At 39.3% G+C, this 144,179-nt stretch overlaps 1 protein-coding gene and 1 long non-coding RNA gene across 4 annotated transcripts; both read left to right on the top strand.

Annotated features, from left to right (window-relative positions):
• Positions 1-24,056: 24,056 nt before the first annotated feature.
• On the top strand, positions 24,057-125,464 carry cdh8 (cadherin 8). Of its 3 annotated transcripts, XM_026175544.1 has the most exons (13): positions 24,057-24,536; positions 26,526-26,596; positions 26,693-27,052; positions 60,719-61,010; positions 85,232-85,351; positions 92,909-93,076; positions 93,344-93,531; positions 104,793-105,040; positions 115,225-115,361; positions 118,034-118,155; positions 118,892-119,009; positions 122,885-123,136; positions 123,319-125,464. In XM_026175544.1, exons 3-13 carry the CDS (start codon positions 26,795-26,797, stop codon positions 123,810-123,812), a joined length of 2,397 nt encoding a protein of 798 aa, XP_026031329.1. In that variant the 5' UTR covers positions 24,057-24,536; positions 26,526-26,596; positions 26,693-26,794; the 3' UTR covers positions 123,813-125,464. The 3 variants fall into 3 exon arrangements, with proteins under 3 accessions (XP_026031329.1, XP_026031338.1, XP_026031319.1); XM_026175553.1 differs by having other exon boundaries at positions 26,526-27,052; positions 123,325-125,464; XM_026175534.1 differs by having other exon boundaries at positions 26,526-27,052.
• Positions 125,465-131,717: 6,253 nt separating this feature from the next.
• On the top strand, positions 131,718-134,987 carry LOC113026585 (uncharacterized). Its single transcript, XR_003272941.1, has 4 exons — positions 131,718-133,282; positions 133,986-134,103; positions 134,217-134,385; positions 134,897-134,987. It is a non-coding gene; the product is annotated as an uncharacterized LOC113026585 (long non-coding RNA).
• Positions 134,988-144,179: the final 9,192 nt, after the last annotated feature.

Raw genomic sequence — 144,179 nt, 5'->3', positions numbered from 1 at the left:
TATGATGTTTTATTGATACTTCTAAGCTTTGTTTGTCTTCCTACTTCTGAATATGCTGCACGATTACAGGTGAAATGTAAAAATGATTTGGAATCACTTGCAGCTTATGACATTTATATGTCATATTTTAGTTTTATATAATGCAGGATGTATTTCTTTCTGTCCTCATGGGAGTAGCCACCTAACAATACATAAATCATAGAATTTAAGCAACATAAACAAGTTCAGAATAGCTGCAGGTTATTAAATCTTTTTCCCCTTCTTTTTTCATTCTAACACTGAAATAATTTGCTTTGATATTAAAAAAAGAAAAAAAAAGTTACCTGAGCACTGAAGACCTTTGGGAAATCTAGAATATTCATGCCTTTTACAATTACTTACAAAATAGATCAGCATTAGTTGTGCCAAATTTTCTTCCAACTAAGACTTTACCTCCTCAAAGGGAATTTTCTACTCCGTGGTAAACAGTCTTTTTCTATAAAAGTATGATAGAAATTGTCTGTGACAACCGCCACTCAAACTGAGCGGCCCATAACGACAAGAGAGCCAAGAACAGGCTTAATACTATTTATAAATCTCTGAAATGGCAGGGTTTGCAGAAAAGTGTGAAGGAATGAGGGATGGAGGGTAGGAGGTGGTATTTTTTTTTTTTTACCCCAAAGCTTCTTATGACCTTAGTGTTCCTCCAGTCTAAACATAGCCCCACTCTACACACAATAGAGTCTTCCAATCCAATGCACCCTTTAGACAAGCATGCATTTTAATCACCATCACTGCAACATTTCCGTTTTTGTTTATTGGGAATAATTTGAAATTGTTTTCTTTTCTATTTCAGTCCTTAATCATTTGGGGTTGTGATCATGTGTTAATCATCTGTACTCAGGCACAGACATTTTCTAGGTTTCTGAGGAGTATTAATTTTCCAAGTGAAATATTCTTAATACCAAAAATAGTTTTGTCCTGCACACCATAATTTCAACTCTTGACTCTAAGTCTCCTTACTTTTCCAAGAGCACAGCAAGTGTTCAGTCCTACAACATCCAGTTCTAAGAAGTCCCAAAGGATTAGCCAGATTATTGAATCACGGCTTTAGATAATACCATCAGTTACAGTTTACTTCTGAGAACAGATGCAAAAAGGGGCAATATGGCAATGTTGTGAATGTGCTAATGATAGCAGCAGACTTTTCCTCCAAATAAGCAGATGCAGTGAAGTTTGAACAGCTGTCAAACGTGATGAGCGTGACACAAGCGCCTGCAGTGGAAACTGTGGGACTTCCTATGATATAGCAGCCTACACACCAACAGAACATACCAGATGACAAATCACGCTATCTGTGAAACACCTGGCGCTTCTCTTTGAGAGAAGATTCAGAGTGCAGAGGAAATATAATTTAATCAAATGCAGCATGAACAGGTAAAGTAAGTATAACAACCCAAAGATTACTCAAAATGACACGACAAGAGCAAAGCATGTGCAGCTTTATGTCAGCTTACTATATTTTGAGTAAAGTGTAGAAATTCTGTTATCGTTAGAAGCAAATCTGCAGTGCTCTACTGTACTAGAATACATTCACTGGCCTTCAAACTTGACAAATTTTACGAGACTGCTTTCATCTGTTTATGTTATTGAAAACAACTGGTGCAATAATCAGTTTAACAAGTATCTCTTACCCTTTGTGGTGTCTACACATGCCAGTGTGTGTGTGTGTGTGTGTGTGTGGTACGACAGTGGTGCTTACACTGGCCAAAGTCATGGGAAATTACATTCTGTCCTCATAGCAACATTGTTCCGTTTACTCAAGGTAACCCATGGAGGACAGGTTTTCAGGTGGAACTAGTTCCCCCCTTCCAAGAAACTGCTCCTTTCACTTAACTTGAGCCTTACAAACTGTGTTATAACAAAATGTTTTTGCATTTGCAATTTAAATGTACATATACATATGAGCTACTGTTCTAGCACATAAAAAATGCAGTTCGTTATTTCAGAAGACCATTCCACTGGATTTTTTCCAAGGTAGCCAAAAATCAGTGACTTTGAGGTCTGAAATCTGCAATATCATCTGTTGCAGAAGAAATGCTTCAAGCTTTTGGACATTAGTGTAGGAAATTTTGCTAAAAAAAATTGTAAGCAGCTAGACTCTATAATATTGTGATTTTTGCATCTGGCTTTCAAAAAATCAACATACTTAAGCATGTCATACTAACAAAACAATACCAGTTAGATGTCATCTGCAACCTTAGAATGTCAGTGCTGAAGCAAAAAAGAAAACAAAATCTCGTTAGAATGACAGAATGTTTGTTTTGTTTTCCCAAATCTTTTGAAGCTAATTTATTTTACATTTTGCCACTGTGAGAGGCCTGTGGCTTGCCTTGTGGAACAATAGGAAGTGTCAACATAACATCATGTAACACAAGAATACTTTTAGAATTAAATCTTGTTGGTGTTCATGAAGAATTGATTAATTCTATCTGTTTCTCCAGTGTGATTGCTACACACACCAGCCTCCTTTTAAATATAGAATAGGAACATTATGCTATCTCATAAAAATAAATAAGCACTCCAGGCATCTTTGCAATGAAATTTCACCTGTGGTAGTCATCCTCATGACAAATAGTTAAATAAATTATCATATAGGTCAGTGTTCATGATTTAACAATAAGAAGGATACCAGGTAAAGTTCCAAGGTATAAACCACAGCTGACTAAAATGAGCATAATGGCTCATTTCACATGTGCCAAAAAAAAAAATCTTGATGATCCCCAAGACTTTTGGGAAAATATTCTGTGGACTGACAAGATAAAAGGTGAACTCTCTGAAAGATTTGATTCCCATTATATCTGGCATAAAACTAACACAGCAATTCATAAAAAAGAACATCACACAAAGAGTCACACATGGTGGTCAGTGTGATGATCTGATGCTGCTTTCCTGCTTCAGGAAACCATGAGTTCTACTCTCTACTAAAAAACCCAACAGAGAATAGCATGAGTATGAATGTCATGGTAAGTATGTATTTCTTTTATTTTTCTCCGATCAGCACAAGCGATGCACCCCAACTAATACTTATATGTTCCTTAGCAAATCGCACCTTACCAGACACTTTTGTTACCCATCGACGAGAATCAGGCATAATTTTGGCTGGATGATTGAACACTGTTCTTGGTGGAATTAAAGTTCTACAAAGTTCATTTAAATTAACTGCTTTTCTTGCATAGACCCAGCTTTTAAGCATAGTTATCCAGTGTCCATGTATTCCAAAAAGAATTTTACATCTTTCATGTGGCCACTTTGGCTGAGAGAAAGTGATGGGATTTTTCAAACATATTCACATATGGCTTCTTCTTTGCATGATGGAGCTTATATCCAATTATGTAGCTTACCTGAACTAATTAGTCGCAAAAGGTTCCTATTTTTTTAGCCTTTTGTTGCCATCCCAACTTTCTTGTAAAATGTTGTTTTCATCAAATTTATATATTTTTTTTTTAATGAAATAGTATATACCAATCTAGTACAACATTATGACTGACTGTCATATTTTGAGAGTCTCTAGCAAAACAACAAAACAGCTCTGAGGCACGGATTCATCTAGACCTGTCTAGAGGTATCTGGCACCAAGATGTAGACAAAAGATCCTTTACATCTTCTAAGTTGTGAGGTGTGATCTCCATGGATCAGGCTTGTTTATCCAGCACATCCCACAAATGCTTGATTGGACTGAGAATTTGGGAATGGAGGCCAAGTCAACACCTCAAACTTGGTGCTCCTAAACCATCATTAAACCATTGCTGCTTTGTGGTAGGGCACATCATCTTGCTGAAAGAGACCACAGCCATCAGGCAATACCATTTCTATGAAAGCTTTTACACAGCCTGCAACAAGCTTAGTTAGTTGGTAAATGTCAAAGTGACATCCACATTGTTGGCAGTACCCAAGATTTCACTGCAGAATATTGCCCATAGCATCGCACTGCCTCTGCCAATTTCCCTTCTTCCCATCCTGCCCCAGATGTTTCCCTGGCAAGTGATGCATTGTACCTGGCCATCCACTTGATGTAAACAAATGTGATTCATCAGGCCAGGCCACCTTCTTCCTTTGCTCTGTGGTCCAGTTCTAATCCTCACATGGGTGTACCTGCCTGTCATATAAGCTCGATAGTAATTGGCCATGTCCCTTCCTTTATAACCAAAGTGTACACATTTTCAGATAGTTCCTTTCAGCAGGATAGAAAATCATTTCACAAAGCTCAAATTATCTCAAACCCATTCACTGTACTTAAATGGCCTCACAATCATAAGATTTCCATGTAACAGAGCACCTTTGGGGTGTAGTCTAATGGGAGATTCACATAATGAATGTGCAACCAATAAATGTGCAACTGTATGACATTATCGTGTCAATACGAAACAAAATCTCTAAGCAATGTGTCAGCACTAAATCTGTCTTTTTTGACTATCTTGGAATTAAGTTAGTTCCAAAACCAAAAGTGGGTACCATATTTTTCGCACCGGATTATAAGGCACACTGTCGATGGACTGGGATGTTTTCACATACAAGGCGCACTGGATTATAAGGCGCATTAAGCAAAACAAAACAGTCAGAAAAGTGTAACTTTACTCAACTCATTCTTCTTGCTTCCTCCACTTCTGTACCATGGCTTCATTAATGTTGAATTCTCTCGCAGCTGCTCTATTCCCGTGTTGTTGCAGTATATTAATGACTAACCTCATATTTTGGATAGATTATCTCAGTTGTTCTCCTGACTGAAGTTTGGTCCGTTTACAGCATCCTGCATTGCCATTGCATTTGTCCCTAACCATTGGCAACCCTCCCGTTATCAGTAGAAAAAACTTAGCGTTCATTCTCCAGCTTCACTCTGTTTATGTTATGCTAACATAGCTGTGTTGCTAGCGATCACGTAGCACATCATTATATACCAGCTAGTCCAACTTCAGTAACCCTGCAAAAGGCACTGCTGTTCAGTTTTCTGTCTTTATTTATGTTGGAAGTGATAGCAGAGCTATACCTTTTATTTTTTTCAGAAATCCCTCAATCAGAACATGGTATATCATGTATATCATGTTTAGGTGGAAACTAGCCAGCTAACTTATGCTAACTCTAACTCCATTAAATTTAATAAATTGAGTTTTCATGGATGCCTGGATGTTAAACTTAATTGTTACACCTGGTAAAGCAGCAACACTGATCATTTTATTAAAGATGGTATGGTAGAGTAATGCTCCCACAATCAATCAAGCGGTCCGGCTTCGTAGCTTACCAAAGTCATACTCAAACATTTTTTGACAGATTTTTGAGCGCCGGGTATCATATAAAATCGGTTTGAGGTCAGTAAGCACAACTAGAATTCATATATAAGGCACACTGGATTATAAAGCGCACTGTCGATTTTTGAGAAAATTAAAGGATTTTAACTGCTCCTTATAGTGCAGAAAATACCATATAAAAATAGTGTCCATTGAGTGTATGTTTCTCTGGTCAAAATAAACCAATTCATGTTTTAAACCTGTGTAGGTAGAACTGGTTTGTGATGCTATGCACTACTTTTAGAAATTTTATGGACAAAGCATTTAGTTTAATACTGCATAACTGTCAGTTAAATGCAGTCTTATATATGAATATTTGATCAGTAATGTGTTAAATTCTTTGTGATCAATTTAGAGAATGATTAAATCTCCTTCACCTCACTCTCCCCACTTGACAAGCTGCCACCACTGCCTACACTTCTCTGTTCTGTTACAATTACAAGATTAATGGACAGGGTGGATTTTGGTTCACAGGAATTAATTGTGTCTCATTTTATTCCCATGCCCCGACAGACGAAACAATCAGGGCAGTAAACCTGGTGGTGATTCTTGTCAACACGAGCGCAGATGCAAATTAATAGATGCTCAACAGGCCATAACTTCCCACAGCAGTCTGGGCAGGTTCACGATATAGTGGATATACAAAAAACACTCTTGGCGTGACACCACTAAAACATTGTTTTGGTGGTTTTCTCCTTCAACTGTTCTCTCAGCTAGGGTCAAAATGTTGTGTACAACTCATGCATCAACTAAATATTTCTATTTATACTGTAACCTCTAAAAACTATTCTGGCCATTCATTTCAATAAAACATTTACTGCTGAATCTGTAAATGTTAACACATGTTTTGGATTAGACACCACACACTAGACACAAGCCTTTAATCCAGTGACTACTTATTTAAGTTACGTTGACTTTAACCTGGCAGATCATTTGAAATGTGATGCTTAGTAGTAGATTTCTTGTAAGTAATGATTATATTTTTTTCTTTCCTTCTTCTTCTTTTTTTCCCTTTTTACAAAGTCCCAAAAGAAAAATAAAAAATAAAACATAATCATATAGACAGACATGCACTTAAATATATAGTATAGTGAATGTTTTCCAGAGAAGAAAAAAAATATGGTGAAAGTCAGGCAGCCCACTGTTAAACATGCTCTGCATGGCTGTTTTTTCTCCCCCCAAAAGGAGGGAGTATGTTATTGGTTTGTTTGTCCATCTGCCTGTTTGTTAACAGCCTAGTGTCCACAGTTTTCAAGACATCATTTTCAAACGTTGCGCGATAGTGGATACCAATAAGAGCTTGAGCTCTTATTTTTTTGTCATAAATTGGTCAAGGTCAAACTCGCATCAAATGTGAAAAATCAGTAAAAACTATATTAGCCACAATTTTTTTATGGAACATTTTCAAACTTCACATTAGTTAATAAGCTGGCCTACGTATTTAAACCATGACTTTCATTGTTAGAGTTACATGTCAAAATTGACCTTGGAAAGAAAAATTCAAGAAACCATTCTATATATTGAGTTATATATCATATAAAAGGGTATGGAGAGAGCTGTAAAACATCCTGTTTTATTTCTCAATATGACACCCTATGATTTGAAAATTACACTGTGAAGTTTCACAAAGTCACACACTGGAAAAATACATCTTAGAGTCTTTAGTTTTTACAGCTTGCACAAGCCCTAGCTTTCAGTCAGTTCTGCTTCAATCATAAAGATAATCAAAAGCTCAATTTTAGTATGCATTCTTTCAAGGTTATAGGTCAAAGTTCAGGGTCACACAATGTTGGAAAAAGTTCTCTTTTCCATTGGATCATCTCCAAACTTTAAAGTGATCTATTAATAATTGGGGAAATTGTTTAGTGCTTTAAAAAATGTTTTTAATATGTCTGCACAATGACACAAAGACACTAATATGATACACTAGACGGTAGGGATGGAAATAGACCCTGCACATGAGAAAATGCTAACTTTCTGTTTTAAGACCGGATGTAGAGTTGTCCAAAACACAAAAACGGAAAGATTGCGTTAAGTTACAAAGAGCAGAAGGTGGGAACACTCTCCATTACTGTGTCATAAAAGAATCAAATGATCAATTTTGACATTTGAAGAGTGTAGATCAATTGATTGTTTACATCACTCAACACAAGAAGAACTGCATTACAAAATTAGAAGACCATCGTCCACGTTCAGAAGCACATCTCTGTATAGTGATAGTTCTCATGATTTAAAAAGGCAAATGTTTAGCATTCAAACTACAGGTGAACAATAGTCAAAGCCAGATGTTTCCCTCGTTATGCCAATATCAGCTAGTCAACAAACAGTGAAATAAAAGCCAGAAAAAAAATGAATAAATGATTGCTGGTAAGGGTCTCGATATATAAAAGGTATATAAAGTATATAAAGGTTTGAACTTTGAGAGTGTTTAAACAAGAGAGTAAAGTGTGGAAATGTTCATGCCTGTCTGAGAAAAGTGTATAAAGTGTGTAGTGAGGGGTTTTACAGCCTTAAAACATATATAATAACTGTAAAAAATAAAGTTGGCTATTTAGTGCATTTTACCTATTGCTGGTTATTTTTAGAATGTAACTCCCGCAATAAACGAGGGACCACTGTATACGAATACTGAGAAATATATATTTTGAATCCTTTCTCTCTTTTGCTCTGAGGCGTGGGGGAAAAAATATCAACAAATCGATGAACATCATCTACAGATATATTTGGTAAATGCCCAAGACATCTTGAGAAATGTAAATCGCCACTTGATTCATCCATTTGGTTGACTTGTTTTGGAAAACCCGACTGTAAAGAAGGAGCGAAAATCACACCGGAAACGAAGCGCTATACAGTAGTTTCCCCACTGGAAGTAGCATATGCTAACGCACACATAGTCTATAGATTAGATTCTTTATTGATTCTCTTATCGATTGTTATTGGGTCCTCATTGGCTCTGTTTCAAGAGTCACCACCATTGCCAAGCAGCAATAAATTAGATTAATGCTAATTAATTGTATGCGGTGGGTCAAATGTTTGTGCATGTCTACTGAGATATTTCCCCACTTTGTTGTCATCAGTGTTGGAGTCATTACTCAAAAAAGTCATTATTACACATATTACACAAAGAACCTTTCTTAAAAGTAATGCAGTAATTTATTATACTACTCATTACATTATTTTAATGTTACTCTGTAAAATAGCTGAAAAACATTGTCTCATAATCAACATTTAACAAGGGCTACAACCCCACACACCATCACAAATCCCTAACGATCACTCACATCTCTAAGATCTTTCTCTTCGTAGAATACAAAGCTGACAGCACAAAGCAAAGACGAAAACCAGCACAAAAAAGCAATCACGGTGATTCTGCGTCCATAACATGAACAGGTAGAAAGGGAGGCTGCAGCCTGACTGCTCATCTGCTTGTTACCTGGTGAAGTTAAGGCTTTGGCTGCTAGGGTTGGCATTCACTCAGTTTTCAATCTGGGTTCTTGCTAGCTTAGCGTTAGCATGTCGTCTAGCAGCATAATACAGTTGTTTCTGTCCTGGATGCAGTTATCCGCTTTACCATTCATCTTGTCCTGTTGTCCAATAAAAATAAATGTCCATACCCATGCTCCAGACAACATAGGTTTTTTTTTCTCCTCTGACACTCGAACTGAAATCAGCTGATTGTAGTGTGAGTTCAAGAACCAATAACCAGGATGGACAGGCAGGCAGACTAATAATTCCAAGGAATTGGGCTACTGAGAACCAGTTTTCCATAAGAACCGGTTCTTGATTCCCATCCCTACTACACTGCTTGCCCCCTTATAGGGGATTTATGGCTCAGCAGGAAATCTTTGTCACAACTACACTAACGTTTATGCTGTAACCTACAGCTATTGTGACTGGCCTGTTCAGTACCATCTATTCCTCCATTTCCGCGTCTTCTTTTTCATTTTATAAGTGAGATTATATTATATACAACCATACAGTAATTAACACATAACCTACATTGACCACCTATGGGGGTTATGTTGTAGATTCTACAAACATTCCCAGGAGTCTAAAGATCTAAGAAATCGAGTACTGGGCTGAACACTTGAAATATCAAATCTGTGGGATAAAACTTGTTGGCAGCAGGCGGGGCTTACAGGTAAGCTAAAACAAACAAACAAACAAAAAGAGAAAAACATGTAGGGTATATTTAATGGGGAACTGACTCTGGTCTCTGTTTTGTCTTCACAAAGAATGGTGTGCAGTCTTTCAGTCAGTGTGAAGTCTAAAACAATTCCTTTTCACACAGAGAATCTCAACTTGGCCTATTACCGGCTCTACAGTGTTGGAGAATGTCAAGGATCCTTTGAGCCATTGTGAGTTGCCAGTGATAGATATTGGCAAACAGCTTGCCTATGTGAGTAAGGATAACCTTCCATTTGATCAATTTTGCACCCGTCTCTAAGACTATACCCTCCAATAAATCAATAGCCTAGATGTGTTTGTCCTGGTGCTTTTCATTCTCCTCAAGCCCCTTCCATACGCTCCTGTCCTGAACTACCTTTCTTTCCCTTTGCTACTCTCAACACACTGCCTTTGATATCCGTTTCCCTTTGTTCTTTTGCATCTTGGTTTTAAGCTTATTTGTTAGATGTGATCTAGAAGCTGTTGCAAATTACATTTTCGTGATTTGCCATGATACAGTATTTCACAGTTTCCACTGTTTGTCATCAAACAGTACTTCAGACTTAGCTGCTTGTTTTGGTTATTTTTGTAGGGAACAAAGGAAACTTTCTGTAAGCTGCAGCAAAGGAGAAGGAGTTTTGGACTGAGAAAGCAACAAACAGAAGGAATTAGATTGAGAGTCAGGACAAGTGACAATTTATTATCAAACAATTAAGTAAGGCACTGAAAACAACAAGACTTGGGGTGTTAGTGTATTAATATGTTCCCATAAAGAACAATCCAGCCTGGGGGGGCAATAACATAAAGATATATATTTTGCTTTTAATTTTACATTACAACAGAGTCATTATTTTTGTAATAGTCAAAGGAACAAGTTTGTAGATGCTGCAATTACATTTCCCGAACAAAATACTCAGCCATGCAAATCCCCCAGGATGTCTCGTCCCTTTTTATCTCTACTGAGATTCCAAAGAAGGGGGTGTTTTCTAATGACTTCAAATAATCTCATAGAGCTTCAGCCACATATACCAATTATTAATTAGAAACTAGAAGCTCCACTGGGAGCTTTCCTTGGTGAAATTAAAGAAAACAAAAAAAGAAAAACAAGGCGTACATTGTCCCATAGTTCAAACTTCAAGTCATTTAAATGTAAGATGTACAAGAGGTGTATAGCTAGATAAATTAAGGCATCTTCACTCAGATTTTGTAGTGTCTTACACAGTGACACAATTTCATGAGATTCTTGTCCTGTGTTTCAGTAGCGTCTTATTTAAATGCTTATTACTGCATTTGTATATATATTAAAAATCCACTTTAAAAATGTAAGTGCTTTGAGAGTATGAATCAGTACGTAGGTTTAACAGGACATTTCCCAATAAAGTTAATAAACACACAAACAGTACTAAGTAACGTACAAAACATTTTTTTTCAATATATCTTGTGTTTTGGCATTTATTGTTGCAGATTAGCAATTTGGGAGATCGGTGTGGGGGGGGGGGTCCGACATGCCCTAAAAACCCAATAGTTGCCCTTATCAGATGACTAAATAGCCTCCTGGCACCTTTCAATGTGCAGGAATAGTGGTTTTACTCTGAGTCCCTCTGTATGACCAACTCTTCCCCCTAAACCAAAAGGCGGGTCCAGTTAACCTTCACAGGAAGCTAATTTCCACTGTTTGTATCAGCAGTTTCATTCTTTTGGTTACTACCCAGAGCTTGTGGCCATATAGATCAAATATTGGATGAACTTGTCAATTGTTCTTTTTTTCTCCATAGGGTTTTTCTGAATTACTCTTTGTCTGGCCCCTTACCCAGTACCAATTTGTCTCTAGAGTCCCTACCAGGAGCAAACCCCTTAACTACAGTCGCTTGCAAAAGTACTTTTGCACATTTTGTCACATAACAGCCACAAACATGAATCAATTTTATTGGAATTCCACGTGAAAGACCAATACAAAGTGGAGTACACTTGAGAAGTGGAATGAAAATCATACATGATTCCAAAACTTTTTTACAAATAAATAACTGCAAAGTGGGGTGTGCGTAATTATTCAGCCCCCTTTGGTCTGAGTGCAGTCAGTTGCCCATAGACATTGCCTGATGAGTGCTAATGACTACATACAGTGCACCTGTGTGTAATCTAATGTCAGTACAAATACAGCTGCTCTGTGACGGCCTCAGAGGTTGTCTAAGAGAATATTGGGAGCAACAACACCATGAAGTCCAAAGAACACACCAGACAGGTCAGGGATAAAGTTATTGAGAAATTTAAAGCAGGCTTAGCACTGTTCAAGCAATCATTCAGAAATGGAAGGAGTATGGCACAACTGTAAACCTACCAAGACAAGGCCGTCCACCTAAACTCACAGGCCGAACAAGGAGAGCGCTGATCAGAAATGCAGCCAAGAGGCCCATGGTGACTCTGGACAAGCTGCAGAGATCTACAGCTCAGGTGGGGGAATCTGTCCATAGGACAACTATTAATCGTGCACTGCACAAAGTTGGCCTTTATGGAAGAGTGGCAAGAAGAAAGCCATTGTTAACAGAAAACCATAAGAAGGGGCGTTTGCAGTTTGCCACAAGCCATGTGGGGGACACAGCAAACATGTGGAAGAAGGTGCTCTGGTCAGATGAGACCAAAATGGAACTTTTTGGCCAAAATGCAAAACGCTATGTGTGGCGGAAAACTAACACTGCACATCACTCTGAACGCACCATCCCCACTGTCAAATATGGTGGTGGCAGCATCATGCTCTGGGGGTGCTTCTCTTCAGCAGGGACAGGGAAGCTGGTCAGAGTTGATGGGAAGATGGATGGAGCCAAATACAGGGCAATCTTGGAAGCTCTTGGAGTCTGCAAAAGACTTGAGACTGGGGCGGAGGTTCACTTTCCTGCAGGACAACGACCCTAAACATAAAGCCAGGGCAACAATGGAATGGTTTAAAACAAAACATATCCATGTGTTAGAATGGCCCAATCAAAGTCCAGATCTAAATCCAATCAAGAATCTGTGGCAAGATCTGAAAACTGCTGTTCACAAACGCTGTGCATCTAATCTGACTGAGCTGGAGCTGTTTTGCAAAGAAGAATGGGCAAAGATTTCAGTCTCATAACCTAAAAGACTGGCAGCTGTAATTGCAGCAAAAGGTGGTTCTACAAAGTACTACATAGGGTTTAATGTGGTGTTGACTCACCCTTTGCAGCTATAACAGCTTTAAGTCTTATGGGAAGCCTTTCCACAATATTTACAAGTGTTTACAGGATTTTTTGACCATTCTTTCAGAACTATATTTGTGAGGTCAGACACTGATGTTAATGGCAAGACCTGGCTCACAGCTCATTAGTAAGTGAAAGTTGGCGACCTCTTCTTAGTATTTGCCCAAGCAACCAGTGACTCCACTTTGTGATTTTGGCTGAGTGGCTGTCATTCCCAGTCACTTCCACTTTTTAATACTACCATTAACAGTCTGCTTGCCCAGGTGCTTAACTTTCTGTATCTGAAATCTTTAACTATGGAAGCGATTAAAACACCTGAATTCAATGATTTGGGTGGGTGAGTGAATACTTTTGGCAATATGTTGTATTTCGAGTGACAGATGATGTTTTCTAAACTTGCAGATCAACAAAAAATGAATAGATGTTTTTTGTATACAACAGTGCAAATAGATGGAGTCCAAAAGCGTGAACAGAGTTTTTTCACAGGTTCCTATGCAGTTATGTGAAAGACTAAGTACACCCCTTGAGGTTTTAGCAGCAATTACTTAAAGTAATAATTTTCTTTATGATTTTATTAGTCTGTGGGGGATTTTTGGCAGAGTGGATTTTGGAACCATTTTTTGTAGGAGAATTTTGGAAGAGTGGACTCTTCTTGCAACATTGTTTCAGTTTATTGTGGTTTGCAGGCACTTGTCTATGCACAGCCTCATAGGGGGGTGAAGGTTCATTGCAACACCTTGATTCCTTTGTTTTTCGGACAGTCTATTGTGGATTTGCTTGTGTGCTTCACCCCGTTGTCCTTTTACATGAACTACAGCCAAGTTTTAGATGTCAGAAAATGGCCCCAGATTTGACTCTAGAATACTGTGATAATAAGAAGAGTTTGTGGTCAAACCAAAAACTGCAAGGTTTTCAGTGTTTACTTATTTAAAAAAAAAAAAAAAGTTATTGTTTGTTCAGTCTCAGACTTTGATTCACATTCTGTGAAGAACCTATAATCTAATGCATGTTTAATGATGTCACACTGTACCCTCCCTACACATTTACATTACATGTTTTTCCATCCATATCTTGGTTTTTGATTTTTCTTTTTTGTCATAAAAAATTAATAGCTTTTAGTCATAAATGCGCTCTAACCGAAGTAAATACCAAATATAAACCAAGGGTGGGGAATCAATACAGCATAGTACTGAACATCTTTGTGGAAACGTTATTTTTCTCATGAAAGTATACTCAGTACAGGAAAGCTTTACTGGTACTTGGTAAAATGATCTTCAAAGCCCTATGTGTTAACATATGCAAGGAATTTGCATATTTTACTGAAAAAGTGGGTGGAACAAGTAATATAGACAAACTTTCGATGAATAGAAAATACTGTCATGGTTCTGGGTAAGGTTCGACCCAGCATTTTGAGTTCTTATGTTTTGGTTTATTTTTGAATGATTGTTTTGTTTCTCTGATGCTATGATGATTATTATTATTAGAGTTCCATGTTTCTGTTTATCCGTGTTTAAGGATTTGTTGTTTCATGTATTGTTTGAGTTGCATGTGTTATATTCTGTCTGCCTCTCTGCATCTTTGTTTAGTGGTTTCTGGTTTCCTGTTTTAATGTGAAGGTCTGTGTCTCATGTGAGTGTGTTCAGTCTCGTTAGTCCAATTTCTCCCAGCTGTGTCTCCCTCCTCTTGCCCATTCCCTGATTACCACCCTGTGTATATTAGCCCTGTGTTTTCCTGTGCTCAGTGTCGCGTCGTACCATCAGATTATGCCTGTGTGTTTCTGTTCTCAGTATTCAGTGTTCACTTCATGTTTTGTTTTCGTGCCAGCAATAAAGTTGAGGTTTTGAGTTGTATTCAGTGTCCGAGTCTCGCATTTGGATCCTCCTCTCCATCCGCCTGCACACAGAGCCCTGACAAATACACAATGCATAGCTTTATAAAGATGAAGTGAAGCTATGCAGTTCTGTCGATATTTTATCTATATATACTTGAAATTGGACAGCGGTTGCTGTAATTTATTATTTTATTTTTAATCGTTGTTGATCTCATATCAGTTTTGTACAAAAAGAATCAGGTTCAGGTATGTATACTGCTGAAAAGAGAATTCAAATCATTACTGCTACCATTAAGAGAAAATTAAAGAAAAAAATCTGGGTTGCAAGAACTATTTACTAACGGCTGCACCAGCAATAGACACAGGCAGAAGCAGGAAAGCCAGGCTGCAGGAAAGGGACGGAGATCTGAAGAAGTTCCCAATTTATCATTCACTACGACTGCCAAAAGTTCATAAACAAAAAGTGCATATTTCAAAATATGAACCAAATATGTAGAATAGTAGATTTAAAATTACAAAGGAATAAATGGTTAAGATTGTGTTTAATAAATGATATAGCCGCTGGTGAGGAAAGTAAGTTGTTTCAAAGGACTTCATAAATTTGGATTTGTTTATTCAAGATGTGGACATAACTGCACAGCAGGCTATCTCTGACTGAGTATTGTTGTTTAATGAGAAGGAATGAAATAAGCATATATAGCTCTCATGAAACAGCATAAAATCTAAATCATTTGTATTTGTGCTACAGCCACATATGAGACACTATTACTATGTTGTAAATAGTGCAAATATAGTATAGTCAGACAAAAGCCTGCTGTACTGTGATCACATGCAGACTAAGTTGGACAACAGTTCCAGTTTTTCAGAAGAAAGAATGTGATTTCTAACATTTCTTACATTTATTTTTTTCCTAAGTTTGGCTAAGTATAGATGTTTGAGTGTATACCACAGCCTAGTATGTGTAGAATCTCAGTCATCCAGCTCATGGTAGTCTGAGCATATGAAATGAAAAACCTGCATTTCATTTCAGTTTATGAAGATGTTTCACCTCTCATCCAATAGGTTTCTTCAGTTTTGCACAAAGAAGTACAGTTGCTGTCATTTCAGCTGCTTAAAACCACAAACTGGGCCCTATTGAAATTTTTCTAGACCAGAAAATGCTTGCATTTGGCTACAAGGGCCTTCTCATCTCTGTTATTATCCTTCAAAAAATTCATAGTACCTGTGTCCATGATCTTCTTCTGTACAGGGCCTGCATCTCTCATTCTTGTTAACCAAGTGGCTAGTGCTCTTAATGAGAACTATAAAAGGTAAAGTGTCATTACTGGATTACTGTGTCTATTCATTACAGCCATCAATGTCTATTGATGTCTTTCTTCATCTAATCATAGAACTTGTCTGTGAGCACTTGTCTTCATCTATAACCTCTGCCTCACATAACGCCAGATTAATGTCAAATGACTTCCTTTTTCTGCATTTAGTTTTGCACTGTGCTCGCAAAACATGGCTGTTAGACGAGCTAGACAAATGGAAAGATACTCATGTTAATAACCTGAGATGGTTTACATGAAGTTCTGATACAACTTTCTCTTGAAAGTTCTGTCGCTAAAGTCTCTAAGGTCAACTGAGAAAAGAGGTAGTTAGAACTCAAAAGGTTAATACAACTATACACATGCTCTGTATGCTCATATTGAGTGTGAATACACACATTAGCCAGACCACTGAAACCACAGCAACACTAAATGATGAAATGAGCATCTTATAACAAAGTAAGTGTGTATAACAATGCAATGTTCTCTTGGAAAACTTGGTAGTGGCATTCATGTGAATGTTACCTTGACAATCCCAATTATGTAAAGATTTCTTGCAAACAGAGCACACTGAAGAAGTCACTTGGATGAGTGACGAAACATTTCTTCAACTAAAAACACTATGCCCAGATGAACAGAATCAACTTTTTGGGAAAGCACACCATAGCAACACTCATGTTGTCAGTTGCAGCTTGGCTTCATCAGTGCCCCCCAATCAGTCAACTCAAACATCCACATAGACACCAAACTGTAACATGCAAGACACAAAAAACTCCACTGCCAACCTGGTGCCATATACTGCTTGTATGATAAACCACAGAGCACAAGAAGGACCTATGCAATATTAGACAAGTGGTTTTAATGTTGTTGCAGAACTAGTTTGAAATAAAACCAATTTCCAAGACATGCTTTAAGCCTAGATCAGCAGAAACATGTATGGCATTATGTCCATCTATTCATCCATCCATTTTCTTAAATGAAACTCAAGTTACAGTGGAGCTGGAAGGGTTCCAGCTACATCTTCAACCATTTTAGATAGCAAGGCGATTGCACAGATCAACTGGTGGGAGATTACCTGCCTCCAAACAAGAATCCTTACAGAGACTGGTGAAGGTTTTCTCTCTCTCTCTCTCTCTCTCTCTCTCTCTCTCTCTCTCTCTCTCTCTCTCTCTCTCTCTCTCTCTCTCTCTCTCTCTGTCTCTCTCTCTCTCTCTCTCTCTCTCTCTCTCTCTCTCTCTCTCTCTCTCTCTCTCTCTCTGATTCCAAGGGGTATTCCCCAGTGCAGAAATGTTTGAGGATACTTGCATAGCTCTAACTGTCTACCTGTGCATGCCCCTCTCTAAACTCGACAAAATACTTCCCGGAGAACGCTTGCAGGTTAAGTGCAATTTGTCAGCCACACCCCTTAACAGCAGTTCTCCTCAATATGCTTGCTGTTGGTAATTTGGATGGTTACTACTTCATTGGCCAGGAAAAGAATAGGCCCCAAGAGATCTGCTAATTTTTAAGGGCTTGAGTGACTGGTAACAACCATGGAAGGCACAAACTATTACCTTTAGTGTTACACAAAGAGTTAGATTCTTCAGCTGTAGTTCTCCACTCATACATGGGAAACTAGAGGAAGAACCCCAAACCTTCTTTTCTATCCTTTTCATGGGCCCATGCCATACTCTGTCCCTCTCTTAAGTAAGTGGAAGATATAGCCTACTTCCTATGAGGAGGTTACTATGCCAGTGCCCACTCCTATATGTTGTTAATGAATTAAATCAGATTTTTCTATCAAGGTATGTTTAAAGTTGAAATTACTCAGTAATCAATGTATATTTATGAGTACAACATTAATTTTTCTGATTAATAATCTAAAAAAAAATTACTTACTGTACCTTTAAAAAAAGAAAAATAAATAAGTAGCATGTTCTTGAGCACCACAGGCTTTTTATGGTTGTTTTCAATGTTCTTTTCTGTGTAATCATAGTTCATTTCATTTATGTTAATCTGTTTGGCAAGGACCTTGGGCAAGATTTAGAAACCATAAAAGTGTGGCACTGTCATGAGTAACACATCTGTGCTGTTTCACCCTGAATAATGATGAATACTAATGACTTCAGAGACTAATGTCTTTTTATTTTGGCTAATGTAATGATATGGTGCCGTCAAAAAGTGATTCACAATGCTGCATGGACCATACGGCAGCAACAGTATATTAGGAGCCCCTCAAGAGAAAATAAACTTATTGCCTTTGTTCACAGTAAAATATAAAACACGGTGACCTCATTAGTGATTTCATAGAATGCAGCGAAGCCACTGAGTTATTTGTTATTAAGATGGCTAAAATGAATTGCAGGTCATTGTCTGTTAAAGAATAAATATTTACAACTTAAAAATAAAATTCCAGTTTAATCTGGACTTTCCCACAGTTGTATAGTGGCAAATGATAGGTAGTTGTTAATAGGAAAATTGTACTTAGTAGTCAACATAATCTTTTAATGATATAAGTTTGCATATGGTAGAATGCTGCATGTAATTATTTATGTGTAGAAGTATATAGTTGGTGGCATATTGAAAGAATGTCTCATCCTAGGAGGACTGTAACATTCTAGGGTGTTCACCCCCACATCCTAGGAGCATGAGAGAGGTCGTACCTTGTCTTATTGTTTTGCGGTAGGATTAACGTAGCTATGTCAGTTTTAGTTTAAGTGCTTCTTTACATATAGATGAACTGTTGGATTTTCCAGACCAGCAGGTTAAGGGAAGTCGTTTATGGGGCCACACTCTGACCCCCCCCCCCCCCCCCCCCCCCCCACCCCACACACACACACACACACACACGTACGTACACCTCCACATTCCAATGTAAGGAACAAACGCTCACTGAAGTATGAATAAAGACTGGGGCAGTTTCTCAGTGCGACTCTCAGTTCTGGAGACTGCCCTTGCTAGCAAGAAGTTCTGTGTGTTTCTCTTCTCTGAGTCTTTACTGAAGAAGTGTTTTAGAGTATATTTCTTAACAGTAGTATAGTGGAAAACAGCTATGTACTACTGATTGAATCACCTTGCGATTTTAATGATTTATAAAGTTGCAGTATGGGCAGGCTGTTGGATGATGTGGAGTTAATTTATTTGCATTAGTAGAGATAAAAGTTGAGCCTCCTCCTTACACATTTCATTACCCCCTCCAGTAGGCGCAATATATATAGATATGTGACTATTAAGGCAATCTATCAGTCATTGCAGATGCTTTGGATTCTTGTTGTCTACTGCTTTTCAACCTTGGATGCTCATTTGTCCCTCCATCCCCTCGGCGTCCTATTACATGCATCCTCTAATGAAGCAGGAATGGAATCACTGTTTGTTATATCAGCGGGGGTCTGAGGACTGTCCTGCATAATTGGGAAGTAAGTGGAATAGATATGTGAATATGAATAAATAAGCCCAATGTAATTAATGAGGACCAATGATTCGACCGGTGATAATTAAATCTGCCGTGTTTTTCAATTTGCATGATTAAGATGTTAGTTAACGTTATGTTGTACCCACACGTTACAGGTTGTTCATTCTCAAAATGTCAACATATCAGAATTCTCAGCACTGCACTTAATTATCTTCAGGAGCTTTAAAACTATCAGCTAAATCAATTAACTTTAATCTGTAACCAATTAAAGTGTGACTTTTAGGAATGCTAATGTGCCACATGTTGTACTTACAGTATATATCGGTTTGCTCAAGCACATACATCGCCAACAAATTTTTCAGTGACTTGAAGCATGGGGGACTGGTTGCTTACTGCTCACTGAGTGTTTAAGCAAGAGCCGTATTTTTTCAGAATTTTTTCTCATACTCAAATTTAAGTTGGATTTTTATGCTGTGTTTCATGATTCAAAAGAGGTCAGAAGTGATTTGCATATTTTGACATTTTAAACAATTCACAGTAGCTCTAAAAAGGATTTTAAAAAACTGCCTGAAATGAGCCAGAGTGGTTTTGAAGGAGCCGAATGGAAGGAACCAGCCTGAGTACTCAATTGTGCTGTTAATATCATACTGTCAAATGGAGAGGGCAGCACTTGACAATGAAGAACAATGAGTATTTCCAAGCCTTTCATGTCTACCCGCCACATGCCTATTGAGTAGAGCTCTTTTACTGATATGCTATTTTAATGTTCCATTGACCAAGACAGCAAGAGAAGGTGAAGAGGAGGAAGAAGAGGAAGAAATAAAGGAGAAGAAAATGTTGTCACTTTTAATGCAGAGTTCTTCCACCCACTGCCATTTTGCAGACCAGCCCAGCTTCCAGAGTGCATTGTAACAACTGATATCCTATTGTAACCCTTCTATTGGCCTACAGGTTGTGTAAATAGCACAAAGATTAGCTAGAGAAGTTTGTGACTGAAGGAAAACCATGGTACTTTTGATCTTTCAATCATTTGGGAAATCCTGGGAGGAGAGTGATTAAGCACTGGTCCCAATAGTCCCACTTCCTTTAAAGCTTTTTTATTTATTTTATTTTTTTACAGTAAAATAGTACTGTGTCTTTTTCACTGTTCACAAACTGAACATGACCATTGCAGTGTTGATACCTTAGTAACTGAAGTGACAGTGACTTACAGGGTTCACTTTAAACTTTATTTATATAAGAACTACAAAAACATGACCTAATCTGATAATCAGTTAATAGTAGGAATAATTTTCTAAGCTAAATGCCTTAAATTGTTTCACTCTAGTTTCTGTATTGTGTGGATTTACTGCCTTTCTCTGTTGTATATAGTTAAAATGAAAATCACACATACACAAACTCCTAGACCCACACAGGTACACACGCACATTTCCAGATGGACATTTTTGGTACAGTATATAAGTACAAAAGCAGAGTTTATACAGTGCTAATAAGTTTGAAAGTACATTTATTTGAGTGTCTTCATAAGTTTATTTTAAGATACATACATTTTTAAAAACTGCAGCAAAAACAAAAATAGATATTATTGTGCACAATTTGCAAAAAAAACCCCAGCATGTGCTACAAAATAAACTATTTTCAAAAGTATAATCAAAGTTCTAAGTGTCCCAGGAACTATATAGAAAGGCACAAAGTCAAACATGACTTTCAATAGCACCAGTGGAGCTTTGAAAGGTCCCAGAGAAAACTACATTTCCAGCGAAAATGGCATCACTTCTGGTTTCCGCAGGTAATGGCGCACATTAAACCATGTGATAGTTTGTGTTGATAAGGTGATGACATTTATTCCAACACAGGAAGTCCTATGAAATTGAATGCATGACATATAAGTAAAGCTCCTCCCTTTTCATATGCAAAAAGAATTATTGCTCTAACTTATTTGGTTGCCATTTAAAAAATATATGCAAATGGGATTGTGGGGGCTCCCTTCAACTTTTACGGGTTAAGCAAGCTTTCTTTAAGTAGTTTCTTTTAGTAGTCTTCAGGAATAGTCCATGGCCAGGCTTCTTGAAGGTCATTTAAAAGGTCTTCTTTGGCTTCCCTTTGTTCCATTTTTTTCAAGATGATCTCACATTGATTCAGTACTGATGAGGTCCTAGATCTTAGGAGGCCAATCGATAATTAAAAGTGTTCCATGATTGCTAGGATTTTCTTTTTGCCCCTTTGTTTCCTTTGTTTGTTTGTTTTTAATACAGGTGTGTTTTACTGCATTGGCAATGTGTTTTGGATTACAGTAATGCTTCAAAATGAGGCTGTTATCAGTCAGAGACTTTCCACATGGTATTGCGTAATGGATTAGAATCAGACTCTACTTTTCTATGTTAATAATTCAATTAATTCCCCAACACTGTTGGCTGAAATGTAGCCACAAACTATGGCAGAGCCTCCACTGTGTTTTATTATTGGCTGTGAGCACTCACTGTTGTCTCCTGGCTGCATAGAGAGGAGCTAGAAACGATGTGGAAGGAGAAAACAACAATGGTTCCCATGGTAATCAGAGAACTCAGTGCACTGACCCTCAAATTTGATGAGTAGCTCCAACAGACCCCAGAAATGACATCAGATATCGCTATCCAGAAAAAACCCAGTCCTAGGGACTGCACAGATATTACAGAGGAACCTCAAGCTCCCAGGCCTCTGGTAGAGGACCCAAACTTGAAGGATAAAGACTGCCAACAGAGCAAGTGGGGACGTGTGTTTGAGTCATCATTGCAAGGCACAACAATAGTGATCAAAGTACTAAGTAAAATATATGATGATCAGGTGATCAGGATCATATTATTATCAAGAAGATTACAATTTTCAAGAGATAACACAGCAGGGAAGATAAGGGTACACTTAGAAGCTATTAGCAATAACACCAATAAAGTCAAGCAGAGCACAGGAGGGATGTCAAGCTAATGGGCTAGTTTGAAGTTTCTAGTTATCTCAACCTTAGCCCAGTGCTGTTTCAAGGCTCACTGCTTATTAAAATGAGTTCTAGGTGTTGGGTTGGAGACTCTGTGAAATTAGTGGGGGCAGCAAAATTATCCCTACTCATGAACTCCTAAACAGAGGATACCCTGGAGTGACTATCTATAAGTGTGGACAAGCTTGTGCTTTAGATGTCGAACAGTCAAGAAATAGCAGAAGAAAACCAACAACAAACTTTATATATGCTAACAATCCCTGTGGTGATGACTTGTTATGTGGAGTCTGAGACGTGGAAATGTGGCACACGCTGCAACAGCTCTGTGATTAATAGTACTGACAAAGCAGTAACTAATGATCGATTGAGGATGCTTGGGTTCCAAAGACCATTTCCCCTTCACTTACTTTGCCTTTTTCAAAGCCATCTGATATTTTGATCACTGGCAGGGGCCATGTCAGTGGAATTAATCACTAATTTAAAGTTGAAACCTTCTAATTTGCACAAAACGCTGCTCACAGAAGGAGATTTTTGAATGATTAGTTAGTTTCAGATTCACCTGATGTCAGTGGAGCTGTTACCCTACCTTTGAAAGAACGTGCAATGAATAACGACAATGCAAGTTTTATGAAAGTGTATATTCTTGTATTAAACATGAATTAGGGCTTGCGCTTTGAAGTTTGACATCTTGTGTTAGGCAGTGTTTATGTGTGTGTGTGTGTGTGTGTGCGTGTGTGTGACAGAGAGAGGAAGATTAGACTGCATCTAAGAAATATTAGCTTCAGCTACTGTAATATGCCTTTTGGCTGTTTTATTTACTTTAAAGTTTGGAGTATTTTCTGTTTTTTAAATGCACAGCCCCTCCCAAGCAGTCATTCTTATACATTTATCTCTGTCCACACATATCTGCTACGCTTCAAGTGTCAGTCGGTGAAATCTTCATTCATATCGAGAAAGAGTAACATAGCTCAAGATTTACAGCCGTATGCATTATGCAGTAGGAGCTTTTAAAAAAGATGATTGGAGAATTCCCATCTGAAATGCAGCTGCAACATCAAAGCACGAGTGGGAGGAAAATTAAATGGTACAAAAAATATATAATGGTAGACTTGATGTCTTTGCTAATTGGGATGTCTGGCACTTGGGTCAAAAGGGCTCCACCAGGAAAAACCTAAGAGGAACAACTCTGTGTGTTAAGGTAGTAAGGTGTAACAACTTCTTGTGTTGAAGTGATGGGAACGTGACTTATCATTGCAACAAAGAGGAGGCAAATAAGTGCTCAGTGGAAGGAAGTGAGTTTCACAAAGAGATTCGGGGAAAAAGACAGCAATACGACAGTATACTGACATTCTTTTCCCGCTGCGCTAATGAAGCCCCCCCATCCCCCGTGACTGCTGCTAAGTAGCTATACAAACACTAGAGGGCTCTCTATGTGGACAGCAGCACGGGCCTCTGTTGTCACTCATGCACTTTTCTGTACTCACACACACGCACATTCAGGCATGCAATGATGAGCTTGACCTTTTCACTAACAGTCTTAATGAAGACCTGTTTAACCTTTTCCTTTCTCCTTGTTTTCAAAAACTCTGGGATTTACGCCCTTTTTTTATGCTTTTCGTTTCCTTTCTTTTTTTTACACCAACTTTAGTTTCGAAAAATGTAAATAAATGTGACCATTGTATTCTGTGTTCTTTGCTTACCATTGCTTTCCATGGTAGCCCCGCAGTGTGTGTGTCCATCTGTTTATTGTTTAACCATATCAAATGGCATTGTAAATGAGCAACTTGGCTTCGTTTCACCGGTCGTCTGGCCTATTTAATTTCATTATTAACCCGGAGAACCGAAGGCCAACGCATGCGTCACTTACTAAAAGAAGAAAAAAAAGAGAGAGTAGAGAAAACACACACACTGCGATAAGAACCGTTTTACCTGCACACATCTAGATAATACCTACAGCTGCAGCCGGCAATGTGAGACGATAACCTTTGCGCGTCCGTGCCTGGGCAGAGCGGCATGCATTCATTTGTGCGCCTGTTGACCCGACTCCTCATCAACCCAATGAGCGCAGTGGAGGGGAGGCTCTCTTCGCCACCGTGCATCTCTCCTCCATCTCTTCCTCACTTTTCCAGTCGGCCAGCAAGCCTGTAGGAGCTCTTAACTACAACACCAACACTGTCACTCCGCACTGACAAACTGCGGGAAGGATTTCTAGCCGTTTGACTCTCCGGCTTTTGCTTATTTATCCACCGCCTCGAATGAAACGCATTGGAGTTGCTGGCGTTTTAAGGGGAGAAATAATGCAGCACTGGAAAAGGATGCAAGTCTCACTGGTAAGTACAGCCCACCACCATAATATATAAACCTAACAGGTATTATTGAGGTAAATTGGTGTTTTGTGGAGAGGTTGAACAGGACTTCTTATAACCCCTTTCTCCAACGCGTGGCTTCAGCGCATTTTGCCGGGCTCGTTTACAGGAGCGAGGTGACTCGGAGCGACAGAGCAAGTCTACAGAGAGCTCAGCAACTTAGGCTACATCTTTTGTAATTCATGCTTCCGTCACCAGTATAAGCCGGTCGTGTATGTCTGAATGCTTTTTTTGTTTTGTTTTTTTTGAATTCTTATGCACGTTTAATGCGATGACACGGAGTGACTGTCTCCTCAAAGGGTAAAACTTCAGATAGAGAGCAAATTTGGGTAATCGGGATACTGCCTCAGACTATTTTAAAGCCATGAAAGGCGAGTAGTAAGCTCAAACTTTGGGGGTTTATCCTTTCATTTTGCTCGTTGACTAGCAATTAAAATCTCCCTATGTGGGAATTTCCTACCTTGGACAGCTCTTCTTCTTCTTCGCCGCTCTGTTCGCGGCTGAGCTGTCTGGACCGGCTGCTTTCTGGCGGGGAGCTGTTCTGTCTTCTTGGTGCTGAAATCGCTTGCTCTGTCACGCACCACAGAGACTTAAAATGCCGAAGAAATTATGTCAGTGATTTAATGTGACTGATTTTTAAGTTGGCTACGATTTGGCATTTTACCAGTTTCACTTACTCTCTCATCTGTATACAATTCCGTTTTCCTTCTTCTTCTTCTTTAATCTTTTTTTTTTTCTTAACCTGTTCCAGGATCTCTTAGTCTCCGGGTCGGTGTCACAGTAATTCGGATCTCTTCACACTTTGTTATAGTGCAGCTTCAGGTGGAATTCATCGTTACTGTCCTTCGGAATGGGACGCTGTAATCACACAGCATATGACCACAGTGAGATTCGGTGCATAGTAAAAGTTACCAAAACTAAGATTAAACCGCGCTGAAAGTAAGCCGTTCTGTGCTCCCGTAGCATCTCCACCTCCATCAGTTTTAGCTGAGGACAACTCAAAGCCAACCCTTTGTACCTGTGCCTGTTTTACCCTCTGATTTTGCATTCAGCTGAACACTGCCCGTCAGACTGAGCGAAGCATTTAAGGAGCCGAAACTGTTCTTGATTGAAGGGCAAAATTTACATTAATTTACTCACTTCTTCTATTATGTGTTCCTGTAACATCAGTCTGTTGTATCCAATTTTGTGTGTTTGTGTTTCTGTGTTTACGGAAACAACTTTATGTTCACGCTTATCAGAAAACAGCAGTTCAAGTGTAATATTGCACATTTGTTTCAGTGAGTAAACATGGCTTTAAATACCACAGCAATTATTTCATCTGGATTACTTGGATATCAGTGAGCTGCAGTGCTGTTGACATGGCTCACCTGCTGCCAGCTTCTCTATTTAAACCTGGTGCTATTGCATGCATGCACGCACCAATATCTAAGGAATATGACCGCAGGCTTTAACAATGCTTAACCCGAAATGTATTGTCAAAACATTAATCACAAGGAACGTGTAATTTCTCAAAATCTATCAGGATAATCCCCAGAACAACAGATTAAAGCAAAGCAATCTGATATTTCAGGATGAATAGCCTCAGAGTGGAGACATAACCATTTGTTCTGTTGTAGCAGAATAATATGAAAACAAGATTGGAGCAAAGGGTCAGGCTGCTACAGATAGATCATTTGTAAAGATGAAGTGACATCCAGACTTCTTATCCTAAAATGAGAATTTATTTTCTTATTAAAAACATCTTTGTTGTATCATTTTGCTACTCTAGAAACATTTTTTCTTGCCTCTCATGCTATCTGTGTCATCTGATTACTTCAAATGTTAATTTGACTCTGTTTTTTAGTTTGCTTTTGTTTTTTTTTTTTTCTGCCTCTCTCTGTCTTCATCATCTTCTGACAGCTCCCCACAAAACCAAGAGACAACTAACAAACTGTGATTTCTTCGTTGCAGGTCCCCCCCTCGGAATAATGCCAAATGGATGCTGTGCTAAGAGAGTTACCCCCTCACCAAATGCTATGGAGGTATGCCAAGGTGTGCAAGTGACCTTTACCACACCATGAATGCAAGCACTGCTGTTAAAGGAGGACACAAGTAACCTTTTCTTGTTATCTAACAAGGAGTGGTTGATCTGAAGAGAGGAGGGGGCAAACAACGCGGAGAGAAGAATCCCGTATAACAAACAAACAAACAAACAAACAAACAAAACACACAGCGACAGGATGCCAAAGCGGTCTGAGGAGATGCTCATGGATCTGTGGCTGTCCTTGCTGCTGGTGTGGATTACTTGTGTTCTGTCCGTGTCTATGACTCCTATCATAGGCCAGTCCAAAAGTACACAAACTGGTGGGTCCGCAGTGGTGGCGAGCGGTGTTGGCGAAGGACAAAGATTACTAAGCCGCGCCAAGAGAGGATGGGTTTGGAATCAAATGTTTGTGCTGGAGGAATTTTCTGGACCAGATCCAATTCTAGTTGGCAGGGTGAGTGCTGTGATTGTCAGCATTATATTAAGCTCGCTTATCGTGTGGAAACATTAATTCGGCCATTTGAATGCTCCCTCCATTTTTTTGTTCTTCCCATGGGCAGTGGGAGGGTTGTGGTTGTCAAGGGGAAACAGAGATATGGGGACGAGAGCGGAAGGCAGCGAGAGAGGGTCAGAAAATGCTCATAGAAATAATTAAGCTCCCATCAAATAATGGTGGCACATTTCTTGCTGTTACATTTGGATGTTTTTGCAATCCAAGTTAGTCAGAAACAGAGAAACAAACACAACTGTTAGTTCTTAACTTTTACTTTTTTTGCAAAAAGTAAAGGTACACGATGAGACTGCAGTCCCTGATTTTTTTTTCTTTTCATTTTAAAATGTTAGTGTTGTATTTTGACATGTAAATGCATTCTTTAGACACAGTTTATAGCATCGATAAAATCCTTTGAAATAATAGGTCTATTTTAGCACTGGTTACATTTTCCATTGCGGCTGTGTGATGGACAGAATTGCAGGCTAATCCTGCAGCTAAAGGCCACCTGCTCCCTGGCCTGTGTGGAAGTGTCAGGCAGGTTTCAGGGGAGGGGAAGGCTGCTGGCCAGCCCAGCCAAAGCAGCTTGTTCACAGCTCATTGCTGGGATTCACCTGGGGAGAGTAAGGCTGGCAGCCACGCTCACATCCCTCCCTCAGAATATCACCCAGCCACTCTGGCATGGGCAGGGATTCAGGCCATCAAGCATAATATTTGATCTTGTTCAGTCGTAGTTTTTGCAAACAGTTTATCACAGCTAATATTTGATAATTGGTTAGTATGTCTTTTTTGTTTGACTTTTTGCCGTTGCAGTGAGTTTAATTCTTTATTTCACTCCCTCTGTTATAACTGATGGCTGGACTGATGCAAAAAAGTTGTTTCTATTTTTTTTGTTTAAAAAAACAAAACAAAACAAAAAAACAAGGCAAGTGCATCATTTTATTCTCACTTTCCATCTTTTTTTGTTCTTCGTTTATGCTGAGCGTAGTCATATGGCTGCATCAATTAAACATTTACCACCATGTGGGATTTGCACCTGTGTTTTCTAAATACCATGCTAACACAAAAATGCTGTTAAGTGATGCATTAATCTTTCAACCGTATCAATTAGGCAGCCACTGCTGAATTTAACAATGGCTGCTCATCGGAATTCTGAAACAAACAAACAGTAACGGATCCACATTTTCCATTCTTGAGCCTGGATTTCACAGGCTAGATGTTCAGTAGCTCACAGCTGCAACTGAACATTTCACACATCATCACCCAGACAGTTATATATCCACAGATATTTAGCCACATAAAACAAGTTTCTAAAAACAGAATAAAGTCAGCACCCTTTAATAAAGATAAATATGTGGATAACACGGTTGTGATTTCAGTTCCAAGCTTACACACACTTTTGCTTTGAATACTGTGCTGTGTGCCCCTGGCCAGAGTGTCAAATGTTCTGCACATTGTCAGCAGAGAATTGGTGGCACAAAATCAAGTTATGTTCTCGGTCATGAAGGATGTGTTCTCTCAAGGCCTCAGTTAATGCTTTGCAAAGTTGACTGTAGGATAGGTTAGTCATAGATATAAGCATCTTCCTGTTGAAGGACAGTGCAAGGATTGGGGTAGGGTTGGGGGGCAGCTCTGGGCAGAGAAAAAGGCAGCTAGCCTTTTTTTTTGTAAAGCGATGATGATGGGTAGCGTTCACTGCAAGGTTAAGTGCTCATGAGTATGCCTGGCAGAGCTAAGATAAGTCCTGTGTTAGACCAAGATGGCACTGCATCCCTTTAAGACTATAAATCTCTCTTCCTTTCTGTCTCCTTTTCTTCCCCTTTCCCAGTGTTTCTCGTGCTTAATTAAAAAATGAATCAAATGGGTGGGAGGTGTGATTCAAATGGGTCACAAAGCTCTCTGTGTATTTTGCACAATTTTCTCTGCTGTGTGAGGCCGCCTGTGTCTGCAGTTGCGGGATGGTTGTCAGCGAAGTCCAGGCCAAGACTGGACTCTTTCCATCCTATAGCTTTTTTTTTTTTTTTTGCTGGTGCACTCTGATGACTATACAAATACTGGTAACAAGAGTAAGAGATTGTATTTGAGAGAAATTGTGCCATTGATTTTTAACTGTGTGTCAGCCACGGTGCTCTCTCCCAGCAGAGACTATTAGCATAAATGCAGGAAAGGAGGGGGAGGACAGGGAGGTGTGGAAGAGTGAGAAGGACGGCCATAAGGCGTGACAGCCCCCTTCCCTTTTGGTGTTCTTCTTCAGCGCATCGTTTCTCGACATTGTGATTCACTGAGCGGCGTGCTCGTCAACCCCCGTCAGTCCTGCTTGTGTCGCGGAAGCAGACATGCAGTACCTGTTAAAGTGAAGTCAGGGAGACAGCTGTGAAATCTTGTTGCTGTAGCTTAAAACGAACAGCGTTGGAAGGGATTTTAGGATTACTCATCATCAGCTAGGATGGTTCAGAAATATCCCATCATTAAGAACAGAGAGCTAGTTCATATGGACACATGTTTGCTCATCGATGACAATGAGTGGGAGATACCAATACCACTTGAGCGCGTAAAGACTCTTATGGAGACCACTGGAAACCAGGCAGAGGGTAATTTTGGGCAAAGCAGCTCTCGATTTACCATTGCATTATCACAATGGTGAAAAATAGCTTTTATTTTAGTATAAAAAAGAGTATTGTAGTCGAATTTCGGACTTTTTTTTCTGCGTTTCTGTACAATGCCTGGCAAGGCATTAGCCATGTTTACCAACCATTTTGCATCTTTAATCAGAGCAATTTCAATTATTCAAACATACAACAAAGAAACTCAATTACACCAGGCCATTAAAGGCAAAACATTGCCTTAGAACAGAAGACAAACACTGAACAAATTGCTGTGTTTGCACCAAAGAGATATCAGAATGTGTTTTCTTTGTAGTGCAAGGCAGATTGATGGCAGTTTATGAAGGAACAATCTCACAGTCTCAGATTTAACTCTTAGCTTTACTTCCAGGCAATCATTTAGCATATGGTGTAGTATTGCTAATGATGGATTCCAGGGCTGAGTTGTACTCAAAATGTGTTAAACTGAGTGATCCCTCATCCTATTGTCTAGCACTTTTATTCACCACAGGACTGAATGCGCTTTGTGTTTTTTTCACAAAGAGAATAATGGACCATTAATATTCATCAATTCAGGTGAAACTATAAGATTGCCAAGAGTGACAGTGATGCAGAAAGAAAAATCTGGCTTTGATTACCGATTCAGCAAAGACAACAGATGAATCTCTACAAAAAAAAGAAGAAAAGAAAATGCTTTGTCTTTCTTCACATAGGTTCTTGGGGAAGAAAATGCAAGCTTTATTCTTCCAAACAAGCTGTTTGACAGAACTCCCAACGAGAAGAGCCAGAGCACTATCAGATTGGTGGTGTAATATAAGTCTGCTGGGTGTTTTGCTGGAAGCTAAGGTGATATTCTGTAGCTCTGTTCCCCCCTAAAATTGAAGACCTTTTTTCTTGTACTGACTTGTGTGAAATGGTTCAATCTTCCGTTCTTGTTTTCCCCTTCAGATGTACGTTCAGGTGAAACTGAAAGATCACAGCTTGAACCCATCCGCGTGTTCCTTGGAAAAAATGTGTCCCCAGTATGTGTTTATTTATTTATTGAATTTTGTATTTGAAAAGGTAAAATTCCCATCACTTCACATGATATCAGAAGAGAATGTTATTTTTTTCAGTCTGTTTATTGTCTCAGTCTGGACCTGAATAGATTACGATTAGCTAGCACAGTTTTTCGAATTCGGTTCAGATCTTTTTGTTACTTTCTGTGCTTTGGACTGCTATTACAAGATGTGGCATATCACTCTATAAATACTGATGCAAGCTACTTTTGCTCAGCTGGATTGCCTCTCTCAGTCTCTGTCCCCCACTTCTACCTCCACCTCTTTCTCCTTCTTTCTCTCTGTGAAGGGGTGATTATGGAGAGAGTGGCTCTTGAGCCCAAGTAAGCTTGCCTCTGGGGCTGATGGGGTGTGGTACAATGACATTGTTAAAATTTCTCAGAGTGTTTGGCTTTGGCGATGTGAAGCAGTGAGGCAAAGCTAAGGCGAGATTGAGTCCTGAATACAGCTGCCAGAGAAGCCTCAGACTCCCTGGTCCCGCTAAAGGCGCCACTGTTGCCGCTCGAGCAGATCAAAGGTTGAGCTTGCTCCTTGACTCAGTAGTGCCGATTTGGCCTGACGTTAATGAGGATCGCCCACCTTTATCTGAATTTACTCTGGCTCCAACTGTTGAACGGATATCTGGCTATGTCCTTGATTGATGGATGAGGAGTGGGAGTTAATGAGAATATTAGCCGATTTATTGCCAGTGATTGATAGCCATTATGACACATAAATTATAAGCATTGGCTCAGATATAATTAATTCTGAAATATAGCCCAAATTAGACACAGGTTCCAGTGCCATAGTGAGAGGGTTGAATAAAAAAAGCTGTCACCAAATCCAGAAAAGGAAAGCCCATCAATGTTTGTTGGACTTCTTTCCATTCCATTTGGTTTCTCACTCCCACAACAGCTCCTGGAATACAGCTCTGTAATCTCTCTTCAGGCAGCACCACACAGATCCACATTGAGCTACAGCTCCTCTGTCTTCCAGCTCTTAGATCTCCATTCCCTCTTCATTTGCAGTTTAGAGAAAAAAGCAACCCCCCCCCCCATTCCCTTAAAAAACAAACAAACAAACAAACATTAAAAACACTCTAACATATCCCTGTCCACTACTTCCTGCACCTTCCCCTGCCCTGTTACCACACTCTCCTCTTTCCCTGTGTGCCTCACCTGTACAGTACATCACTAATGCCAGCAGGGCCATTATATCAATGGGCCATGGTCACCCCCCCCCCCCCCCCCCCCCCCTTCCTTTTTTCCAATCTCTCTCTCTGTCTGTCCCTCCCAGTCTGTAATAAAATACTGGGCCCAGTGATGGCTCTGATAGAGCTGTGGGATCACATTAGTGTTGCCCTCGAAGAGCTTGACAGGTTGTCTATGGCTTTGTATTGTCATCCTGGTTCCCATTAACAAGCTGCATATGTGTATGTGCATGCGTGTGTTGTACTCCAGTCCATTCAGGAGTGTTGAGACAGACTAAAATGAGATGAGCGGACACCAGCTTGGATGGAGTATATTTAGACATTAGGGTTATGTGTGCAAGAGTAAATACAGTGTGTCCACGAAGCTTTATAGCTGGTCTATCTTAGCAAACATTTGCTGGGTTTTCACTGTGGTCATATTTCTGAAAGATTTCTCTCTAAACTGCACGATATGTGCTTTGAGCAGAAATTGCAGGTTGAAATCTACAGTGTTTCAAATTTCCAGGTGATCTCATCCTCACTGGCCTGATTACCTTTCCAGTGTACTGACAGTGCTTGTAGCTTAAATGTTATTGCCAAGAATTTTATTTTTACCAGCATGTCATTTAGTATAAGTATGATATGCCATATTTAAAAATATCACTGATTTCATTTCCCCCTTTATGTGTTTTTAAACACGCACACACTCACACACACCTCACAACCAGACTTCCACAGATCACAATTTCCTGCTTCTCCTCTCACATACAGCCACTGCTTACATACAATTACACACTATATTTCCTCCTTGTGTATTTTCTTATGGGAGCTGAAATAATGTTTCAGTTCAGTGTATCATAGGGGATGCACCTCGTCCACCATCCCTGGAAGCTCTCTTGTGTACATGCATCAGCTGCAATAATAATTTAACAGGAAAGCACATCCATTCACATGGCTTCAGAGTCCCTGAGCAAAGTAACAAGCTTGCTGCTATCACTCACATCTGTGGCTCAGCATGATTAAATCCATGTTGTACAGTGAGTAGCTCATGTGGGGGCCACTTTTCCGAGTTTCTGCATCAGTACTAATTCATAACAAATGGTCCCTTTATGGTTTCACCTTGGACTGCATTGCTGCGATTAGCTTGCTCCCATGTCACTGTTTGTCAGTCAACAGTGTCGAACTCTTCCAGCTATAATCCAGAGAAACACTATCCTCTCATTAAGTCCGAATCTTAACTACCCCAGCCCTCTCTTAACTGCCTTCCCTCCCCTCAGCTCTCATCTCCTCCTGCTTCCCTCACTCTCCCTGGCTCACCGGGCTTGGCCTGTGCTGGCTGTGCGGAGGTGGAGCGCTTAGTGGGCTAAATCATCTGGCACTCTGCCTTGAACTTTGCTCTAACTAATTTATAGGAATTAAAGCGGTTCACCTCACAGGCTTGGCTGATGCATTGTTTTGTCTAAATTAGCCATGTTTCTTTTAAAAATGGGCTCAATTTTGCTTTGTTTGATTACATCTTTTTTTTCATCAAGAGTTAAATTTAACAGACTCGAGTTTTGTCTTTGCTGAAAAGTTTGTTGATTTCTTAGGCAAAATATTATGCGCAGCTAAATTAGGCAACAAGTTATCTGAATGATGTTGGACATTCTGCATACTTATAAATATGGATTGTGTTTTCAAGTCAAATCGCTGGCCAAGCATTAGTAGCAGTAAATGAGGTTACAATTATTCAAATCTGATTTTTCAGATGAACAGATTATGAATATCTGAAACCTGCTAATTGGCCCTTGCCTCTGCCATAGTCTTTTGTGGGCATGAGGCACAGAACCAGCAGTAGTAGCTAAAGATGCTTGCTTCCATGCCAGTGTGCTCTTGTGGGCTGGATGTTTGGCTCAACTCCCCAGGAAGCTCCTCTCCTATGGACAGATCCCAGCGTATGTGAAACGCTGCAGGCAGCTGCAGGCGGCTTATCCCTGCGCCTCTGCTCCCATGCACGTCCCATCAGCCAAACTGGGACTGCCGGAGTAATCTTGTTAAGAATGGATGTTGTTATTGTGTGACTGGCTGTGCATTTGGCTTCACGGTTAGCTGGGAGCACACGTGGGCTGGAGCAGGAGAGACAATGGGGAAGGAGTTCTGGATCAGTTGGAGGGTGAGTGCCTATTTCTGGCACTTAAAAGATGACAGTCCTCAACATTTTTCCTCTGCTTCCTTACTGGCACACCTTGGCTTCCCTCCTATTTCTTCCCTAGCTAGTCCCTAGCCCCCTCCTCACCTGCCTCATGCAATATAAAAACAAAGTGGCCTTAGTAAACAGTGGGTGTGACATTTACTTGAAGATTGGTGTCTTCACCTATAACGGGTGTTAAAGATGATGATTATCATTACTGCTGAGTTGAAGGCTCGGGGTTGCTCACCTCAATCACGAATGTGACAATAAAAGAAAACACACACACATACATAAGGAGAATTGGCGGCGCCATCCTTTGTGCTTGCTTCTGCCTTAATGCAACCACTCCTGACTCGGGTATCTGGGTGCCAACAGACTGTGGCTTTGACCTTTCTCACAAATGAATTATTTTGGTTTAATGATCCTTTCTGCAGAAAGAACAAAAAGATAGCTGAAATAATAGCCAAGGGAGGCGACAGAGAACGTAAAAGGGCAGCACCCACACACCCGCCATACTTTACTACCCAACCTTACTTGCATTCTACCTGTGAATACACCTGTATCCCTTCAATAAACCTTCTTCCTAGTGTTTGTGTCTCCAAGGTGCATGCGATACAGCTAGCCTGTGTCTTATAAATCAACTAACTTCAAGAAAAAAAAGTATATGTATATGTAAGAAGCAGGTGGCGATGATGGAAACACATGCGTCTTTGTGTGTGTGAAAGTGACACTTTGGATAGTTCCCCCTCCTCCGATGTTTGATTAAGTCTTCTTTTTTCTGTCAGATCAGAAAAGGGGGTGGGATGTGAAGAGGAAGGGGGGATGGAGTGTGTGTGTGTGTGGGGGGGGGGGGGGGGGGGGCTGCATGAAAAATTCAAAACGTTATAATATAAAATCCAGATGAATCATGAATGCTTAATGGGAATCAGGGCCGAGCATGCAGGATGTTGAAAGTGTTCTCAAAGATTCCTGGTGTATGTGTGTCTACTAGTGGAGCATGCACAACGAGGGACACGGCATGTTACGTTGCCTCTCTCAGCTGCTCTCTGCTCTCGATGGCAACAAAATGATGTGCTGAGGGACACCGAATAGAGGATGCCAGAAACATGTGAAAAGCTTTTAGGGGCTATAGGCCGTCTGTTACTGAAGTCTGGCTAATTGCCTTTATCCTAGCGGTAAATGCTTGTTGTTCTGCTTGTGGAGCGGACATGCACCAATGGTCTATCTGATGAAATATTAAAAAATCTTCACCAATGCGTGGTCTTCTCTATTGTGGTTTAATGAAATGCAAAGTTCCAAGAAAAACTGCTGCTATTATGAATAATAGAACATCCAATTAGTGTAACATCATCGTAAATGAGTTTGATGAAAGACTGGACTTATGTAATGTTGGAGGAGGGTGAACATTTAGTTAAGTTATCAAAGCGTTTAAATGTAGTATCATTGCAGAGGTTGATTACTTATGGCTTAATGGTGATGTCATACATGAATAAACACGAGTATTTCTTTTGGTTAAAGCTAATAAGGATGATTTCACAGACAAACTGATGTTTGAATTCTTTACTTTTATTTTGTTGTTTGTTTTTTGGTTTTACACAAAAAGGTTGGAACCATTTTTGTACATAAATGTAGAAACAGCACTGAGAGCCCAAGCACTCAAGTGATATCTGAAAGCCAGAGTTATTTTCTATGGTAAGCTAGTGATTGAAAAATGTTGTGTTACATGAATGTTGACACAAGACTCTCAAGAAGCTCTCAAAAGCCAGTTATCTAATATTGCCCCGAAGGCTGGACTACCAACTGGGTTATTGCCCTCAGCCTCCAGACCCAGAGCCCTGGGTTTAGTCTACTTCATTTATGTTCGTGTAATTTCTTTAACTGCAAATTTGTTACAAATTTGTAACTTTGATGAAGAGTATGAACTATTACATCATCACAGACCTCACGGCACCACTTGTGCAATCTTGTTCAGAGACCTTATTTACTTTATTTAGTAATGAACTCATTTGTCCTAATGATGTTTCAAATCAAATTGCTTTATTTTTTTTCCTGTTTCTGCAATTAACACACAGAAAACATCTCACAAGGTTACATTATTTCTTTAGTGATGCATTGTATGTGTCTTGTACTTCTATGATGACATTAATCATTTTTAAAAATGCATTGTTCACTGTGTAAAATTAGTAATAAATGGCCTAATTTACATATTCAAGAAATCTGGCAAATGTTCACAATTTGTGGCATTTTTAATTACTTGAAGTGGATGGATTACTTACCAAGTTGTTTCTTTGTCAGATCAAGAGTGCCGGTTGGTTTCTGGGTAACAAAGAAAAAAGATAAAGTGAAATAATTAGTAGTTTCAGCATAAGCCAACAAGAATCTTTATGCCCTTGGGCACCTTAAGAGGTTAATTCAGCCATAGTTCCTTCTCATTCAGCATTACAGTAATATCATAAAGAAGATTGATTGTTTCACTCACTTCTTGATTAGATTTAGGCATCATGAAATACTTGAGAACAAAAATCATGGTTTTGGTAAATATTCACAATGTCAGTTGTCATGTTAAAAGGGAACTTCTGATTTAATGCCCAAGTGTGAGCATGTGATGAGCTCAAAGTAAGAGCAGCATTGTCTATCCCACATTATGCAAAGGGGGTGTCTTTAATTTTTTGTCCTGTTACCTCAGTCGTACTGGCTGCATCAAAGGAGTTGGTGCTTTGATTTCTGCTTCCTGTGGCCTGCATGTCAGAGTCCTCGGATAAGATACATGATAAGGAAAGTGCTGCATGTATACAGTAAAATTATTGTGTGTGTGTGTGTGTGTGTGTCCGTGTGTGTGTGAACAGATGAATGGAGCTTGTAGTGTAAAGCAATTTGAGTAATCAATAAAGCCCTATATAGATGCAGTTATTTTTATTTGTATGTTACCCTGTAATTGAATCCTTACACAGAGGAACAAATGAAGTGTTCAAATGTCAAATAGCAGATGGGACTGAGAACTGGTAACAATTTCAGCCCACTAGCAGGGTTAGCAGACTGTGTGGTCAGTGAAACTGAAGCAAAATTAGCTTTACTGGTCACCCACACAGAATTTGTACATATCAAATGACTGAATATTACAAAGCACAACCAACAGTGTATGCACTCTGGAGACTTTGTTTGTCTGTAGGCAACAAAAGCATGCTATATTATCTAAATATAGCATGCTATATCTAAAATATCTAAAAGTAAAATTAAGGAATTTAATATTTTATACTGAGTTCTTATTTACATATGGCACTTTAAATGTTGGTAATTGTATACCAATGCAGAACCAATATGTCTTACAAACAGCTTGGAGCCATATGGGGCTTGGAGCCTGCCCCAGTACGCATTGGGCAAGAGGTGATAGTTTGGCACTATTACAGGTTGCCAATCCATCACAGTCGAACACACAAACTCTCTCACACACATAACACATTCACACCTACAGGCAATTTAGAATTTCCAGTTCACCCAACATACATCTGTGAGTGGAGCAAAGTCAAAGATGCATAGCAATTCAACTTCTGATGCTATCTTTTAGAATTACATTTTGGAAATTATAATTTACAACAAAAGAAAACAAAGAAGAAAAGAAAAGTAGAGAAGCTTTTTTCACATTTGTCATTAATAATTGTATTTGAGTAATACATTGAACCAAATGCATCCAAAAAATGTAGCAGCGTCAATAACATAGTATGCTTTGTGGAAATTCTTTGCAAGCATTGAAGAGTGAGACTAGAAAGTGCAAAGATGCTTTAAAGGTAACAAAATCAAAGAGCTGTGTCTTAGAGGGAACCCCCCCCTCCTCCTGAGATGTCTCTCCTCGACACCAAGAAAAAGAACCCTTTGCCAAATGGCACAGTGCCCTTTTTATGTTACTTTCTCTGCTTTATTCACGTCACGAAACCGCATTTCTGCTGTTAGCTGATGAAGACAATGAACAGCTGTGGTGAAGCAGCAATATTTTAATGCCTCCACAGATCTTTGAATGGTTTGTCATTGGGGGAAACGACCTGGGCCAACCCCAAAATCATTGTAGCCTCCATCTGGATGGAAGCAGTCACACAGGTCCTCGTTTCTCTCCATCTCAATCTGTGCAGCCCTCTCAATGTTTACAGAAGCTGGGCCTGCTTGAACCACCACTTGCCAAGATGTGGCATGTTTATCAGCGTCACTCTCTGCACACAGTTACACGCAGACACATAAACACAGATGCACATGCAAACACAAACACAATCACACATTGTCTATGTGTCTCGTTGAGTGGCCAGATAAGAAAAACATGACATTATCTTTTTGGTGTGCCCGTGTACCAATGCATGCCCACTCACACAAGCACGTTTCTGTCCATGTGTGAACACACTTAATGTGTATACTGTCAAAATGCTAATGCCATATCTGCCTTGATGACCTTCTCTTCTTTGTTGATGCCCAGTGTTTTTATAAATACTGTGCTGATATCCTGGGATGTGTAATTACCGCACTGCAGCAACACACTGCCTCTTTATTAGTTTTCTGACAATGGCCTTCCTCATCACTGCTGAGCACTCTGTGTATGTGTGTGTTTTAGTGTGTGACAGGGTATTCTGTTGTCCTGTTTGCACAGCTGAATCCTATAGTACACTAGCAGTTCTCATGCTGCTGCTCTGTGGTTTAAGTGTGTGATGTTGCTTCTATTTATATGTCAGTGTAGCTCAACAATAGTCATAATATCCATAATATCCCATTTCTTATCCAGTTATTCATCTACAGGAGCTTCTTAGAAATTATCTCTGGGGATTCATAAATGGATCATATCCAGTCCAACACACAGATGAAAATAGGATGGAGGGATTTAACTGAGCAGATGTGTGAGTGTGCGGCATTGCTTCAACAAATACCACATCGGATCAAGATAGGATTCGGATCAGGTTTTATCAACACAAAATGTGTGCTAACATTTACAATGCAAAAATAGAAGTGGGTTTCCTGTCTTTGTTGCATCACTGGTGCGTAGGGAAAATGCATGTCAAAAAGGTCTATGTGAATACGTAATGGGATCTTGGTCTGCACTGGCTCGGCATTTGTCGATAAGGATCACACTCCCCAGGTTCGACCCAGGGGATTAGGGCAGAGGCCGTTTGATCTTAGCGGTTTTGCATAAAAATCACAAGTCTCCAGAATCCTGTAGCAAAGGAGCTGAGTTAGCTAATTGGGGGGGAGTGGGGTGCTGCTACATGCCGGGTTGGACTTCATGTGGTGTCCTCAAGATGCCTTTGACAATGCTGCAATTACTGTAAACTCAGAGTGCTGTGTTAATGACGATTTCAAAGTAGAGGAGACTAGGGGGTATTTTGGGTCATGAGGCAATTTACACATTGTAACAATGCTTTTAAATAAAGCTAACAAACTATCTCAATATTGCAGATGTGTAAGGACAAATAACAACTTGTCCCAATCAGACAGGAAACTAAACATATCCATCATCAAATAAAAGCTGTGGTCAGCCGCAGCGTATCAGAGCGTATCCTGCTCTAAAACTGCATTCAGGGTCCCCTGCGTCCACATCGGATCCACATGTGCCTAAGCAGCCAACACAGCAAAAGCAGAGGGGGTGTGCCAGTTACGGAACATAATTGCTACTAATGACCATTAAGAGTTTGGTTTTCATCCTCCGGGGACTGCAGAAAAGGCCTTCTGTCTTATCAGTTGATTAGAAACAAATAGAGGGGGCCGGATCCTGCATATTAAGTAAACAGGGGGCTAAAATGGTGTTACTCTATCAGGAGAAAGCCTAATGGAGTTGCTGGTAGCTCATCCTCTGCTAATGTGTCAGCAAATGGACAGCTACTCAGAAACCCCCGATCCACTTGTCAAATATTGGTAGCAGTTTGGAGTTTTTTTTCTCCTGCCAGTTGAAACTGTATCTGAAAATAACTAAACAGCAACAAAAAAATAATTCCATCAGCTGCGTCTTAGAGTTTAGTTTCCTGCTTCTAACAGTGAAATGCTGTAGACCTTTGCGCTGCTCTGTAGTAAAGACACTTATGTTTTTCCAGCAGCAGTGCTGGTATCCAACTGTCAGCGATGGCAGCAAAGTTGTTTTTTCCTCTCAGAGGATTCATTTGCATTATGCAAATGAACAATTGATATGGATCTTCTCCCCTCCGATGAACATTTTGCACAGCAATTTGCCAAGCAAGTAATTACTTATTGACAGAATGATATTACACAGGAAATTGTTGTATAAAATGGCAAACTCATCTCATTGAAATGGTGGCAAAAATAATAAGAATAAGAATAATAAAATTAGAAGTCATCAGTTAAATGGGCATGAGTTATGGGGGCTTGCACTCATCACAGCTCTTAGTGCGCTCACTTCACTGCCACCTGTGGTTGCACTCTGGGCTCGTGGCTTTGCATTTTAATTAATTCCAAACATTATTAAGGATACAAATTCACTGTCTCACTCGACTGCACTACGCAATGTAGTTGAGCTGCAGGAATATCAGCAATTATCCATATAGTGATGGAATATTTATGCTGTGTTTGTGTACCCTGCATGTCATATTGTGTTCTACCTGCTGATAACACTTTCTTTTTTACTTGTTGTAACATGCTAAAACTGGAGAAATGCAAAATATTTGAAAGTGAATAACAACTCTCAGAATGTGCATATGAAAAAGTTAAAATGAGACTTTTCAACTCTTAGTCACACCTACCTCTTTTTTTGGCAGGGGGCATTTTCTCCTGTTAAAATATAAATCAAAGACTGGCTTCAAAAACTATGAATATGTCCATATATCTGATATTGTTTTTTAAGGTTAGTGTAATATCAGCTCTGAGGGAACGTCGAAGCATTCATCAACAGAGAGCATTTGAACACTGTGACCTTTGATAACCTTGGTTGGAAAAAAAACGCTTCACAAAGCGAGTAAGGAGGGCTCTCTGGTCAGCAGGACAAACTCAGACTTCTTTTTAATCACCTAATTCATAAGGACCATTTATATTTCCTTTTTTCTGTTTCCACCTTTGCCGCAGAAAGAAATTATTTTTTCAATGCGCTTGTGTCAGCGCCATTCCAGCTCTAATATCGAGCATCCCGAGAGATTGGCACCTGGAGGAAAACAGAGAGGGAAAAAGAAAAAAAGAGGGCCAGTGTGCAGCTGCATTTTCTTCCTCAGTAATCAAATCCCTCAAAAGGGGTCCATTTTTCTTCATCTCCCCAGGTCCATAGGACCTTTAAACAGAGCAAGGCACCAAAAGAAGGCGCCATAGAACACAATTATAATTCCAATATAGTCTTGTAAAGAAAATGTAAACAGATAGCCAGGCTGCAAAGCTGCCCCCATTTTCCCAGAAGACTGGTAATAAAGTAGAAAAGATGTAATACTGGAAGAGGCTTTTTACCCCCTGTCCTTTTCTCACTCCAGAAATTGAAAAGTGTGGCTCTCTGCAGTGGTGCTAGTAGAAGAAGGGATGCTCCGAGATTTATGAGAGATTTAAAGGGGAGACAGAACCGGGGTAGATTTTACCAGAGGCGTTAATGTGGTTTTGCAAATGAACTTTAATGCATGAGTATTGATAAGAATAAATGCTGCTATGCAGCACTAGCAGAATGGTTTTTTCTAGTACAGTAACTGCATGTTTTGTCACAAGCTTAATTTCAGAACCCTCCAGACTCTGACAGGGGACACAAACAAGCCAACATCCCCTCCAGAAGTCTGAACAAGAGCAAATTGGTGGCAAATTTTGATTTGTAAGAGTGTGCAGCTTTCCTATTGGCAAATCTTGAATTCTCAGAGCGAGACATTTTTATCCCTTCCTATACAGTAGTTTCCCCCACTCGTGAATATGCTGTTTGTTGTGTGATGTCTTGGGGGTAGTGTTTGTTTTATGCCTGGTTTTGTTTTTTCTCCAGTTTATTCTCCAATCATTGGAATGCAGAGAAAAACAGCAATAGGCTACTTATGATAATTTCCTGGCAGCGGTTGCAACTGTTCTAATAATTATTACTGGTACTGGAAGCTGCTGGGGCACACAGCTCAGGGGTTTGTACATGTGTGTGCACGTACCAGGGACCAGTGTCTTTGTGTTGGACTCGTTCAGAGCAGTCCTCAAACTTGAAATCATCCATCATTTATACTTCAGTAACAGTCATGTAAGGTCAGGAATGTTCAGTCAGTAAAACAAGCTGGATGCTTAGACAGTGTTGCTGGATTTTCAGCTGTTTTAGGAAAAGTCTATTCTTATTATGCAAAAGAGGTGATGGCCGACATCTGCTGCCGCTCTTTGCCATATGGGCTGTTTGGTAAGATCCAGTGACGTGACCTTTAGCATTTCAGTGTGAATCCAGTCTTTTAGAGTTACTCACTTTGCCTGAGAGAAAATAGGCTCCAAGAGTTGTTTAGTGGGATGAATGTGTGGCTATGCAGTTTCCCACCAAGTGTAAATCACAGAGAGAAAGAGAAAGGCATGGATGCTTGTTCTTGTGAGAGTGTGTATGTATGAATATCCATGTACTTTCCTGTGTGTGTGTGTGTGTGTGTGTGTGTGTGTGTGTGTGTGTGTGTGTGTGTGTGTGTGTGTGTGTGTGTGTGTGTCTGTGCCGATCTCAGTCCGGGCCAAGAAACAGTAAGGCCCGGCAGGCTGGGAATGAGTGGAGAAGGGGGGTGTGACAGTTTTGTGTGAGAAGGGGAAATGGCATGGTGCTAGTGAAGCTAGTCATCCGTCTGCTGTGACACCCAGCATGCATGGGAGATGTCCCCAGGACTCGGCAAAGGCAGAGGAAGTGTGGTCTTACAGAAGAGTAGGAAGTGTCATTCTCTCTGTAAGTGTCAATGTCTCTGGTTCGTTGTCTTTCTGTTACACATGGCCACCATATTCCTGATTAAGATTTTCTGTCACATTCTAAATGTCCAGCCACTTTATTGTAAAAACATTTATAACCTGCTGCACCCTGGACTACTCCCCAGGCCTATGAAATACATATCCATGAAATATATCGTCAGCCATGACACTAAGTCTTATGAATGAAAGGACTGAAGGGTCCAGTTTGCTGCTTATTCTTAGATGTTAGGAACTATCACCACTTTTGCCACACCAGTTTTTCTTGCTGTGGGGAAATATACATATTTCTGCTTATAATATGTCCAAAATTCTGATTCCTGTCTCCTGAGGACCCAACCAATTCTTTTAAGTGTTCTATTTCATTGGATTAAGGAAAATATATTCCACAACAAATTAGCTCTTCATGACATACAAAGTTTAATATATCTCAATTCACATTTTCAGTAAATATAACTTTTAATGGACTTTTATTTTTAATGATGGCAGCATTTTGAAGGGAGTATTCAATTGCTTGTGAATCCTTGTGAGGCAGTAAACACTACACAAACATGATCATTCTAACTATTGAAGAGTGAAGGATAGCTCACATTGAGAACACTTGTATAGATTAGTTTTTCAGATGAGAAACATAGGAAAGGAACAGAAGGATGAAGGTCCATGCTGGAAAAGCGTTGAGGATGTTGCCATGTGTATCTGAGGACACTGCTCATAGAAATAAAGGTTTTACACTAATTGAATGTGCTTTTTATAAAGGGGGGTATTTGTATTTGGTTTTTGTTCACTCATACGTCCGTGGGCTTCCAAAACACACTATATATGTATCACTAACAGAACAAATAAGACAACAAAAGATTAGAAGAAAATAGTCTTAGGCCTTAGTACAAAGAATAACTCACATGGTCCGTAATAGGTCTTAAAATTAAGTACAACCTAATTTTTACCTTATAAGCACAACCTCGGATGACCAACACCATATGACATGTTACACTGTGCCATTATTTACTTAACAAAAATGACTTTCACTTCCATAGAAGGGAAGTGGCAGGCAGGTGCTGATAATCACATGCACTTCATTAACGAATTATCAGAGTGACCGCCTCTAGAAAAGCAGTAGTAGTTTGGAAAGATGGGAAATGATGTCAGCAATGATCTCAAAAAAGCAACTGTTGCTTCTCATCAATCTGGGAAGGGTTATAACACCATTTCCAAGTCCTTCATTCTACAGAGAGATTATTCACAAGTAGAAAATGTTTAGGACAGCTATCAATCTTCCCAGGAGTGGATAACGCAGCAAATTGACCCCATGGTCTGAGCATGCAACCTCCAAAAAACCACAAGAGCTAAATCTCAGGGTCTACAGGCCTCAATTAGCATGTTAAATATTAATGTCCATGATAGTAAAAATCGAAATTAAATGAAGAATAATAGCTTATTTGGAAAAGTTGCCAGGATAAATTCTCTTTTCTCTGAAAAGAACATGGCAGCACAGGTTAGCTTTGCAAAATTTCATCTAAACAAACAAAGACTTGTGATGTTCTTTGGACAGATCAGAGCAGAGTGGTGATGTTTGGCTGTAATGCACAGTGTCATGACATATCAGCACAAACACAAACACCTCATTGCAGCTGTAAGCACAGTGGTGGGGGATGATGATTTGGGCTTGTTTTGTAGCCACGGGACCTTTGCACCTTGCAGTCATTGAGTTGACCATGAACTGCTCTGTGTATCAAAGTATTCTAGAGTCAGATGTGAAACCAAATCAACAACAGAATGACTGGATGAAAAAAAGAAAAGAATCGTGGTTTTGGAATGACCCCTTCAAAGTCCAGACCTCGAACTGATTGAAATGCTGTGCCAGGAGAGAGAGCCGTGCATAGATTAATACACATAAACTCCAATGAACTGAAGTAATGTAAAGAAGAGTGGGTCAAAGTTCTTTAAAATGTGAGAGGCCGATAAAGTCATACAGAAAATCATTACTTGACCTTACTACTTTTAAAGGTGTTTCTACAGGCTACTAAATCACGAGGTGTACTTTTAACACCACTAACTGCTAACGACAAGATTATTTGCATTTACTTTATTTATTTACTTTTAGTTTCTCTTTTTAGACTTTATGTGTGCTTTCTTCTTACCTTCATTGCATATATTTGGAAATCAATACTTGTTTATTTATGCACTTTACCATTGAAGTCATGGATATATCTTTTTTTGCTGAGACAAAAGTCTTTAAAAATCATGAGAGACCAGTGTCAGGTACAAAACAAAATCTTAAAAATAGAAGTCCTGCCTTTAAAAAATACACCAGTAATGGTGGAAAAATGCAGTTGAGGAATTAAAATATTTAAATTTAAATATATCTGGTATATACATATACACACACATATTATATATACACAAATATTTAAATAGTAATACTGAATACACTAGAATCTATCAGAAGAGATACAAGTTGCACTTGTTCTTTCAGTAATGATCTGCTTGGTTCAAGATAAATAATTCTTCTTCTATGAATAATTTTAACTCATTTAATGTTTTTAGAAGAACAACCTATTACCTTCAGTATCACGTTTCTCGCAGGGCTGACCCAGTTGGGAGAGCGAGGGAGACAAAGAGAGACGGTGGGATTGAGAGGGGGGCCAAGGTTGCTGGGATTTTAATGGCTCCTGTCTGCCAAGTGTGGTCATGAGCCTCCAGTGTACAGACAAGTCCTAATCAAAAGTCTCATACCGTGTGAGTGACAGCATCAAAGTGCATCTGCACACTGAAGTGAATTCTCCCAACTTTCTGATTTCTTCACAATTAAAGTGTATACACGAATGGAAATGCACGCTGTGATGATTTCCTCCGCCTTATTTTTTTCAACCCTCTCTTTCTATTTCCTCTATCGCATCGTAAACAACTCAAGCGCTTCTCCCGTTTGCCTGCTATGTTTGTGTACATTATTTCCCAACCCTCAGGAGGCCCAGGGGAGGAGATGGAGAATTAAAAAGGGAGAGGAAGAGCTGAGGGGTGAAAATGCAGAAAAGACACACAGAGAAACTGAGAGGAAGACGAAGAGAGGCAGTCAAAGCTAAGAGAATGTGAGAGGGCTGTATTTTCACACTATTACTGTTTGAAGAACATTTTAGCACCCTGAGAAACTACGCTACCTCCCAAAAAAAGATGTGCTACTGCATAAAAACATCTTTCTGGAAGACAACAGTGTGACCACAGCAACAACAGTTGACCAACAAACTATAAACAGAACTTGAATAATTTCCCATCTCAAAGACACGACACAGTAGCTTGTCTTTGTTCAGTCATGTTCAAATTTTCCTCTGCTATTGCACAGTTTTCCATAAATATTTCAGGCAATACAAGTTCATCTAAAACATTTCTTTGAGTGGTAGGAAGCAAAAACTTCAACAGGATAAAATTTAGTTGTCAGGTTTATAGTTTCTATCTCTATTTCCCAACCTCCCATTAGTGGATTGGCTACTTAAGTGCTGCTTCCTATCAAGGGAACAACAAAACCGCACAAACTAGAATGATGAAAATGACTTTCCTGGCTTCTATTTTTCTCTATGGCAACCGTAACATGCCTGGAGTGTATTTCAAATGTAATTGAGTTTGGTTCGTTCACAAAGGCGTAATAGTGTGCTAGTGAAAATCTGCACATTATTTCACTTTTGGATATGCTGCCAAACTTTTTACCCAAGTATATTTGCCTCCTTCCAAAATCCACCTGGGACTCGACACTGTCATGTGGCTGGTTTTGTTTCATACCTGTGTCCTTTAGACCTTTCAGTCCACCGTAATCTCTTCTTCCAAAGTGACTCTAAAGCTCTTCCGGTTGGCTTTGATGTCATTACATGAAAAGACCTCAGGTAACAGTGGTTATGCTGGCTCTTGCTCACAGCATCACACTTGACAGCAGCCTTTGGGAACACACCAAATTCAATTTCTTTTACTGCCAGCCTAATGACAATGACGACCTCACAGAGTAAATGCAAAGTTAAACTTTTATTTATTACAGACTCTTAGAGATTATCCCTGATGCTGTGACATCCTTTGTTTTTTCATCCACCCGTACTGAGAGTGCAGGTCAATAGGTTTGGCCACCCGGTTTCTGTGTATGTAAGCATTTTTGCCAGCATCTGGAGCGACTAAATGGATATTGGAAGCTGTTGCCGGAGCCGAAAGAATGTTGGACAATGGTTGAGATTGATGAGTGTTTGGGCGCTTTCCCTGTGACCCCACCGCATCTGGCAGGAACAAAGTCAGGCAGGTGTGACAGCCAGCATCCATCTACTAGTCAGCTGTAATAGGGAGGGGGCATTTGTACAGGGACACACACATACAAATACACACAAACTAATATGCACACTACAGGCTGTGTTTTCCACACAGTTTAGCAAGCAAGGATGCACACACTTATGTCTCTGTCTCTCTCACTCACGCACGCACACACGCATAAAAAAACAGAAAACAAACAAAAAGAAAGAACGGTAAATTGTACACACATTTATTTAAGCACACATGCACACTCACTGTGACTCACTGAGGAAAAAAAAGCCTTCCTGGCAAGCTTCACTGTGTGTCTTTCCAGGAAGGAGTCGTTTTGCAGTGCTGAGTTTCTTCAAATGTCTGCGAGCTCTCATGTCTTATTACGGGAGACAAATGGCATGTCGTACCAACGGCGCATCCCAACTGGTTAGCTCCGGACATGACAACCATCGCAACACATTTCACTTCACTGTGTGCGCTCTTCTGTTGGTTAAACATCTGAAGCAGTCAGACAGAACACATGTTGGGATTCGACATGTAATCACTGAAATATATGCAGCTTATTTGGAGTTTCAGTTAATTAATAGACAATAGCATGTAGGATAGTATTGCAGAGGTCTTGAACCCAAGTTGCATTACATAAAATGTGACTGAAATGTACACCATTCAGTTATTTTTTTTTTTTTCCTGGAAATAAGGAGGAATAGATCATATTTATTCTGAAGTTCACATAACAGTCATCAATTCTGATATTTTTTAGTACAATGTACACATTCTTTTAATATATACATTTTTGTAGTTATTAGAATGATAGGTTCAAAAGGTTATCCTAGTGATAGCAACTGAAATATAAGTCCCTTACAGCTTAAATGGCACTATTATTTAGCTGTATTAAAATTAGGAAATGTGGCTCCACACTGCTGTATTCTACACATTTTCCTAATAAGGAAAAGAGCCCCAGTTTGATCCTGGGAGGAGACACAAATCCCGTGAGTGTTGTGTCAGGAAGGGCATCTAGCGTAAAAATCTGCCAAATCACATATGTGGCGCTACCTGCTGTGACAACCCCTCGTGAACAAGGGAGCAGCTGAAAGTAGCTCATTAAGAGTAGGAAAACATTTTGAAAGAGATAGCATTCTCTAATCCTTTGCCTAAAGTCATATTATGCCACTGCAAGAGTTTGGGGTAGCACTCACTTATGGATCCTAGTCTATTATACATGTCATGATTTCCCTCAAAAAATGCTAGAAAAAAAAAAGAATATAGCGGTATAGCAAAATTAAAATTCCTGCCAGTGGTTCTGGTGGGCCAACAGAAATAAATTCAGAAATGACTTACAGATGCAGTCCACAGATAAGGTCCATTATGATTTTCTTTTTACAGAGCTTACTCCATGTAATAGGATGTAACATTCAGTTTCAGGCTAGCTGTCTTAGCACACAAAAGCAGAATCAACTCCCCACCAGCACTAGCAGTAAAACTAGGCATCTGTGTAAAGAGGTTACTTTTTGCTCATAAAACACAACATTATGTAAGCCTTTCTTAATATTGGAATCAAAGTAATATGACTTTCCAATTTTGTTATATTTTCATGATTCAATTAAGACCTGGAAAAAACTGACATAAACAATTTTGTAAAGCCTTATGGCAAAAGCAAGAAAGTGTAAATAGAATACAATGAGAAAATAGGCAGAACTATGTGAGACAGTGCTACACTTAGTTAGTGAAACCCCTAACAACCACCTTGGATGCATCGGTTTGCACATGATGCAGTTACTCTTACAGGCATGACAGTGGGTGCAGTAAATGGAGTATCGAGACTCGTCTAGCATGGGGCCCAGATTTAGTGCGGCGCCACTTCGTTGATAGATATGATTACAGGTGTTCTACAAAATGTTTTTTCCATCTTTTTATTGAAGTTCTGAGACGTAACAATCAAACTATAATCCAGTTCCTCATCTTACCCAATTTAACAGACACAAAAACGCAGCAGGCATGAAACCACAACACACAGTTAATTTCATCCCAGAGGATCCACAGTGTCTGTGACTGGCTGGTGTGAGTTAGTATTCTGCTCACCTTATACCAAGTCTTTCACTGAAGGGGCATGTTTGGAAATCCAAAACTGTGCTCAGTATATAATCACTACTGTCTACCTCAGTTTTTAATTTACATATTAATTGCTAAATAATCGCAGTATTATTGGTTTGGTGGAGTGTTTACCATGCCACCATATGGCTAAAACCATTAAAAAAATTGCTGTGCAGATTTTTTTGTTTTGTCTTTTGAATATATCTAAAAAAATGGTCTACATATGAGGTAAAAACATAAATTTAAGCCATCGGAAACACAGTATATACTGATTATATGCTGGAAATAACTCAGTCAGCCCTGTGTGCTGTATAGGGAGAATGGTGACATTTAAGGAGGAAGGCCTGAATGCAGTCATGCTGGTTCCCTTTGCAGTAAAAGCATCTCTCAGCCGGGTGGTCGACGCCACTATTGTTAGAGTGCCTTACTGCGTCAAGCCCCAGGGTACTGGCTCCATTCACCCCCACCTCCTACTTACCCTCCACCACCATCACCGTCACAACTCCCATCTCTCTGCTGGCATGGAAAATCCCCCATGAGCCTCTTCTCTGATGTAAATCACAGGTAGGGGAAATGTGAGCCTGGCTGATGCACCGGCACTGTGCCGTGAAATCTCTGTTGACATTACCGACGGGCGATTCCAGAAAAAGACACAGTGCGAGAGCAGGAGAGGAGGAAGAGAGTGATAAAGACGGGGAAGGAGCGAAGGAGAGAGAGATGTGAGGAGACGTGAGCATTTCAGAGAGTCACTTTTGACTTTCTTACTTTTTGACTCACTGTCTTGCCCACGTCTCCAAGATGATGGACTGAACTCAGTAGGCTGCGTGCTGTCAACCCCAATCTTGCATTGTGATTTGGCATCTTTAATGATTTTTACCTTACTCTTTATAAGCTGACAGAGAGAAACTGCCATTTTTTTGGCTCTTAAAAAAGCTTCTTTAATTCAACTGCATCTTACTGTTATAATACCCTTAAGGCCTAACCTGCTTTCTTACTTTTTGCTAGGCAACCTTTTAACAGACAAAGATTGATTCTTTTTTTCTTTTTTTTTCCAGAGATGGTATCTTTGTTATATGATAGCAAGTAGTAAAAAGATGAGGATAACTTGGAAATGAAGTGAAGGCAACAAGGGAATCAGGGAAATGGGTTATGAGAGGCAATTTTCATGCCCACTCCCATCCTGTGTGCAGCGAAGGGAAGAGTAATTGACTTTTACTTTACTGTATAAAAATATTTAGTTGTACTTCAATGCAAGTGCAGCATTCTAGGAGAACCTTTGATATAATTTTTCTTTCTAGTTTGTGTTTTTGGCATGTTGCAACTAGAAGCAAAAGTTGCCCCCTTTTTAGCCAAAAGATTTTATTATGTAAGTGAAAGTCCTTAGCTGTTTGTTGTGGCAGATTAAGTTCGGGGATTTTGTCCCTGAGCGATGTGGCAATGCACTCGATGGTTGTTCGTGTTAGGTGAGTTAAGGCATAAAAAGAATGTCATTGCAATCAGCCATGTAAGACAACAGAAATGACTCTGTCTCCTTTCTCTTGTCTACTTTTTCTCTGTTCCTTGTGCCTTTGTTCTTCTTTCTCTCCCTCCCTCCCCACTCTATGTCTCTGGGTCTGTGTTCCAGACAGAGTGTGAAACACGTATAGTGGCATCATGACACACAGAAGGAGTGCTTGTTCTTGTAGCAGCCGTCCACTCCAAGGTGATCTGACATCTTAAAGCAATGCTCTGTGCAATTGCACATTCACTCAGACAAGCGTGTTGACATTGCTGCCTAGCCAAAAGACCCCTCCTGTCCTCCCTTACCAATCTGAAGCTGGCTGCCAAGTGCTTCCGCGAAGAGGATGGCTTAATTGTTTCTGCCACAGCCATGCCTCTTCTTCATTTTTCTCTCTTTCCTTCCTAATCCCATGGACGGGAAAATGGAGCTGTTATTTGCATGTCTAATGATACTCGATATCACAGGCCTCTCAAAGGAGAAGGCACAGATGATTATTAATATAGCCAACGAAGCCCTCATTTATACTGCCTTTTGTTCTTAGGTCTGTGCAAATACTGCTTTCCAGTACCTGCAGTTTTAAAGCCGTATCCCATAGAGAGATACGCTAGCTTTGAATACGGTAAAACTACAGCTGATAAGTGCAAAGCCTTTTTGTGACTCTATGAGTTTGGACTTTGTGGATCTCTTGGTAAATCTGGCATAGATTACTGATATGAAAAAAAAAGTTGCAGCTGCGATATTGATCCTGCTGGACATGAGATCGATGTTCCTATCCTTAGATGTTTTTTACACATGCATGATATGGTTTTTCTTTTTTTGGCAACAGTTACTTGTAAAAGCTATTCTGACTTTATGGGAAGATTTTTGGCATTCAAAGAAGATTAGAGTAATTTCTTGCATTTATCATCATTAACAAATAATAAATCCATAGTCTGTGTCTGTTTTAAGAAAGAATAAAGATGAAATGAAATATAGCAGAATTTTGCTCCAAGTCAAAAAGGTGGTTAGCCAAGGCTGTCAGAACCCATTATTCAAAGTTACATAAAGAAAATGTATTGTATACGATACCTGCAGGAATATTCAACACCAGCAATGCATGCCTTTCCAGCAGTGGCAGCTGGCATTGAAACTGGCTAATTTGCAAGACTTCTCAGGTTGAGAACAATGACTTTGACAGCTCGAACAGGCACTGTGGAGCACATCTGCATTTTTCCACAGGAATAAGCCCAAAAGAATGGCTCCGACTCTGCGTGCCTTCCAATTATGGAAATCTGAGCATATCTACATATGCTATACATGAAACACATTTGAAACTATGTTTTCAAAATTAAAACTTTGATAATTGCACATTGCAGGTTTGTCCACTAATTTATCTAGCAATTTGTGGCTTTATTTATTTCTTTATTTATCAAATATTCATAATCACGCTTATACAATCCTTAATCTGAATATGACTTGCCACCGTTAGGAGAGGTAAGTTTGTTTTAGTGTTTTTGGTTAAAGGATTGTACGAAAATGTTGAGGTTTTTCTTTTTTAAACCATCTTGTTATTTGAGTTATTTACCTGAAATGATGGATATCCGAACACTGTTACATTTGAACTGTTTCTACAGGGTTAGAAACAATTCTATAGAAATCTTTTTGAATAGTTTACCACATAACATAATTCTATACGAAGGCTATATTTTCAGTTTATACAGATCGCTTTTTCCTGCTTTGCTTTCCAACAATTGAGCTCCAAGATCTCTTCCATAAAACTCACCAGCCGGCATGTGTTGTTTGTGACATTTAACAAGATCAGAGGATCGCAAGCTTGACAGATGAGTTTATGATACTTATCCACATCAGTACACATTTACTTGGTTGTTAAACGACGAGCAAAAATCAGAAAAAAAGAGAGTGAAAGAGAGAGGGTGGAAGGAAGAAAGAGAGAGGGAGGAAGGGGGAGTAAAATGTTGAAATATGAATTACAAACCCGAGCAGCACCATCTGGACCGAGAAAACACACATCATAGTGGAGAGCCGGCACATTGAATTAGACTTGCTACGGGATCCATCTGCACCTCGTGAAATCAATCTCATTCCTTGATTTGATTAGGTCGGCCACACAGAAGAAAGAGAAAACTGTTGTGGTCCTTGATTAAGCTTGTTTCGTTTAGCACCTCTCCACACCCACCCATTTTCGGCATGCTGTGTATACCGATAAGTTTGTGGCCCACAGGTAGGGTAATGGCAGCAGTTGAGGTTAATGTTAAAAAATCTCCCTCTATTTAACACTCGGCATGTGTGCCGTAGCCCTGTAGCTGAGCTCATTTACACTTTTTCACACACTGTCTCTTTATTGTTCACAATATTTCTTCCTCGTTTTTTGTTTGTTTGCTTTTTTGCAAATCACAGGTTTTTCTCACAAAGGCTTAAATCTGACTGCTGAGCTCTTCAGGGGCCACATGTGGAGCAGCCATGAATTGGACAAATGTGTTATATCAGAAGTCGTGTTGCTTTAATTTACCTTTGTTTTCTGGTTATATCAAGCACACACCAACCAACAAAGTGATTGTCCAGTTCTCTCTTGTTCTAACACCAGGATATAATGAGCAGGCGGTAAAAATCTATACTGAAGATTACTTGCATACAACAGGTCTTTCTTGAACTGAGAGCCAATATTGCCGACAGCCTGAATGCATAATGCGCCATTGTTTTTATTTTCCTGTTTCCCATTCTCATTGCGGTGACACTGTACCCCGCTATGATTAAAATGCATCCTCCAATGTATCAACATTCACAAACAAAAGGCTTTTCATGGGTGGCTTAATCTAATTGTGTTGCCCTCTTTTACTAAAGGTAGCTGCTTTGACTTTGACTTATTCTCCAGAAGCAATAAAGTGCCAGTGGCAGTGAATGGAACACATGTGCCATTGCTCAAAGTGCATGGATAGACATGAAACACATTAGCCCTGATTGACCTTGGTACAGACTGCGCACAAATGTAGTACAAATTGTTGCCTTTTTTGTTTGTCTCATTAATTCATTGTTGTCTGGGAAAAAAAACGAAAGCAGAACGAAAGCAAAAGGTGATAGCTTGCTGACAATTCAGTTCTGTGCATGTGTGTGAAGGGGGTATAACACTGGGAGACTCTTTACTGATTGTAATTACTCTACCTTTTCTGTGTGGAGTTGGCTTCAATTACAGACCATCACCTTTCCCTGTATATGGGTCATGACACCATCTCTCTCTCATTGTCTCAATAAAGCACGAGTGTCAGCAGTAATAATAAATGAAGAGGAAAATATGTGAGGCTCTCTTCTCTCTTTTTGGCCTCCGTGAATACTGTGATTGACCTCTGAAAAAAAGCAATATTGATCATTGTTATATAACAACCAATGGCTACAAATCCCAAAGGAATCAGTTCCTTTGTGTCATGTGCAAGGGAGCAGCAGTAGATAACGGATCCTTTAAAACAGTTTATCTTGATTGGGGGTATGTAAAAAAATCTATATTTGCTCACCACAGAAGTAAAAAATGACTGAGTCACATAGCATCTGAACGCATTTACTTAACGCCTTTAAATTTGGCCTCATTTGTGGTGTAAAGAATTGAAGAGCTGACAGCATTTCACGTTATGATATTTCTGAATTAAACTTTCTATTTCCAATGCCCCAGCATCACAGAGCTTCACTATATGATTTCCTCCAATAAAGTCTTTTGTGGTTCACACCAGAAGGGAACTTTTCTGTCCAATTTGATAAACCGCTACGTGCCATGAGACAGACTGGAGGGAAAATGTTTCCAAGAATAGCTAAGTGTATCATATATCATGCATCGCACCATCTGTTCCGTACATTCAAAATGTTATTGCAATATTTAGAATTACAGATTATTCATGTAGGTGTAATTAACAGAGTCAAAATCCAACAAATGGGAGGAAGCTACAATTAATTCCCGACATGTTTGAGTAGAATCTATCTGGAGTAACTATTTAGGCTACAGTTGCCTGAGGGTGTACAGATGGAACAAAAAAGCTCTAATTTTATCAGTGGCAATGAATTACCCTCTATTGATCCCTCATTGCAGTATGGGGCCCTCTCAAATTAATTCTTTGGATTTCTTCTGTGAGATGGCATTACACTGAACAGATGAGGAGAACTGGGCCATATTAACTGACTGAGCTGAATAGAAAAAGGTCAACATCTGGCTCTTACAAAAGGTGCTATGCGAACTAGTTCATGCAGTGCACGGCCTTGAGGGGTTCGTATACATTTTACATAACAACATGCCGTCGTCTCCATATTTAATGGTTAACATGGCATTTCTACTCCACATTATCGGCCAGTCAGACCTCGCATCCTCAGCTAAACAAACCCACATCGGGATTGTGCTAAACATGACATTTAGAGTCAACACAGTGATGCATTATACAGCACTTCTTCATGCTGTCCTGCACTTTTGGCAGTGTGCTACATTAAATGTGTTCAGAATGCTTGTATTATGTAATAACAGTGGAAAGAATCTAAGTGCTTTTCCTGAGTTAGTGGGCAATTTGGGGTAGTAGTACTGTATTGGTACCTCTTTCTGATTCTTGGAGTTTCCACTCTTTGATATTTTAGAAAGGAATGTGTAGTTTTAAATAGCACAGTATTTGAACTGTTACTATATATCTTATTACTTTTCAGCTTTTCAGCAAACTGTAGCTACATACATTTGTTTTTCAGCAGCGGCAAAACATGAATCTTCTGTTCAGATTGTTTGCAACTGTTTAATGGCTGTAAGGAATAAAATTATATATTTATAAATATATATATTTTTTAAACTACCCAGTATAATAAGACAAAATTGTGTGTTTGTCAGTAACAGAATGTAGTTAGTATTTGTATCATATGATAATTTGTTAAATATCATTCATTCTTTTTTTGGCGGAAAAAATTATTTTACTTTTCCTGCTTTTGTGATCACTGTGATTCCATGTATAATATTAACTGCAGACCTGGAACATTTTTACATTTTTGTACATTTCCGTAAACAAAAGTAATGGATCTGACTTCTTCCACCACTGATAAAAAACCAACACAGTTGCAGATCGAATTCATCAACCTCTGACCCTTACTCCAACTGAAGTAGACTTTGCAGAAAGCAATCCGACGTACTGTGTGAAGTCTGTTCTTGCAGACGGTAGCTGACAAGCATCACAGTGACAGTATCTCCTCCCTTTCCCTCTTTGCGTCAGTCTTTCTCTCTCCCTCTACAGTCCTACTGGTACATACATAGGAGGAGAACATGTCCTATCTACCATTTGGCCTGACAACTAGGGAAATCATTAGTTCCTTCTGTAGGGCTACACTTAAGCATCAGGAGCCCAGGCCCATGGCGGGGGTGGAGGATATGTGGGAGTAGAATCTGTAGAATCTTCCTCATTAGGACACAGTGATTGTTCAAGTGATTGCCATAAAAGCTCATCTTCAGCAGGGACTGACATGTTTCCTCCTCCGCTGACAGGATAAGCAGTCCCATGCAGCCCCTGATTGGGAGTTGCGGTTGGCAAATGGAGGTGTGCAGTACTCTATGTTTATGTGTGTGTGTGTGTATACTGGCAGACATCAGAGCACACAAGTATTGCCACAGGAAAATATCTTCTGTCACCCAAGTCTTTTTTTCTGAACTGGAGCTTCAAAACATATGGATGTCTGTCTTTTCAACAACCTGACCTACAGCGGCTAGAGCGAGAGATATAATAACTTCCAGAGCCTGGATGCACTTGCTGCACATACAGACAACGTTATTTCTTCTTTGTGATAGATTTAGTTGACGTTCATGGAATAATGCAGTCGATGCTCACTTTAGTTATGAGAAGACTGGACATACACATGAGAGCAGTAGTATGTTTGCGTATTATTTGAGTTTTAGCAACGCGTTGACTCGATGCCAAGACAGATGCGAATATCGTCAATGCCATTCTTACTAAGCCAATACATAATCAACACAGACACAACAGACATTGTGGTGTAAGCTTTCCTCACCCTGTGCTCAGAATACTTGTTGTTTTCTGACACCAGTGTAGCACATAATCATCACAACTACAGTGTTGTTATCCATTATCTGTTAGTTTCCTGAATGCCACAGTCAATGTCACTGATTGTTGGTGCTGTTTTAGTTGCCCAGGCAACTCAGTTAATGACAGGGACCTGTGACAGACTTTTTTTTTTCACGTAATTGTACTCTTTGATGAGAATTTGTGCACTCTAGTGTGAAGGCTGTGTACGAAGTGGGTTCCCAGGGCATTTAGAGGAGACAGTTTTGAGGATTGTTGTTGGTTATAGCTAGCTCAACTCAACCCTTCGTGAATTTAAAGTCAAAAGTGGCAGCTTCTGGGAAAATGACTGAATGTGTGACTTTTCTTTTTCAAAAGAAACACAGCATGCCTTTCTATCAAGCTTTTATTCATCTTCTGAATTTTTGTTAGGTTTCTGTGACAAGGCAACATTGCTCTACCTTGAATCTATACAATGGTTTAATGTCATTTTTAAAAAAAAAGAAGAGAAAAAAATGCTTATAGAAGCTAAGAGACAAAAAGATTTAACCCCATCTTAGCTCAAAATGTGTTTTAATCAGTGGTACTCATCTTTAGTGGGCATTAATTTTTTTCTAAATGTTTTTTTTTCTTTTTAGATTATTCAGCTTCAAAACTGTCTTTGCTATCTTATGTTTGCTGGGTGAGAAACAGGGGTTAGGTGTTTGACGCAGTCTATTTAATTTAGCAACTTAATTTTAATATTTTTCATTATGTTTGGTTTCTTGGTTAATTAATGAGGAAAAACAATCTGACATGCCATGTCTCAAGCATCCATGTGTACAAGGTGTTGTACAAGGTGTTGTACAAGGCGCATCCTGACCAGTACGTGAGAAACACAGACAGGCACCAATATCCATACATCTAAAATCTAATTTAAAATCAGCTTTTATGATTTAACTGTATGTGAGAAAACCACAGCATCTTATTTCGTCACATGATAATACTGTAGGTCGTTTCCAGCATGCGATGAGTTTATAGCATACAACCATGGATAAGCATTTCAGAGAGCAAGAATTAATCTCCACACTCCTCACATATTAAGCCAGTACTGGGACCATAATACAATACAAACTTGTTTATTTTTAAATAAATATTTATTTATTTAAATATTTATTTATTTTTACTTAGGTTCTATTCACTTGTTTATTCAAACTATTTAAGTGTCATGAGGTTGTAGTAATTATAGCACTTCGCAGTGTGATTTTTATGGTGTGGTTTTTTTATTAAAATATTTTGATTGCTTTATAAGTTGCATGTTTTGTTGTTGTTCTTTAGAGTAGATTTTTAGACACTTTTTATTGCATTTTTGTTTTTGAAAATGTTTAAAATTTCTTAAATACAACTCCACAAAATTATCTACACCTGTGCAAGTCCCCTGGGTTTAATAGGAGAACAGGCACAGCACAGATGTACATGGCAGTGTGACTCAGTGGAGCAACCTCCAGCTTGGAATAAACATGGGCCGTAATTTTATTTGAATTTTATTTGGGGCAAGCAGGCAACAGTGGGCTTTATTTTTAAGACTCTCAGACACTGAGATGGAGGCAGGGGAAGACAGACATGAAAAGTGGTCCAGTCCTCAAGACAAAACTAGCAGACAAGCAGGATTCAGCTTGCCTCAAGGCCAAATTATGGTTCAGCGGTGGTAGCACATTTGAAGTCCCTAAGCAGTGTGTGAGCAGCTATTGCCAGCTTTCTATCTGGAGAGAGCAGGTAGTGGGGCAAATGGGGTATTATTAAAATATGTGGGGGAAGTGTCAAAAATATACAACCAGTCTTTGGGCTACTCTTCTTTAAACTGTTTTTGGTCCATCAGCCAGCCGCAGAGAAGAGTGGGATTATAGCAGACACAGTACTGAAGTGAAACAGAGTGTTAACAACAATAAAACAGTGTCCACTGCAGCCCCTGCCTGTACTTTTATATAGAGCAAAGTGCAGTTGGATGACAGCACAGAAGCACGTTTGCGTTGGTTGAAAATGTCTCTCTGTAAGCTCTCTGTGGGCATTACATATGGAAACAGACACAATCACAGTACTATAAAATCGCAGTATTGCTCTGCAGCTGATCAAAAAGGTTTTCTTTTTCTCTTTTTTTTCTTTACATAAGTACAGAGTGAAGAAGTGGCGCGTCACATTGAAACAAACCAGGATTAAATCCAGGATGCTTACCTAAAAATATTTATGATTAATGAATAAACCAAAACCAATATGCTGCTAAAATAGTCAGTTTGCCTCCCGTTGCGGGAAGCACCAACATGCAGTCATATATGCTGAGCTGCAGGCTTTAGACTTCACATAAGTAGTCATGCATGGGATTTAAAAAAACAAAAAAAACAATGACAGACCATCATTAATTTGAGCTCATTTAAAGAGTTTCTCAGTGTGCAGGATGTTGCGAGGCATTTGTGTTAATGAGCTACATCATTCATGTGAAATGATGGCACAATTAGGAAAACAAAAGTGCAAGGTGTGACAATTTAAGCGAATGTGCTTTGTCAGTGTCTGCAAACAACACCTCGGAGACAGTATATGCATAAAAGCCAGGTTCTGAAAACATTGCAGGGGGTTTAGGGGTCTGTAGTCACCAACACATTTCTACCTTGCTATTCTATACCCTAAGCGTGCTCCCACAGGAACCTCTGTTGAAACGCCGTGGCAGGGAATGAAATTAAAGCTGCTGAATACAGATGTTTTGATGTATGACTGTGTACTTGGTCACGTGTGTGTGTGTGTGTGTGTGTGTGTGTGTGTGTGTGTGTGTGTGTGTGTGTGTGTGTGTGTGTGTGTGTGTGTGTGTGTGTGTGTGTGCATGTGTGTTTTTAAGAGACGCATAAGTTGACAAAAATACAAACTGAAAAGAAGAGTGCTGCCAGCCATGTCCCAGCTATATTGTTGGATTTGTAAATGTTGCTTCTCCTCCCTTCTGAAACTCACTCACTTTAGGATTCAAGAGGCTTATATGAAAGGTGACTTTCAAGTACAGGAAATGCTCTGTCTCTTTATAGGAGCAAAAATTTAATTCTTTGCTTCTTTTGAGTCAAAAGGCGGCTCTTTCTCTTTTTCCCTGACCTCTTTGTGTCCATACCATTGTATCCTGTGCCCTTTCAGTTGACCCTTTTAACTTGAAACAGCAGAATATTTTGCCTGCTCTTCTCAGCGCAGATATTTGAACAGCTTCATGCCGCATCGTCAAATTCATTAGTTATACTCAGCCCGTGCAATGAGTGGGATCCAACCACTCAGCCGGGCATGCAGTTCTAGTGAACTAATGAAACGGTAATTACAAAAATAATGAGAAATATGAACCATCGTCCAGTATCTTTGGGGCTAGTTTGAGAGAATGCATCATTGTGTGTAGAGTTTCCTGTTGAATTTTTAATGGATTTCTTATTTTTCCAGTGTAGTACGATGAACATTGAAAGGACATCTAACGTCTTTGTCCGGTAAATTTCATACTGTAGGGAGCAATATACCCCATAACACATGTTTGTGTGATGTATTTGTGATGTATAACGAGGAACAACCTAGACTAAGGTCCATTTCCTGTGCAACTTATAAAGTTATTGTCCCCAGCGGGCCTCATTTAGCAAAGTGTAGGCTATGCTGAGCCACGTTTAGTATCTAGTTTCCACAGAGTACAGCAGTGCAAACAGCGCATTATGGTCATACTGTATACTTAACTGCATTTATGTGGTGAGAACTTGTAGAATCTGCTGAGCATATCAGCTTGTATTCATTAAAAGCTCTTCACACCCGGCTCCCTAAGTTTGTCTTTACACTCTGGGAAAAAAACTGAGAACTTTGTAACAAAATTGAACTTATCCTTTATTTTTCTTCTCTTTTTAATTGCAGCTTCACACAGACAAGGTGGACAATGACACAGCCAGATACAGCCTTGCAGGTGAGGGGGCAGGCACCATCTTTGCCATCAATGAGAAGACAGGTGACATCCACGCGATGAAGAGGTTGGACCGCGAGGAGAAGGCTGAATACACACTAACCGCCAAAGTCACTAATGGTATTACAGGCCAGCTTCTGGAGCCCATGACTGAGTTCATCATCAAAGTCCAGGACATAAATGACAATGCACCAAAGTTCACCGAAGGCCCGTATCATGCCGCTGTTGAAGAAATGTCTGCTGTTGGTAAGTCACAATACAGACAGAGCTCATTTCTGCTCCCTGCCTCACACAGCAGCCTAATCAGTCTGTGAGATTTCCGAGACGGCTGATCTCTAATGGGCTATTGCATAAAAATAATGAGTGAATAAGAACAAGAGGAAATGAGTATGCCTATTTACACGCTTGCCTGCTATGAGTATTTTTCCACAAATGAAAATACAAGAATGATAAATCAAATCAAATCACTAGGACTTCACCCACAGCTCAGTGCTGTGACTGAACATCGAGCGTCAATGTCGACACACACTTAGGGAAGGCTCTCAACAAACAGCTCACTTAAAAAGAACTATATCTAACAATATGGAAACATGAGCCAGATATTAGATTGTAAAATTAAATAACTCACCACATGTGGCAAGCATGTGGTGAGTTCTTAAAATTTTCATACACAATCAAAATTCTGCACAAGCTGAAAGGCACCAGTGGTACATTTCGGACAGGCTACAGCAGCATATGTAAATATTGCCTTAGGGCATAAATCTGCTATTCTCCACTTTGTGTAGGTCAGGGGCCATTTTTGGGTTAGTTTTTTTTTTGTGGGGGGCGGGGGTATTGCACTTTCTGTCAGTTACTGTAAAATTATTATAGCACACTATAATAGATGTTTATCCAAGGATTTAAAAGTGCAGAATATAATACTGATTGATGTTGAAAGCAATGGCAAGGAGATTAAGAGGGTGAACCTCTGTGGACTGCATTATTTTGTGTCAAAAGCATTTACAATTAGTCTTTTTTTCCCATCTTTCACAACAGTAAAGCCTAACAGTCCTCAAAGTAGGAAAGGCTTGATATGGATGGCTGTTACTTCAAGATTTAAGCATTATAATAATATCATGGTTGAGAAACATGTTTGCATGTGCACCCATAAACTGTCAGTTAGCGCGACAATACTGACGGACGCCAATTGCAAGCTACTATTCCTCAAGCCCCCTCAAACTGGTACGCAAAACTTTTGCCCTTGCACTGTATGCTAATATATTCATATATTCTCCTTCTCATTTCATCCATGTATTTAAATGACCACTGCATGATGATAATGCAGCTCATCTAGGACAGACAGAAGCCTGTAAGTGGATTGTTACACTGTTTTGAGACCCTCACTACTAACCCCGGCGCAGCTGAGTCTTGTAGAAAAAAATGCTTCCATCAGTAGCAGGAAGGAGATCAGAGTGTGTCTTTATGCTGTGTTGACATTGCAGGAGTTCAGCAAGGATGCTGGGGTCCGTTGTTGGGTGGTATACACTTGTTATTGTGTTTCCTCAGTGAGCTTCCTCTTGTTACCTGTCACAAAGCTGACATAACTCGCCAGGACATACGGTGTTAGGAGTGTAATGGAGTCTATTTGGTACATCCCATAGGATGCAGTCTTTGCATCGGTTCTCAGAGGGAAAGCTATATAAATATATATTTCTGTGCAGCTTCTCATGATAACTGTATCTGACTCTTATTAGCTGCTGCTGTGGAAGCAAAAAGGAACAAAACACAATGCAAAAGTATCCATGTAAACACAAAGTAACAGTGAACTGTTCTTGTCTGAACTCTGTTACTTGATCCCTGCTGCTCAGCTTTGGATCTCAAATGAAATGTACTGTAGCTCTCCAAGGGTTTTGTCAGTGGAGTGCGGTAACAACCATAGTGATAGGGTAGAGCGCAAAGTGGTAGTTGACAGCACTCTGTGATTTGCCAGTGGGAATAATGCATAAGAAATGGAAATCGGCATCTCTTTGTTGATTGTTGTTCCCTTTTGTCACTACTGATTAATTAAACATTCATGAAGGCTCAGTTGTTAGCTTGAAAGGCTTTTCTTTTAGCAACTGGTTTCCTTCTTGTTAAGTTTTCATGTGCTGTGGTGTTATGGGGAGAATTAAGCTCTCTGGACAAACAAACAATAAGTCGTTCATCTTGCTCGCCTCATATTCATAAATCATCAGTAAATTAGAATTTGCACAGGACTCGGTGGATTCCTGCGTTTTGAGTGGCGCATAACTAATAAAGTCCACGGGAAAGAGAGCTGAACAGAGATGAAGATGGTGAAGTCGTATGAGCAAATCTTCACAGTGACAAGAAACTGGGAAACATTAAAATGCAATATTGCACATGCTAAAAAACGTTGCATTACATTTGGTACTAAGCTGAGACAATGCTGAGTATGCTGATGAATTTCTGCTTAGCGTGAACCCACCTGTGTCAAATAATCAAAATCTAATCCAGACCGTAACAGCCTGCTTCTCCTGACGATGTTATCCACTTACAGAGCTTGTCAGTTCCACTTCAGACTTCATCAATGTCTTCGCAGCTCCTTGCTTATCGGGAGTGTATCCACACAGTATCAGCGAGACCAGGGACAAATATCAACACCTACCTTTTATCTGTCAAGGACTATGGCTAGATAGAGAATCCTCATACTGAATGTCACCATCCCCCATAGGAAACGGTCCCCACAGCCGCATGAGATATGTGACACGGGTCACCGAGGTCGCCATGTATCCTGTGTGCGCAGGAGCATAGAGGTTAATGGGAAATGAAGGAGAAATACCTTTTGTTCTTCCTTTAAAAAGGGCCAGTCGGATAAGATGTGTGGCTTTCTATGACTTTTGTCTGACTTTCATTTTCCTGAATAGCTGAAAATGGAGGTGACTCACATTTTAATTGTTTAGTGAATTGTCTCTGTAGGTGCAGTGGAACAATAAGATGAAGGGGAAAGCAAAGGTTTTAACTTCACTAAATCTGCCAAATCTGTCAGAACACATTTGAAACCATTAGCATAAGCTGCTAGAACTTCTGTGAGTGCATTACATTGAATTGTTTTCTAGGGGTAAAATGCTTCTACAAAATTTCTTCAAAACTGTGTTAACTGATTTTTTATTTTTTATTTTTCTGGGCTGCTCAAACCCTTTATGAATAATTCCACTTCATTTCCCATTACTGTGGCTCATGCTAGCTATGAACTCTCCACCTAAAATTGATAGATTTATGATTAAGCACAATAAAAAGTGAATATCTGAGCAAATCACGTACAGCTTTCTGAAAATTAGATTTTTCCTAAACTCATGGTAAAGTTGGCAGATCACAAAAATGGGCCACTTTCAAAACTCAATTTGCTTTCGGTATCATCTTTTCTTTTCTTTTGTTCGTTCCTCTGCGTTCTGGTTTGAATGGGATCGGTTGTCAACAATAAAACGACTGCACCTGAAAACCCCCCTCCCTCAAATTTCACCTCTACCTACTGTGAACATTGTCTTATGTGGTGTCCCCTGAAAACTTTATTGTAATTCAGTTGTCTTGCGCATGACTTGTAGTCTTCCTATATTTTTGCATTTTTATTTACTTCGACACATGTGCCATATGTTACAAAATTGTTGTTTATTTCTTGATACTGTATCTTGTTGCTTGTAATTCCTTTAGGGACTATTGCTTTAACATTGTGAGCAATCTCAGTTCATCACTATGAGAAACCATACCCAGAATACTCATGCTAATAAATTATTTTATAGATTTAAAAAATGTTAATAATTGCCGTTTTAATAATGGATACTAAATATAATCTGGATAATTCTGTTTTTTATGTTTTTATAATATCCTCTAATCCTCAGACAAATAGGGTGCAAATTATTATCCATTCATTTGATCCAATGAACAATATACGTAGGTATACTACTTCAGTTTCTTCATTACATTGTAACTTTTTTAGTGCCACTTGAGGGAGTTAGCTGCTTATTGTTGCAAGCCGGTCCATGATTAGAATTTTAATTCTTTCACATGGATTGCAAAGAGCTCACAAGATTAACAGATTTTGTTCTCCTGTTAATGGGGTCTTCAACTTTAAGGCCAGTACAAGCTGACAAATTCCCTTGTATGTCTGTCGACCATATGCTGGAATTATGAGGCTCTGCCACCCGTCTGCAGCTAACAAGGGGGTTGTGATGTATTTGGAAATTACAAAATCTGCTTGAAGTGACACAACAGGTAATTAGGAGGAGGTTGCTAGACCCTCCTTCCTGTGCTAAGGGGGGTGCAAATGACAATAATTGCCACATTGCGAAACAAACTTGCTGAAAGTTGTTTTGCCGGTTGGAACTCATGTGAGAGTTGCCCCAGGAGTGTTGGGCTGTGAGTTCGCTTCATTATCAGGGCGATTAATAAACGGGCACGTAGACAGATGGCCCATCTCCTCTTTGCGTGGGCCATGCTCTGTGAAACCTCAGCAAAATGAATACCTGTATGAGAGCACAGATCCCTGCCAAATGTGTCAAGATCTGCTAAATTGGAGTGTAGACATAAAATTGAAGTGACATTAATAGATTACCTGGAGTTGATTTGCATTTTCAGAGTTATTATGGGTGCGGATAAAAGGACTAACAGGCACAGCCATCTATGTAGGACCTAATGATGTTTCTGATTACGCTCTCATCACCATCGGCAGCTGGGAAAATAAGTAAAGGCTTGTCATCTCAGATTTGGACGATAAATGAGCAGACTTGATCAAGGGGAGACGTATGGAAATGAGCAGTATGCAGACCTTTATCAGAGCTGATCGTCTCATGCTTCCAACATACAGGAGTACACTGTGATCACAGCTGATTTAATATGCTTGCAGTTTTCAAAGTGATCCACAGATACATAACCTCAACGAAGCGTAACGATATTAAATACTGCTGTATATTTTGTCATAGCTTGTGCCTTTCTGTGTGTTCGAGCATATCTATCTATCTATCTATCTATCTATCTATCTATCTATCTATCTATCTATCTATCTATCTATCTATCTATCTATCTATCTATCTATCTATCTATCTATCTATCTATCTATCTATCTATCTATCTATCTATTCTTTCGTCTCATGAATTTTTCTGCACATTGCAGTTGGTCAGATCAATACAGGGACAGCTGAGATATTTTCAGACCATTTCATGCTTCACTTGGGCCAGATGTTCTATAAAAATCCTCTTTCTCGATATACCAAAAATATCATTGTTCTGTGCTGATCTTGCAGTAAATCTTGAACATATCTTGCTCTTGGAAAGTATGGCTCTGAATGCATTAAAAACAGCTTAACTTGAATAAACCCTAACAGTATTTCAGGGTCACAGCAACCCACATAAGCAAAAGAAGCCCATTTATAGTGCATCTTTTATCTGGCATTTCTCAGTTGAGCTTTGAGCTGAGAGCTGAGAAAGAGGGTGTCTGGTGTTTGTGTCTCTCTTCTCTGATCCTAGGCTCTGGTCTGCAGCTTGGCAGATGGGCTGAGTGGCAGGGGGCCCCTGGCCCTTTAACATAGTGGGCAGCTGGGCCAGAGCTAGGCCAGGGCCGGGCTGGGGCACATCTGACGAGCAGGCTCCTGGGCTGGACAGGGATGCGGCAGACCGGGACCATGATGATGGTGGTGGGTGGCTCACAGGCTGAACTGGGGTGAGAAGGGGTCAGAGCAGTGAACCTGGCCAAGGCTCTGACTCTCTCAGGCCTGTCTAACTGCCAGGAAGCGTCCATGCCAGCCTGCCCTTTTTGTGGCCATGCTAAATGGGAATAGGACAGGCCTCTGAGGCAGAAAGGATTTAACTGACATGGAGGAGTTTGTCTGTAAATAACCTGCTACGACTATTTATCTCACCTCATTTGGCACTAACATTCTGCATATCTGAGTGTATTTACATGCTTGATTTGGTTACTTGTGATACCAGTTAATTGCCCAGTCACTTCTTTTTTCCTTTTACTGCTACATTCTTTTTACATTCGCTTGTATGTTATTAACTTAGATTTCTTTGTTTCAGACTAAGCTGGAAATCACATGGTATTCAAGAGTTAAAAAAAAACAAAACATATAGCTGTTCAATATTACCTACAAATGTGTATTACTAATTCATCAAATATTGTTTATTATCCAATGCACCTCTGAATTATGCATGTAACATCATCAGTCATTGGTCCAGATACAGTAATATGAGCCTTTTAAAGCCCCCTGGGGTATGTTCTCTTTTTGAGAATGCACAAAGGCATCCACGCACATACACACATACTAAACTGTGTGTTTCACACGCACATACATCTCTAACATGCATCTCTGTTAGCATGAACCCACAGTGCAGATGTAAAGATGGTGTTGTTCAGGTGTAATTTGTCCCTTCTCCCCTGTGTAGCCTGCAGAGATGCACTCTATTTGCAACCCTCCGCACATATTTTTCCTCCTGTTCTGTACCTCTGCCACCCTCGCACTCTCTCCCTTTTGCTCACCATTGCTTTCCTTTGCTAAGCTAATGCTCTCCTTCACTCTTCCCTCGAGGGAGAACAAAAAGTAGCTGGCTTCTAGGTAATGAAGCCCTTCAATGTGATCTGCATAAGATTGCCTCCCTTGCTGGACTGGCTGCCTTGCCCCAATGAATAGCAAGAGGCTCTCAATGAGAATAAGGACAAAAAGCTGCCTTCTCTTTAGCCACAGCATCATTCCTCAAACAAAGTCTGACTTCTTTTTTTTTCTTTTTCCTATGGAGTAGAAAGAGAAGAAAAATGAAAGGCAAGGAGGATAAATAACCAACAAAGTTCATGAAAGGGAAGGTAAATGAGAGAGAGAGTGCATGTTTATTTATGTGTGAGAGCATGTGCAGTGGCTCTTGTGTGCATCTTTTTGTAATGATGGGGAGACGGATGTGAATAACTGAGGCTGTCATGAGTGTCACCGTCTGTGTTGTCGCACTGAGTGGATGTGATTAAATGAATTTCATGCAACAGGGTCAACAGTAGTACAATGGGACATGAGAAAATCAAAGGTTAAATTTTAAATTTGTTTGTCTGAATGCTCTTTTTTAAAATATTTATAAGGCTGCGGTAAAGTTTAATCACATACAACTAACCTGTCGCATTTCCAGGTTTCTTGCTTTTCAATTACCGGTAAGTATTAGTCATGAAAGTTTTGTTGCTTTGAAATTGGATGATTTGTGGTTGTCATACTATCACACACTGCTGTTCATTATTTCAAGGTCAGCTAATTATTCTGAGAACAGAAACAAGGATGCAGCATCCTCAATTCAGCATCAGTGCAGAGTAGGAGAGGGGCTGATTCAGTTCAGTGTGTCATCTAAAGATAGTGTAATGCCTTCCAATGGCCACTGGTGGGCATGCAGACTAACTGTGAATATTGCATTGTACAGATTAATGCAATAAAATTTACACAAACTGATGCACCAGTAACTAAGGGTCAAAAATATTAGTTAATTATTCAATGAGAAGAAAATGAATCAGTAACTAATCTGGTAGTCGTAGTTTTTATTATTGTTTAAGCCATTCCTTATTCTACGAACAAATTTTTAATCGATTAATGGATTTTTTAGGAGAATAAACAGATGATGAATCAGTGATGAAATTGCTAGCTGCAGTAGTAACTCTAACCATCGCTGTCCTTTACTTGGATGGTTAAGCCTTTGTCATGCATCAGCTTTGAATTGGCATGCTTCTGATGCCAGCATTAGAGACGGCTTATGCACAATGAAAGACTCATTTAATACTGTGAATGAAACACTTATTGAGATGGGTACTTCTCATTATAAAAGGCTACTACAGCCATGTAGTTGGCCTTCCTGTCATTTCCCTGGAGTTGGAAATTTAAAGACAGCAAAATAATAAAAAAATAATCAGAAGGAGGGCGAAATATCCTAAATACTGTCTAAAGAGAAACAAAAACCCCAGATCCTAAAACTCCCATAATCTCACTCCATAGAATGCATACATTTTTATTAGTTTTGAGCATGATCAGCACTTACAGTACACAAGGCTAATCATGTGTAGCCCACAGTGCATCCTGTTGCGAGCATGTCCAGAAATGTAAGAAGATGTGTGCAAGACTGTGTGCAGACTTCAACAGGCTGCCTGGATAAAATCCCAAATCAGTATTACATGACATATTCATTTAATTTAACAAAACTATATCTTTCATGTAAAAAAAAAAGAAAAAAGACCATATCCAATAGGGTGTGATGGTCGAATAATGCTAAAACAGTAGCTTTAGTCTGTCATATTCACAGCTATGCCAATCCATGTACATACTTTCCAAGGTCATTCTCCCTGTTGTCATCATTTTGTTAGAGTAATTTTGGTAAAACAGCGCTTAAGTTCAACATTTATTAGCTGTAAATCCCACGCGATTCATCCAGTTCATTTGAAAGGCATCTGAAACACTCTTAAGTCTAACACTGTATTATAAAACCATCACTGCCTCCTAGCCTTTTGGAGGTTTAATTACGAAACACATTAATGTATATCTGTGGGGAAAATGACAATTTCCTTGCAAATGACTTGTAATTTCACATAAGTCATGTAAACACTCAGTCACATACACCTAAAGACCAGTTGGCAACCCCCTGGCAACTTCTGGTCGCTAGGGAAAAATGTGTATTCCCTGTCCAGTTGTAAATGGGCTTGCAACCTTCACCTGGCAGCAGCCAGCTGGAGGCTGCTGGATGCTGCCAGGTTAAATCAGTCATCAAGAGGGTGTTTATACAAAAACCTCAGTGTGATTGCTTTGCTAGCAGATTGCCACAGTTGTCAGAAGCTTATATGGGAGATGTCAACTGGTGCTCTGCAAGCACACACTGTTTACTCTGTCAGCTGTACTAAAATTTGAAAAAGTATGACACAAAATATAAATGGTAGTGATGGATACACCTTTTCCCCTCACAACCACTAATTGCCAGATGCCAACAAAAAGTGTTTCGGCCTGTGTGACCAGGGCCCAGTCATTGTTTTATTCGGCACATACATTAAAACATTAATTAGAGCAATGTTTAAAAACACATCTGATCAAATATTCTTAGAAAGAAAATATAACTGTCCCAAAAAGAGGAAAATTTGAATCGGCCAAGTAAGCCTTCAGTTAGTGCATGTGCCTGTTTTTTTTGTAGACTTTTGGTAGAGTAACACTTTAAATAACACTATAATTACTGTTAATGTAAAGGGGAATAGTTCCATTGTTTAGATCAATCAACTACTTACTGTATCAGCTTATATTCAATCTGTTGTCACTGATGCTGCATTGAAAGCAATAGATGTGATTGTCGAGGAAGATTTGTAGCATGGCGATCAATCTTTAATTACTCTTTAATGGACGTGACCTATTTAATGTAAGGGGTCTTTGTGTATGTGTTTTACAAGTTTGTTACAACACATCTGCAGAGGGTGGCCTTCTGCTATTGTGCATATCAACTCTAGCGATGCCACACAGGACTTTGGCACAGCCTTGAGTGTGTTATTTCTTTACACAGTACTCAAGCACTTGTAGCCACAGACATGGAACCTCTACAATACTGAATATTATATTTATCCTTTTGTACCACAATATTGCAGTGTATTTAAAACTATGGAGGTTTTTTTTTTTTTTTTTTGGCCATTTTAGCCTCTTACAAAATACACTAATGCCTCATACTCAGTAACAGGGAACCAACTAATATTAAGCTAAAAAAAATATACCTTCAAAAAGTAGTACTGCAAAATAGTGCTTTTTACAGCAACAAATCTTCAAGAAAGCAATAGCATCTTTTGTGTGTGAAAGAGAGAGCGAAAAATAGGGAGATCTGATTAATGATTGATAACTTGATGAGTGTATTTCAGAGAAAGACCTGAATAAATTGTAAAACTCAAAATGAGTCCTGTAAGCACCTTGAATGAATTCTGTGTATGGGAGAGATAGCAGGAGTATGATAAATGACTGATCAGATAATCAGCGTCTTCTAGATAAAGATAGAATTGAAAACTGTACAGCCACACAAAAAGCTGACTGCCCCATTTTGGGTTTTTCTTTTTGGGATTTTTTTGCTAGACTCCCACAGAGAGCTGTAGCATAATCAATGAACAAATCAACTAATAATTCAAACAGAAAATGCTGCTATCTGACTTACTAGTAATGCCGGAGGTGATTTCAAATGGGAAATGGTATCAGAAAGGAAAGCTCCTTCATTAGGGGGCTTTTCCCCTCAGCTTCTGCAAATTTGTGCAACAATAAACATAGAAAAACAATTTTTACATTAAAACAGACAATTTTCAAGTGTCATTTTGCACCCATTTGTGGTAAATGTTTCATTAAACACAGTTTCTCTGGTTCTCTTTTGGACTATGTCTACTTTGTTACTGGGTCTTTTTGCTGTTAAAATATGGGCCAAATGTGCAGGGGTTTAGAGAAATAATTGGGCACACAACATGTTAAGTTATCCATCCATCCAACCAGATTCTTCAGCTTATTTAGAGTTTTGGTGGTCTAGGCAGCCTATCCCAGCTGTAATGGGAAAAGAGACAGGGTACAACCCAGACAGGTTGCAAATCTATTACAGGGCTAACACAGAGAGACACGGACAACTTTTCACACTCACTGTCACATTCACACCCACAACCAATTTAGAATCATCAATAAACCTAACATGCTTGTGCTTGGACTGTGGAAGGAAGCCTGAAGTACCTGAAGAAAAATCACCCAGACATGAGGAAAACATACAGTCCTAGCCACTGCACTACTGTGGTACTGATGTAAAGCAAATTTCTTAAAAGAATCATTGCACTACGCTAACTGTTTTTGGATGTAGTTTGGCCCTACCTCACTGGCTATTCCAGCCCCGAAAATAGAAAGAAACTCAGTGGCATCACCCTTGAATCAACAGGTGTAGCTGACAGTACTAGAATTCATATCTTCATCCGAGATCTGTGAAGTTTGCTGTGGATACCATCAGCTACATTTATTAAGCAGGTCACATCTTACTGGAAATAGATCTGGTATAGCTCAGCTGAAACAGTCATTGTCTTACACAGCCAATCCTATACTTGCTCACTAATTGCCTACAGGCCCCCTGCTCTGCAGATAACAGACTGAGATGTGACCATTTGCTGCACATTCTCTGCTATGCTGAACTGTACAATATGTTCTTTTTTATAATTTTACACAGATTACACGTTCATTTTGGTTTTGATATCTCTTCACTTATAAAAGCATAAACACAGTGGGGAAAAGTTGATTATTAGCATGTAGATGTAGATTTTCTTCCCTTTTTAAAGTTTAGATCTGTTATTTCTTCAATATCACACTTCAAAAGTTAATTTTCAGATATTTTTGATGAAATTTAAACACTTTGTGAATGTGTGTATGGGTGTGTGTGCATGTACCATTTTTACATATCTTTGTGGGGACCAGCAGTCCTTATGGGGACAAATCCCCGTCCCCAAGAGGTTGAAGGCATATTTTAGGCTCAAATGCAGTTTTAGTGCCAGAGTTACAATTAGGTTGTGGTTAAGTTTAGGCTAAGGGTTAGAGTTAGGCATTCATTTTTTATTGTTAGTGTTAGGGTAAGCAGCTAGGGAAAGCATTATGTCAGTTAGATGTCCTCACTAAGATATTAAAAAAAAAGTGTGTGTGTGTGTGTGTGTACTATCACCTGTGATACATAGCAGCTGATATAGACTGTTTGAAGTCATGCTGGTGAGTGGAAGGTCTTTTCTACAATACTGCTATAGCATGCAAACTGAGGATGGTTCCAGATCGCACCTTAAACTTGGCGCATGCTTACTCATATCTGCTGAGATGCCAGAAAGGTTTCTACTTCAGTACACAGCCATGGCTCACCTTTTAATTATTCAAGAAGAATGTTGTGGATTTTTAATGTATTGTTGTAGGGCCTTTTTTTGGTGCAATTTTCCTGTGGTGTGTTCAGTCCTCTTTGCTCCTTTGTGTCTATTTCCTGCTGCATCTGGCACTGTGTCCGTCAATCCCACTTACTTTTGTTGCTTCAAAAACAGCAAGGATTTTGCTCCTTGGTTTTCCACTCAACATAGCGTGTGCAGGTGTGCGTGTGTGAGTGTGTGAGTTAGATGTTGTGTGTGCATGTTTTTTTTTTGCATCTAATTTTACAGTGATGAAAAGAAAGAAAAGAATCCCCACACTCTCATCCCTCCATGTCTGCATTATTAATTGTCTGAGCTATCAACTATAGCTATTTGGACCCCGCAGGCACCCAACAGTCAGTACCTAAAATTAAAAGCAGCAATTGCTTCCCAATGAATGCCATAATAACACTCTTTAAAGTTACATTTTGCTCCCACAAAAGAGCGTAGACTTAATTTAACTGCAGAAGAAATAAAGCAGAAACTGCATAAAGAAAGACAAAAAGGAAGTCTTAACAAAAATCTTTATTAGCTGTTTGTGTGTGTGTGAGTGTTCATGTGTGTGTGTGTGGCTGCATTAAGATTTGTGCAGCCTACTGTAGCTTGTAGTGGAGAGGGATTGGTCAATGCAACATAAATGAGGGTGGAACACATTCATCAAGGTGGCAGAGATTTGAGACTAGAGAGTCCCATCCAATCACTGGTAGAGAATAAAGGGGAGAGGCATAAAAGTCTGTACAGCAAGGTCATTTGAAAAAGAAGCTGATAAGACGAAAGGATCAAATCTCCAGTGCGGGCGAGGCCTTACTCTTGATGTCTTTCCCCATTAACTAAAGCCCTGGCTTGGCACATACAGTCGTTGCCACGGCTCAGCTGTCTGATACAATGACGAGAAAGTAGAACATTAAATAAATCAAGTAAGTCTTTGCAGTGTTTGTCATCAAAACATATGTCCCTGAAAATTCATATTTCAGTTTTTATTTTAGATTTTTGTTCACGGATGACTTTAAATGATGAATCTTTATTGTGGTTTTTTGCAAAGTGATACAAATTTCCACTTGTGTTACTGTGTGTTTTACCCTCCTGTCTTACTATCACACGGGCTGCTGATTTTTGGCATCAGGCAACCTTGTTGAGCTCTACCTTTTTGTGTTTTGGAGCATTGGCAGCTGTATTGCTCTCAACACTGCAGTATGGATTTAGTCAGTTTGTAGTTTTACCACAGTCACAGTCTGGTGTACACATGAGTATGCACACGCACACGCACACACACACACACACGCACAACCAAATACACAGTCAATCCTACAGCAGGTTTGCTATGTCACACTGGGGGCTGCTGTGTAATTGGGTGAATCTGCTCTCCAGCACGCAACAGAGATAGCCCTTTAAAATTTCACTTCACTTCTGGGAGTGTAAACAAACCTTGGGATTACTGGGGTTGTAAATCCACATTGTACCTTCTTTTCTTCAGTCACCCCCCCCCCCCCCCCCCCCCTTTTTGTTTGTTGGCCACGTCCTTTTGAGAGTTTATTGCTGTGCTGGATGTTTGCTCAGTATTTGGAAAGGGTTTCTGTGTGTCACTGTGACTTGTGACATGTTAACAAGCATGATAACAAGTGCACATCTGTGTGCCTATACGTTCATTATAGATCTGCATGCGCATCTTTGTCGGCACGAATCAGTAGGCGTACACTCTAGGCATGTATTTTAGCATGTCTTATGTGCGGACACTTTATGTGGCTGCGTGCAGCTTTCTGTCTGTGTGTTCTCTGTGATGGATTACTTGTCAGATGCCAGCATAGCACCGCTCTTACCGGCTGATGGAGACATTAAGTCACCAGTCACGTAGATGTAGTACGTTTCAAGATTCCTCAGGGAAAATGCTTTAACCCTTCCCGCTCCAGCACGGCTGTCAGACGACAGTGTATGTTACTTAGAAGGTGCTCCCTGCAAAGACCCACAGTATGGCTGGATTCAGTTAAGTTTGGTGTCTTAATGCAGTTGTGTGTACTTTTAGATGGGCCAATTGCTTATGGGCTGCAAACTGGGTACTATGACTGTCTCTGAGAGGCTTGAATTTTTATTTTATTTTATTTACCTCTGCAAGCTATACGAATAGAAAATATGTAATCGACAGAGAACATCCTCTAGTAGTGGCAGCCTGAGGGAGTCGTTGCGGAGGGAGGGATTTTAATGCCCCCCCCCCCCCAGTTCTGTCCTTTGTTTTTAATGCTATATTATTATCACTGCTGCTGCTCTCCCTAGAATATTAAAATAACACACTCTGAATGAATGTCAATGTTCACGCTGGCAACTAAGGCAAATCAATTTTTTTTCATTAGAAAAATCTAAACTAAGTCTATTCATTTGCAAAGGCTATTGTCGATCAGTATACTATCCAGTTTTACAAGAACTTGAGTGTCTTTATAAAATGTATTAATGCATATAAAAATCTACTTTTTGAAATATTTATTTTTTGCTTTTAGATTAAATTTAGCCTTTTACTTACTTTTAAGAACATTTGAAAGATTCACCATCATGTGATTGACGGAGGCCTGGTAAGATAATCAAACACCTGTGAACTGTCATCCCAGTCACATTTAAATAAATAAATCTGTTGTAATTCTGATCATTATAACTGACCCCCACTTGCTTCAAAACACAGATAAGAGGACAGAAACACACACACACACACACACACACACACACACAGACACACGCACACAAACCCACACTCAGAAATATCTCAGTGAAAATAACCCAAACAGTCAGACTTCTTTATGTTTATCTAGACTAGGACTTGAAAACCCGTGATAAAAAGCTTGCAAGAAAATGGTTAAAGAGCCTTTAAGCATAACCACAACTGAACATTAAGAGACATAACTCATTGAAGGAAAAAAAATCTCATTTTCAAGTTCCTCTGGCTTGGTAGTGCTTTTTCCTTATATTGAATCAGCAAGTCTTCTTCATGTCTGCACAGTACTGTCTATTTTCTTGTCTGGGTTTCAAGGGAACCTTGCTGAGTTATCTGCTGCTCTTTTTCTCCCCACTGATGTGGCCTGATGTTTTTCTGGAAGATTTGATCCTGAGGACATTTGCTGTTAATGCACTGTGAGGAGCTTGAACTTGATCAGTAGGGAAACCGCACAGTTTGTGTTTGTGTTTAAACAAGGATTTTGAAATAGGATGTTAGACTGTGCAATATCATGCATAGATATATATATATATAAATATACCATATTCCAATAACTGTGTTATTCTACTGTGGCTTTCAATTGATAGGATGCTTATAATACTGTCCGTGGGAGCATGTACAGAATAAATCAGCGTACACACAGGGATTTGTCTTCCCTGGTGTTCTCATGACCACTGAGCAGCTCCGCTGGAACAGTACAGGGCTACATACACTGTTAAGGGTATTTTAGGCACAATGTACACAAGCAATTCATTTCTGATATTAAGTAATAACTTTGATCTTTGGTTTCCGCACTCAGGAGCTGGTGGTAAAAATATTAACCGCAAGTTCATTTCCTACCTCAGTTTTGCATTGTGCTGAAACATGTTTTTTTTTTTATTCTTCCATTGAGGAAGAATAATTCACATTAAACACCCTCGCCCCTGTGGCAGAGTTCCCAAATTAAGCAACATTTTGTTCATTTACCCATGATAAAGTTGTTCATTAGACAATATACTTTGCCTTATTCTTTGTTATTACCTTGCCATTGTAAATGCCTTGGGAGCAATTAAATATGTGAAGTGCCCAATTTTCCGTCCTCGACTTCCAGTCCTGAACTCTATCTGCATGTTGCACACATTTCCTATGAACTAATTAAAGTGAATCAATGACACAACCCTTTAAAATGGCGGCATATGTCAGGGCCATCAGTGGGGAACAAAAGACCCTCTTAATTATTTTGTTCCTGCCGTTCCTGTAAATGGCTTGTCAAGGCAGCAGACTCAGTAGCCGACTACTTGAAAAGGAGATGTCATGTACACACAGAGACACACGTACCAGCACATAAACACATACACAAACACTGGCTCCGGTTTCTCTGTGACGGCTCCCTCTCTGTCTTATAAAAGACTAGTAATTGTACTACAACAATGACAATGTAAGTGCTTAAGTGTAACGGTCCCCATACTCTTCAAAGGTGCAGCATCCCTTATCCATCATTGGCTCTGGGGAACTATTTCTTGGATGCTGACAACCATATCTTATCTAGAAAAAAAAAGAAACAAAAAAACAATCTCACCCCTCAAGGGGAATCTGCTGAAGCCACTCTTCCAGTTTCAGGATACCCAGGTACTTCTAGCTGTCCCGTATATCTGCTATTCTGCCTTCTGGAAACTCCACTCGTTCAGTCCCAATCGCTTTCCCCTGTGTTTGTAATCGTTCAGCCAAACCAGAGTGATATCATGATTTCCTCATCATGGATCACTGTGAGATGATATCTCGTTCACTCTTGGCATACAGGTTGATGATCACTCCATTTCTAAATCTATATCTGTATTCACTCTTAGTGATAAGATGGCGACTTGTGTCATTGCCTTGGAGTTGGCCTCCAGTGTTGCCTTCCACAGTCCTGCTGAGTTTATGATGATACAGCTGGAAACTGTAGTGGCAGCATCACTGTTTTTGCAACATTAGGTCAGGGTTTGAATCCCAGTCAGGTCATGCACACTAGATACCCAATGCTACCCAAGCCTACCGCGGAACATGAGCGAGAGACAAATAATTATAGCCATTACATTTTTTTAAAGAAAAAATCTGGTGCAAGTTGTTCCTTGCTGTTCCTCATTCGTTTAACCCGTTCTTCACCTGCATGCTGAAGCCCTGCCTAAATATGCAGCTTACCATGAGTATGCATTAATTCTGTTATAAACACTGATGTGTTACAGGAGACTTTGTTTTTTCCCTTTTTCCCCTGCTTTGCAATTATTAACCTCACCATCCTGCCTTGTAAAATACTTACATCTGCCTCATATTAATGTAAATCATCTTAGTGAAGATGTCTGGGCTGTAGATGAGTGAAAATGGTGACAAATGAAAGCACGGGAGTTGTGAGGCTGCACTGGTAAATGAGAAAAATTCTCACATGCCAGGTGTTTATGAGCATGCTTATTTGTTTAAGGGTTTTTCTTAATGCCCATCTGCATTGTTGCCATAAATGCCCATCTGTAGCCCAGGAATCTCAAAGTGGCTTTGACTACTGTCAGAAAATCAACTGGCAGTGCTCCAAGTATGTCATCTTCTCCTCTGAGAGAATAAATGGACGGGGATGGTTGGATGGATGAAAGGATGCCTCGACACGCTTGTTTTCTCCACCTCGTTACAACCGTTTTCTGTGTTATCAAGAGCTTTGGCCTGCCACACTACAGCACCGCGCTACACTTTGTGTTTGACAATACTCTGCCTCACAGTGCTAATCGCCTCTTAATTCTTGCATTACTCCCCATCCGTGAACATGAATTTCAATTGCATAGGTGGTACTGTCCAAAAATAGTGCTTGCAGCACTGCCTGGAGAGATGGGCTGTCAGTCTACCTGTCTGATCATGAGCTATTATCCTCTCTGCCCACAGACAGGAGGGAGAGCTACACCAGTGTCTATGTGATCATGATCAATACATAATCACTTTCCTGTCACTGCAATGGTGCTATCGGGGGACAGTCCAGCCTCATAGACAAGCCATTTCACAAAAAGGGATTTGGCAGACCATCGTTTTTGACCTAGAAAAAAGGTTCGGTTGTTTTGTGTGTGTGTGATGGTGGTGGGGGTCACAGTGGTTGAGGCTAGGTCGGATGGCTAAGTGAGGGCTGGATTCATTTAATCAGTAAATACTATGTAGTAAATACCAGTAAGATTATTACATGGTCAGTATGCTTGGATAAATTGCACAAGTTTCATGCTTATAAGACTTTAAACATAGTTTCTGAAAAAGACAGCGTCAATAAAGATATTTACAGCTACAGTAAACATGCAGTTGACAATTGTCACCAGTTACTCCATTTGTTGCTTCCCTATTTCATAATAGATTTGAATTCATTTAATCTGCACTCCATAGCTGAAAGTGTATTGCTGATAGTAATGAAATAATTCCTGGCAGCAAGCTGGAAAAAAAAGAAATTTCTGTGAAGAGTTTTCCAATACACTGTCAAATTGTCTGAAATCCAGAGGGACTCAAAAGTCCCTCTGGATTTCAGACAGATTATTTAAAACTATTATAATGTTGCAATTTATGAAAAACTAGCACATCGTCATATAGCTGAGGGAAACAAAGGGATTTAAAACATGATGTAAGATTCAGAAAATATTTTGTAAACAGTATCTTATTCTTGTTTGGAAACACACACACACACACACACACACACACACACACATATATATATATATATATATATATATATCTGTACACATACTGATTTAGTTACGTGATTACATTACTTTTTACATTACAATTTTACTTTCGCACTGTCCAGAGCAGCACATTGATTCAATTCTGTGCTGGTACAGCTGGCATCAATCTGCTGATGTAAGTATACGGGGTGTAATGATAAATACAACAGCACTTCAATGAATTGAAGTATCCCTTTCACATTTTTCTTAATCGTGTACACTGAAGTGACTGATAGTTTTGCTTGCTGCAAACATATAATACAGTAAAATATAGACAAAAACCACACATCAACAGTTGTGTTTCAGATGAGAAGATGAATGCATGTCCAGTTTTCAATCTTGTTTAAGCTCTACTTTGCTCCACTATGGTCACCACCTGATTGGTAGCTTTGAGTTTGTGCTTTTTGGTGCTGGGCAAGATTTATTTATTCATTGATTGATTTAGTTTCATTTTGATAAAATTAGTTAGTTGAGCAGATAGCTAAAGAAAATCAGACAGCTTTATAGCAAACACACTATAGCCATTGGGAGTTAACAAAATCGTATTAAGATATTCAAATATTTAAATTTTCAAATACGACTTTTTAATTTTTCTCCTCAGAAAAAGGTTGTTTTAATAGAATTAAATTTTGTTTTATCAATTTTTTTCCTCAAAGAAAATATTGTAATATCAGTGTCTAATCTGCATATTAAGCAACAAGCTATTTAATCTTCTGTGCACCTATGTGTACGCCCATCTTCTTTTCTGTCTATCCATCCTGGTTTCTCTCTCTCTCTTTCAACACCCACAGTGTAAAGCCAGTCAGACATAAACAGTATTGTTTTACCCGGGTAGGGCTCACAGCAGGGCACTGTTAGCACCACGCCTCATGCAGCCCACAGCTCTCCCCATGCCTCAGTGATATCCCTTCTCCATGGCTCAGTGCTTGCATACATATGAATGCCCCCTGTCTTCTACCCTTCACGGTTCTGAGCTGGTCCAAGCTGAGAAGAGCTGAGGTGTTACACAGCTGCCATGCTTGTTGGACAGACAGATGTGGAGGAGAATTGTAGCATTCCAGTGTTAGTAAATGAACTGTAATGACACATTCTTTGGAGTGATTATAGGTGTGATGGTACTTGAACTCAGGAGTGCTTTCCTGCGGTGCGATTTGCTGAATTGTACTAAGCATGCTGAGGGTGAATTTGGGGCAATAAAGGAAAAAGAGGAGTTTATCAGTTAGAAAATGCAACCAGTATGTGTATGCAGTTAACATTATAACGAAGACTTAGTGCAGTGTCAGAAACTGGGCAAAGGTTTTTGTACAGCAGCTGATCCTACAGTATATCCTAGTTGTGGAAAATGAGCATAATAATGGAACTTAATAATGCTTTCTTTTTGACAGAAATCTTGTGGTTTAAAAGTGAAGATTCTGCTGACAGGTGAAATAAAATCTTGATTCAAAGATAAAGCTTCAGAAGATTTTAATGCTAAAACTTTGTCTTTTTTCCTTGTTCTGCACAGCAAGTTTTACTACTTTGGTCTGTTTGATTATACTTATATTTCTTCTAAGGAAATAAGCAAACTATACAGATCAAGCTGTGTTACAGTACAATGTGTTATTGAAAATAAGCCGCAGCGTCCTTCCACAGCCATTGTGTGTCACACTGGGCTGCATCTCCCAATTTATCCCCTCTCTGGTTCAAGAAAGATTCCTATTGATTTCCTATCACCGAGCCAGTGTACAGAGTAAATAGGAAGTGTGAGCCCTATTATTTCTGTCGCTTGGTAAAACATAAGGATAGACCCCCGTGTCTTTATCACGAGGAACCTTTTAGCCACCACATGCCCTTCAACCAAAACACTACGGCTGTAAATTTTCACACACTGTACAGTAATGATGTCCTTTGAGAATGAGTTTGTGTTTAAATTATTGGTGTGGTATTAAATCCTGTGAACTTCAGAACATGATTAATGAGATTACACTTAATGTGGGAAAACACCCGTAAACGCAGGCTGTATTTTCATACAGGCTTAATGTGCTTTCCCCTGCGGGCCACTGCCCAAACCAATAGAGGGAGATTTGCTTTCCCGGGAGAAGCTTCTGTGCACTCTTTCTGAGTCTTTGCATGTGCTAAGCAGTAGGAAACAGGTGAGACAAATCCCTTTAGACACCAAATAGCGCAATTACACGTTTCTTCCATGTATGTAACAGGTCTGACCAAGAATATGCAACACTTTTGAGGAAGAAAGATGTGTGCAAGACATTCTACTGAATAGTTTTCATATTCCATTGTAGGCTTTTTACATCCTTAATCCGTTCCTGCATGTTTTTTGTTTTTAGCAACCATTCATATTTTTCATCCCTGGACATTTATACTGTAGGTGTTGTGTTGCTATTATTGTAGTCGCCACAATGCTACAGGCTTCAAATAAAAGCCAGAGACAATATTCCTCCTACAATTGAGTTTCTGTGCCCATTGCCTGGCCTACAGCTGCATCCATTTCTGCAGTGTCCCTGAATTCTCTGCATTATCAAGGGGAAGGACGAGCTAATCTGCACTGATTTGAAACAGGACCAAAACACTGGCTTTCCTAATCCCTCATTTTTTTTTATCAGGGGTAGTGAGGAGCATTTTACCCCTGTGGGAGGGAAAGAAAGAGGGAGCTATTTCATGCCTCACTGGTTCCACTGTTTTTATGAAGATTTTTTTCCTACCCCTACTTCCCTACTTCAATCCATAGTGTAACTGAATTTCTAAAGCCTGTTTGCAATAGTCAGACACCTTTTAGAAGTACGAAGGTACTTTTCATAATTAGGGATGTGTAGATGGCTGCCTCCTCCCTCTGCAGTAGTAGTAATTTAACTTTAAGGCAGATAAGGCTCTGTATCTCTGAAAAAGGGAGGTGCAATTTCCTTGCTGTCTTTCATTTTATTCATTTGACAATTGGCAAACACCTATGGCATGCAGGATATAATTTGCTTCCTGAAAATACAGTACGAGCGCTCCAATTTGGATTAATGCACACATCTGTGAGATATAATTCAAATAATTATGTTTCCTTAAATTCTGTCAACCAATTTATGTAATACTTCATTCACTTATGTAGCACGTTTGTTGGAAATTTCCACTTTACATCAGGTGCTCTGGCAGGGCTGTCACATAGAGGCCCTCATACTGATTTTTCTTCAGTGCACATGCAGTTTCTGTTGAGTAGAGTTTGAAACATTAATAGATACTGAAATGTGAAAAATTTCTATTTAATGTAGACTGAGAACAGTTCATGTGAATGACAGTTTCAGCAGATAAAAGCAATGCATCTATTTAAGTGTATTAGCAGCTGAAACTCAAGTTGCGCTGGGTGTTGTTGTTTTTTTGTTTTGGTTCTTTTCTTCTTCTGTTTTTTTTTTTGTCAGTGCTAGTGCAGTGAGCAGAAACAGAGAAAAAGAGCTCATTGATCTGCTATGATCTAAACACTGCAAAAGGCATGGGGTGTAACAAGCTCAGGAAATTTACAAGGTAAGCCTTGGCAACACAACAGCACGGGTCATCATAAGACTATGAATTACTGGAACACCTCAGTCTCAGAGGACCACTTGAGGTTCTCTCCCTGTGAAATAATTGGGTTGCAACAGTGAAACTGCTACACCAGTTAGAGTGCAAAGGGGCTTTTGCTTTGTTTTGCTGTTACAAGACCGCAGACACGGCTGTGACTATTAATCAGCAGGTGACACGTGTAGCTGACGGCATAAAATGGGAGATAAGATCAAAAACTGCACCACATGGATGCGAAAGTCATCTTATTTGCAATTTTTTAACCCATTTTATTTTGCAGTTGGTAAACACTACTGAAGCTATTTGATGTGAATATTAAACATGTATTTTCAGATTGTTTGAGTCCTTATTGGTTAGAAGTAGTAAGTCATTACTGTGGTGCACACTGGTGAGCAGGCTTGATGAAAATTGTTTCGGTGCTTGTAGAAATAGCAGAAGATGATACACCAACAGAATACAGATGTCTGATTTGCGGGTTACACTTTGTAAACTATGGAACAACTGCTCATATTACATCTGGCAAATTTATTTTGTTTTTTTATTTATTTTTCGTTATTTAATCCATAGCCGAACATCTGAATCAGAGTTCTGGAGCCAGAGCACTTAACTTGTCACAGGTCTTTGCGCAACAAGCATTTTCAGTTGCAGCGGACAGATTTAGGTGCCTGTGGCAGGACCTCCGCCGTCTGTGACTGGGGACATCTCACTTTGTTGTCAGAACACCTCTAAACATCTTTCACAGAAACAATTACCATACCATCTGTAGCTTTCTGCCAGCTTGTTGCTCACTGTCAGCACGTCGGGTTCTTTTCTCTTTTTTCTTCTCAAATGCTCTCCCACACCCTGAGACTCATGAGGAGTTAGGTCACTTTGGATTAAAATGGATGATTTTAATTACGCGAATTGCCTCTTTATATCAATATTTTCAGTGCTCGTTTTGTCCCGATACCTTTTGATGGACAGGTGAATGGTGGATTGAATTGCCACTAATGTATTTCCTGATTTGAGCATTTGACTGACTTGGAATATTGATGAAAGTCCTTGGATACATTTTACTTATAAAGACCTTATAAAGCTGGTGTAAAAAAGAAGTTTATTTATGTTTGAATACTGATGGTGTGAAGGTAATTCTTAATTGCTGTAATTGATAAAGAATGCTTGATATCCCATAAGAATTAAAAAATACATGAGCCAACACTTACACCAACACAGCCTTTAATTTTAAACTTAAAAACTTTTATTTGACAAACTAAACTTAATAAACACGCTACTTTAATGGAAGGAGAAGTGTTTTCTTTGTGGTTACATCCAAATATCAAATAACCATCAACAGAGTAATACTTATGCTGTCTGCTGTTCTGAAAGATCAAAAGCTGTGAAAAAAGTAGTCTAATTTGCCCATACATGTCTGCAATTGCTTTGCCTGCTATATTAATATCTAACACACAAATATATGTCACTGACACACTAGATGCCACAGAAAGGACAGTTAATTAACAATTAAATAACTTCTTTGCACACTTAACTGAAACTTTCATTATAAAATCTTCAGATCCATTTTTCATGCCATATTTGAGATCGCTGCAAAAAGTGCAGCCTTACCTAATGTCCACCCTACTGTTACTCATTTTATATTAAGATTTAAAAATCTAGTTGGTATTGATATGGTGAATAACCTTCAGTAAAAATAATAAATCATACAGCAATAGTACATTCATGTAGTTGTAAAAAGCATGATAATGTATTAAGTAATCCAAAGTATTCAGAATACGTTACTATCATTGAGTAACGTAACGGAATACGTTACGAAATACATTTTGGGGCATGTATTCTGTATTCTGTAGTGGACTACATTTTAAAAGTAACCTTCCCAACACTGCCCACTGGCAACCTCTGGTCAAAACAGAAAAATGTTTCTGTTCGGCAAGTAGTTACTGGAGGTTCCTGGTTGTTGCCATGTGAAATCGCCCACAATTGGGTGCTGCACCAAACACTTCCTTGTGATTGCTTTTACTGCTAACAGATTGCTACGGTTACCCATAGTTTGAATGGAATACACTGACATGTCTGCACACACTCATCCAATCCGGCAAGAGAATGTTTGCTTCCAAAGCAGAAATTTCACACTTTAAAATGTATTGGTCGCAGTAGTAAGACAGAACAAATGTTATTTCCAGTTTGTATTGCAGTTTTCAATACTTGGCCAGTAGTGTCTGCAGACTAGTCAGTGTTTTTCATGTAAATTTTCCATGTAAATGACCACTTCAGAAACCAGCTACAATGACCAATTTTATGACAACAAGCAACCTCAACTAGGCTCAACTAGGCTAATGGTTGCAGAATACACACTTATATCTTGCAAAAGGTGGTTACTAGGATTGTTCTCCAGGCCTCCACGAATGGGCCTTTAGCAACTGATTTTAAAGCAACCACTGGCAACCACTTGCATTCACTAGGCTGGTTTCTAGGCCTGTGTGATTGGGGCCTTACGTGGAACAAGATGGGATAAATGGGACTAGAGTCTCATTTGGATTCACTCAGCACTTAGAATTTTAGTTTACAGAGACATGGAGATCATTTCCTGTAGGGATGTTTATACATTTGTCTTTCTGCACCACAGGTACCTCAGTTATCACAGTAACAGCTACAGATGCCGATGATCCGGTGTACGGAAACAGCGCTAAGCTAGTCTACAGCATACTGGAGGGACAACCATATTTCTCTGTTGACCCCAACTCAGGTAAGTCTAATTTCTTGATAATTGCTGAATTTTAGGCTTAAGCTAAAGTATTAGTTTGATCAAATACTCCATTGCGTTCATGAAGGAAAAGCTGATTAAACCTCAGATTCCAAGTCTTGTGTGAGTTAACAATCATGTGGGTTTAAAAATTCATGCATTTAAAATATTTGCACATGCAAACTAGGGAATTTATTTTATTTTAATTACATTTCCTTTGTTTTTAGGAGCCATCTGTGCAGGATGACATTTAGTTGCATATTAAGTAAAAAACAAAAGAAAAAAAAAGGAAACATGCAATAGTTTATAGGTCTCGTGTAATCAGAGTGATTTTAAATAAGGAGAAAAAAATGGAGGGCACCTTTATGGAGCAGGCAAAGCCCTTTGTGCTGTTATTCATTGTTTGCTTGACAAAGCCTGACGAAGATTTCTGTGAGATCAAAACGTTGCTTCATTAAATTTAATGGGAGCTAATACAATGTGCAAGTCCTTTGTCTGCTTCTAACCAGTGGAGAGCATAATGTATTACAAAATGCAATGAATGAACACGGCGTTCATAACGGGACAAAAAGGAAAGAAATAGGTTTTACAGAGAGATGGTGATTCCATCTAAGGATTATTTCATAAGGCTTTTTCTTCTAGACAGGGCCATGCACATCAGGCCAGAACCTTTTAGTATTTAAACACTGTCCTTTTTCATTACCTGCTTTGAGCTAGATAAATGAGCTTACAATGTCATCTCAGGTCAAGTTGTGGTATATCACTATGTGGACAAGTCTCTGGTTAAGTATGTCCAAATGACAGGAATAACTTTACCAAGGTCAAGCTTATGCATAAATCTAAGTATTTTAAGGACACACCTGAACTATAGGGACTGCTTTAAGCTTTATGGACCCAACTCTGTATCTGATCAGCTATCAAAAAGATTGAAAGTTTAAACAGTAACTGAAACATTTTGAAAGTTATCTCACTAAATAGCTGATAATATTTTAGAGGTTTTAGGGTTACGCAGCACAAATTGCATTAATACTTGACTGGATTTTTTAAGCCCTTTATAGTCACAAGGCTTAATTGTTTTCCCATTTAAAATCACTATAATAAAACACTGATGCATACTATGAGTTGATCCTGAACCCACTGCAAACCGGTGGCTGACTTGAAGTGGAGTTTTTTGCAGTAAGGTCCATTCATGATATGAAATACTGTGAGGAAGCTCCCCTTTATTGTGTTATTTAGGCTGTATACTTATCCACTCTAAAATATATTTTAATGGAAGTTTAGTTTAGTTTGGAACCGCTCATTTCTAATGTAGTCGACTTTCTGGTACCTCATATCTATAAGATAAGATAAGATAAGATAAGATAACCTTTATTAGTCCCACACGTGGGAAATTTGTTTTGTCACAGCAGGAAGTGGACAGTGCAAAAGTTATGACGCAAAAATTAGAATACAATAAGAATAAATACAGTACACAACTGTACAGAATAGAATAAAATAAAATACTATATACAGTAGAATAAAATAAAATAAATATACAATAAGATAAAAATAGAATACAAATACAAATACTATATACAACTGAGTAAAAATACAACGATGACAAAAAGGATTATTGCACTTAGTATTATTGCATATGTATGGATGTGTGTGCTTGATCAGTTAAAGTCTTTATTATGGAGTCTGACAGCAGTGGGGAGGAAAGACCTGCGAAATCTCTCCGTCCCACACCGTGGGTGCCGCAGTCTCCCACTGAAGGAGCTGCTCAGTGCTGTCACAGTCTGCTGCATGGGGTGGGAGATGTTGTCCATCAGGGATGACAGCTTAGCCGCCGTTCTCCTGTCACTCACCACCTCCACTGGGTCCAGAGGGCATCCTAGAACAGAGCTGGCCCTTCGGATCACCCTGTTCAGTCTCTTCCTGTCCCCAGCAGAGATGCTGCCGCCCCAGCAGACCACGCCATAAAAGATAGCAGAAGCCACAACAGAGTCATAGAATTTCTTCAGGAGTGGGCCCTCCACTCCAAACGACCTGAGTCTCCGCAGCAGGTACAGCCTGCTCTGCCCTTTCCTGTAGAGGGCGTCTGAGTTATGAGTCCAGTCCAGTCTATTGTTCAGATGAACACCAAGGTACCTGTAGCTGTCCACAGCCTCAATGTGCTGCCAATACTTGGGATTCAAATACAAAATAAATACTAACAGAAGAGCTGAGAGTGATATCCTGCTTTTAACATGTGCACTGCTAGCAGGTGCTACAGGTTGAACTAATTCCAACAGGTGGAGATGCAACAGCTTCCCCACCTGCTTGCCCACCTGAGGTGATAGCAGTCTGTTGCATTGCATTTATGCATAAAGTGCAAACACCTTCTGTAAGGACTAAAAGAGGATATAGTCTGACACTTAACTATTATAACAAATGCTGTATGTCTCCATTATCATGCAACTTCAACTCTATTCAACAAAGCTGTAAGGGACAAAATTACATGTCTGTAAAAAGGCAGCCTGACAATGTAATAGTTTGAAAAGTTGTGTAAAAACATCAGTTCTGCAGGTAACTCAGACCATCTGTTTTTTTTATGCTTGTAGGTTATTGCTGCATGGGGGTGCTGTTAAATGTGGCTTCCTGGCTCACTCCCTTTTGCTACAATTCCCCTCTACAGCTGTTCATTCATGTACATTTATGTTTCAATATTTATACCATACGCAGTGGCAAACAAGTTTTTTTTCCTGGGAGCATTGTAACTGTTCCAAGGGGTGTACAGATTTGATTGAAACAACAGATATGAATGTAATGGAGCAACTTGATAGAAATGAATGAAACACAAATATAGTCCACACACACTGGTTCATAATATATTGCATAACATATCATTTTGATTTAACAAAAAGACTATCTAAGTATGCAAAAATATTTTCATGAAATAAAAATAAAATATTGTATATTGGCAGTATTAATTAAGGGGGATCTTTATAATAAATTAACTAACCATGGCTTTTGTACTCAGTCACTCGGGATGGCACTGAACAATACTAAATGGACCTTATACATTCATAACCTTTTATAAAAGGAAGGATAGAATTTGCATGAATTTTCAATTCAATTCAGTTTCATTTCATTTATACAGCACCAAATCACAACAACATTTCCCTCAAGGTGCTTAATGTTGGAAGGTACAGATCCTACAATATTATAAAGAAAACAGAGAAAACCCCAACAATCATATGACCCGCTATCAGCAAGTGCTTTGGCCACAGTGGGAATGTATGTGGCTAAAGATACAATTCCAACTTTTTTCAGTGGATAAATCAAGCAATGAAGTGTAACTTGGATAAGTAACGTCAACACATTTGAACAGTGAACGGTACTGTACAGTTCCCCACGAGTTGCGTGGAATTCATTATTGAAACCCAAATGAGATTTATATGAGAGCTTTGCATCAGTGAGTTGCATGTTTTGCTCAGCTGACTTCAAGTCCTAAGTCCTAATGGGGCAGCACTCCTATGATGCTGTGGTCCATAACATCACTGGGTTATGAATTCCAAATAATGGCAATGATAATAATTACTTCTTCCTTTCACAAGGCAGACTCTTCAGCAGCGTCATGGTGCATAAAGTTATCTCAAAACATATTCTAGATTGGATCTTTAATTGCTTTTTCAGCTGACTTTTTAACATGTGTCTGTAAGCAATATGATTAAATAATGGTGAAATTACATTAATAAGAAATGAGATGGAAATTGACGGCTCACAATTTGGAAAACAACACACAATAAACAAGCTTCAAGAAAGGAGGACTCAAAATTTATGTACATAATTAGAATGAACTTTCATAATTTCAACACATAAAAACCGGGCTTGTCCTCACTGGTATAGGTGTCGTAATCTCGAAGCCTCTACAGCTGGACCTTGGGCTGTCGAGAAGGGGCTGAATGGACAGTTTAAGGATTAACATTCATGCTTTGTGTGATCGCTGTGCACATGCAGATGGCTCATTCAAGTGAGCCAGATGTTTTAATGAATGTTAATGAAAAATAAAAGGTAAGGGGAAAACAACCATTAGAATGCATTTGACACTTACAACACCACACTGGAAATGAAAAGCATTCAATAAATAAATAAACATCATGCCCCAATTCATCACTTGGTTAATGGTCGATGAAAAAAAAAAAAGTTGAAACAAATATCTATGGAAATGAGTGTTTGTCTATCTTCCCTTTTCAGTGATTAGGAATTAATTTGAATAATTAACGATGATCAACAGAGATGACGGTGTTGCTTGTAGCAGGATGACGGAAGAGTGTGTGTGTGTGTGTGTGTGTGTGGAGGAGGAAAAGTAACTTGTTTGTGTAGCTCTTTTTCCTTATTGATTTGTTTGTTTGCATTTCAGATGGTAGGTCTACCTTGTTATTGCACATCAGAGCTCAGAGCTAAAATTAGAGAGAAGTAATTTAAAATCCTATTTCTCTATATAATATCTGCCTATTCATTAAAACTGCAATGACTTGGTGATGCTGATGAAATGCTGGTTTTACACACTTCATCTTTGAGGCCATCTAAGGGTGTCCCATGTAAGAGAGAGTATATACATGTAACACAAGAGCTGTGTTGTTGTGTTACTTTTTTAAAAACAATTTCAAATAGATTTTCTGTAATTATTCTTTCAAATAATATCACAAGTGTGTCCTTGGTGTAATCATCTATAGCTCTATTCATATCATTCTACTTCACTGATTTAAAAAAAAGAAAAAAAAAGATTCTCGAATGTTTTCAAGCTTATTTTGTTGACGTGACAATACATGCGGTTCACTAAATGTACAAACATGTAGAAGTTTGGTTTTACCCAAGATACTTCCTCAATAATTTTATACATAGCATGTTTGTAACCAGTGTGTAACAAAAATAATAGACGATGGCCAAATCAGAAGACTTCAGGAATGTCAGGAGCCAAGAGGACGCCACAATGAAAACACAACCATATAAACTTCCATTACAACTAACAACAATAACCAAAATAGTGTGCGGACACAGAGACCCCCAACAAATAAAGAAAAGAAAGTTAGACCCGGATCTTTTAAATTGTCAGTGTGATCCAGTTCAGGCCTGTTTGGTGATCTGGGCAGTTTATTGGTGTGAGCTCAATCCGATGATCGATGTATGATTTGCACAGTTTGTCCTACTATAATTCAGGCAACCAGACTGCAAGATTCAGTTCCATATGGGCTGTGGCTTGCAACATCCATTGCAATGGAAGATCATTCTTCTTCTGTGGATTTTCCAGAAGGTCTGTAATTCGAAGTTCTCTGTGGACTGTCAGTTCTTTGATCTCCAAATCAAAAAACCTGACCTAAGAGCGAGGTCAGAGTTACTTCAAATGAACATTGTCCACAGTTAACTAACAATTATCCATGAACATTTCTGCTTCAGGGAAAAAGCATGAACAAAATCAGTTTCAAATTTCTTTTTCTAACGTGTTGTACAACTATCAAATTCAAATTTTTTTGCGTTACGTGGCAATGTAGTTATCACCAATCATAAAACTAAAATTAATCAGGTCCATAGATCTAATCCACACTGCTCCTAGCAGAAGAATCAATATACTCTCCTCCTTGTTAATTAACAGCAATGGTGAATAAAAATAACACAACAAAACATTTCATTTGCAACAGGTATTCATGCTGTTTTTCTTAACCTACAATAGCTAATAAGTTCTCAGATAACAGTGAACAAACAGGATTGTGAGTTTAGATAGTACCCGCTAGCTACTTGCGCAGGACCTTCACCGTTAGCGTTTGTTTCCCAAGCAAACTACATTAACATTTCAGCATGCCGATCAGCGGCTATTACAGTTCAGTTACTAACCAGTGCTAAGCACTGTGTATTCATAAAAACAGCTTCGGGTCTCCAAATCAGCAACCACGTTCCTCTTACAGGTGCAGCTATGGCGGGTGTGGGCTAAGCAGCCTTACTAGCATAACCAAACAGGAACAGTCAAGGCGAGAAAAACAATCCCATTGGTTAAGGACTGACATTGTGCATCCAGGTCAGAAAATAACCTTTGTTAAACAAAAATAAATAAATAACAAAAATAAAGTACATTGAACCCTGTGGAGTATACCAGGCCCAAGCACACACACGCAGATCCGTATTGCCAAGGACCACATTTATTGTTATTAACACAGCAGATAATATGACGCACAGACTGACAGGTCTCGATCCCAGCTGATGTGTGTCTCTTTTCCCTTAGCGCCCTCCACTCCTCTCCGCCTCACTATATAAAGGGAAGGAAAACCACCATCAGTCCAAAATCGCCATGAGCTGTTCTTACCAGCACCGCCCCGTCGAGCTCACTGCACCACTCCTCCCGTGCAGCCGCGCCCCGGACCACACCTCCGCCACAAACCCTTCAACACAAAATAACTAAATTTTATACAATTGTTTAATTAGAAAATGAGTTAATTTGAAATGTAAGTTTTATACTTTCAGCTGTTTGTAGAAGCAGGAAAAAAAGTCAAGCAGAATTACTGCTAATAAAACACGAGCAAAAATCAAGACATCATATTTGGTGGACAGAAAAATCCCATTCAAGGTTAGAACATGGGAGTAGTAATCAATTACCCCAGTGTTATCAACTGGTCCAAGTCACATTGGTCTTTCCACCCCACAGTCACTAAATGTATATTTTTCTTGTGAAAATAATAATAACATATTTGAAAAAGACTTCCTTTAATAAATTACTCGAACAACAAGGGCATTGTTTTTTTTTCAGTACAGTCTTACTGAAGAGGTGTCCAACTATTGTCCTTCATTTTCTCTTTTTGTTTAAATCGTCTGTGTCGTGTGTGACCTCCAAAAGCACAACTGACCCTGAAATTTCTCTGAGGAAAAATCTATCTGTAGAATAAAATGCAGACACAGACAACATTCTAACCCCTCCCATGTTTCCCATCATAGCCAAGCATATTATCATTGTCTGAGGCAGCTCAGGACCAAGGCAGGGTGTCATGCCAAAGCCTGGCTTTTATGAGGGGTTTTATATTCATTTGATGATCCTGCGGGCCTCTGTTTCCTGAGTGGATTATCCGTATATGCCGGTGCTGAGCCCTTTTTATATTCAGTGCTGCGGCAGAGTCAATAAGGTCCATTCTGCATACAATATTCAAGATTATACAAGACAGACAGCATAATTCACACTCAATCAGAATACAAATGACTTCAGACGGTGGAACAACACATTCAAAAACAAACACAGCTGATTCTCAGTGCTGCGACTGGCTCAGTCGTGGGCACCTTACTACATTCACTCAGACTGTGCTTTTTCTGAGACTAAGCCTGCAGGGAAATCTTTAACCCTGCTCGGTATGGGGTTCATGTTTGGTAAGGTCATGGTCTAAAATAATGCATGTTATAAACTGGGGAATAATGTGAGCATGAAGGTGACTGCATGCCTTTTTTTCCTTGCGCTTCCTTACGTTTACTCACATGAGCATCATTACAATTATGTGCAGAGTATATCAGTCAAATTTATAATTGGGTGAATGTGTTATGAACTGTTTCCACCTCCAGCAACCATAAGAATTGCTCTGCATGGGATGGATCGTGAGATGAGAGAGGATTATCAGGTGGTCATTCAAGCTAAAGACATGGGAGGTCACATGGGTGGTTTGTCTGGAACTACTACTGTCAGCATCACACTACAAGACATCAATGACAATCCACCAAAGTTCTCTAAAAGTAAGTAACTTCATAACCTTACCCATCCCAAATTGAATAAAGAGGGAAAAGAAATTACTGCTGCTCTAAATGAGCATTTCTCTGATTGGTAATAATTAGGAAAAATAAATGTTATTTTGTAAATGTCATCATACATGCTCCTCAGAAACTAATTCCTCTAACTGTGAAATGTCTAATGATGATGCAGTAGTGTAATATGCTTCGGTAATTGTGCTTAATTTGATCAACGTTTCTAGAAACCAAAAAGCTGTGTCTGTTCATCCTCAGGTTTGTATGAGTTTGTGATCCCTGAAGACCTACCATTAGGGAAAGAGGGTGGCAAGGTGAAAGCAAATGACCGCGACATCGGTGAGAATGCCAAGTCGACGTACAGCATCATCGAAGGAGACGACCAAGGCGTGTTTGAGATTATTACGAACGCAACGACACAGGAAGGGATTCTACAGCTCAGAAAAGTAAGACCTAGATGATGTCAGGATAAGAGCTGATTGGCTTTTTTTCTGTCTCTTTCTTTTCTGTTTCTATAATCAATTTAAGTAAATCAGTTATTTTACTTCCCATACATATAAGTCAATACAGTATAAAGATTGATGTTTAAATCCCCTTCTCAGTAGGTCTCGTTCTTCTGTACTTCTTCTAGCGATTTTTTTTCATATGCTTTTAGAGAAGGCAGTACTCAACAGTACACCATCAAATATTAAACACTGAAAGCCTTCCCCCTGAGTAGCTTGGAGGCTAAAGGAGCATTTTTTTTAATACATTTCTAAAACCTACTTTTCTTTTATTCAGAAAAATCTATGAAAGAAGATAAATAGTAGGAATAAGTTTAAAGGTAATTTTTAACAATATTCTTTTTGCCAGAAGTAATGCAGACTGTGTGTGAATTGACATTAAGTTGGAGAATACGTTGGACTAAGAGTTGAGAGAAGACACTTTTATTTTGCATTACAGTCCATTCAGTTGTATTTCTCTTAGCTCAAGGTAAACTGGTACATATTGTAAATTTGTTCTCCCCACATTCAAAGTTTGCTCAAATTCAGTTTTGCTGGCATCATCACCATAAGAGCAGATGGACTGAACACAAAACTGCAGTGCGAAAGTTTGGCCCTAAAGTAACTTTAGTAAAACAGTTGCTTGTTAATCGCCTTGTTCAAAGGTACAGTTGCAATATTTTAGAGAAGAAAAGGCAATGCTCATTGTTCATCAAGATGTTTTCAGATGTATGGTTTTGAGAAAAATCAAAGAATATTATTTCTGTCACAAAATGTAACCTTTCACCTCGAGGCAGTACATCAGGCCAACAGTACAGCATATAAGACTCATCCCGTGCTGCTAGTAGAACAAGTATCCAAGAATCCCAGCAATTTTCATACATTATTATACATTATTATACATTTTTAGCCACGGAATATCAATATTTCCTCCAGGTTCAGAGCTTGAGAAGTTTAGATGTCATCACTTGCCAGTAAACACTTAGAGCACCCCCTCCCATACCGTGCTTAATACCAAAGTATAATAAATTCAAATTTGAAAAGTACAATGCATTTTAATAACCTGCAGGAAAATCTGGATGCACCTGTATCACAAGGACATCTGTAGAAAATCAAACTGAGATTTCAACAATATCAAACATACCACTGCACATGCTATTTATAAATCTATTATATATGTATGTATTCTATATATTCAAAGTCCACAGAAGCTCAGCTTGGTAGAAGATATTTACATAGACTGAATCATACACATGATTGATGGAGGAGGGTTTTAAGTCTTAAGTCATGGTTGGTTCAGTGTCTGTTGAGGACTACGTATCATTCAAATGCACAATGCTTTTGCATTGTGATGTAAAATGACATTACCCCAAGGACATGTGGTGTGACTTTGTCAAAGTGTGAACAATGAACTGTGTGGGGGTGGAATGTATAAGAGCTAAGGCAATCTGCTGGGACTACAATTCATTGCCACTAAAGAAAACATCAGCGCTGCAGAACAAACTTGACACAAAGTCATAAAATCTCTAACTGTTGACAAAGCAAATGTCAAATGTGTTAGTCTTTTAGGCAACCTCCACTTCCATGTCCCACAGAGACACTCAGTCTTCCCATGTCTACTCAGTTTTCTCTCTGTGGCCCTGAGTTTGCTGCCTACATAACTGAAGCAAGATAGATGATAATGCACTGGGAAAGTAGCAAGACATTTGCACACTCACTGTTTTCTCATCCCTCCAGATGACAGTGTCTCAAGTTGAAAGGAATTTACGAAGCAGTTGTTTCACTTTTCTTCTTCTATTCTGTACCTTCACCACTTATCCACCATCCAGTGTGACAGATTAAACCTTTAACATAACGTTTTTTCCCAAACACGCCTAGTCTCTGTCAACAAGGGAACATGTCTATGAACTCCCATCTAATGCAGAATTAAAATTATTAAAGATACTTTGCGGCAAGGTTAAATCATATTGATCTGAGGCTGGAGAGGCACAAACCAGGGGAGAGATTCTTTTCTGTTTGAGTTTTAAGCTTTTTATCTACTAGCCCCCAGGCCTGTCGAGAGATGTTAGTGGGATGCTGAGCTTTCACCCCTGCAGCCAGTGCTGAACTTTGAAGTCTCTAAATGGCCTGTGTGTACATACTGATTTGATGCTAACGCTTGAGTGAGAAAGAAGAATGACACGGTGGGGTGGGACACGACAGCAAAGATAGTGTTAACACTGAAAAAACAGGAACGGTTCTTCTTTTGCTGTTTGTGCCTTTTCTTTATCTGTTTTAAATACTTGCAGATGTTCAATTAAGCTATGTTGTTTGGTGGGAACATTGGAGAATATAGCATGACTATGCAAAGTTTGCTGCGTAATGTCTCGTAGTTCTACTCATTTGATTTTGCACTCATGAATCTCTCAACACTAGCTCCATAACAGTGCCGCCATGCATGCTAATAAAAATCAAAGTGGCTCTCCCTGGACTATTCAGTGAAAGCACTCTGTTTGTTTATTGAATTAATAATTTGAACTGGTCATAATATGACTTGTATTCTGTTTTCATGCTATTAAATAGTTTTAAAATAGAAGTTTGAATAGATGCTTTATTTGATTTTGCAATTTGTATCAAAAAATAATTAAAATTACTTAGTAACAATGGTAATTAAAGAAGCTGTTTACAACTATGTTTTCCTTAAAGTGGATTTGGTATAATTAAATATGCCTCAAAGCCTCTCTCTTCCCCTTTGCTGTTAGGACACTGGAAACAAATGTAATGAGTTCTTTCTACATAATATCACATGGGAGTTATACTGAAATATGTTAACAAGAGAAAAGCAAACCCATGTGAGTAGTAAGCAAGCAAGCAAGCAAGCAATTTATTTATATAGCGCTTTCAGATCAGCCACGAGCTGAACACAAAGTGCTGTACACTTGACATGCCAAACATGATACATTGAGCATGTTAAAAAAAATGAGAAAAATAGTAATAATAATATAAGATAAGTAATATATATATAAACACATTTAAAACAATAAAATCAGCACATTAGATTAAAACAATAAAATCAGGGTCAGACTGTGTCATAAGCCAAAGAGTAAAAATGAGTTTTAAGACGTGTTTTAAAAGTGGACAGTGAAGGGGCCTCTCTAATGTGCTGGGAAAGATTGTTCCACAGATTAGGAGCAGCAATAGAGAAGGCCCTGTCCCCTCTGAGCTTCCTCTTGGACCTGGGTACCTCCAGGAGCAGCTTGTCAGCTGACCTGAGAGACCTGGAGGGTGAGTAAGGATGCAGAAGCTCAGAGAGGTAAGTTGGGGCAAGACCATTTAAACATTTAAACACAAACATGAGAATTTTAAAGTGAACTCTAAGATATACAGGCAGCCAATGGAGTGAAGCCAGGACGGGAGTTATGTGCTCTCTTTTACGAGTTCTGGTTAAAAGTCGTGCAGCAGAATTTTGGACCAGCTGCAGACGAGAGAGAAGATGCTGACTAACTCCACAATATAGTGCATTACAGTAATCTAAACGACATGAAATAAAAGCATGGATTACCGTTTCAAGATGCGGCTGAGATAAAATAGGTCTTATCTTTGCCAAGCGCCTTAGATGATAAAAACTGGACTTGACAGTACCCCTAATTTGACTATCTAATTTAAAATCACTGTCCATCTTAAAACCCAGGTTTGTAACAACAGATTTAAAATACTCTGCCAGGGGTCCCAAATCAATAGCGGAGGGTTCACAAGGTCCACTAGGACCAAACAGAATGACCTCAGTTTTGCTGGAATTGCATCTTACAAAGTTTAGGGACATCCAAGATTTAATGTCTTCTAGACATGCTAAAAGTGGCTTAATAGAGAAGGCATCGTTCTGCTTCAGAGGCAGATAGATCTGACAGTCGTCAGCATAGCAGTGGAAGGACATTCCATGCCTTCTGAGGATGGTTCCCAGGGGCTGTAAATATAATGAAAAAAGCAGAGGCCCTAAAATTGAGCCCTGCGGGACCCCAGACTGAAAAGTGGCAGAGGAAGACTCATACCCTAAAAAGTTAACACTAAAAGTTCTGTCGCAAAGATAAGACCTAAACCATTTCAAAGCAGTACCACGAATGCCTGCAAGATGGTGCAAGCGAGACAGTGAAATGTTGTGATCTACAGTGTCAAAGGCAGCTGTTAGGTCAAGGAGGACAAGAACAACATGATTGCCAGAGTCACAGGAAAGGAGGATATCATTAAAAACCTTTAAGAGTGCTGACTCCGTGCTATGCAAGTTTTTAAAACCTGATTGAAAGACCTCCAGGATACCATTCTCATTTAAAAAATCCATCAATTGGCAATGTACAATTTTCTCTAAGATTTTAGACATAAAAGACAACTTGGAGATAGGTCTGTAGTTAGCCAATACAGTGTGGTCCAGGGCAGGTTTCTTAAGCAAGGGTTGTACTACCGCATGCTTAAAATTAGCAGGGACTACACCAGATATTAAACTGCTGTTTATAACACTAAGAACAGCCTGGCCTATGCTAGGAAAAATCTCCTTAAAAAATTGTGGTGGGACAGGATCATTTGGGGAACCAGAGGGCCTCAGGTGGCCAACCACATCCTCTAAATAAGAAAGAGACACAGGCTCAAACTGGTTAAAAACAGCAGAGCAAGGGATCAAGACAGAGGGGTCAGACTCAGGAGAAGAAATGAGAGCCCACGTGGTTGCAACCTTCTCAATGAAAAAACACATAAAATCATTAGACAGTTTATGAGAGGCCTCCAAACAGTCACTTTGTGGAGCATTTAAGACTAAGTCAATAGATTTAAATAACACACGTGGATTGTGACTGTTGGAGGAAATGATCTTTGAGAAGTATTTTCTTTTAGCCTCTTTGATTGCATCCTGATAGAGGCGCCAGCAGTCCTTTAGGATTTGAAGAGACATCTGCAGTTTGTCCCTCTTCCATCTGCGTTCAGCTCTACGACACTCCCTCCTCACAGTCCGAGTGGCGTCATTAAACCAAGGATCGGTTTTAGCCTTGGGCTTCCAGGTTTTTAATGGTGCCACAGAGTCCAGAATGGTTAGGCAAGAAGATTGAAACCAGGAGCTGAGGTTCTCTGTGTCCAAGGGAGTACAATCGGCGGGGATAGACAGCTGGTTAAAAGCAGTTGAGAACTGGGCAGCAGTGAAAGGGTTAATAATCCGACAGCGGCGAACAGGAGCACCGGTTTGAGCTGTAGTGCGTGAAAACACAGCATCAAATAATACAGCCATATGGTCAGAGAAAGCAGTGTCAGTCACTTCCACATTAGACACAGGTAGACTGTGTGACAAGACCAGGTCTAGTGTGTGTCCGTGTTCATGTGTGGGAGCAGGTACGGACTGGACCAGATTAAAAGAGTCAATGAGGCTTAAAAACTCCTTCACCAGAGGTTTATCAGGACAGCAGACATGGATATTAAAATCTCCCACAATAAGAACATGATCGTAGTTGGGCATAATCCCAGCTAGAAATTCTGAAAAGTCATTTATGAAATTCTTATTGTATTTAGGGGGACGATAAATAACAGCAAAGAGCACAGAGTTAGAGCGATTAACTTCAAAACACGTGAGCTCAAAGCTGGAAAACGAGGGCTGTAAAACACACTGTTTACATTTAAAATCCTTTTTAAAAACAACCGCCGTACCTCCTCCTCTCCCTGATGTCCTTGGTGTGTTAAAATAGGAACAACCCGCTGGTAAGAGTTCAGATAAAGTACTGGACTCACCAGTATTAAGCCAAGTCTCCGTGACACACATGAAGTCTAGTTTCCAGGAGGTGAATAACTCATTCAGAATAAAAGATTTGTTCACCAGCGATCTGGCGTTTACCAGCCCAATCCTGACAGGAGCCGGGGATGAGGTAAAAACCCCAGCGGCACAGGGGGTCCGACACAGCGGCCTCAGATTGCGGAGGTTCGCCCGGCGCATGTTGAGCCGAGGGGGACAGGGGTCACGGAGGAGCGGCGCATCATCCTGGCAGACCACGGGGATGAGGCAGGAACCCACGGGGTCCAGGAAACGTCGGTGCACAAAAACTCCAGGAAATAATCTCTGTATTCCTTTGACGGTAGTGGGATGGTGTGCTAAAGAGATCTTGAGTTTAACCAGCCGACCACTGCGCCTACCCCGACGTCTACGCCGGGGAGGTAGCATGACTGCACGGCATGGGCAAGTTGGGATATGTGACAGCAACGGACACCATGAATTCTGACCTCCGTTAGAAAATGGAGCTGTATTTTGTCCAGAACTTCGGAGGTTCAGAAGCGATTGGCGATCGTACACCAGTAATGACCCGATTTCTTGAGTGACACACGACAGGAGCAATATAAAAATAAACAAAACTGACAGCGACAGACGAGCAGCCACGTACACCGGCGCCATCTTTACTTTTAGAGTAGTAGTAGTAGTGAGTAACTATATTGTAAAGAAAGAAAATTGCTGTACTTATACCAAGTTCACTTTAATCTCAGACTGCAGCCTTATTTTTTGTTTCCTAGCAAAATTAAAAGTAGAATGAGAGGCAGACACATAAACTGTCAGGCCCTTATGCTGTGGAACCAGCTTCCAGTTTGGATTCAGGAGGCAGACACCCTCTGTATTATTAAGATTAGTCGGAAAACTGGTAACCCTGAACTCTCCCTTAGTTATGCTAATTATGCTTATGTCCCAGAATGCACTGGATGTTTCCTTTTCACACATTTTTTCTTTCTTTTTCTTTTTTTTAAACATTAGCAATTGCTAAACTCTCTCTCCTAAATTTGCCTCTTGTCCTGTCTCTCTCTCTCTGCCACCTCCTCTTTCCCCTCACCCCCAATTGTTTACAATAATGTGGCAGATACAGTGGGGCAAAAAAGTATTTAGTCAGCCACCGATTGTGCAAGTTCCCCCACTTAAAATGATGACAGAGGTCAGTAATTTGCACCAGAGGTACACTTCAACTGTGAGAGACAGAATGTGAAAAAAAAAATCCATGAATTCACATGTTAGGATTTGTAAAGAATTTATCCGTAAATTAGGGTGGAAAATAAGTTTTTGGTCACCTCAAACAAGGAAAATCTCTGGCTCTCACAGACCTGTAACGTCTTCTGTAAGAAGCTTTTCTGTCCCCCACTCGTTACCTGTATGAATGGCACCTGTTTGAACTCATCATCTGTATAAAAGACACCTGTTCACAGCCTCAAACAGTCAGACTCCAAACTCCGCCATGGCCAAGACCAAAGAGCTTTCGAAGGACACCAGGAAAAGTATTGTAGACCTGCACCAGACTGGGAAGAGTGAATCTACAATAGGCAAGCAGCTTGGTGTGAAAAAATCAACTGTGGGAGCAATCATCAGAAAATGGAAGACATACAAGACCACTGATAATCTCCCTCGATCTGGGGCTCCACGCAAGATCTCATCCCGTGGGGTAAAAAAATAATCATGAGAACGGTGAGCAAAGATCCCAGAACCACACGGGGGGACCTGGTGAATGACCTGCAGAGAGCTGGGACCAAAGTAACAAAGGTCACCATCAGTAACACACTACAACGGCAGGGAATCAAATCCCACAGTGCCAGACGTGTTCCGCTGCTGAAGCCAGTGCATGTCCAGGCCCGTCTGAAGTTTGCCAGAGAGCACATGGATGATACAGCAGAGGATTGGGAGAATGTCATGTGGTCAGATGAAACCAAAGTAGAACTTTTTGGTATAAACTCAACTCGTCGTGTTTGGAGGAAGAAGAATACTGAGTTGCATCCCATGAACACCATACCTACTGTGAAGCATGGGGGTGGAAACATCATGCTATGGGGCTGTTTTTCTGCCAAGGGGACAGGACGACTGATCCGTGTTAAGGACAGAATGAATGGGGCCATGTATCGTGAGATTTTGAGCCAAAACCTCCTTCCATCAGTGAGAACTTTGAAGATGAAACGAGGCTGGGTCTTCCAACATGACAATGATCCAAAACACACCGCCCGGGCAACAAAGGAGTGGCTCCGTAAGAAGCATTTGAAAGTCCCGGAGTGGCCTAGCCAGTCTCCAGACCTCAACCCCATAGAAAATCTGTGGCGGGAGTTGAAAGTCCGTGTTGCTCGGCGACAGCCCCAAAACATCACTGCTCTCGAGAAGATCTGCATGGAGGAATGGGCCAAAATACTGTGTGTGCAAACCTGGTAAAGACCTATAGTAAACGTTTGACCTCTGTTATTGCCAACAAAGGTTATGTTACAAAGTATTGAGTTGTATTTTTGTTATTGACCAAATACTTATTTTTCACCCTGATTTACGAATAAATTCTTTACAAATCCTACCATGTGGATTCATGGATTTTTCTTTCACATTCTGTCTCTCACAGTTGAAGTGTACCTCTGGTGCAAATTACTGACCTCTGTCATCATTTTAGGTGGGGGAACTTGCACAATCGGTGACTGACTAAATACTTTTTTGCCCCACTGTAACAGCCTCTCCTTGTGCCTGTTTCTGCTGGACGTTTCGTCTTTTTAAATGGGAGTTTTTCCTTCCCACTATCACTAAGTCCTTGCTCATAGAGAGTTGTGTGATTTTTGGGATCTCTTTGTAAGCTTGTTGGATCATAAGCTTGTAATATTAAGTGCCACTGGTGCTATATAAATAAGAAGCAGCTCAGAAAAGTACTTTTAAGCCTGCAATAATCACCATCTTTATAATATGGAATTGGTTTCTCAAAGTTAGACTCATATCATTTTTTTAACCTCAACAAAATTCTAAAATTATATTAACTAAACACCTGCTAAAGCATAGAATAGCCATTTGCTGAAACATAATTTAATTACATATATCTGTGTTAAATTTAAAAAAGCAAAATGAAACCACAGCTTTAATGGGCCAAAATGTTTGCTGAGATGATAATGATATACAGATGAAATGCCATTCCAAAAATAATTCATATATAAATTTAGGTCTTCCCCATTTCTCCATTTCCATAGAATATTTTTCAAGTGTCCAGCCAAACATTATAAAAGCTCTTACTCTCCACTACCTCTGAATTAAAGCGTAATCCATTGGCTCAAGATCCAGCCACACTCTGTACTTTCTCAGCACAGAAGGCAGGATCAGTGAGAGAGAAAAAGAAGGGATGGCAGAAGAGGGTGGGTGTCAAGTGAGGAGGAGGGTGAGGAGGAAAAGAAGAGGAGGTTAATAATGAGTGTTCCAAAGAGCTCCTCCGACCGTGGAGAGGCCTCAGAGCCTTTGGTCTACTAGTGGCCTGATGACAGAAATGTAGAAGTGTTGAAGTCAGAGCCTCAGGTCACTTCCAGCGTCCCTCCGGCTCTTGCTGGTGTCTCAAAGCTGGGCCCCAAGACACTCCTCCACCCACCTGCACATTCTGGCCCCTGATCTCTCAGCACTGGCCCTCTAGGAGCTCAGAGGCAATTCCTCTTTCGCACTCCTACCTTCTCTAACTGAATACATTTCTCGTTTTGTTCATCTCTCTCTTCCAAGTCCTTCTCTCTCCCCCAAGCCAGCTCTTGTCCCCTCAAGCGGCAAGGCCCAGTTTTGATTTCCCTATAAATCCTGGTTATGGAGCGTGGAAGTGACTTGATCCCATTATTCTAGTAGTATGAGAGCGACCAGAGGTGATTCAGAATGAAATTGTGACAGTCTGGGGTGCCCTCAGAGATGCCAAGAGAGTAAAATTGTTACTATCCTCTTTCTTTGAAATATTAATGATGGGCCATCAATTGAGAAAAAAAAAAAAGATTAAATAGATATTCGAGTCACACAATGAGATGTTCCTGTACAAAGTGTTTTTATTTCCCTCTGTAAAATTACTCCTTTCATTGGTAGTCTTCTATAAACACCTGTCTCATTTACGTTCTGTGAGCTGGTTGTGATAGCAGTATGAAAGTGCCAATAATCTACTCTAACTGAAAGCTTTAGCGATGAGATTTCGGTTCTTTCATGTTGATAATGGTTGAAAAATATTTTCAGGTTATATAACTCTGAAAATTGCACAGTGACTAATTGATGTGTTGTGATGTTGAAATAAATTCTGGCCAAATAAAATGGCTTGCTAGAATATACGAATAGCTTAGACATTATCATAGGCAGTCACAATCTCTTCAAAAATAATGTCTGTGTGCAATATGAATATGCTTAGAGCCGGTTAAAGCAAGTGTCGTTAAGAGTACGGTAAGTTTTTACACGCTGAGACTTTGAGTGTGATTTGCTGGTCTTGGCACCGATGCTGCCAGGGGTTTGGGGACACGTAAAAAACAAATATATTGGTTCTCGCCACTTTAATGCTAGATAAATAGTTTTTTTTTTTTTGATATTGTGTGTGATTGATGAGATATGTGCGAGCCATGTTATTTACATTTTAACAATTTAATGATAACATTATTAGATTTTTGATTGATTGATTGGTACCTTACACCAAATACATTATTATTAATTATAATAATATTATTAATTTTAACAGATTTTTTAAAATAATGTATTATTATAAAATTATTTAATTATTTAAAATTTTACATTTAGGAACATTAATAATAATGTTGTAGCCACAGCTGTCCTGGGACAGACTGACAGAGCGACGCTGCCATATCGCGCTATCGGTCCCTCTGGCCATCACCAGTAGGCGGTAGGTGAAGCGTCTTGCCCAAGGAACCGGCAACCGGCAACCTTCCGGTTACATGACGAACTGCCAACTCTTTGAGCCACGATCACCCCATTAGAGAAATATACCTAATTATCAAACATAAAAAGTTGTAGTAAACACTTTTAGACTCTTTTTATGTTTTTATAACCTGGCAGAGTTCGAGGTAATATTAATTGGATTGTATATAGTTAATTAGATTAAAAGGGTAAATGTAGGTTCCCTATACTCCAGCTCCAAAAACACAGGCTCTTACATGTCACCTAATAAAACCCACCATTGTCTTTCATTGGACCCTTACTGCATAGTGAACATCCATACCTTTCAAACACCAGCTGCAATTAAAAATTTTTTTTCAAAAGCTTAAAACATTATCTGAATACATAATATAACACCACATGTCTTCATCATATGTCAAGGGTGTTCAGTTTTGCGTTGAATGACAATCAGTATTAAAGTTATCAATGCCGAGGATATACAATCCTTAAACACTTGCACTCCACTCTACTTTTTACCCCTGGACTGTACATTACATTTTGGTGCAGGGTTAGTTAATTAAAATAAAACTTCTGTTTCATCTTCTCATTACAGCCTTTAGACTATGAGAGCAAGAGAAACTACACACTCAAAGTTGAAGCTACCAACATCCGCTCAGAACCCAGGAGTAATGGGCCCTTTAAGGACACAGCTACAGTGAAAATTGTGGTTGAAGACTCAGATGAGCCTCCTGTTTTCTCCAAACCTATGTACTTATTAGAAGTGGATGAGAACGCGCCCATCAACAAGATCATAGGCACAGTCACTGCCAGGGACCCGGATGCTACTGGGAGCCCTATCAGGTAAGATGCAGTTAACATTAAGCCTGTGACAGAATTTCCACCTTTGCCTCAAAACTATTTGCTGTTAACTGACCACAGCAGAATGGTAGCAAAATCTGCACACACACACAAAAAGTACGTTGACTTCAAACAGTGGAGAGAAGGTTAACAAAATGAACCTTTTCAGGCTATAATGACTTGTTTTAATAAAATGGTTGACAGTGAGCCATGCAATTAAACCGCCTCATGTCTTTGACCTTTGGAGAATGTGGTAGTGTCTTCTGCAGTGAGGAAGGGACTCAATGATTGTTCTCATTTCCACAAATGTACAGAAAAAAAGTAGATTATGAGTTGAAGGCCGCACAACTTTATCTTTCATTGTATGACCAGGCCTGCTGTACTCTCTTCTAGTGTGACTTAGTCTTGGAAATACCACAAGGGCACCTTGAGGATAGGTTATACAGGCAATTTCTCTCCCTCCATCTTGGCATTTCATTAATTCTCCAGTGACTTGCTGACCGCATTCCCGGGACAACACTCAACAGGTTGTGTGTAATTGCATGGTAGAGAGCAGGCTGGGTTTCATAGATTGGCTGAGGTTATAGAGCAGTGGCCGTTCGTTCTATTTTTTTTTCTTTTCTGGTGTCATCCTCATGTTTAGTGATGAGATTGCCAGGAGGAATTGAACCCCACAGATGCATGTTGCTTCCCTGGTAAATAGAGAAGGATATTTCATATATAATGACATCCTTGGCCTTAAAACTCAGTTTTACGTCACGGTGCTCTTATGTTTTTTAGTGAAAGTCTGTGTTGGGGAGAGTGACAAGGTAGTCTATAAATTAGTGAAATTATATTCTAAGTGTGTGAAAGTCCACTTCATAATTAAATACAATAATCTCATAATTGCATTTTACTCTGAAGTGGGTGTAGCTTTAATAGCTAGTTGTGTTCACATACTTTTGCTATTTGCTCTCTTCAGTGGATCATTATTGAAAGAAAAAGTAATTAAATAATGAATGAGTGTGGCTGCAGATGGCAGAACCCTGCTGACATGATCTCTTTGGCCATTTGTTGCAATGGAACTGTCCACATATCAACACATTCTTGGCACAGTCTTGGCACATTTGAACTATTTTGAACATGAGACAGTGAAAATTGAGTGATTGACTAGATCATTTCTATATTTGCAATTTATATTTATTTCTCTTTCTTTATTAGTTGAACTTATTGCAGAAAAAAATCTCTAAGCTCTTAATCACTAATTTAATATTTTGCAGTGAAACGGTTGCATTGCTTCAAGATTATTTTTTTTAATTAAGCTAATTTTAATCTAAAATAGAAAGCAGAAGAAATGGTGACCAGGTCATAGAATGCAGTAAAAAAAAACTTTATGTGCCATTCTTCATGGGAAACAAAATACAAACAAACACCAGGTTGCATTTTGCCAGAACAATTTGCTTTAAACTAGCACATTAAGGTGATCTGTCTGGTGAGATGGAGCAAATTATTGTCATGGGGGTCTCAGTATGTTGCACCACTCTTACTAAAGACCACTGGATTTCACTTCCAGCTCTGGAGTTTGGTGTTAGCATGTATTGTGACTCTGAGCATTTTTCTGAGAAAATAATTCAGTGAGTTTTTGGTCCTTGTAAATATATTGGCTGACAGAAGGTTATAGCTTCATGCCTCATAAGAGATCCCAAGTCTTTTCTACAGTACAGAAAATCTAAACAAAGACTTATCATACAACAAGTCAAACATTGAGTCGTCATTTGGTCTCAAGAATATCATATAAATCATATTTTCTTTCTCAAATGATTTACTTTGTCCAATAAAACCAAATGAAAGCTCAGTGACTCACAATGATAGAAAACTGAACCAAAGTAGAACATTTACACACCACAGAAGCCATGTTTTGAAACTGGAATGATTGATAAACATTAAATGTGCAGTATGCAATTTCTTCACAGTATCCAATTTCTTCTGCTGGGGTCCTCTCAATCAAAATAATAAAATAGATAATTTAATGATGTTTTCAAGTAGTGTGAGAATATTGCCAATTAAAATCTGTCATACCTCAGGCAGAAATCATGTTCATGAACAGGGTGATATATTGGTTTAACACACATTGTGTTTGGTGACACATACACCCACACATTTTTAGTTGGGGCAGCTGAGTGGTCAAAGCAATAAAAAAAGAACTAAAAATGAAAATTGAATGAACTAAATCTTAATGAACATGTTGAACATTGTTGTACAACCAGAAAGTGACAACCATTGTTTCCATGAAAGTCAAAAGTTATATATACAGCATGTTTTAAACAACCTCTCTTGACCAAAGTGCTGTACAAGTTATACAAAATATACACTAAATAGAAACAGTCACTAAATACAAAACAAATATATGCTAAGTAAATATTCATAAATGTGGCTTCAGCCCAACTGTAAGTAGACTGCAATCAAACACACTATTCTTATTGGTGAAAATGTAAGTTAATTTCTTTTTTTTTTTGAAAATTCTAAAAGTTCAGGATAATCTAAATTCCAAAGTCACCCTGATTATTTCAAAGTCTAAGCTCATCTTCTCAAAGAAATGGCATTGACACAGAAACCCTCTTTACTTGCAAGATTAGGTTTAAAACGTTTCTTTTTGACAAAGCATATAGTTAGGTCTGGATCACGTGATTCCAAATCTTCCCTTAGTAATGCTGCAATAGGCATAACATGCTGGGGGCCTCCCATGATGCATGGAGTGTTTCTGCTTCAGTCACATTTTTTCACTCATTACGCCCAGTTAATCATTAGTTCTGTCCTGTCTTTTGGCCTGTCTTCTTCCTCTCACCCCAACCACTCGCGACAGATAGCCGCCCCTCCCTGAGTCTGGTTCTGCCAGAAGCTTTTTCCTGTCAAAACAGAGTTTTTCCTTCCCACTGTTGCCAAGTTCTTGCTCATAGGGGCTCATCTTCTTGTTGGTGTTTTCTCTGTATTATTGTAGGGTGTTTATCTTACGATATAAAGTGGCTTGAGGCAACAGTTGTTTTGATTTGGGGCTATCCATCCATTCATATCCGCTTATCAGGCTTGTCACAACTTGTCAGGATGGTGGGTGTGCTGGAGACTGTCCCAGCTGTCTTAGGGCAAGAGGCTGGACAGGTTGCCAGTCTAACACATAGGGACAGACAACCATCCACACTCATATTCACACCTATGGACAATTTAGACTTACCTATTAACCTATCCCCACTAACTGCATGTCTTTAGAATGTGGGAGGAAGCCATAGTACCTGGAAAGAACCCACACAAACACAGGGAGAACATGCAAAATCCACACAGAAAGACCCCAGCCTGATGGTGGAACTGAATTCAGGACCTTCTTGCTGTGAGGCAACAGTGCTGACCACTGTGTTACTGTGCCACTGTGATTTGGGGCAATATAAATAAAACTGAAGTGAATTGAACTGAATCCACAGCAGTCAACTCTGATAACAAATGAGGCTTTATGCCATCCATTGACGATGGCCTATTCAAGTAGATTTTGGTGCTTTCTTTATAACATGAGAAACTGAGAGGTCATCCTTCCATCTTACAGTGAGGTCCAGCTGGCGAGATGTTTTTAGTAAACATGTCCTGACTGCCACACTTCTGGAAAGAGAGGCTTTCTTCTAAGACTGACTTGAACGCCTCAGTCAAAGGTTTGGTGCAGCGTAGAGGAAAAATACTTGGCTGTTGTTCTTGCCTTTGCAGTCTTGTTTACTTTCCTTTGAAACGTAATATTTTCGATTGGTAGGGCTTAATGTTTATTACCTTTGACCCTGTGGAAGTCTGTATATTTGGGGATTACTGCAAGGACCTTATTGTGACCCCACCTGTAACCAGAGGAGGAGCCAGACATTTGAAACACCCGGGGCTTAGCCCTAAAGGGTAGTATGCATGTGGGATTTTTTTTTTTTTTTGAGGGGGGGGGGGGGGGGGGGGGGTGTAGAAATGACTGAAAGATTAATAGGCTCTGTTTTGAGTTTTGTTCAAAAAAGAATGACTTCATATAGGGAAATATATATATCACACATGCAGGACACCTTAAACTAGTTTTTTAATTGAGCAGCAAGACAGAACGAAGTCGGGGCTGTATCAAGACACAGGGACTAAACCCCAATTCAACCAGACCCAGAACTGATCCAGAATTAAAACAGGACTACAACAGTTCAAAAGCAGGATTACTGAGGACTTAACCAAGACATAACCACAATCAGAACTAGATGATAGTAGCACTAAAAATCATCATAGACCTGCACTACACTTATTTATTTAATTCTACCAAAGTCCACTATTTAGATTGAGAAAAGTTTATATAATTATTTAGCCTTGTTGTGCAAACAAGCCTGCAGAACTTAATAAATATAGAATTTGAAAAATAGCAAACCTAAAAAGAAACACTAGGTACGAGATACATGAGTACCTATGATACGGTGATACTTTTAGTAAGCAACCATTTGACTAACATGTGCGTCTCACCTGCTCTTGTTCATCTCTGTTCTGTCCTCATTCTCCATCTCAATCTCTGCTCCTCTCTCTCCCTCTTTGTGCTGACAATCATCAAATATACAGTTGAAACCAGATATTTACTCTTCAGATAAAAACACTTTTTTAATTGTAACATCAAATCAGACTAAATGTTTATTTTTTTAGATTGATAAATATAAAAACATATTTGTTAACTTTAAGAGTAAAGAGAGAAACTGTCTGTGTTTTTTTAATTGCAAATGGCACCAAATTGTATTCAAACTGAGCCACACTTATGGAGCTCCACGATTCTTTTCCTGGTGTTTTGGTTGACATCTCTGGATTTTCCCATGTCAAAGAAACAGGCTCTGTGTTTTGCCTTATATGCATCCACAGCTGTGCCACCAATTTACTCACATGAACTCTACTAACCTATCAGAAGCTTCTTCAGCTCAGAATGGAATCGTCTGGAGTTTTCTTATTAATTAACAATAAACTTAGTGTACATGTACTCCTAAATTTAATGAAAGTGATAAAAAATAGACAGCTCTGTCTCTCTTTATTCTGACATTTAACTAATTCAAAATATATTTCAATATTTATCTAAAACAAAAGTTTACTCTAAATTGATGTTGTACAGTAAAAATGTTTTATGTTTTCTCCCTAAAGTGTATGTAAATATCTGGTTACAAATGTGAATATCCTGCTGTGTACTGAAATCCCTCTTGTTTTGCATAGAAATATACTGAACAACATACAAAGCATAATATATAAAATAACATTTACCTGAGTTTTTTCTTTGAAAGAACCCTCTAATGTCCATTCTTATATTTCAGTACATAACTGAAACCGAATTAGTCAGGGAGGGTAAGAACTGAAAATATGAAATAAACACACGTAAGCTAAGACTCTCTAAAAAATAGCATTTGTTCGGCTTTTCATTTCGCCATTTGTTGATTCACTTGAAGAGCAAGTAAAATAATATTGGTCAAGTGATCAGTTTCATATCAATCTTTCGTGATGCACCGTCATATTTACATTATTTGTACGGTACGAATGATTTGCTTTGGTACCTGCTCAAACTTAAGCTCTCCTTAGTATGGCTGGCTCCGTCTCTCCAACAGCGCACTCACCGGCAGCAGCTCCCCCCGCCCCCTCGCTCAGTCGCTTAGTGCCTGAGCTTGGATCATACCAATATCAGGGGGGGATTCACGCACAGTCGTAAATTCCCACAGTGTGCACTATGTGCTTCGAATATTGTGTGTACTTTTTGTTTTATACAGTTGTCAGCCAGGCATCTAACTATGAAAAAATTACACTCCAAAATACCCCGGGCTTCTGACAAAACAACCCGGGCTTAAGCCCCGTAAGCCACCCCCACGCTCCGCCCCTGCCTGTAACAGCCGTCTCCCAGAGCTTTGAGGCAGCCAGTTAATATATGATTAAAACACTGGTTTAAAATATACACTTTATTAATCTGTGTTTTCCTTTGTTCTTATCTCTCTGTTTTTCTCTTCTTAGTCTCTTAATTTCTTCGGTTTTCTAAAAGAACAGGTTCCTACAAAAGAAAGCTGTCGTTAGTAAAGTCGGATCTATATCTTTGGAGTGGCAGCAGTAATAGCAGCTTTAGTTAGACGCTCTCCCGCCATCATCTGAACAAGCTCCTGATCCGACCCCTCTGATTAGAATCACTTTCTGTCTTAATCCCCCCCTGCCAGACCAGACCAAACCAGTTTGAGTCAAAACCACTCGAGGCGAGTGCTCTGGTGGGCTGCCATGTCCTCTGCACTCAGGAGACAAACTACCCCTTAGCTGTACTTAATGCATCCAACCAATAACATTTCAGGTGCACTCCATGAAATACTTCCTTAGTACAGCTTTTCTCTGGAGCCTGTGCTCTGTCGTTTTCTACCTGACTGATCACAAATAAAAAGCAATGTGACATCTGGCAGTCACTAAGGTTGTCTGACACAAACTGTTTGATTTCATATAATATGTGTAGTTTATATCGGAAATATTGATACAGTGACAAGCATTGGCAAAAGATTTTAAACATGTTGGATTTTCATCTTTTTGTTCATTCTTGTTTTGTTTTTTTTACTTTTACTTTCACTTTGAAGTAATTTACAGGAGCATAATGAAATTCTAAAGAATGTTTGTTTATGCCGGCTCAATATGTTACGGCACAGCTGACAGCTGGCATACTATGTATGGTAATACAAGTAGTCAAGCAAAGGAGATGGTTTTGAAACAAATGGAAATGTAATGTCACTAAAGAAAACACCTTCTACTTCACAGGGATATTTTCCTATATTTTTAATATTTTGTTATTTATACTATATATTATTTCTAACTCTCAAGCAAATCACCATCTCCATTAAAAGAACTTGGAAATGAAACTAAATAAGATGTTGTGTTCAAACATAAATGGTCAGCATTTAAGAGTCGGGGAAACTAATTTTACCCCTGTGATCCTCCCAGGGGAATAACTGACGTAATAGCAAGCAGGATTATCAGGGGCATTTTGTTTGCTGCCAACAAAAATATATATATATATTCTCAATCTTTTCACCTTATAGTCTTCCAACTTGTACAGGCGCTCAGTCACTCACATTCACACTGTAATGGAGATAAAACCCCAGCCAGTCAGGGGTGTGAAAAAACACAAATGGACATAGAAACCTTTCCATGGCTGCTTAGCCTATAATAGATAACCACAGGTAGACATACATATCTGCAGCACATGTTGTGTAGCATGCTTATATGATATATCGGACGCTTCCATAATGATACATCAAACAATTAGCGGTAACAGTTAAGTGGGAGGCATCACTATCATGCCTAGTTTGGCCACAGTAAACCATTCATGTATGTCTTTCATTTTGAAATAAGAGTAATAAGAATTCTTCCATAACGACTAAATAACTTTTTTGAACTTTTAACTCTAACCGATTTGAACTAATGAAAACTTTACAAATGTTTCATTTATTATTATCATAACATTTTCTCTTGGTTTTTCATTGTATTTGAATATTTTAATTCATCGTACTTTATAAAACTCCCTCCAACATTGCCAAAGCCATATGTAAAATTGTTTAATTTAAATTTTTTAGGAAATGCTTCTGTTTTATGTGTACATTTTTTTCCACACACATATAAAATTGGTTATAGAGAAACTGAATTAGAGCCTAATTTTGGGAAAGGAAAAAAACATAATATACTCATTTTATAATAGAATCATTAGTGTCATCTTAATGATTCATTTTACACTTTATGAGTAGGCCCACTGCACAGCAATGTGAACAAAAGCAAACTTAACTTTTTTGTTCCTTTAACACATAAAGAATTTTTTTTAATAATATATAATATGTAATTAGGTTTTGTTCCTAGTCTATGTTATTGACTGAAGAAAATTTTGTGACAGAAAAGAGACATCACTGTGCATAGTAAGCATGACCAATGATAGCTAGCATGGCAAAAAGGGGCCATCCTCATAAACTGCAACAGAGAAGTCCCACCCTGGCCACACTGTTTGATAGATGACACTCTGTGAAAAATGCAGTGCATCAAAGTTCTAATTACAAAAAAACAAACAAAAACAGTCTAATTATAGCTTGTAGCTATTTTGCTATTTGAGCTTATGTTCCACTAATGTATGATGATGATGTTTATAGTGATTCTGAATATTTTTGGATGTCAGCTGCAGCACTTATAAAATATTTGGCACAAACAACCTCAACATGATGGATAACTGTTTGACCTAGGCCCGTCCAGAGCCTTGGAAAAAAAAATCTTCTGAAACATAAAGCAAAGCTGAAATGATGTGATAGAAATACACGGACGCGTGAATACATTTGCACCTGTTCTCACATCACACTCGGGAAAGCTGCGAACGTATAATGTTGGAGATCATTTTTTTTATTTGCTTTTAATTCTTTTCACATCACATTGTCAGTTTGAGTGACAGGTGGCAGAACATTTCAGGGTCTGTCTCCTCTCTTCCACGTGAGGCTGTCAGACTTTGACTGGGATCCACTCAGTCTGCAGGAGAGAGGCTGCTCCCAGGTGGGTTGCTGCTGTCTGCCTGTCTTGAAAGTGCTTTGCGTCTGCAGGCCAAGAGAGAAAGAGAAGGAGCGGTGGGGTGTTGGTAGTGGGGGGTGGGGTCCTTATGGACCTCTTCCAGCCTGGCGTCTAGAGGATTTTACACCATTTCATCTCAAAAATGGAAATGTCACGGCTCGGTACATCTCCCCAACAATTGGAATCTGGGCCAGTGGTTTATTTATTTCATTCCCTACCATTCTTGTATAAGCAGCAACCTTCTTCATATAAATAGTTATTGTGACTTTGTCTTTGCCATTTTCTGGTGCTCTTTTTCTGTTTTTTCTTTCCTTTCCTCTGCATTCCTTTCCATTCTGTCTTTTCATTCATTCTCTCACATAAATACTATAGACTCCCTGCCAACAGGTCTACAGTGATAGGGATGAGCAGTTCCAGTGTGAGACAGAATGAGACCCAGGGTGAGGAAGGAGGAGAGACAGGGTGAGCAGTGTGCCTGATGGCCGGGATGTCTGTGTGGGGAAGGGGGTTTGCTCAGAATTGGATAGGGGGATTGGATTAGTAAGAGCTTGTGACCCAGCTGGATAGAAAAGGAAGAAAAAAAAAATACTTTTGCAATATTGTGGGTGGGTAGGTGGGGTACTGTGAGGAAACAGAGAGAAAGTAACAGGGACAATGTGTCCTGGAGGTATGGAAACCCTTGTGCTGTGCAGTACATGTAATTAGTTCACGTGAATCACTGCAGCCTTGTGTTTTGGGTGAGTAGGATGTTTATGACAGTCACACATAATGGCAAATGAAATGTGTGAAACCAAAGATGACCCATAATGACAGATTCTTTTTTAGTCAGTTTTGTGTGGGCTTGTCCCAAGAATTGGCGCTGTGCGTGCTGCAACATGAAAGAGCGATTTCACAGCTTCAAGTGGCATCAGAAAATTCTCTTTTATGTGCATTCCAGTGCTTCTGCTTTTTTTTTATTTTTTGGGGTGGGGAGTTTTATGTGTTGCACTATTTTTTTTTTAAACTGGAAGACTATACAAGTCTCAGTCAGTGTGTCACGGGCAGGGTCATAGATTAATTTCAATCTGAAAAAGGACAGCTTGACAAAAATACGTAAATAAAAAATGAATAAAGCATCTCCTTCTACTAGTTTAAAAAGAAAAAAAAAAATTGCTGAAATCGGACAAGGGTTCTTAATAGGCAGGTCACTGTTTAACTCCTGTAATATTCATTACCTCCCCACCCCCATGCCCCTCTGTTGTTGGTGTTGTATGTGACACAATGCTGTCCTAACTCATTAATGCAAAGCCTTTGGGAGCCATTGAGTATTGACAGATCCCAAACAGGGTTAACAGCACCACATCTCTTACCCTGACATAACATGTACTAATGGTCTTTTTTGCAGGAAGGAGGCATCGCCTAGATGGGGGGGAGGGCTTCTAGGCTGTAATGCCCCCTGCTGTTCATGGGGAGGCAATAATTATCCCTCAGATGATAATTATTGATTTCCAATTGTTTTTAAATGAATATTGATCTACAGGTTTCTCCTGTTAGGCACAACACCCCAAGGATTAGAAAAGATGCTTCAGTGGTGCTGCCGCAACAGTGTTTTGGCTCAAATTTCTGGTGTTTGTTTATCTTGGTAGGTACTTCATTGATCGACACACAGATCTGGAGAGGCAGTTCAACATCAATGTGGACAATGGCAGGATCACGCTGGCCAAACCATTGGACAGAGAGACAGACATGTGGCACAATATTACAGTAACAGCCACAGAAGTCAGTAAGTAACATTTGCTGGCTCTGTTCTCCCCTGCTGTGCACACTGTCCGTAATGATTTACCCCCAAAGCTTTAGAAAATAAAGCTTTGGGTTTTTTTGTTTTTTAATGGGTAACAGCAGAAACACATGTATGCTATCTTACTCCTTTGAACAACTTTATGGGTGTTCTCAGTCAAAGGAATCACTGACCTGCTTCACAAAGTTCTCCATTCAACAGTATAGAGCTGCTTTCTAAACCAGCACTTTTAATCGCTCCAAGAGTATGGCACAAACAATTAGCATTTGAATCCACAGAGGCATTAAATACGTTAATTTGCTGAGTTTTGATTGAATTAAACAGCTCAGTAGTCAATTTGTGAAAGTGCAAGAACATTAAGACGTATCAAATAAACAGTTTTAAAGACATGCTCCAGAGTGGATTGCTCCAACGCCAGCATCCATTACAGATTAGAGAACATCTGCGAACCGCAAAACTCACTGACTATGTAGAAAATCTTGCCGGCAGAGCTACAAACAGCTCCAACCATATGTAAGGCTTTATTTGCATACAGATTGTTTCAGGGGGGCTGTATGTTGTGATAAAGCTTAATGTACCCCTTTAAGCTATTGGAATAGAAATTTACACAGCTTGTAACTTTTTTCTGTCCGATTCGTCTCTTCTATCTCTTCCTCCTCTCTATGTCTCATCATCTATCTGTCGCTTTCTTTCTTTAATCAAAGAAAACACATATTAATTGTCAGAAAATAGAAAGAAAAAAAAGTCCGTACACTGTCGCAATGTTTTGGCCATGCGGTAAAGACAAATCCCACCGTCGCAGCAGCCTATTGGAGAAACTGAATGTGTCTCATTTGATAAGCTGGTTCCCTTGTCATGTCGTGCACCCTTACATTGAAAGCACATTTTCATGCCTCTTGGCAAAGTAACTGTGGCTTGAGATAGTGGCATCTCTGAGAACACCTAATAGGAATTTGCCAAAATAAATACAGCAGTTTTGCTATTCTTCACGGATGGGGAGGAGAAGCCGGTGTCTTCTCTGGCGTGAAAAGCAATAGATGTGTTCCCAGTTCTATCCCGATGCCATTTGCCACCCAAACTGAGGAACGTTCTGCTGCCTCGCACCAGTTGACATCTGACTAATCAGATTCTATTCCCTGTCTGCTACTAGGGGGAAATCGCTTGCGAGGGGAGGGCACACTGTCTCCCCTCCCTCTGCTCTAATCCATCTATCACTGTCTATCAGACTGTCAATTTCCACTCACCTCACTGCTTACCTCTTTTTCAATTCATCTCCTGGAAAGGCTGAAGGCCCTGAGTTTCTACTGCGTCTACTGCTTCATTTTAAGGTTTTACTGAAATTATGAAAGAGAAAAAAACCTAATGCTTTTATACAAATAATTTGGTATTCCATGCTCAGAAATGTATATTAATGTAATCCTCTGTGACAGTGGTTTAATTTCTTCATAGAAATGTGACAGTGTAACTTTTAAAGACAACAGCTGTTGGAATGGCGGGACTTATCCCATTCCAGTGGCTGCCCACTGCTTCACTGAGTGAATGGGTCAAATGCAGAGAAAAACAAGTAATTTCCCCATGGGGATCAATAAAGTATCCATTATTATTATTATTATCATTATTATTATTATCCTAGAACATAAGCAGTGAAAGGCAGTCTGGCACTTTTCACGGCACTCAGGATTTCTGCTGCTGCAGCTTCACTCTGTCTGGTATGGCCCGATGTTTTTAGCAGATAAAATCTGAGAACTCTGGGAAAATGCGATCACATATGCTGACTTTATGATGTGGTACCTGGTATACAGCATAAAGTATGTTGTATATAAGCATGTCCTCAGTGTAGCTAATCTGTAAAAATGAAAGGAAATTACAAAAACACACACACGGTTCAAGAAAAATGTAGTGTACGTCTAAAATAACATTGCAAAGCATTCTCTTAAATTGATAATTTTCCAAATCAATAAAAATAATTTAAACAAAAATCACTATTGTCACTGGCCATGGTGACACAACCCTCTTGGGTCCACATTAATAGATAATTGCTTTTAAAGTTGGCATTTGCACCACTGATTAATAAATACACCATTCACAGAGACTCTCGAAAGCGACTGTCAATTACCAGTGATGAATAATTCCAATCAAAATCTAATCTAATTAAACTGCCTTTTATTGTCTTTTTAGACTTCAGTTACCAATGACTCATTAATATGCATGTTTTAACCCTCATGTTTTAAACATTACAGTGTACAGGGGATTTTCAAAAGCACTTTGAATAGGATTTTTTTTCCATTTCTGTTGCCTAGAATCCTGTTTTGCATCGTTGATACTGGCTGAAATTTAGATTGATGTGGCTTATCATCTGTCCTCCCATCAGCCCAGGAAATGAAGGGAGAATAAAGATGGAAAATAAAGGAAATTAAAACTAGGTCACAGAATTTACCTGGGATTTCAAGTATAACATTTTTTCTATCACTGGCTCTTCTTATTTATTAATCTCCACTTTTCCTCTACATCTTTTGATTCCTTATGATTCTATCTATCTATCTATCTATCTATCTATCTATCTATCTATCTATCTATCTATCTATCTATCTATCTATCTATCTATCTATCTATCTATCTATCTATCTATCTATCTATCTATCTATCTATCTAATCAGGAAATCACAGTCAGATATCAAGGGCAGTTGTGGCCATCAGAGTAATGGACATTAACGACAATGCACCCGAATTTGCCACCGAATACGAGGCCTTTTTATGTGAAAATGGAAAGCCTGGACAGGTAAGGAAAGAAGACGCTCATTCATCAAAGCAGTTATCTATCAATTTCTTACTCTCTGTCCTTTTCTTTCTCTTTCTCCTCCTTTGTAATGATTGGCCACAGTGAATTATAGGCTATTTATTTCAGTGGGAAACTACAGAGGTGGGAGTACGGTCTTTTTTCTCCACAAAAGTCCTCCTTCCACACAGTGTGCGCTGAGCAAAGGGGAAATGAGAGCAGTCAGGATTGATCAGAGTGGATCATAATTCAAGACTGTCTTTCATGTCCTCCTCCAGATGGCACAATGCTTCCCCCAGCCAAAAATCGTGGACAAGTACTTAGCATTCTCCTTTTCATCAATCGACCTCATTCACGGGACCTGTGTATATACCATAGGGAGTTTTATTGAAAGGAGGAGAGAGAAAAAAAAGTAAACAGAGAAAAGATGAAACTGTCCTGCCGGGCCTGAATTCTAATTTCCAATAAATCATAAAGACATACAGTGTGATAAGACCTATGATGACAGATTAACAGATAGAGCCAGGAGCCTGAAAGTGTGCCAGACTAGACAGGACCTCATTGATAATAATCTCAAACTCCAGGAATGAATAGGGCACATATTTCATCAGGTATGATCCAGCCACTATTACACTGAGGCAATCTGCGGTGGCAAAAACAGAGTAATGAATAGGCTGCCTCCTCTAATGGCTTTGAGCCCTCCTCTGTAAATCTGCTTTTCTATCTGTTTTCAACACAGGTGATCCAGACTGTCAGTGCGGTGGACAAAGATGACCCAATCCAGGGCCATTACTTTGACTATCGTTTAGTCCCTGAGATGCTAAACAACCCCAATTTTACCATCAAAAACAACCAAGGTGAGAAGCAGGTGACATCAGAGAAAAATAAGTCTTTTGTGGCAGAATGACTGAAGTTTCTGCAAATTTTTTCAATGGCTTTCCAGTCTAATCTCCAACCCGCGGCACGTTAGCCATACTGGAGATGAAATCTGGTGGATCAGTGTAGCTCACAATTAGCAGATGTGAAATTGTCTGGACACCAGCTTCTTTTTACTCCCCAGCGCGTTTTGAGGGAAACTAAATGAATGGGATCCAAATGGCTTTTCCTGGTATTCTTTCAGCTAAATGTAGGGTGACTTCCTAGGAGCTGTTGCAGTGTGGCAGATGGTACTAAATTTATTTGCTAAATACTCTGAATGGTTTATTTGCCATTTTCTCATGTTTTTTATTCCATTCCTCTTCTCTTGCCTTTCCTTCATTACCGACTCTGAACCGACTGTGTTCACCATGAGTTGTGTAATAGTTTCAGCTTGGGGCAGAAAGATCTTCATATGGTACTACCCTTCTGTTCCGATGTGGAAGCTGTAGGCAAAGTTACTGCTACCTCTCTTTGATGCAAGATGAGTTTGTATAAATCAGGTCAAGTGGGCTACCATTTTTTTTATTATAATATTTTTAACAAACCTTGCGCTTCTGAACAGCACTGGCAGGATATGTGCATAACATCCCAACGTGTTATGAATAAAAGGCTGCATCAGCACAGACTTGCTTCAAATTATTTAGTCTTAACTCTGGATCAACTTCAAAGTTTATAAAACATGCATGCTCCTGAATCCTGTCCTTTTGTGCAGAGGAGATTTATTAGTTTCTTAAGATGATGTAACAGATAAAACCTCCACTAGAAATGATTCACCTCTAAAAGCACAGCTCTGTGTTTGACCAGTGAACAAAAAGCCTCCTCTCTTCCTCAAATGCCTGAAACAAAAGTAAATATGTGTTGTGGTTTGGTTCCATATATTACATACCACACCACAGCAGCCACTTGTCTATGGTAATGTTAATTCTAAACAGAAAAAAGCACCATTGCACCATATTCCTCTGCACTTGAGTGACTATTTCTATCTGAGGCGGCAGCTGTGGGAGACACTTCAGTGAAGAGCGCCGGGCTCCTGTGAGCCTCTGTGTGCTGCTTTTGTTTGTGATGATGAGTCTAATTGTAGGGAATGCACAGTGAAGAGGTTAGGGGTAGCCTGCCATGGGGAAAATGGCGAAGGTTCTGACCAGCTATATAGAAGATACTGAGCGTCCTCACAACTGAGTATTCAGTAGGCGGGATGCAACAGAGCAGGGCTTCCCATCCTTGGTAGCTGAGACAACATACTCACCATGATGCAAAAAATGTAATTCTGCTGATAGACATTATTTTCACACTAACATTTGTATGAGGAAATAACACAATGTTCCTTTTACAAATGCAATGTTCAACACATTAGGAATAAAATGTACTGTTGCTAAATTCATTATGCTCAAGGGTTTTACCGCTACAGTTTCTGGTGGCTAATGTCAAATAGTCTTTGACAGGTACTACTTTATCGTCATTAATAGAACAGAATCATCTCCTTTCAATTCTACATCACCTTTTAGCATTATCTTTATACTTGCGACTATTCAGAGTGATCCTTGTTTATTAAAAAAATTAAAGGGTCCATCAAAAATTTAATTCCTACTTGGCAACACTTTTTTTCCTGGGTGCCTCCAATATTTGAGGTTCATCTCTAGGTGCCCTCCTATTTCCATGACCATCAAGATATATTATGAATAAATGTCATACATACATGCACCGTACATGTGTTTATCTGCTTTTGATTGCCAGAGTGCCTGCTGCACACACTCTACATATGCAATCCACACAGTATATCCAAATTTAAACTGCAACCTTGTAATCCAGGACCTAATACAGTTAGACAGACAGTTAGATGCTGAATAATTTTCTCTAAAATTGCTCCTTCACTTTACCTCTACTTTTTTTTAGCATCATTGTGAGCGGGACAAGTAGCACTGTCCAGTAACTGCAACAGTCCATATCGCAGTTACTGGTTATGATACATTGCTGATAAATCGTCTCTTAAAAATTTAAATATAAACAGACTTTTCAAATAAGAGTGTAACTATTCAGACTGCCCAAAGTTTTGTCATTATGCCCCCTCTTTCCTCCTACAACACCAAAGAATTGTGTCTTTCACCCCGACTTGCTGAACCAGCTACAAGACAAAGGTTAGCAAAGGAAAAATGCTTGCTAATGTAATTTTGCAGGCTAATTAGCCAATTAGCTGTACACCGAACAGCTTCAAACTTTACCTGCAAGTGTCAGTCAGTTTAAATATTAATTGTTGTAGTCCTTATTCTTCATCACCACTGCTGAATGAGCCTTTACTGCATGTTAACACAAAATTGTCTCCGGCTCTATAAACAACATTTACTGCTGCATGTTAATTTTGTTAATGTTGTGATGCTGAAAGATTGTCAGTGAAACATGTAGTCTTACACTCAGATTTAAGGAAAGGCTTTTTTAGGGACTAATTATTAGTGTCTGTGATTATACAGCATACAATGACATGCCAATAATGAGGACACAATACAACTGTGACACAAACTGACACCCTAACCATTTTGTATATTTATTTCTAGGCAAATTTGGTCCTACCAATATGACCTCTTTCACTTCTTAGATCCTTTCATGTTAGGTTATAAAACATTTAATTTATGTAGGTTGTGAAACTTCAGAGGCATCGGGAATTTGAAAGTGTTTAGACTGTTGGTGTCACTTTTGCTGTCACTGCTGTCATTTGTAGCCTCCCACATAATACGTTATTTATAGCAAATCTTAATTTAAATAAGGCTTTGCTTTTGTCATAGTGACAATTAATATTTCAATGTACACAGTGTTCATCAGAACGCTAACAGTCAGTAGATGAAACACTGTTCAAGTGGCCTAATATATAAAAGGTAATAAAAACAGCATTGTTGTAAACCTAGTGAGTTCAGTCTGTTTGAAGGTTATGTGCACAGCTGTCTTTCTCTTTGAGTAGAAACTCCGTATGTCGATTGGCAATTCTATTTTTTACCATCAATAGTTGCTAGGAAAATGCAAATCATCTGCATATCAGAACATGCCCCAATGGTTTACTTCACTATAGTTTATACTTCTTACTATGCAGTGCTCAATGATCTAAATAAAAAGGGACATGTCGGTGCTCACAAAGCAGAGTGTATCACTTTGTGGCAGCACTCATAAGAAAATAAATCTGAGCATATGTTCACATCAATTACAGATTGTGCAAAGCAAATAATTCTATCATGAAGTCTTCCATCTTATGATTAAGTTTGCTCTGTCAACACGAATGTTTCAACTTGGCCCTTCTCTCTGTATCACCCTCAAGCTGCGAGGCAAAGGTTAGACTATCAGAAATCTTGTATGTTTTCCATAAGATCAGCAGGAGTAGGTTCTTATGGGACTGCAAGTGTTTGATAATGTGAGGAGGCTAAGGAGTGCCAGCTAATGAGCAGACAGCTTCACAGAAGTGCCATCAAAGAGCAGCTGGCACCTTTCTGGGTCGACATGTGCCATCTTCTTAGCCAGTGTCGCCTGCCGTGGTCCCTTCATTTCCTTCACTTTCAAAGAGGGACGGCGAATTCAGATTCACCTTTCTTCAGAATCCTCAAATTGGACTGTAGAGAAACGAAGGAAGGTGGTTGGAATCTATCTACAGCATTGGAATGTGAGAATGCTAAAAAGCCTAATGGCGATTGATGTGAAATTAGTTTACCCTCATGCTGCACTGATCTTCACACAATTTAATAATAGAACTTCAGTCTGTCACCACCATGAATAATAATGGGTTTTTCTCACGCCCTTGCAAAAATTCATCTCTGGCTTTACATCTCTCTGACAGACAATTCAATCAGTGTCCTAGCCAAGCATGATACCTTCCGACGACAGAAACAGGAGATGTACTTCCTGCCAATCATTGTGACGGACAATGGGAATCCGCCGATGAGCAGCACCAACACCTTGACGATCAGAGTCTGTGGGTGCAGTAAGGATGGCATTGTCCAGTCTTGCAACGTGGAGGCGTATGTCTTACCCATTGGACTTAGTATGGGGGCTTTAATTGCCATCCTTGCCTGCATTATACTACTGCTAGGTGAGGTATCCGTTCTGTTGTGCATCATTCCATTGAAGTGGTTTTAATGGATGTTGTAGACATCATAGATTTTTTTCCTCCATAAAAGATGTACTTGTACTAACACAAAAATCCACTTGACCAATCCTAACCTAGTTTCCCGTGTATTTTTCTACCTATTTTTCAATCTTTCTTTCTGACAGTAATAGTAGTACTATTCGTGACCTTGAGGAGACACAAGAATGAGCCTCTGATTATCAAGGATGACGAAGATGTGAGGGAGAATATTATCCGTTATGATGATGAAGGAGGAGGTGAGGAGGACACCGAAGCATTTGACATTGCCACGCTGCAGAACCCGGATGGCATCAATGGGTACCTGCCACGCAAGGATATCAAGCCTGACCTGCAGTTTATGCCACGGGCAGGTCAACATTCGGGTCCAAATGGTGTGGATGTAGATGAATTCATCAACGTACGGCTCCACGAGGCAGACAATGATCCAACAGCACCACCTTACGACTCCATCCAGATCTATGGATACGAGGGCCGGGGATCCATTGCTGGCTCCCTCAGCTCACTGGAGACAGCGTCATCAGACTCTGACCAGAACTATGACTATCTCAGAGAATGGGGTCCACGCTTCAGAAGACTTGGGGAGCTCTACTCTGTGGGTGAGAGTGACCGTGAGACCTGACCTTTGATTTCTTAAAAACAAACAAACAAAAAAAAAGACTTAAGATTTTTTTTTCTGTCCACATACTTGTGTATTGAACGCTAGGGGGTTTGTTGGCTTTTAGAAACTGGTGTTTAAAAAGAAAAAAAAACAGTTAATAACAAGGGAGGCCACCTTTTTGTAATCTTTTTAGAGTGAGGTATAGCAGTTGTCATCTACTATGTCAAGCGCATTATAATTGTTCAGCCAAACAATGTCTTTATTAGGAGATCTATGATTCTTGTGGAGTGTAACTTAGATTCCGTTGTGGAGTGTCTAGCAGTATTTTGGGTGTTAGTCATTTACTGTGACTACCAGTAGCAGAAAAACCCTGGCATTGCTGGTAGTTGCTCAGTGAACAGATATTTGTGGGTTCTCTGAAGCTTGAGCGGACACCATGCTCGATGCTCCATGGACAACAAGCTGGACTACAGAAGGTGGAGAGGGTTTCCTGTCTCCCTAAGCCACGCAGCTGATGGTGATTGCAAGGAACAAGACAATGACAAAGCAATATATGGTCTTCATTACAATGATGAATGTATGTATGATTTGAAAAAAAGCAAAAAGACAAACCAGTATTGGCTTTAAGGTGAATTTGTTATCATTTGATATGTTCTCTGGTGGCCACATTTATAAACTATCTAAAGCCCAGAAAGGCTTGCTTTATACAACTCTTTGTATTTACATGCTACAGGTGTGGGTTGCAAGCGTTACTAGCCTATAAAAGACTGAAGTGAAGACAAAAAAGAGAAATGTAGAAACTCTGAGGCCTTCTTTTTACAGAAGCAACATTAAATACAATTGTAATCTACTGTTTTTGACAAGAGATGTGTTGATTCTTCATTATTGTTCTGAGTTTTTGTATATCTGCTCCTAAGTCTTTTTTTTCTGTGCTGACTATTTGAAGTGAGTGTGTTCAGATTATTTCACATTCAACAGTTTTTTTCTAACCACTCAAACACTATTTCATAACAGCCAAACCATATCATAAACCTATTGCAGTTGATGATGTAGATTAGATTTAAGCAGGCAAACAAGACCTCTAGGTTACTGTAGCAATGCAGATGAATTCATTAATTGGGACTTCAGAAATGGGATCTTTCTGACACATGCTAATTCTGTGTAAAATATATTTCGTAATATATTCCGAGGTGCAGCGTCTGAGCACAATAGTCCAATTGAGAACTAAGTGACTCTTTTTAAACATCAAATCTCATTTAGGAAACACAGATTGTGTTAGCCCAAGAAAAATGAATTTGCAGATCAGGACCATGTGCATATTGTGCTTACACTGTATGATATCAATAAAAAGACTTGTACTGTACATAGAGTTACTGCTAACGTCATTAGCTTTCAATGAGGTGGTAGGTTTTGTCTCTGCACGTTAGCTCTTGCACATTATGAGAATTTCAATGGCACTACAGCTGCGTGCATACTCAGTTTGTACTGATACAGTATTATGGCAGTTCTCGGTAGACTAAACAATATATATGGAATAGTCCTACATGCAGATCATATTTTCTACTGTGCTTTAATGCTTATAAATGTGTATGTTCAATTATTTACTCCCTGTACTGTAATCTAAGATACCCTGTATTGTTTCCTACTTTGTGAAATATATTTTTATAAATATTGCCGAATGAGTGTGCTTTTCTTATACAGGCTAGAGGTCAACACTACAAAACGTTGAAGACAGTGCTACACAGCAAAATCTCCAGTGTTAAATTAACACTAGAGAGTGTCTACATGGGTCCACACCTCTGAGTGTTAAATACAATACTGTTGAGTGTTAAATTAACACTGTTGACAGTGTTATATGTTTAAAAGTAACCTGGTCAGTTTTGAAGATTAACAATGGCTAACACTGAGCAGTGCTGATTTTCTAACACTGGAATATTTCTAACATTTTGAGTTATTTTCCAGTGTTAGAAAATCAGCACTGCTCAGTGTTAGCCATTGTTAATCTTCAAAACTGACCAGGTTACTTTTAAACATATAACACTGTCAACAGTGTTAATTTAACACTCAACAGTATTGTATTTAACACTCAGAGGTGTGGACCCATGTAGACACTCTCTAGTGTTAATTTAACACTGGAGATTTTGCTGTGTATGAAGATAATTTTCAGGTCAGCTCAGTGACACAAAGCACAGAGTCATCCTTGGGCAAATATTTGAAAAAGTAACCCTGATGACATCATGCCAGTTACTTCAAGGTCATCCTTGCCTGGAGACTACAAATAGTATAGCAGAAAGCACGTTTTACAGACATAACAAAACAGGACCACGGCCATCAAATACTGATATTCTCTTTGGTGTCACAGGCATTGCTACGTTAGACACAAGTTGTACACTACTGATGGACTGCCCCACCACTGGACTTTGAGAGCTAATTTGCCATTTTTAAAGAACAAGAATGCGTACATTTGATTGCGATATTGTAGAACAGAGAGAAAGCTGGGGAGACAAAGTGAGGGAATGACATGCAGCAAATGGCCTGGGGGTGACTGAAACCCAGGCAGCTACAGCAACAACTAGGCAGCTCTGTCAGGTATGCTACAGGGGTAGCCCCACCACCTATGGTTTTCAATGGGACTCCTTCACGAACCTCTATATGTGATAAATTGGGAGTGAGAGACCAATCTGTAAGATACAAGCAGCTTTGACAAAATGTCAGTAAGACATCTGAGAACAGGCCAACTTGGCTGACTACTGAAATATTAGGATACCACTGTTGTTTAAGCTATGTTCATTACCTTGTGCCTGCAAGTTCCTAAACTCCCTGAAAGTAAGATTCAAGTATATAAATTAGTTGAAGAAGACCTATTTAAAAAAGCAAAATCATTTACATTTTTACACAAAAGTTCACTCAGATTTAAAGGAAATACACCAGAAGGGATACTGCAAGACATCAGCACAAAATAGCTCCTGCAATGTTTTGGATGTTCAAGAAACAGACAAATACAAAACAACAGAATCTAAGATCAGCAGACACAAGTGGACCCATTCTCCAAACACCGGGATGGCTGTGCTGGTTCTCTAAAAATGCTTCTGGCAAGATTGTGCATCATCAGACAGCATGATAAAGACAGAAGCTGCCCTGTAGCATTATATTTCCCACACCGTTCTTCACTTAGTCACCTAGCATACTTTGGCCCTGCGCTGCTTGAATGCTATAAAAGTCAGTTTTGCTGTGTTGTTGATGTTGCTTTGGAAAGCAAAAATGGACTTCTAACCCACTTGAATTAGTATTCTGTTAAAACAGTCTTAGACTAAACCTGCATCCTAAAAGCAGCATCAAGATAGGGAAATACATCAATAGAGAAAAAGAATGTCAGTGCTTATCATTTTCCCCTTTCCCAGTTTACTTTCCTTGAAAACAGCTGTCATGTTGAAGGTAACCTTTCATCCTTAAAAGTTGCCACTTACTTGAAGAAATTGTGCCGTCTTAAGAATTTTGTTTATCATTTTGACATTATGAAGATGGAATAGTTCTAGTTTTGCGAGAATGTAGCCAACAGTGCAGCAGGACTGAACTTTGTACTGCTTTGTCATGCAGATTGGAATACAGCAGTCATTTATGGTTGCAGAGTCAGTGAGGGAAAGAAGGATAGAATCAAGAAGCATTACACATGCTGTGTGCATTTTTACAGATTTGTCAATATCTAAAACATTTTGTTAGTCTTAACATTTAAACTGTGCCATATCAAGATACCGTTGTGTATTAAACCTGATTTATTACTCCTCTCAGATATAAACCAGAGAGATTCTATTGTGTTACAGTAAAGCTCATCTGACCATGCTATTTATTTATTTATTTATGTTTTTGGAGTAAGATCTCCTGTTTCCTGGCCTTTATAGCGTTATTTCTTAACGATATTTCCTTTTCTTGATGTCTTCTTTCTGTTAATCTTGTTGGAAGATTGGAATTTTTACGGGTTTATCTGATATCAAGGTTTCTCATAAATACAAAAAATCTTTGATAGTATCAAATACAGACACTGCCTCACTGAACTGAAAGACAAAAAAATCATGCTAATCTGCTTGCACAAATGCCTACAGCATTTAAAGAGTGCACATGCACAGCTAATACTGCTGCAATGAAAACAATACAAATACTAGCTATAGTGATTAGTTACATTTAAATTAAAAACCAAAAAAAAATCTGATTCTACACACTATTATTCACCATTTAGTTTTCCAAACTTGCCAGAGTGGTCTTAGTTTTTCAGATGCTATTGGCCTCTGGGTTTGGATATAATGTTAAGCCTGAAGGCTGCTATCTTTATGCACCTGAACCATTAGTCAAAATCAGCCATGGAACACATTTTAGCAACCGATATCTTCAGCTAAATGATAGCACAAATTGTTTTTTGGAATGTGCTACCCCGGCAGGTCAGCAAACTCATTTGTAGTCAATCTTCATGCTCCCCCACTGCTGTGTATGGCTGCAGGTTTGACAGAAGTTGCCTAACTAAAGAGTAAATCAAATTACCTTCTCACTTTTGTCACGTAATGGAAGTGTCCCTCGGGTGACAACTTTGCGCTCGTTGTTCCCTGCTGATATGTGCCAGATTTTATATGGCAGCCCTGTGGCTCCAACTCGTGTGGTGTAGAAACTGTAATTACTGTTGCCTGGCAGAGATGCCCCCAATTATAAACAAACTTTGGTGCATACAAATTAAGAAAGCTGCCTTCTATTCTGGCTTTGAGCTACAGATATCACATTTTTTTCTTCTTGTGTTTTTTTTTTTTTTGTTTGTTTGTTTTTGTGTGTGTGTTTAGTTTTTTGTGTTTGTTTTTTTTATTTATTTATTTCATATTCACCTTGGCTTTATTAATATTTACTGGTAGTGTTGGGACGGGTGAGGACCGCTGATGGGGGATTAGGGAAAATTGGAGGTGGTTTCCACTGATCTAATTTTAAAAGTGTCAGAGAATAGAGGAATGAGAAGTACGGTAGCCAAATGATTGCCAGCAGTCTGAATGGGAGGAATTCCTTCAGTGAGCTGAAGTCTTGAGTTAGGAATCATCTTGCTAATGCAAGATCATGTCTAACACTAAACTTCACGATAAAGCAATTAACCAAAGAGCTAATGAGCTTGAAAAGAACAAAGCTTGATTCAAACATGCTATACTGCTGCAGAACACTATTCATCCTATCAGCTATTGCTATTTTAAAAAAGTGTTATGGTTTAGAATTTCAGTAATGACAATTAAAAACTTTAACAAATCAAACGTAACACATCTCTGAAGACCAACACAGAGAGACTGAGAAGAAGCTTCTTTCCGCAGGCAATACGGTCTCTCAATCACACCACCACATAGTACTGACCCACACATGTGGTTTTTACACACACACTGGACATTCTGGACATTTGTTTACACTAGTGGCCACTGCACAACTACACTGCGTGGTCATCTAATCAAATCACTCTATCACAAGTCACTTAAATAAATCACTTTTAAGCATATTTGCACTGCACAAGACACTTAAATATGTGGATACAACCCTGGACATTACATTTCTTTCATTACCATTTATTACTCGTACAGCTGCTCTTATTGTTCTATATTTCTTCATATATTCTTATATATTTTCTATATTGTGTATTTTGTGTATTGTGTATTTTGTTGTACAGTTATTTTATTTTTAACTTTAATTGTTATATTTTATTTTATTCTTTCCTAGTTAAATTTACCCTTCATTTTAATTTTCATATTTATTTCCTATCCTATTTATAGTCTTTTATTTTAGGTCACGAGCAGTTGTCTAAACATTTCACTGCATATCGTACTGTGTACGACTGTGTATGTGACAAATAAAATTTGAATTTGAATTTGAATATAAGTAATATATAAATTTATCCTAATGTTCTCAACATTTTAGCTGCATATTTAGTTCCCAAAGTTAAATTAACAATGACCAACCGAAAGACAATAATTGTGCAGCTTTTAGTAGGACTTTCATTTGCCTTTTAGTACATAATAATAATAATAATAATAATAATAATAATAATAATAATAATAATAATAATAATAATAGCGCTCCGACCTTTTACACCTTCATGTTCCATCTCATGCTCTACGATCTCAGCACTCTGGCCTTCTAAAGGTTCCTAGAGCCAGAAAAAAAAAAACAATTGGAGAGTGTGCTTTTTCTTTTCGTGCCCCGTTTCTGTGGAGGTTTTTTAAACTAAGTTGAAGACACATTTGTTCACCCTATCCTACATGTCTTAATTCTATGGCTTTTAGTTTTTAAATTTTTATTGTTTTTAATTTGTATTGTGTCTTTTACCTGTATTGCTATGTATCGCTTTTATTCTATTTATCTCTTAGTTGTACAGCACTTTGTTTGAAAGCACTTTATAAATAAAGTTATTATTATTATTAGTAGTAGTAGTAGTAGCACATACATCCCCTGTCTTAGGATTGAAAATAACTCAAAAAATTAAATATTTGTAATCTAACTCACTGAGCTGCTCATAAAGATATTGCTAAAAGAAATCATTAGCCTTCCAAATACATACTGTACATATTACTGTATGAAAAACTAAGCCCTGTACAGTTTCTCTTAAATACTTTTCTTACCTTTTCTCTCAATAAAATCCCAACAGAATTCACAAACAAACCTGCTTCTTTAGTCTATGAATTTATTCCTTCATTATGATTGAACTTATTCAGATAGGATAACCTTAAAAGTAGCTTTTTAATTATGTTCCATCAAACAGTGTTTACATATCTAATTTAGTCCACTTTGATCTTCACTACAAAAGAAAATCAAAGTAAAAACTGGATTCAGGTACAGCGATAATGGAATACATAGATGTTTCTACACAAATGATAATAGCAAAAAACAAAAAACAGAAAAGAAAACACCCAACATTAAAGAAAAACTGTCTCTAGGCTTGTTTCCAGAATGGAAAGCGATTTGAAGGGATTAAATTCTACCAGGAAAAGAATCATGAGAATGGTCTAACTAATCTTGTGTTTTCACCACTGGTCACTGAACCGCCAAACCACACAAACACCATATGGTCCCAGCTGCTGGACTAATTCATTCTCCTAGCACTGTTCAAAGTTTTCTTGACATGCAAGACTGTGTGACCAAATCTCAGTCAGCAAACTTTGACATTCTGTTAAGCTACAGTTGGAACTTCCATTCCTTCTGGTTTGTTGATTTGTGTCAGACGGTAACTAATAAAATATATATAAATAAATTTTGTGTTCCAAGAATGCAAAACAAAAAAAAGCTACAGCAGAAATCCAGCCACAAAAAACAGAGAATTCATTCATTCAGACTCTTTATTTTCTTTTTTTTCAGTATCCTCAGCTACAAGCAGGCAAACATACACGAAACTAAATTTTTCTTTATGTGGATTTATTGTTCAAGAGCCTGGAAGGTAGTTTTTAGTCAGAAATGTATTCACAAATCCAAGTATATGTTAAATTATGGTTTTCAGCTGTAATCTATCTTTCAAAAATATTCTGGTCATTCCTTGGAAAAACATAAAGTCTCTCTTATTATACCTTTAATTCAGCACCAATATGGGTTTTTTTTTTGTTTGTTTTTTAGGTGTGTGTTTGTGTGTGGGCTCCAGTTTTAGCATCAGAGAGGATAGCTGTTGTTTTGATTCATTGGTCGCTAACACGGTGGTCCTAATCATGCACCATGGAGTGTATAATTGACCCCTCTTGCAATTAGCATTAATTAGCACCTCTGTTGGTGGATAGCACAGCCAGCAGAAATGCACCATAACTGTCCTGCCGTTTCTGTCATGCACCGTTTTCTCAGCTTCAGCCAAAAACCTGCTGGAATCCAAATTGGTTCCTGAGCAGATCGGAACCCTCACAGCTGCTCTTGGGATGAAAGAAACTTGGTCCTGCTGGAGTACAGTTCAGGTTTTATGAGCAGACACGTAGAGCTGGTTAGACACTGCGCTATTGAGAGTTACAGCTGTTCACACCTACATCTTCACATCTATTGTTGTTTTTTTAAATTTGGTTTATTTTCAATAAAAGCTACATAAAACTAATAAGCAGCCAGAACTGTAAATGACAATTGAAAATATGGGCTGAGATATGTATTTTTCAATGCTTTCCATAATGTCCAAATGGAAAACAAGTTTAGTCTATGCACCCCTGTATTTAGTACTCTAAATCAGCAATTACCATAAACTTAAATATTTAACACAACTCAGCTCTTTCTACACAATGACCAACCAGTACAGCACCAGCAGTAATGAACCAATCCATCTTTCACTTTCTTGTTCCACTCTCCATTCACTTGTGAACAAGGCCCTAGTTACTTAAACGTCTGTTTATTAAGCTTTGTCTAAAGGGTGGATAGGTTCTCCCTTAAAGATAAGGTGAGGATCACAGTTATTCAGGAGATGCTCAAAGCAGAATCGCATCTCCTTATCAATGAGGTGGTTTGGACATCTAAGTACACTGTAAAAAAGGGCAGTGAAATTGACATAAAAACCATGTAAAACCCCTACAGAAATGTATAGTAAACCCCAAAACACAACTTTCCTGTTTCGATCACAGTGAATTATTGTAAACCTTTAAACAGAATGTTCCTGTTATATTTACAACATGAATGTGTGATTATAATCAAATTTATTGGTTAAAACTACAAATACTGTGAATAAAAACAGTGAAACACCGTAATACTCATAACCAAACAATCATGTTAATTTGACATGCAAATACTGTAAAAATCACAGTTTTAGTCAGTTTTCCTTAAAAACACATGACGTATATGTAAGTCACTTTACAACTGCATGGATGTACTGGGCCTACTTTTAACATGATTCATGAAATGATGCAAAGTCATGGATTGGACTAATAAAAATGTTTTCACAGAAGATGTCATTGTGAACCTGAGAGGTTGCCTCTCCATTTATAGGCTATATAAAAATATACAATTAAAATTGTTTACATCATGTTTTTTTCTTAAATCATTTGCAGCCTATTGTAGGGTAACCAATAAGAAATTATTATTTAACGACTAAGTAATGCTTCTGTCATAATGCTTGTATTCTTTATGTTTCTTTTAATTGCAATGTGATACTTAGACTAGAATACTTTTTTGGGTTAGGTCAGCAATGTCTCATTATTAAAGGCTAAACAAACTTACAGTGCCTCCCATAGGATCTCTATGGTGCCTCATCTCCACAGAGCTGTAAGCTACTTCAGGCCACTCACAGTTGCACTGAAGCGCGCCTAATTTTGAATGTGCATCTGAAGCTCGTCTCTGATTGGATAATGACGTGAGGGCGGGAGGAGAAGAGCGCCTAGTTCACGACTATAGCTAACGAGCCAGCACGAGAGAGAAGACGGGAGAAGAAAACATGAACTTTCAGCAACTACGTTGTTAGGACAAATTACAAACATACGATTTCAAGTGTTTTTTGAGGATCTGTGTTTGTTCGTCAGAAAGTCTGCACGGTAAGTTCAATATCTTGGCGACGTTTTTTCGAGATAAAAGCACCAGTTGATATTTAGACCAAGGCTCATAACCTAGCGCTAGCATGCTAGTTCAGCTGAAAAGCACAGGCAAACTTTAGAAATACTAAAAATGATCATCTGCGTCTTTTGTAAAAAGGTATTGGTCACATTAAGAGGCTATGTACTACATTGCAGAGTGCATAAGAATGAGCCTTGTTGTATTTTTAAATGTGTTGGCGCCAATTGCAGCCAAACATTCACCACGTACTCTGCTTTCAAGGGGCATTTTTATCGTGTGCACAATGCACCTGCACTTCAAGCTACTCCTAAAGCTCTTGTTGCAGATTTAAAATGTGCAGTTTCATTATGTGCCCGCCATTTTCAAACAGTGAAAGAGCTAGTGTCTCACTTAAATGATCATATTGCAGGGGGCAGGTCTGTGTCATGTCCAGTAAGTGGTTGTAAGCATATGTTTACAAAAAAGTCATCATTTACTTCTCACATGTGTAGGAAGCATAAAGCTTGTTCCCCAGATGGTATTGATGACATGTACAAGGAATCTCGTCCTCAGCCCCCAAATGACAGTACAGAATATTCAGAAAACACACATGAAACCATGGCATCTGCTAGTTCAGCCAGTGATATGCCAGAGAAGGATAGTCATTCTTATCTCAGAAACATGTGTCTCTTTTACCTTAAACAGCTACTCAGCTACTTTGAAGAGAAGGAGGAGTCCATGCTTCTCTGTGTTGAAGATACATGTCTGGCAGATGAGGTACAACTGGAGCAAGTGCCTCTGACACCCACTATTATCATGTGTGGTAAGTCTGTTTCATAGCTCTCTCTCTCTCTTTTTTTTTTAAGTGCATTTTTTATAGAATGTCATGTGACTGCCGTGTTTATTGATATAACCTGTTAAATAATTTTTTCACAGGACAGTCCTGCTATTCCTCAAGAAGATACATGCTGAGTGTTGATCGGCACCTCGTCAGCACAAACATATCCTCCTTCATTTCTGCACTGTGCCTCATGTTCGGGAGCTACTACAATTTCAACATCCATTATCCATCTGAGCTGGCTTCCACTTTAGAGTTTCTTCAGAGGTGAACAAATATGGCTTTGTTATTTCTCATAACTGAGACTCTGGGATCTGGAGTCTGGCTTTGATGTGGTTCGAGTCCAGGTCTGGCTCTGAGTCTCGGTCGGCTTTGGAGCCGGTTTCAGTTGTTTTTTCTGTTTTTTGTTGTTGTTTTTTTTGTTTGTTTGGTTTTTTTAAATACATTAACAGTCTGAATCTGGGTCCAAGCCTGGCCGAGACTCAGGGCTAGACCAAGCGTCAACTGACGTCTGACTACCTATAACCTTTGCTTTGGATTTTAACAATGCTAAAGTGTGACATATCACTGCAGAAGACACTCGTGAAGGGTGCCAATACTTTTGACCATGCATTGTTCACTTCCCCACAGCATTTTGGTTATACTTTGTCTTGAACGTGGTCATGGCCATGACTGTATATATATGTATATACTTAATTTTTACTTACTTTGTATGTGTATTTTAACTGATCAATTATAAAAATGCTTAATAAACTTTTATATGATTGTTATTCTGCAGGTGTTTCTTCTCCATAAACCCAGAAAAAGGAACCAAAGTAGAGAACAAAAACTCAAAGCGTCGTCTCAGTGTGAACCCTCGAGTCCTCACCCTGATTTAGGATTTCGCCGACCACGAGTGGCGCTAAGCCTAAATCTTGACTCTCTGTGGACTGTTAGTTTTACTTTGTTAATTTTGTTCCACAATGTGTACTGGAACCTTTTACTGGTCGAATGCATGAAGCCAATTCATGAAGATGTTCTTTCTTTGTAGGAATGTTCTTTATTTACATAAGAAAAGAAAAAAAAACAACATGCTGCTACTGCAGTGTTTCTAGACCACATGTGTAGGTTTGTTTCACCACGTGGTTTTGCTGATGTTTTCTGACCAGGGCCATGGTTGTGGTGACAGCAGGGTGCGTGTTGCGTTGCACGGTGATTATGATCATTTTTGGCACAATATGTGTTTTTTGTTTTAAAGTCTTAACAGGTTAGTTAACTTTTTCTGGTGGAGGGTCTAACAAATGCTTGTTTCATGAACATGGTTCTTGCTTTGCAGGAATGTTCCACAGCTTTTATAGCCTATATTTTGATTGAATTGTGTAGTTGCTGTGTGCCTTGCATATTGTGTTAGTTGGAAAAATGGATCCATTTGCTGTCATTTTGCTAATGTGGCTGCAAAATAAATTTCCCAAAAGTGATATTTTCCTCTCTTGTGTTTTCTCATGTGTATTTTTGCATGTTTGGGTGTAGGCGTAGCAGTAAGAAATTTGCTGGGTTATGGTTAAAATTTTACATTAAAACATATAATATTCAGCATAGATTTTATGTATAATTTACAGAGCAGCTCCATTTAATATGCACAGTTTCACCGTAGTTCTACCATTTTAAATTAGTTCTTTGTACGATATTTCCCTGTTAATTTTGCAGTTTATGGATCCACAAAAAGCATTTATTACTTGTAAAAGATACAGGAAATAGTGTATTTATATATCACATCTATGTGTGAAATTAACTTCTTTTTCCTGTAGATTTAACAGTTTTAATCTGAGATTCATTCACTGTAAATCAATTTACAAGTTGCATCTGTAAAGCGTTTTTACAGGAAGTCCCTGGTAACCCCAGCTGCCAGGGTTTTCCTGTAAAAACAGCACGTTTTTTTTTACAGTGTAGGATGCCTCCTGGGTGCCTCCCAGGTGAGGTTTACAAGCATATCCTAGCAGAGGCCCCTGGGCAGATCCAGGACATGGTGCAGGAATTGCGTTTTGAACTCAGTTCCTGGCTCCTGGTCTCTGTTTTCATGTCTGGTGTGAGTCCATCTCACATCGCCCATCTCCATGCTTAGTGTGTCTTTTGAGTTGCTCCATTTTTTTTTACTGAGTTTTAGTTCATCTCTTGCATTGGTTAAAATAAATAAATAAAACAACTCATATTTTGTTATACAATCAGCCTGCGGTCACCCACATTTGGTTCATCTCCTCTTCCTGAAAGCATATTATTCTTAATAGATGACAGCAGCAGTAGATTAGGGGCATGGAGTATTTTACATATGTATGTTTTGTAAATTCCAAATGTTTTTCCTTACTTTTAACAAAATAAGACTGTGGCATAAATGATTCTTATATGCTGATTTTTTAGTTGATAGTATTAAATACTAAATAAAATTTAAAAACAAATAAGTATTGTTCACACCCTATTTAAGGGCACATAAAAGCAGTCACTAATGGCCAAGTAATAATGAAGCAGTATTGACATAAACTGCACCATTTTAAAGAATGTAAAAAAATCTAATCTTAACATAAAGAAGTAATGATTAGTTATTTGCCATTTAAGCAGCAGATGCAGTGGTCATAATGTAGACATGGCATACATGAGTTAATCATTGTACACTGGTTCATTAAGGTCTACTATATATATATATATATATATATATATATATATATATAAAAAACACCCAGCACGCCCCTGCGGGCGGTTTATCCTTCAAGCTCGGGTCCTCTACCAGAGGCCTGGGAGCTTGAGGGTCCTGCGCAGTATCTTAGCTGTTCCCAGGACTGCGCTCTTCTGGACAGAGATCTCCGATGTTATTCCCGGGATCTGCTGGAGCCACTCGCCTAGCTTGGGAGTCACCGCACCTAGTGCTCCGATTACCACGGGGACCACCGTTACCTTCACCCTCCACATCCTCTCGAGCTCTTCTCTGAGCCCTTGGTATTTCTCCAGCTTCTCGTGTTCCTTCTTCCTGATATTGCTGTCATTCGGAACCGCTACATCGATCACTACGGCCGTCTTCTTCTGTTTGTCTACCACCACTATGTCCGGTTGGTTAGCCACCACCATTTTGTCCGTCTGTATCTGGAAGTCCCACAGAATCTTAGCTCGGTCATTCTCCACCACCCTTGGGGGCATCTCCCATTTTGACCTCGGGACTTCCAGGTTATACTCGGCACAGATGTTCCTGTACACTATGCCGGCCACTTGGTTATGGCGTTCCATGTATGCCTTGCCTGCTAGCATCTTGCACCCTGCTGTTATGTGCTGGATTGTCTCTGGGGCATCTTTACACAGCCTGCACCTGGGGTCTTGCCTGGTGTGATAGACCCCAGCCTCTATGGATCTTGTGCTCAGAGCTTGTTCCTGTGCTGCCATGATTAGTGCCTCTGTGCTGTCTTTCAGTCCAGCTTTGTCCAGCCACTGGTAGGATTTCTGGATATCAGCCACCTCCTCTATCTGCCGGTGGTACATACCGTGCAGGGGCCTGTCCTTCCATGATGGTTCCTCGTCTCCCTCCTCTTTCTTGGGTTTCTGCTGCCTGAGGTATTCACTGAGCACTCGGTCAGTTGGGGCCATCTTCCCAATGTATTCTTGGATGTTCGTTGTCTCATCCTGGACTGTGGTGCTGACACTCACCAGTCCCCGGCCCCCTTCCTTCCGCTTAGCGTACAGCCTCAGGGTGCTGGACTTGGGGTGAAACCCTCCATGCATGGTAAGGAGCTTTCTTGTCTTTATGTCAGTGGCTTCTATCTCCTCCTTTGGCCAGCCTATTACCCCAGCAGGGTACCTGATCACGGGCAGGGCGTAGGTGTTGATGGCCCGGATCTTGTTCTTACCATTCAGCTGACTCCTCAGGACTTGCCTGACCCTCTGCAGGTACTTGGTGGTTGCAGCTTTTCTAGCGGCCTCTTCATGGTTCCCATTCGCCTGCGGGATCCCCAAGTACTTGTAACTGTCCTCTATGTCTGCAATGTTGCCTTCTGGTAGTTCAATCCCCTCAGTTCTGACTACCTTCCCTCTCTTTGTTACCATCCAACTACACTTCTCCAGTCCGAACGACATTCCAATGTCATTGCTGTATAGCCTGGTAGTGTGGATCAGTGAATCGATGTCTCGTTCACTCTTGGCATACAGCTTGATGTCATCCATGTACAGGAGGTGGCTGACAACTGCTCCATTCCGTAGTCGGTATCCGTAGCCAGTCATGTTAATGATCTCACTGAGGGGGTTCAGGCCTATGCAGAACAGCAGTGGGGACAGAGCATCTCCTTGGTAGATCCCGCACTTGATGGTGACTTGTGCTATGGGCTTGGAGTTGGCCTCTAGTGTTGTACGCCACATCCCCATTGAGTTCCTGATGAAGGCTCTTAGGGTCCCATTGATCTTGTACAATTCTAGGCATTCCAGTATCCAGCTGTGGGGCATTGAGTCATAGGCCTTCTTGTAATCAATCCAGGCAGTGCACAGGTTGGTCAGTCTGGTCTTGCAGTCTCGGCTGATTGTTCTGTCTACCAGTAGCTGGTGTTTTGCGCCTCTGGTATTCTTGCCAATTCCTTTCTGTGTCCCGCTCATGTATTGACCCATGTGCCTGTTCATCTTAGCCGATATGATGCCTGACAGGAGCTTCCATGTAGTACTGAGGCAGGTTATTGGTCGGTAGTTGGAGGGGACCGGTCCCTTCTTGGGGTCCTTGGGGATCAGGACCGTCCGGCCTTCAGTTAGCCATTCCGGGTGTCTCTCGTTAACTAGCAGCTGGTTCATTTGTGCTGCCAGACGCTCGTGGAGTGCAGTCAGCTTCTTTAGCCAGTAGGCGTGAACCATGTCGGGCCCTGGTGCTGTCCAACTCTTCATACTGGAGACCCTTTCTTGGATATCTGCCACTGTGATGGTTACTGGACCCTGTTCAGGGAGGTCGCTGTGGTCTGCCCTCAGATCCTCTAGCCACTGAGCACTGCCGTTATGGGTTGCGTCCTTCTCCCATATGCTCTTCCAGTATTGCTCCATCTCCAGCCTTGGTGGTGCTGTTCTCTTATTGTTCCCTTGCCACTGAGAGTACACCTTTGCTGGTTCTGTGGAGAACAGCTGGTTTATTCTTCTGCCTTCTATCTCTCTTGTGTACCTCCTCAAGCGGCTGGCCAAGGCTGTGAGTCTTTGCTTGGCAGTTTCCAAGGCCTCAGATATGGACAGATATATATATATATATATATATATATATATATATATATATATATATATATATATATATATATATATATATACGGGGGTGCACATAAGTGGTCCGCGGGTGCGAATTTGCTGTCAAAATAAAAGATGCGCATCAGATAAGAAGTTGCAACGCACGTTTGCGTCCATATAAAAAGCACTGTTTTTGCTCGCTAGAGTGGGATTTTCACTGCATATTCTGCACCTCATCTCTGTGCGTTCATCATTTGTTTGAAGCCAGCTCACCTCCTGCAACCACTTTTCCGAGAATACGTGCTTCTTTTGCGGTTCGGACCCCTTTCTGACATTTCTTTGGAAGTGGAGGAACACCGAAGTAATTGCTTAAAGGAGCTTGCTTGCTTGCTAGGAGATCTAAACAAATGTCTGTCCTCCTCCAGAAAATCTTACGTACACAAACGTGCGTTGCAACTTCTTATCTGGTGCGTGTCTTTTATTTTGACAGCGAATGCGCACCTGCGGACCACTTATGTGCACCCCAATGTATATATGTGTGTGTGTGTGTGTGTGTGTGTATATGTAAGGGGGAAAAAATCTGTGTACTGATGAGACAAAAGTTTAACTTTTAGGGAGGTGTTTGGGATGGAAGGTGCCTGTGGAGTTCACAGGTACCTGTAACTGTCCACAATGTCCAGTTCAAATAACATTGCGATGTTGATGCTGTAGATCCTAGCGGAGTGGATCAGTGAATTGATGTCTTATTAACTCCTGGCATTCAACCTTAAGTCATCCATGTAGAGGAGATAGCTAATGACTGGCCTATTCTGTAGTTGGTTTTTGTAGCCAGTCTTGTCAGTGATCTCACTGAAGGGGTTCAGGCCTATGTAGAACAGCAGTGGGGACAGAGCGTCTCCTTGCTAAATCTTGCACTTGATGGTAACTTGTGCTATGCTATGATGCCTGCCAGGAGATACCATGTGGTACTGAGGCAGGTTATTTGGAGGTAGTTGGATGGGCCCGGTCCCTTTTGGGGATCATTGTGGATCGGGACTGTCCATTCAGGGTGAGTATTGTGCATAAGGAGCTTGTTTGTTTGTGCTACTAGAGATTGATGAAGTGTAGTTGTAGTTAGCATCTTTAGCCAGTAGGTGTGAATTGCGTCAGGGCCTGGTACTGTCCAAGACTCTTTCTTTCTTAGCCTCTTTAGCCTCTTACTTAGGTTACTGTGCTCTTGGATCCATTAACTACTATATACATATATATGTACTCCATGGACATATGATACCCACATGAATTACTACGCTAATCTGACTCTACATGCCCAACATTTTATTTGACCATTTATTTTGTTGAAAATGGTTTCACAGGTTATATGTATATATTGATGTTCCCTAGCTTGTAATCCTGTTGGTTCAAATGTAATATTCTTTCCCTCCAAATGTATTATTCATCCTGTGAGTTGTTTTGATGTGGGAAATAAAAGAGTTGGCATGCAGGCCTCTCTATCCAAAGCCTCAGGTAAAAAAAAAGATGACTGCAGCTAATCTCCAGCTGGACTCTGTTACAAGCAATCAATACCATTATATTCAAATCAAAACCCAAGCCTCCAGATCACAGTATTCCATCAGTATGGTAAGTACATTAATCCATTCTCTCTCTTTCAGTCTTCAGAGACAACACACAAACCCTTTCACATCAACTAAAACTATTTTTAAATAAGTAATTTATTTGTAAAATTGCAGCTTTGGACAAAATGGTCCAAAGGCGCTTAGGGTTTCAAGAAGCACATAAACTCCAGGTTGTGAGCTCTTGTAGAAATGCTGCCTTGCACACCATCACCTTTGATCGTGATATGCATATTTCATGGCCAATGTAATGTCAATGAGTCCTCGACTAATCCACCTCAGAGCCACTGGGAGCACACCCAATGATAAGGGTGAGTGAACTCAAACAGACTGAGATAAATATTGTATTTTATGAGAGGGAGAGAGAAAGATGTGACAGGACCAAGGGACACGACGTCAGCGGGAGGTGAGATAGTGGGAGGGATAGTCAGAAAGAGAAGTATTTGAAGAACGAGACAAAGAGCAGACATGGAGATGAAGTGATAGCAGGCTAAGAAAAAATAGAAGAGAGCTAAGGTTATTTTAGGCCAAATGTTGCCATCTAGAGACACTCAACGCTGAATTAACAAGTTTTTTTAAGTTTACAATTTCTCTGCTCCACTGACCCTGAAAGCATACAGTATTCAGGTCAACACCAGCTTGTTTCAGATACTGTATTGACTCATCTCCGATCCATGCATCATTAAAAAATCTATTAAATCCCTCTAACAACCAGGAATTGATGAAACAGATTGAAAGTTCAAAAAATTGATTTGAATCTTTTATAACTGTGGCATGTTTTAATCATTACAAATATGTTCTCACCCTGAGATCATGTATTTTCCAATATGGCCATCGGGAGACAGATCTAAAGGCACCCTGCTGAGCTGGCAAATGGCTGGTACCTTCCATGCAACAAAACAGCAGGGGAGCAGAGGAACTGAACTGACAGCCAGATTTAAAACTCATTCATAGGAAGACAGGGCGGGCTTACTAATTTGTCAGACATATTGCCTATATGTCTGACAATTCACTTGTTTCATAAACTCTCTAGCGGCTGAAGATGAGAAAAAATGAACACCACAGTTTTTCCATAGATATGTTTGCCACTTGGAAGCTTTTGATTCTGACTTTTTTTCTTTCTTTTTACCTCAAAGCATCTTGTCCTAGTCCTTTGCACATCCTCTTTAGAAGAGATGTGACACTAGATAAGTGATTATAGGGTCCTCCATCCCCCTGGCAGTGGAGGGAAGAGGTTATGTGTTAATACAGGAAGAGAGGTTGTATTTTATGTCCAATCATTAGCCTTCTTAGACCTAATTATGTCTCTGGGGACAATTGCTCTCGCCTTCTATGGTCTTCATTGCTCCTTTTTCCTTCCCTATTCTATTTCTCCTCTATTCTTTTTTTTTGTTTTTCTTTTTTCCTTCTTGCTTAGACCATTCTTTTCTCTCTCTCTCATCTAATAGACACTCAAGACTCCCTTTTCTTTCAACACTCACATACCCTGCCCCCCCAAATAACCCAAGTCAGCTTGAACTGTCTACAGTGGTGTTCATGAGAGAGAGAAATAAAGGTAAGGATAGGCAGACAAGCTAAAAAAAAAACGTAAAAAAAAAAAACTTAAAAAAACCCAAACCTCCATGAACGGCACAGAATTTTTGTATTAAAAGAGATGAAGGAAAGGAAAGGGAAGTAGAAAAACAGAAAAAGAAAAAGAGAAAGAAATGATTTCCACTACACTGAAACCCACTTCTCTTGATTGTGCATCAATCCCTGGCTATCTCTCAGCTGCAGATGGATGTGAAGGGAACCCGATTCCACCTCAGTCTGAAGTCTGAATAAAACATGCTCTCTGCTTTACAGTTCAATGCCACTTTAAAGGCATACAGGCCCCTCTAAACTTCTAGAAGTAGGACTCCCACTCAACAGATGTCAGTTTGGCATCCTATCATGAGCAATCGGAGTGTGATGGCAATCATTGAGTACAAACATGAAACCTTCGGGGTAATAAACTGTGGTTTACTGTTACTCATTCAATACCTCTTTCATGAAAAAAATCATGTTTGAACAAAGTTTATAGCATTTGAAAGAATCAGTATATTTATTTATTCCTGTAGAAATAAATGAACTCAGCTTCTTTACCATGGAATAATGAAGCGGTGGCACAAGTATCAGACGAATAACAAACTATTTATCTGATGCTTGGGCTACTTTTCTTGACTTTTCATTGTGAATAATAATCTTTTAACATAATTAAAGAAAAAGAAACAGAAAATCTAATATTAAACATAACAGTTACTGTGGTGCCAACATGCAGCTATTGATGGCTGCCAGTATAGCCTCGTCCAAAAATCCCCACATCTTCTAAAAGCCTCATTCACATCTATTCTGTATCAACCTTCGGGCAAACAGCCAGCCAGAACATTCAACACCAATAAAGGAATTTCCCATCATAGGTAAATACAGTAGAACTAGGTATTTGCAGTGAATGGTAAGCATTATGTTGCAGCATCAGTGCTACACTCGTGTAATAAACCTGCATGGTTATATTAATGGTCTTTTTTGTGTGTGATATAATTATAATGACTGCTGACCTCAAGCTTGTCATGTTTGGCTTACAAGACAACATCAGCAACAATGAACTATTCTCCAATGTGAAAAAAAAGGCAACATTTTTAAAATAAGCTAACATGCAGTCAGCTCAGAATGTGTTTACTGCTATCAGTGATCAATGCAATAGTCAATTTGAAACTGAGCTCTTCCACCTGCCACACTGACATGTGTTTGCCATTACCAGTACTAACTATGTTTTGCCGAACTGAACTAATAACTTGTGAATTATAGTCCTATAAAGTTGTAGAAATAGGGAGAAAAAGAGGGGGAAAGCAACCCTAGAAATGGAAATGCCAACACTTTTTTTCAGATAAACTATAATGTTAAACTATAAAGAAACCTGGTCAGTTTGTTTTACTGCAGACACACCATCAGTTTATTGCTGTATGCACATTGACTGATAAATAATAAAAAAGACTAGTGAAAACAGAATCATGTGATGGATGTGAGGAACTAAATATATTCCTGTATCAACCCTCGTTAATTGTTAGCAAATGGTATCATTATATCAAGTTTTGTTTTGCTTTTTGTTTTCATTTAAATACAGCTAAGCTCAGTATTGACTTTGAGAGTGTTTGCAGTCTACAATTGTTGACTTTTGCTTAAAATTTGTACATTTAGAGCCATTCATATCTATTTGGATTTCCTTGT

This window comes from Astatotilapia calliptera, chromosome 1 (assembly GCF_900246225.1).
Source record: "Astatotilapia calliptera chromosome 1, fAstCal1.2, whole genome shotgun sequence".
Taxonomy (NCBI): domain Eukaryota; kingdom Metazoa; phylum Chordata; class Actinopteri; order Cichliformes; family Cichlidae; genus Astatotilapia; species Astatotilapia calliptera.
The sequence above is the reverse complement of the archived record's forward strand: the minus strand, read 5'-3'. Positions and strand labels throughout refer to the sequence as shown.

What these genes read in the sequence shown, in the direction of transcription:
- cdh8 (XM_026175544.1), top strand. Translation starts at nt 26,795, where the DNA reads ATGCCAAAGCGGTCTGAGGAGATGCTCATGGATCTGTGGCTGTCCTTG. An exon ending in CTCTGTTGACCCCAACTCAG is followed by an intron (nt 85,352 to 92,908) that starts GTAAGTCTAATT and finishes TTCCACCTCCAG; the next exon opens with CAACCATAAGAATTGCTCTG. An exon ending in TCCACCAAAGTTCTCTAAAA is followed by an intron (nt 93,077 to 93,343) that starts GTAAGTAACTTC and finishes GTTCATCCTCAG; the next exon opens with GTTTGTATGAGTTTGTGATC.